The sequence below is a fragment of the Nycticebus coucang genome, chromosome 6 (assembly GCF_027406575.1).
Source record: "Nycticebus coucang isolate mNycCou1 chromosome 6, mNycCou1.pri, whole genome shotgun sequence".
NCBI classification, from domain to species: domain Eukaryota; kingdom Metazoa; phylum Chordata; class Mammalia; order Primates; family Lorisidae; genus Nycticebus; species Nycticebus coucang.
This window is the reverse complement of record NC_069785.1, coordinates 99,261,725-99,383,620: the sequence shown is the minus strand read 5'-3', so window position 1 is coordinate 99,383,620 and position 121,896 is coordinate 99,261,725. Positions and strand designations below refer to the sequence as shown.

Here is a 121,896-nt window from a genome sequence, read left to right as displayed (position 1 = left end):
ATTAGCCTCATGATTTTCATAGAGTTATTTCAAAAAATGTTCCTAGTATAGATACAGTCAGGCAACTTCTGCAAAAAGACATTTCACAAAAGACCTGCTACATATCTAATCATAACCTGCCAAACATCTTCAACTTTCCTGTAGAACAGTGTTCCTTAAACTTTAAAACTCATGCCTTTTAGGAAATATAAAAATCTCATAATACCTCTTCATTCTGATAAACACCTCTTCCAATCTCTAATATCCAACCTCTTATCCTCATCAGCCAAGAGTATTCTATCTTACATTTTTGTTTGTTTGTTTGTTTGTTTTTGGTGACGGAGTCTTCTTACTATGTCTCCCTGAGTAGAGTGCAATGGTGTCATAGCTCACAGCAGCCTCAAACTCCTGAGCTCTGGCAGTCCTGTTTCAGCCTCCATGCACCGCCACCACACCCAGCTCATTTTTGTATTTTTTGTAGAGACGGGGTCTCTTTGTTGCCCAGACGGGTCATAAACTCCTGGCCTCATGCTGTCCTCTTGCCTTGGCCACCCAGAATGCTGGAATTGCAGGTGTGAGCCACTGTGCCCAGCATGCTTTTTTTGAAGTTATATTAAAAAACAATAGTTACAACAGTCTGGGAGGCCAAAGTGGGTGGCCTGCCTGAGCTCAGGAGTTCGAGACCAGCCTGAGCAAGAGCGAGACCCCGTCTCTAAAAACAGCTGGGCGTTGTGGCGGGCGCCTGTAGTCCCAGCTACTTGGAGGCTGAGGCAAGAGAATCGCTTGAGCCAAGAGTTTGAGGTTGCTCTGACGCCACAGCACTCTACCCAGGTGACAAAGTGAGACTGTCTCAAAAAAAAAAAAAAAAAACAATAGTTACTCCTTTCCCATAACTGTATAAATAGTTATATTTTTATATTGAATGTGAGTTTCAAACTCTATCTTATCCTTGTTCTACTAATCTTAGGAGTTCTGGAATGCCATCTGATCTCAATTAAGAATAATTTGTCAAGTATGTTTCTTTAATTGGCCTGTCATTTAGTAAAAGGCGAAAGATTTACGCAATTTGAAGAGAAACCAGAGTATGGCCTGTCATTTAGGTTGGTAAGCTGTATTCTAGCTTATTCCAGTTATTCAAGGAGTCTAGTTAAAAGAATTTGTACTGGGACTTAATGTTGGGCAAATAAGTAAATCAGCTAGCATCAAGCCTTAAAGCTCTACGCCTGATAACTTCGTTAAGCCCCCCAAATGAATGCCATATAGAATTGATTAAGAGTTGAGGTAGAAGTACTGGCATCTTAGTTTACCAAACAATTTACGATGTTTTTTTTTTTTTTTTTTTTTTAATTAAATCATAGCTGTGTACATTGATATATTCATGGGGCATCATTCACTAGCTTCACAGACCGGTAAGATGCACCACTGGTGTAATCCCACCAATCCCCTTCCCTCTACCCACCTCCCCCCTCCCTCCCCTCCCTTTCCCCCTTCCCCTATTCTTAGGTTGTAACTGGGTTATAGCTTTCATGTGAAAACCCTAAATTAGTTTCATAGTGGGGCTGAGTACATTGGGTACTTTTTCTTCCATTCTTGAGATACTTTACTAAGAAGAATATGTTCCAGCTCCATCCATGTAAACACGAAAGAGGTAAAGTCTCCATCTTTCTTTAAGGCTGCATAATATTCCATGGTGTACATATACCACAATTTATTAATCCATTCGTGGATCGATGGGCACTTGGGCTTCTTCTCAATTTACGATGTTAATAGGCATTTTGCTAGGGCCAGACACTGTTGTGTCAGCACCAAAGTGTTTATCAAGGGAGCTTTTTCTCCTCCTATAATGAGCTTGATATCGAAAACAGGCTTTGTTTTTCCCAAGATCCAGCTAATAATAGTATTTAGGATGTGCCAGGTGCTCTGCTAAGTGTTTTACCAAACTCTTACTTTCTCTCATTTAATAAACCTCAAAATGATCTCTCCACTATATGAAAGACAAAAACCAGGAGTATCAGAATTTGCCCCTCGTCTTCAGTGGTCCATGCCTGGTAGAACTAGACTTGAAGTCTGTTGCTTTTATAATGTCACAGTCCTGGGTGTCATAACCCACTCCTTTACCCAGTTTAATAAGGTTCTTTTATTTGCAATATTTACAAAGCCCTAGGGAATTCTTTAGAGCCTCTAGGTCAGTGGTTCGTGACCCCTTTGGACTGTATTAAAGGTTTTTGGCATCAGGAAGGTTGAGAACCACTGCTCTAGGTTTTCCCTCCAGCTTTGCCCAGATTAGCAAATCTCCTAGAAATAGTGAGATTCTCTGGCAAATTTCCAAGCTTTTGAACCTCTTTAGAGTTTAAAGAGTATTTCAGTTATGGAAATGTCCCCTGCGATGCATGAATGTTAGTTATATATCCAAATAACTAAGAATGCTGGGCCTCTAGCTTCTTACTTCCTTGGATTTACATGGCATCCCTGAGCACCTGTACCACTCAGCTGAGCAGCAGCTTTCAGCTCTCCTAGCCTCTGTTGGAGTCATCATTGTGTTCTCATTAGACGTAGGTATTTTCTCTTTTTTAAAGATTACCTTTAAGAAAACATTTTGTATTTTGGCAGTTTTGGTTTCCAAAAGATTTCCTTTATAAGGTGAACATTCAGACGTTCTGAGTATTCCCTATGTGTTCCCTCTGACTTCTTGATATTGTATCTTGGTTCTCCCTTCTTCCTTCCTTAAAGATTGTGCTGTTTTTCTTATTCTCCGGCCCCTTCTCCACTTTAAAATTAAAGAGCAGGACCTGAGATATTCCAAGATATTTCCCTTTTTCTCCCCAGCTCATCTAGATCCAGAGTGTGCTCAAAGGTTTGCCAGGATTGAGATTTTACATTCTATAAGCGGATCTAGGTTTATTGTCATTTCTTTTCACTAGACTCATTTATATCTAATTTTTAATTTCTGCTTTTTTCTTTCTCGTCCTATGCATTTTATTTGTTTGTTTATTTGTTTTGAGACAAAGTCTCACTATGTTGCCCTTGGTAGAGTGCTGTGGCGCCACAGTTCACAGCAACCTCAAACTCTTGGGTTCTTGCCTCGGTCTCCCAAGTAGCTGGGACTACAGGTGCCCGCCCCCCCCACGCCTAGCTATTTTTAGAGATGAGGTTTCGGCTCTGGTTTAGGCTGGTCTTGAACTGAGGTCAAGTGATTCACCCGCCTTGGCCTACTAGAGTGCTAGGCTTACAGGAATGAGCCACTGCTCCTGGCCTGTTTTTTAACCTCTCTCTCTGTTGCCCCAGGCTAGAGTGCCATGGCATCAGCCTAGCTCACAGCAACCTCAAATTCTTGGGCTTCAGGGGTGATCTTGCCTCAGCTTCTGAGTAGCTGCGCTACTGGCACCTGCCCTAATGCCCAGCTAGTTTTTCTGTTTTTAGTAGAGATGGGGTCTCTTCTTGCTCTGTTGGTCTGATGAACTCCTGAGCTCATGGAATGCTCCTGGCTTGACCTCCCAGGGTGCTGTGATTACAGGTGTGAGCCACCACACCTAGCCTGTTGTCCTATATGTTTTAAGCCCACACTCTGTTTTCTTCATTTGGAAACTAGTTCTAGTAGTTTCTCTACAACTATTTTAATAACATGCTTTGTACTTAACTCATCTGTAAAATGGGTGTAATGCCAGTCTTTACTATATCAAAGCAGTGTTGAGGAGCAAAGGATCACTCATCTAAGCACATTTGGAAAACAACAACAAAAAAAGATTGAGCTGTGAAAAAGTATTACTTGTGGGTGGCGCCTGTGGTAGGGTGCCGGCCCCGGCCAAATTGCAACAAAAATAGCTGGGTGTTATGGTGGGTGTCTGTAGTCCCAGTTACTTGGGAGGCTGAGGCAAGAGAATCACCTAAGCCCAGGAGTTGGAGGTGGCTGTGAGCTGTGACGCCACAGCACTCTACTGAGGGCATTAAAGTGAGACTCTGTCTCTAAAAAAAAGAGAGAGAGAGAGAGAAGGTATTACTTATAATTGATTTAATGTCCTTTATTTCAAGCAATTTCAGTGTTTTCTTGGTGTTGGTTATAATAGGATTTGCTGTGTATCCTTTTCATCCCTTTAGTCACCATTTTTTTTTTTTTTTGGAGACAGAGTCCCACTTTTTCACCTTGGGTAGAGTGCTGTGGCGTCATAGCTTACAGTAACCTCAAACTCTTGGGCTCAAGTGATTTCTTTTGCCTCAGTCTCCCAAGTAGCTGGGCCTACAGGTGCCTGTCACAATGCCCGGCTATATTTTAGAGATGGGGTCTCACACTTGCTCAGGCTGGTCTGCAACCTGTGAGCTCAGGCAATCTACCTTGCTCGGCCTCCCAGAGTGCTAGGATTACAGGCATGAGCCACCACGCCTGGCTTTCCTTTAGTCATCTTTTGGATTATTCTGCAAACCTTCCCCACATTTTCTGTGGATGTCATTGAATGTTGTAGAATCCTGGAGGGTCCAGAGTGAGCTGTAAAGAGCTTTTCCCACATACCTCTACTCAGTTCACTGTTAGCCTTTCTTCATGGGATGGACTTTCCTTGCCATCAGAGTGGACTCAGATACAGGCAGTTAGCAGGTAAGTCTTTCGGAGCCCAGCACTCCCGCCTGCGGTACCTCTTGGTTTTCCCTGAGGCATGCTGATTGCTCCTGGGTCTGTGGAGCTGCTGCTCTGCTGCTTTCTCCAGTGACCTCAGAGACCCTTTTCCTATGCTAGGCTGACATAATCAAATGGTCTCAAGGTCATCTGGGGCCAGTCTTGGAGCTGTGAACCCAGGCTGTGTCAGAGGAAGCTTGGCTTAAATATGAATTGACCTGTCAGAGCAGAATCCCATATCTCGGAGGTCCTAGAGTCACCTGCGGAAGATAGGTGAAACTTGACATGTAGTACTCACTGCCTCTCCAACATGGTGATGAAATTTGGGATGATAAAACAGGAGTGGTTTTAAAGATTGCTGTATCTGCTTGTATAGATTTGGGGGCTTGATACAATGGTCCTAACAGATCTAAAGTCTGATTCTAGTGATATGTCTGGGCAAATACAACCTCTCAGAGCTTTTTTCCACCTATAAAATGAGAAGAGAGAAACCTACCAGAAAAGTTTCTTTAAGCATTTAAGTGAGGCCCCTCTCAATCAGTGCCAGCTCCTGTGTGTTCACACTAATCTCTATATCCATAGAGGAGAGGAGATAGAATTGGGGTGTGATGGATGCAGAGGAGAGGGGGGTCACAAAGGAATGATTAGTATGGGAAGGTGATGAGAGCTATATTTGTACACCATGGCTAAGCAGTGACAAGAAAGCAGAGAGGTGTAAATGCCAAGGTAGGGGTTGAGAAGCAGGGAGGTTGGGGAAAAAACAGGGCCAGCCAGAAATGGAGAGTCCCTGTCCTGTGTGTCATGCTCCTGGCAGCTGGGGCATGACAGCCAGCTTCTCCTGTGTGTCTGCCCTTCTAGGATAGTGATCCACAGAGCTGGCAGGCCTTGCTGAGCTAGATACGTGCAAAGTAGTGGTAGCAGTAGCTTCTGTCACACTGTTCAGTGTCCAGGGAGGGATTCAGAGTCCAGGGCTTGGTCTGTACCCAGTACTTCCATCATTCACTCATTAGTGTGAGTGAGATGGTTAACACCCACGGCAGCAGGGAGTTGTCTTTGTCCCACCTCCTGTGTCTCTGGACATTGGTGTTAAGTAAACGTTTAAGCAAAAAAGTATAATGTTTCTGGAGCACATTGTCTCCCCCTGTTCATTAAGTGACGCCACTTGATCTAAAAGTTCTTTCTAAGACAAGTCTGGACAGTTCTTTTGGAGGAGGACAGAATAATGGGTGTGAATAGGGCAGGTCTTTCAGAACTGCTTCCTGCCACAAAATAATTGTGCTAAAATTTTTTAAATTACTGGCTAGGTGTGGTGGCTGGCACCTGTAATCCTAGCACCCTGGAAGGTTGAAGGATAATTGCTTGAGCTCAGGAGTTGGAGACCAGCCTGAGCAAGAAGAGACTGGATCTCTACTAAAAATAGAAAAAAATTAGCCAGGCATGTGGCAGGCACCTGTAGTCCCAGCTACAACATAGGCTGAGGCAAGAGGATTGCTTGATCTTGGTTTGAGGTTGCAGTGAGTTATGATCACACCACTACATACACTCTTAGCCTGGGTGACAAAGATAGACTGTTTCAGAAAAATTTTTTTTTGAAATTAGTTGCAAGTGAGGTTCAACTAAGTCAGGCAACTTCTATATGGACTCCTGCTTCAGTGCTTTTTCTACTCCCTGACTCAGAGATCTGCTTCCTGCTCCCTAGGCTAGGCCCTCCAGCAGGGCTCCCACTCCTCAGCGGTAGTTACCTGTTCCATCCTGAGAACCTGCTCAAACCTTTACCGAGAGCCTGGTCTGTGTGCTGCTGTGAGAGGCGAACAGGGCTTCCCCAGGGAGGACAGGGATTAATTTACGGAGCCTTCTGCTGTCAGGCACTTGGCAGGGCCCTGTAATCATGCCAGTATAACATGGTGCAGGGGTCCTCTCCCAGACTTTACCCTCACAAAGAGGCTGAGAGGTTGAAGTGACTACTTGGGGGGCTGAAAGCTGGTGGGAGTGGCAAGAGAGGGCCCGGGGAAGTGGCCCGCCCGTGCGGGGCCTAGAGACTGGAGCAGCGACGCCCACACGCGTATGTGGGCGCCGTCGCAGGGGCCTCTGAGGATGGTGCCTTGAGGGAGCCCTTGAGAGCCCCTGGCGGTGGGTCCCCGCTGTCGTGGGGCGGGCTCTGGCTCCTGGAGAGGCCCCGCCCCGGAGCGCTGGTTTAAAACCTAGAAGGCAGCGGGAGGCTCTGCAGCCGTGGAGCGGTGGAGCAGCCATGGCCCGGCGGGCTGCCGGCGTTCAGCGGCTTGCTGGTCTCCTACTTGTCGCTCTGCTCGCTGCCGGCGTTGCCCCGCTCAGCGGGGCTCTCCCAGAGCCCTGTAGCCAGGCCGGCAAGATCCGAGTACACCCGCGGGGCAACCTCTGGGCCACCGGTAAGGCTTTGGGGACCCGGGCAAGCGCCCCTCACCCTGCCCAGACCCCATTTTCCTTCTCAACCCTCTGGCCGCTCCTCTGTCATAGACACTAGTATGCGAGTAGGTGAGAACCCTGGGGTCATTTAATTTAGTAGGTGGGAACTTAAGACGTAGGCAGATCAATGATTTGGTTAAGATTACTCAGCCAGTTTAAGGCAGGGCTGGGCTAGAGCTAATATGATTGCCAGCTAGTGCCCTTTCCCTTTGGCGATGCACCTCTAGTGTGTCTTCTCTGCACCCCCCACCTGCAGGCACCTCTTCCCCACTTGTTTCCTTCCCCTTCCAGACCTGTGCAGAGCAGACCACACAGCTAGCAGAGTTTCTTCCAGGTCCTGGACCATCCCGCCCTCCTTCCAGCAGTACCATCCTCTCCACCTGTTTAGGAACAGCTGAGGTAGCATGCTTAGCTGCTACCCTGATGTCTTTGTCATATCTACCTGCCATGAAAACTGAAATGTAGGAGAGATGGAGAACTTTTCCACTGGGGTAGGATCCTCCCTCCCTGACTTCTTTGTCCCTGGGTACCTCCTTTTTAGGTCACTTCATGGGCAAGAAAAGTCTGGAACCCTCCAGTCTATTTCCATTCGGGACAGCTCCCCATACTTTCTTGAGGGATCAGAGACCACAGCTGAGTTACAGTCTGCTCAGGATCCTCCTGCTAAAGAAAGCTCTGGGCATGAGCCTCAGTGGCCCAGCACCCTATACCCAGGTAAGCCAGGCCTCCACCCCATAACAGCAGGTCTCAGCTAGGCCACCCCTGGATCCATCATGGGAGGAATTACCACCCAACATTGAGTTTAGGATGTGACCATCCAAGTAGGACATGATGGTGAGGACCCCAGAAAGCCAAGGCGCCAGGCTCTCTGTATGAGGCAGTGCTCAAAGGGGGGAACTTTTAAGAAAGGAAGGTGACCTTCCCTGCAGACCCCATAGAGCCAGGATTAGGGAAAGAAGTTCCCTCTAACTCATCACTCAGGTCTTGGACTAGGATTGTCCAGCCATTGTCTCGTGGCAGGACCTTCCTACCCTAGACCACTGTCTCTAGCTGTGCCATGCTGCATTAACGAAAGCCACCCTTGCTATGCCTGTGTGTGCTTCTGGCCAGACTGGGACCCTGACACCCAGAGATGGAAAGAGAAGTCAGTTGGAGCCAAGATAGAGCATGGACCTTGTTCACCTTGACCAGTGCTCTTTTCATGCTCTCGTCTGCTTTGGTGCCAGTGGCAGCACTTCATCAGTTCTAGCACTCCTGACATTCTGGGGTGGGTAGTGCTTTGTTGTGGGGGCTGTTCTGTGTATTGTAGGATGTTTAGCAGGATCCTTAGACTCTACCCACTAGATGCCACTAGCACCTTCCCTCCCTCTGACCCCCAGGTTGTGCCAACCAAAAATGCCTCCAGACACCATCAGATGTCCCCTGGGGGAGAGGGGCCCAAATCACTCTTGGTTATAAACCACTATGGGGGTTCAAGGCCCCAAAGCTGGATCCAAACTTGCCTTTAATGTCTAGTCTAGTTTAGGAGCTGCTTCTTCATTCTCTTCTCCTATTGCTGTCCCCACTGGGTACTACCCGCCCTGGCACTGTAGCTGTGTGCGGAAGGCCGTGTGATATGGTAGAGTGTAGGATCTGGCAACAACATGCTGGTTCATAACCTAGCTACTTAGTAGCTATTGGACCTTATAAATGTCACTTAAGCCTGTTCAAGCCTCATCTTCCTTGTCCACACAATGGAGATAATAGGCCATCTTCCATTAAATGTGACCATATATGTCCCATGCTTAGCATAATGCCTCGAGCACAGAATGCCTTTAGTAAACAGGAGCCTTACCAGTCTGTGACCTCCCTGGCAGCACCTGTTGCTGACTCACCTTTGTACCCCATTGTGTCCAGCATATAGTGTGGACATTTTGAAAAAGGGAGGGACATTCCATTCCTGAGGAACTCAGATGTAAGGGCCAGGAGCTTGGGTTGGCTGAGTCTGAAGGGAGATATCACCTCTAGGCCTGGAACATGCAGACCAAGAGAATTTCAGAGGAAGCAGCCCCCAGTCCTGGGGGTGGGGCTTCAGAGTGAGGTCTGAGACAGAGCTGGGGCTTGGAGAGTGAGGACCCTAACCCCAACCCAGCCTCAGGCACTGTACTTGGATTGACTTCCATGATCTTGACTGCCATGACAACACTGTGAGATTGGGGCTGTGTTCTAGGAAAACTACTGCCCCACCCTTCCCAGGTGCTAGGGGGCCTGCCTCAGCTTAAAGCCTGCCCATGCCCAGCTCTGCAGATGCCTAGCACTTAGGAATAACAAAGCACTCCTATGATTTGTCCTCCCACCACAGGTAAATTCTGTATATTTCTCTTCAGTACAGGACGCTGCTGATGCAAATACTGCAGAAGTGACGGCAATACTGGGGCAGACACGATAACATTGTGCCCACCCAGGGAAGGTGGTGAATAGGACCCTGGTGGTGGCCCCATCTGGATGTAAATCCCCAGCTCAAATCACTGTTACTGTGATTTCTGGTTGGGTTGCTGGGAATATCACTGATGCAGATGCAAACTGTGTTCCCACTGTATTTCTTCCCTGTTGTGAATAAAACATAAAGTATCTGGTTTTCTCCTTCCAGCCATGTTTGAAAGGAATGGGAGGGAAAGGGAGATGTAGGGCAGGGCGTTCAGTGAGACAGAGCTAGCTCCAAGAAGCCCAGAACTCTCCATCTGTGGCACCAAGCCTGGCTTTGGCTCTGGACTTCTTCGGTGGCTGCTGTGTGCCTGGTCCCGTGCCAGGCCTCGCCTCTGCCACCTCCTGGCGCAGGCAGGTGTTTCATCTGCTTCCTCCCCAGGGGAAGGGGTCGCCCGTCCTGCACTCCAGGGTGGTGCTCCCCTAGTCGCGCCGCGTCCCAGCGAGTACAGGGCACACATGGAGACAGAGCCAGGTTTATCGGAAATTCGAACTTTACCGGGTTCTAAGCTGGCCTTAGAGCACCGACTGCCCCAATTTAGGCTGCATGAACCTGGTCTTTACACGGGCGACCATTTGGTCCCTCAGACACCCCTTGGTGCAGACACAGGGAAGCGCTGCTCTCCTGTCACTTACCCAGGACTTGCTCGCCAAGAAGCGCGCAGCCGCACTCACTGCTCGGCCCCGCCCCCGACGGAGGCCGCGCCGGGAAGTCCCAAAGGCGGAAGTAGGCCACCGGAAGCGACGGTTACCATGGAGCCATCGGAGGACTGGCTGGTGGAATCCTTGCGCTTGTAAAACGGGCGGGGGTGGGAGACCGGGTCTGGGCCTGAAGCTGCTGCAGCGGGCGGATGGGTGCGGGCGGAGGCGCGTGCGGAATTGCGGCGTAGGTTGGTCTCTGTGCGGGCAGAGGATTCCGCCTGGGCCTCGGTCCCCACAGCTGGGACATGGCTCCTGCTTGCGCGCGCAGCTTGTGCGAGGCGCTAGTAAGAGCAGCGCTTGTGGAAGGTAGTAACATGAGCGACCATTTACTTTGCGCCAGCTTCTGAGTAAGGGCCCGAATGCAGATAATCTATTATAGATTCCTCACATCAACCTTGGGAAATCTGGGCACCCTGGGAGCTCCACAGATGAGGTACCAGCTTCAGGGAGATGCCGTGACTGACCCGGCCCCAGACACACAGGGTAAAATGGGAACATTTTAGTGCGGCGTCCGCCAGACCAGAGCCTGGGCCTGACCACCGCACGTGCGGCTGCCATCTCCGAGTTTTTCGGTGTTTGTAAAGCGCTGTACACCGTGTGATTTTGCGTCCCTGTCGTGCAGGTATCAGGATTTCTTTGCATTTGACCTCTCAGGAGCCACTCGAGTCCTCGAATGGATTGATGACAAAGGTGATGTGCCCTGCCTGGCCCTGGAGGAGAGAATCCCACTCCTCAGGCCTGGTCAGGGCTTTGGCCTAGGGACCCATCCACTCTTCTCTGGGCTTCTTGGTCACTTGTAGCAATTTGATGCCCTGTTAGCACTTAAATTCCTTTCACTAAATCTTTCAGCCCTTATACAAGGCTGCACATCACTGGGGAAGGAATTTATCCTTGCTTTGGGGGATTTGGTTGGAGTTTATAGACTCAGCCATGATCTATAATCTTTCCAGCATTTGCCACAGCTACTTCTGCCTCTTTTCCAGGAGTCTTTGTGGCTGGCTATGAAAGCCTGAGAAAAAATGAGATTCTTCATCTGATACTACCTCTCAGGCTTTCTGTAAAAGAAAACCAGGTACCTTGAAATATAAATTCTGAGTACGTGTCACCTTTTGTATGTGGAGCTCTTATGTTCAGGTATTGCCCTGGATACCAGAAAGAGAGAGGGACAAGCACAGGGTCTGCCCTTACAGTTTAATGGAGGAAGGCACATGTGCATAGAGATTAATACTATAGCCTTCCCTGTGGTTTACACAGGGCTACTTGAGGAAGAAGTCAGTTTTGCTTTATCAAAAATAGATTTATGGGCTTGGTACCTGTGGCTCAAGCGTCTAAGGTGCCAGCCACATACACCTGAGCTGGCGGGTTCGAATCCAGCCCGGGCCCGCCAAACAACAATGACGGCTATTTTTAGCCGGGCGTTGTGGTGGGCGTCTGTAGTCCCAGCTGCTTGGGAGACAGAGGCAGGAGAATCGCTTAAGCCAGGAGTTGGAGGTTGCTGTGAGCTGTGATGCCATGACACTCTACCAGGAAAACAGCTTGAGGCTCTGTCTCAAAAAAAAAAAAGATTTATAGAGTTATTATGATATATAGGGTAGTTAAAGCCAATAGAATGTTAAGGTCATCCATGTGGTGAATGTGTACTGTACAAGGAGTAAGAAAATGTAGCCAAGGACAGATCCTCAGGGGACACATTTTAGAGGATGGGTACAGGAAGATGAATCCACAAGGAATACTAAGAATGGTCTTTGACATGAAAGGAGTTTCAGAAAAGGTCAGCATTTCAGAAGCCAAAAGAATGTGTCAAGAAGGAAAGAATTGGTAGTGACTTAATGTTGCCTCCTTCAGATGAGGATTGAAGAGTTCATTCACTGGAGTGGCAGGTGGGAAGCTCTTGGTGACCTCTGTCACAGTATTTTTGTGAGTGGTGGTCAGACCCAAAGACTGAAAAGGAAGTGGAAGTAGAATCAGGAAATATAGGGAGGAAAGAAGCTAGAGCAGTAACTAGTAGGAAACACAGATTTAAGGGATGGTGTCCTAAACACGGAGGCTTTAGCAGAATTACAAGCTGTGGGGAAGCAGGCCCTGAAGGAGGAGAGGATGGAAATTCAGGAGTGAGGGTCTAACACAGGGAACCTGCTTTTGCTTCTAGGGTTGGAGAATTGAGTATAGATCAGGAGTCCACAGGATGGCATTACTAGTAAGAAAACAAGGCAGGGTTGAGGCATATAGGGCCATGTGGGGCAGGAATTTGAGCGTTTATTCCTGAGTTATTGGCTTTTGGAGGCAACGTGGTTGCCCCTGGTGGTGTCATCGCTCACAGCAACCTCAAATTCCTGGGTTCAAGAGATCCTCTTTCCTCAGCCTCTTGATTACTTGAGAGAGACTATGGGCACTCGCCTCAAAGCTTGCCTACTTTTTCTGTTTTAGTAGAGACAGGGTTTCACTCTTGCTCAGGCTAGTCTTGAACTCCTGAGCTTAAGTGATCTACCCACCTCTGCCTGCCAGAGGCTAGGATACAGGCGTGAGCCACCGTGCCTGGCCTGTTCAAGAATTTCTAAAATTCTTTAATTAAATAAGAAACAAAGTTATCTTAGAGGTGACCATGTTATGGAGTTGAGTTGAAGGTGTAGAAGAAGAGACTAGATAAGAATATAGAAAGCCCAGAGGAGGCTGGGGCCCAAGGGATTCATATGTGGCCCAGTGTTTCTTAAAGTAGCCCTAGGACCACCTATATCAGAGCCATTAGGAGTGCTGCCTAAATTGTATATTCCTGGGCCCTCTTCATACATATTGAATTAGAATCTCAAGAGGTAAGGCCTGGAAAAACGAGTTTGTACTCATAAAACATAAAATCTAGGGAAGCTATAGGACAGCCTGGCCTTTATTGCTTTGTAGGGAATTTGTGGGGAAATTACCTACCTAGTGCTCTTGATCCCTTCCATTCCACCACTCAGGCTTGAGCCAGGGCTCACCCAGACTCCCCCCTCACCACTGGCTTTTCCTTTTTTCTCTTAGGGCCCCCTCCTTTCCCCCTGCCTCCAGTTCCTTATGCAGAGATTGTGGAGTTGAGTGGCTAAGAGCCTAGACTTTAGTTAGAACAGACTTAGGTTCAGATTCATAAAAGTGGCTTAAGATACGTGTACTTTAGTTTTGTCATTTATAGAATAGCGATAATTGTAAAACCTATGTTGCAGAGTGGTTATAAGAATTAAATGTGATAAACTTGTAATCAATGCCTGACAGAGTGAATACTTGACAAGTGACTGTTGTTACATTTTTTTGCTAGGGGAACCCACCTGGCTTCCACTGGGAGAAAGGGGGGGGGGCGGTGAAATGGCTGATAGATTCCTGTTTTCTTGGGTGAAGCTTTAAGCCTCTGTGACTCCTGTAAGAAGGTTGAAGTATAATGTTTGTATTGTAGTACAAAGGAGTTGGTGAAAGGCTCAGAGAAAGGTTTTGGATGTGCAGGGGAAGAAAGGAAGCTGTGTATATAGGCAGCTGAGATCACCATTTCCAAATAGCAACATGCCAAGGCCTGCAGGGAGAAGTATCTCTCACCAGCTGAGCAACTTCTATGGGCCCCTGTCAGGCCAAGATCTGACCTCTTTACCCAGAGTTCATCTGAAATGTTTGTGTGAAGAGCAGCTCTATCTGACTGATTATTCCTCTTTATTATAGGGCTTATTCCCAGAAAGAGATTTCAAAGTATGCCATGGAGGATTTTCAGACAGGTCTGTTTTTGATCTGAAGCACATACCAGACTCCAGGTATGGTGAATTCTGTGATCCAGGCCTTCCATTCAGGATGGGATGACTGGAAATACCCAGGGGTGTCCTGCCTCTTTATCCCCACCTCTCAGCACAGGGTGAGGAGCACACACGTGCAGATGCATATACAGATTTAGAGTACAAAGACACTTGCTGTGGCTTCACAGTCCCTCATAGCCCTTTTGACTAAAATATCCAACAGGTCACTGGAGTTGTTCCAGAGAATAGATTTAAGAGTGTGGGATGCTCTTAATTTCTGTGAGAGCTGATGGTGGGTAGCTGGGTGGTAATAGCTCAGTTGGAAGATGCTAAGAATCTCTGGGTCAGAGCTGTGTGTTAAGGCTCTACACTAGTATCCTCTCTAGGTGACCATTATGACACACAGAAGAAGCCTGGGCTCAGTCCCATGATTCTGAAGAGTGAGTCTGCCCCTCATTTGTTAACTGCTAGTTTGTCCTGTAGTAAGATTTCCCTGGTGGGGAGTGGAGTCTCAAGCTGATTGGGCTGGAAAGGGGAAGGGCCAAAGTGTCTGAATTAAGATTTTTTTGTCTCTCCTGAATAGCTTGCTGGTGACCAGTGGCCTTCCAGGTTGTTATCTGCAAGTGTGGCAGGTCATAGAGGACAGTGGTGAGTGAATTTGACATGGTGGGGGTTAAAATTGTAGGAGTGTGTGATTCACATACCCCCTTCCCCTAATCTGCGCCAGTTAAAAATAGATTCAGAGCCAGATAGGAATCAAAATATATAGTATTTACTTAGATTAGCAACCACAGCATGGCATATAAGCCTCAAATAAAGTTTTGAAATGTTGCCAGACAAAGGGGTCTGGCTGCCTATCACTATCCAGCCAATACGCAGAGAAAGGGAACGGTCCACCAATCTTTATGGTCAGAAGGCCATCAGTTCTGGAGAATAGTGAGAGTAGCCTCTCCAAGACTGTTTGGCTTTAGCTATAAACACAACAGTTTTTATAAAAAGTTAGAAATAAAAGACATCTAGTGAATTACAAGTTAATCCAAAACGTAATTTATAGCAACATCAAAGTAATCTTCACTCAACAATGGAATGCTATCTTTTTCCTCCTGGTGCTATTACTCTCTAGGATTGTTCACTCAATTCCTCAAGATACACATCTTTATGGCCCTGGATCTGGGAGTTCATGGCATCAAGGAAAAAGAATGTTGCTTAAGCAAGGTGGTAGTGGGGTCATATAGTCTTGATTTTTTTTTTTTTTTTTTTTTTTTTCGTAGAGACAGAGTCTCACTGTACCACCCTCGGGTAGAGTGCCGTGGCGTCACACGGTTCACAGCAACCTCCAACTCCTGGGCTTAGGAAATTCTCTTGCCTCAGCCTCCGGAGTAGCTGGGACCACAGGCGCCCGCCACAACGCCCGGCTATTTTTTGGTTGCAGTTTGGCCGGGGCTGAGGTTTGAACCCGCCACCCTCGGCATATGGGGCCGGCACCCTACTCACTGAGCCACAGGCGCCGCCCACTTTAGCCAAACCGACTCTATTTTCCTATTGCTCTTCATTAACACTATTATCTACTGTAGGAGTTGAGTTCATCCAGAGAACTATAGGCCTCTCCCATTGGCAGAGGCAGAGCTACAGCTGCTCAGGTGAGCTTATTTCTTGGAGGAGGAAGCCATAGCCATGAGGTCATCTCTTCTTGCAGGCATGCTAGTCTCAGAGAAAGCAAATAGTAAGCAAGAGGCAAGACTGGCTTGTCTCCCACTCACAGAAGTCATTTTGTTTCTCAACATGAAGGGAGAGAGGAGCAAGAAGTGTTAATCCTGTCCCTTCTGGGAGTGGAGGGGTGTTTCCCTCATGGGGAAGAGTGTTCCCTCCAGCAGTGGGTATGCGGTCCTCTGTCAGGCAGGCACCAGAGCATGCAACCCTCTGGCCTGATCCAGCCCCTTCCATTCTTCCTTCAGTTAGAGCAGGGGTCCTCAAACTTTTTAAACAGGGGGCCAGTTCACTGTCTCTCAGATTGTTGGAGGGCCAAACTATAGTTTTTAAAAAAAAGAACAAATTCCTTTGCACACTGCACATATCTTATTTTGAAGTAAAAAAACAAAACAGGAACAAATACAATATTTAAAATGAAGAACAAGTAAAGTTAAATCAATAAACTTACCAGTATTTCAATGGGAACTATGGGCCTACTTTTGGCTAATGAGATGGTCAATAGCCGGTTCCATATTTGTCACTGCTAGTTGTAACAAGTGATGCAAGTGTGCCTCAGTTAGTCTAGATCTGGTTGGAGATTTCAGATGTTTCATTCTGGAAAAAGTCTGTTCACAGACATAAGTGCTGCCAAAGATGGTTGCCATTTTGAGTGCATGGTTCTTGAGATTAGGATATGTCTCAGGGGGAGATGCATAGAAATTAGGAAGGCTGCTTGACTTGACTGCGTCTTTCAGAGAGTCACAGTTCTGCAGTTCAGCTAGTTCCATTTGGTAAATCGTATCCACATTTTCAATGTCAATAGAAAATGGGTTACGGGAAAGCTGTTCATGGAGATGAAGATCTTTAAATCTAAATTGGAACTCCTTTTGCAACTTTTCCAGTGAATCCACACATGTTTTATTTGGGAATGCAACCAATGGATTTTCCACTAACAGATTTTGAGTTGTGGGGAGATGGCAGAAATTTTCCTCCTTCACTTGTTTGATGAGGAGGCCTAATTTACTTCGAATGCTTTCACATGTGATTGCATATCACAGATGAGCTTCCCCTTTCCTTGAAGTTGCACATTGAAACTGTTGAGTAGCTCAGTTAATATCTGTCAGAAAGGCAAGGTGCTATTTCCATTCTTCATCATTGAGCTCTGGTACTTCTTTTTTTTTTTTGAAAGCAGAAAAGCTGTAATCTGTGGAAGTAAGTCATAGAAATGTTTCAAAACTCCCTCGACTCAGCCAACGGACTTCTGTGTGGTACAGAACATCTTCACAGGCAACATTTAGCTCAGACAGAAATTCCTGAAATTGTCTGTGGTTCAGCGCATTACCTCTAATGAACTTAACACAAGATACCACAGTTTTCATAACCGAGTCCCACTTCAGTGATTTACTACACAGCGCTTGTTGGTGGATGAGGCAGTGTATGGCTATTGGATGATAATGGTTATGTTTGTCCCATCTCTTGGTCTTAGATGCCACCATGCTAGGAGCACCATCAGTTGTCACACTGGCTAGTTTTGCCCAGTCCAGCTCCAAACTATTCACAGTTTGGCAAATCTTTTCATAAATATCCTCTCATGTAGTTGTTTCTTTGATGCTTTGCAGTACAGCAAGCTCTTCTGTGACTTCGAAATAGTCATTCGTCCCATGAATAAAAATTAGAAGTTGTTCAGAATCACGAACATCATTACTTTCGTTGCGTGCCAAGGAAAAATAGGAAAGTTTTTATGCAGAATTTTGCAAATGCTGATGCAAATTGTCTCCCATTTCTTCAATCCTTCGTGTAATTGAGAGTCCTGAAAGACTCACTGTACTAAATAAATCGGCCTTCTCTGGACACATCTCTTTGGCAATAGAAAGAAGGCATTCTTTAATAAATTCTCCCTCCACGAATGGTCTGCCAGTGCACGTTGTTCACTTGGCAACTTGAAAACTTGCTCGCAGTGATGAAGTAAAGGCATTCTTTAATAAATTCTCCCTCCACGAATGGTCTGCCAGTGCACGCTGTTCGCTTGGCAACTTGAAAACTTGCTCGCAGTGATGAAGTATTTAGCTGTTTCTGCTTCACAAAAGTATTTTGCTGAGTTGTCAATGTATATTTCAGTTTTAAAATTTTTATCTTTTCTCACTTCTCCGACCAAACAATCATATCTATCTTTATTTTGAGTTTGATAGTGTCGACGCAAATTGTATTCTTTGAACACAGACACCTATATTCCGGCATATCAAACACACAGCTCTTTCCTTATACTGCATGAAAAAGTAATTGTTTTTTTTTTTTTGTTTGTTTTTTTTTTGGATTTTTGGCCGGGGCTAGGTTTGAACCCGCCACCTCTGGCATATGGGACTGGCGCCCTACTCCTTGAGCCACAGGGGCCACCCATGAAAAAGTAATTGTAAGTCCACTGTTCTTTGAATATCCTACACTCCGAGTCAATTTTTCTCTTTCTTGATATCATTGTTTCCTAGGGATTCTAAATTGCTATTAGTAAAATACCAATATATATATACAGTGCTCCAAAAACAATATGCCAGCAATACCTTGGCCCACACAGAGACATATAGATTGCACTGCCCATCATTGCAGTCTGATCAGTGCCCATCAATGCAGCCTTGCCAGTCCACATCATTTCAGTCTCACCAGGGCCCATATGGTGGAACTCCACTTTTACCTCAGACTCACAGTGGTGCGGTGCGGGAACAGGCACGATTACAGAGCTGGTTCCTCCACCACCTTTCCAGTTCACACTACCCTGTGCGAACTGCACTGCAATCTGTGAACTTGCACTGGAATCTGATCGCATGGGTCTTCTCACCCATGTGATCAGATTCCACTGCAGGAAAAAAGAAGGCCCATATGCCTTTTTTCTTCTGAATCTAATGCGAGTTCAGCCATACAAGCATATGGTGGAACTCGCACTGCTCAGAGATTGCAACAGTGTGAACCGGGGCTTATACAGCATACAGCATACAATATCGTACACAACTGAATAGTAATCAGAATATAAATGCACTTACTGTTAATTAAATTGGGTTTCCTACTCCTTGGCTATCCGCAGAGCTGTTAAGTTCCCACGGGGCCCTAGGCAGATTGCCAGTTTGGGGCCCCTATATGATAACTCTGAGCACTGACCATTTGCATTAACACTGCTGACCATTTGCGATAACACTGACTGCTGACAATTTGCATTAATACTGAGCGCTAACAATTTGCATTAACACTGAGCACTTACAATTATCCTTACCACTGAGCACTGACTATTTGCATTACCTCTGAGCTCTGACCATTTGCATTGCATCTGAGCACTGACAATTTTTTATTTTTTTATTTTTTATTGTTGGGGATTCATTGAGGGTACAATAAGCCAGGTTACACTGATTGCATTTGTTAGGTAAAGTCCCTCTTGCAATCATGTCTTGCCCCCAAAAGGTGTGGCACACACCAAGGCCCCACCCCCCCTTCTTCCCTCTCTCTAATCTTCCTTTCCCCACTCCTCCCTCCTTCTTTCTCTCTCTTGAGCACTGACAGTTTGCATTAGCACTGAGCGCTATTTGCGTTATCACTGTGATGCAACCCCCCTAGAAACCACCCCCAACCAACTAACCAACTTAAAAAAAAAGGCTCTTCTAACTTCAAGAAAAAAGGTGCCCCCTATTGGCAAAAAAGAAAAAAGACTTCCTAACTTCAGAAAAAAAATGCCCCCCTTAACTGCAAAAAAAAAGGCTCTACTAACTGTAAAATAGAAAAAAAAAAAAATAGACTTCCTAACTTAAAAAAAAAAAGTCCTAACTTGTTCTTACCTCGGTCTTTAGGCAGCAGTGGGCTCTGCACAGGCAACCTGGTGACTCCTCCGATTATACCAGAGACTGAGAGGAGGAGTCGAGAGATGAGAGAAGAAGGCGAGTCGGAGAGTAGGAGGGGAGTCGGAGAGTGGGGGGCACATTCCATACATGCGCACTGCGGCCCGGGACCAGTGGGCTGCTAAGCAGGTGGGCAAAAACACCTGGCCGGGAGACAGAAGGAGCGGAGTTGGAGAGTTGGCGCACATTCCACACATGCACATTGCAGCCCGGGATGAGTCTGCTGCTAAGCAGGACAGGCAGCTGTGGCAAAAACACCCTGTGGGCCTGATAAATGTCCTCGGCGGGCTGCATGTGGCCCGTGGGCCGTAGTTTGAGGACCCCTGAGTTAGAGCATTGTTGGCCATAATGAAGAGAGCCTCAGAGGCACAGACAACTACTCTTGGAACTGTTCTGTTGGTTGTATGATCCTCTGCCCTCAGTCCCCAGGCGGCCTCACTTGGAAGCTTCCCAGAAATTGCCTGGCAGCTTCACTGCTGCTGAAAGGGAGTTCTTCTATCTCTTATTTTGAGACAAAAACCCGAAACTCTGGGACTCAAGTGATTCTCTTGCCTCAGGCTCCCAAGTAGCTGGGACTACAGGCACCCACCAGAACCCCCAATTAGTTTTAGAGACAGGGTCTCAGTCTGGCTCAGGCTGGTCCTGTCAGTTCAGGCAATACACCCACCTTGGCCTTTCATAGTGCTAGCATTACAGGCATGAGCCACTGTGCCTGGCCTCGAGTTCTTCTCATTTGCTTTCCAAGGTCACTGTTGGCTTTCCTTGTCACTTGTCCTGTGCTATGGCTTCTAGCTATTTGTTATACTTCTTGTGGTAGTTTATTTTGTATAATTTTATTGAGGTATGTTTTACATATCATATAATCCATGCATTTAAAGTCATAATTCAGTCACTTTTTAGTAAATTTAACAAGTTGCGCAGCCATCACTATAAATCAGGGTTTTTTTTGTTTGTTTTTTTGTTTGTTTTGAGACACTCTCCCTATGTCACCCTTGGTAGAGTGTTGTGGTGTCACAGCTCACAGCAACCTCAAACTCTTGGGCTAAAGCGATTCTCTTGCCTCAGCCTCCCAGGTAGCTGGGACTACAGGTGCCCACCACAATGCCTGGCTATTTTTTTGTTGCAGTTGTTTAGCTGGCCTGGGCTGGGTTCGAACCTGCCACCTTAAGTATCTGGCGCTGTAACCACTGTGCTATGGGTGCCGAGCCTATAAATAAGTTAAAGTACATTTTCATCACCTTGATACGATCCAGCATGCCATTTATTTTTTATTTTTCTTTTAGCCAGTCTCATTGTGTCACCCTCAGTAGAGTGTTATGGCATCATAGCTCACAGCAACTTCAAACTCTTGGGCTTAAGTGATTCTCTTGCCTTAGCCTTCCAATTAGCTGGGACTGCAGGTGGCTGCCACAAATGGCCAGCTGTTTTTTTTTTTTGTTGCAGTTGTCATTGCTGTTTAGCTGACTCAGGCCGTGTTCAAACCCACCAGCCTGGGTGTATATGGCCGGCACCCTATCCACTGAGCTACAGGTGCCCAACCTGACTCTTTTACCTAGTGTACTGCTTTTGAGGTCCATCCATGTCATAGCATGTGTCTGTGGTTTCTTTTATGACTGAATAGCATACCATCCTGTGGACATGCATTTTGTCTATACACTCACCATTTTGATGGAGCCACCTTTTAGCTATTATTAATAATGTTGCTAAGAATGTACAAGTCTTTGTGTGGACATATTTTCATCTGTCTCCTCAGTAGAAACTGAGGAATGAAATTACTAGTCATATGGTAAATTTATTTTTGATTTTTAGGAAACTTTCAAACTTTCCCAAAATGGCTTCATTTATATTCCTACCAGCATGCAGAGGCATCTAACCTTGAGGCTTTCAGGTTAGGATGTTTTTGCTTATCTATGCGGAGAGATATCACAAAAATTATGCATGGACCTCTTCTTTTCTTTTTTGCTTGTCACTTTTCATGTATGTGTATTTAACATGTAGCCCAAGATAACAACATACCTTCTTCTATTGTGCGGCAGAAGTAAAAGGGTTGGTTGGACATCCCTGGGGGTTCTCAATTTTCCATCTCCTCACCAAGAGCTGTCAGTGGTGTTTTGTTTTGTTTTGTTTTTGAGACAGAGTCTCAAGCTGTTTTGAGCAGAGTCTCAAGTCTATCCTGGGTAGAGTGCTGTGGCATCATAGCTCACAGCAACTTCCAACTCTTGGGCCCAAGCGATCCTCTTGCCTCAGTTTTTCTATTTTTAGTAGAGATGGAGTCTTGCTTTTTGCTCAGGCTGGTTTCAAACCTGTGAGCTCAAGCTGTCTACCCAACTTAGCCTCCCAGAGTGCTGGGATTCCAGGTGTGAGCCACCGTGCCTGGCTATGTCAGTGGTTTTCATTAAAGCCAATGTGATGGATGTGAAAATGTATATCATTGTGGCTTTCATTTGCATTTCCCCAATGATTTTTTTCTTTTTCTTTTTCATTTATTTTTTTTTTTTTTGAGACCGAGTCTCACTTTATTGCCCTCAGTAGAGTGCTATGGCATCATAGCTCACAGCCACCTCCAACGCCTGGGCTTAGGCGATTCTCTTGCCTCAGCCTCCCAAGTAGCTGGGACCCAGTGATTTTTTTCTTAAGAGATGGGCTCTGGTCTCAAACGTCTAAGCTCAAGCAATCTTCCCACTTTTGCTTCTCAGAGTACTAGGATTATCGGTGTGTGCCACCATGCCTGGCCTATTTCCCTAATGATTAATAATGTTGAGCATCTTTTCATGTGCTTATTATTTCTGTATATGTTGAAATGTGTATTAAGATCTTTTGCCCATGTTTTGGTTGGGTTGTTTGTCTTTATTGAGATGTATATTGTAGGTACAAGTTCCTTATTAAATACAAGTTTTGCTAATATTTTTTACCAGTTTGTTATGTGTCTTTCATCTTCTTACTGGTGTCCTTTGATAAATAAAACTTTTAAATTTTGCTGAGGTCCAATTTTTTTTTTTGGCCAGGGCTGGGTTTGAACCCACCACCTCTAGTATATGGGGCTGACGCCCTACTCCTTTGAGCCACAGGCGGCGCCCTTTTTTTTTTTTCTTTTTGAGATAAAGTCTTACAGCTCACAGCAACCTCAAACTCTTGGGCTTAAGCAATTCTCTTGCCTCAGCCCCCTGAGTAGCTGGAACTACAGGTACCTGCCACAAACCCCAGCTGTTTTTAGAGACAGGGTCTTGCTTTTGCTCAGGCTGGTCTTGAACCTGTAAGCTCAGGCAATCCACCTGCCTTTGCCTCCCATAGTGCTAGGATTACAGGTGTGGAGCCACTACGCCTGGCCAACTCATTCATTTTCTCCTATTTTTTTTTTCGAAAAGTTTTAATTGTTTTAGTTGTAGCATTTGAGTCTGTGATTCAGTTTAAGTTAGTTTTTGGGCAAGGGGATGTGCAGTTGTCATAGCACTACTTATGGAAAAGCCTGTCCTTTTCTTCATTGGTTTGCCTTGGTGTCTTTGCTGAAAATTAATTGACCATAAATATAAGGATTTATTTCCGGACTTTTTGCTCCACTGATCTGCATATTTATCCTTGTGCCAGTAACTTGTAGTCGTTTTTTAAAATTTGTCCCAAAACAGACTGAGTGGGGGCAGCAATGGTTTAAAGATGAGAGGTGGAAGAATCTTAAGGAAGAACCATTTGGGGTTCCTTTGATCCCTATAGGTACCTGGTGTCATGTAGAATCTGTAGCTTCAGGCCTAGAGGAGCTAATGGTACAGGATGTTTTCTCTGACATTCATATGAGTGTAGAAAGTCAGATGGAGTCATCTCCTTTAACATAATAGTACAGAACACCCAGAGCTGAGGGGAAAGTGGCCGGCTATTTTCCTGGAGGCCTAAAAGTATAACATTATGTTGGTGAATTTTCTAAGGTCCAGGAATTGACCCCCAGCCTCCGGGTCTCAGAAACCTGATTTTGTCAACACATCCAGAACGAACAATCTCTTTATGGGGGAAGACATACTTACTAGACTCACAAGACAGCTGTATAAACCAGAATGCAATTTTGTTAGTTTATGATGAAAAAGTATCACGAAAAGTGGAATATTCTAAGTCCTTATGACTTATTCTTTGCCCATAGAGGATCTAGCCTAATTAACAGCTGCATGATAAATGTGACCAGAACAAGAGGAATCATCTCAGAGGTTTCCAAATTACTTTTCTGTAAGAAATCTTAGTGTGAGAGACAGTCTCAATTAGTCCTCATGCCCCCATGAGGGAGGTACTCAGATCACCCCCATTTTCCAAGAGGAAACTGAAGCTTTGAAAGTGCTGACCAGTATTATGCATCCTGCCACTCAGTTTCCTCTCCACCTCCAGACAGATGGGACGGATGATCTCTTCCCATGGCCCAACACAATGCTGTGAACAGAATGAGAAGCCTACACCTGTTTGTGAGAAGAGAACAAGGATGGCAGTGGTGGTGGCTGAAGCAGAGCCCCCAGCTCCTTGGCACCACCCCCTTCACTGCGACAAACCAGTTGTCCTGCCAGTTGCCGTGGCCCTCTGGCCAGCTGTTCTGTAACTGAGAATGTGAAAATGAGGACACCTACACCCTCCCCATTTTGAGTTATTAGGACACAAAATATTCTTCAAAAGAAAAAAAAGACCAATCTGAATAATTGTGAAAATCGAATTTAAACAAAATAATTTTCTGTTTGCACATCTCAAAATTCAAAGACTTAAGAAAATGGGAAAGTGTAAGAAAGTATAATGAAAAATAGGCAATAATATTTCAGATTTACACTTAGGATGTGCCCATCAAGTAATGAGGAAACATTAAATGTTAAATTAATCTTGAAAAAAAAAAAAGAAATCTTAGTGTAACAGCATGAAACTTGTGAAGGCTTTGCTGCCCACGTCTCGGGTTAGGCCTGAGGCCTCTTCTCTCAGCTCTGGGGCTGTAGAAACCATTGAGCTGGATAACCAGTGTGTAAGAGTCTCAGCTGATTCTCATTTGCTGCTTCTACTTGGAACTTAAATGTTTAATCTGTTGGTACAGCTCCCTCTGTCCTAGTGTTTTCTTTGGCTCTGTGGCTGACTAATGCCCTTTCAAGACACCACTTTCCTTTAGACGTGTTATTACATTTGCTCAATATTGCAAGTGAGGTTGGTTTGCTAGTGGGAAAGCTTTCTCAGACAGAGTTTAGGATAGAAAGAAGCACAAAGTTTATTTACTACTTCTTTGAAGAAAAGGAGGCCATAGCTCCAGAAATAATTAATAAGACAGGCACTGGCCCTACTACTGCAGCCCAATTAACAGAAGACAGCTGAGAAGCTGTTGAGTTTGTCCTTTTCTCACATAGCAGGTTGATAGCAGGAATTGGTTTCTTCTTTCTTCTTGGCCATAGATTGACAGTGGGAGACACCTGGTGTCATCTCTCCTTGAGGAGGTGGGGGAGGCTGTACCCTGCTACCCACTCAGGAGCTTGTCAAGCCTGTTTCAAAAAACTCAAAAAGCTTTTTACAGGCAGTGGATTTCTGGTGACTGTCCATCAGATAGTCTGTCCTTTCCTCCCCTTTCCCCAGACTTTTTCCCTTTGGAATGTGAATTGACCAGCTCTGGCAAATGTTAATGAGGATTTATTTCTTCTTTTGTCTGTTCAGCTTCTTTTTCTTTTTTTTTGAGACAGAGTCTCACTTTGTCACCCTCGGTAGAGTGCCGTGCTGTAGCGTCACAGCTCACAGCAACCTCAAGTTCTTAGGCTTAAGTGATTGCCTTACCTCAGCCTGCCAAGTAGCTTAGACTACAAGAGCTTGCCACAACACCTGGCTATTTTTTTTTTTTTTTTTTTTGTTTTAGTTGTCGTTTGGCAGGCCCGGGCTGGGTTTAAACCTGCCAGCCCTGGTGTATGTGGCCAGTGCCCTAGCAGCTGAGCTACAGGCTCTGAGCTTTTAATTTCTAGGTAAATGTCTCTGTAGGAGAGATATTCATGTACTAACCTTAGAGGCAGAGTTCATGCTACTTTAATTGGCTGCCAGTTAGGAATTTGTTTTTCCTTATTAGCAAGACTGTTCTTTCAGAAACCATCTGACCCCTTAAGGTGCCTGACTATGCTCTGACCCAATTCTGTGTTGGTTTAATTTTTAGAGACAGACTTTTTTCTTTTACTTCCAAGCTCGTGAAGGTGTCTTGCTATGCTTTTGCTTTGATTTTGTAGTAATTTGGGATTGGCTTGGTAGATTTGGTGTGGATTTCCTAGAGGAGGGCATTTTGTCACTGACAAAGAAGGGAAAGAACTGATTTCTACAGTGATTGTAGAGCAGCTCTCTAGACGGGAGGCCCTCAAGGCTTGTTTTCCATGGAATCTTTGAAATAGGTCTTTGACATTGGTCTTCTTCCTCCCACCACAGAACAATTCACACCTGAGAATCATCCCCTGGCTCAGAACAGCAGCCCTAGGAGACTCTGTCCAGAATCTGTGGAGGGAAAAAGGAGCCGCTGGAGTCAGCCCTGGAAGGGTCAGGCAGGCCCTGCTGGGGCAGCTTCAAGTGCTGCCTCCTTGATAGTCCCTGGAGACAAACTCTGATCCTAAGGCTCAGCTGTTGTATCTGTTCTGAATCTTTGCAGTTCCTGTGGTGGAGCAATCAGGTCCAGCAAGTCTGGACTAAGTGCAGTGAGTCCTCTAGGCTTTGAGAACAGCACTCAGGGTCCTCTGTGTTCCAGCCCAGTGAGACCCATCTCTGTGCATTTCTTATGTGGGAACTGTCTCAAAGGAACTTGTGCCACACACTTGCTTGATGAGCCATCTGAGTGTCCTTTTCTCACCTATCCCTTCTTCATCCTTTAGAATCGAAAAAATACAAAAAAAGGGCATGAAGAGGACGTTTTTGGTAAAACAGGAGCTAACTCAGTAGTATGGTGAGATACTCTAGCAAGAGCTGACAGACTTCTCTTGTGGCACAATTAACCAGATAGAACTGAGTAGCTAAGCAAAAACCCAAGGCACATGCAGAGTTGGTGATTATACTTCCCACCCATTGTGTAAGGTCTGGCTGACATTTTTGGAGTGCAAAAAAGTTTAATATATGAAAAATGATAGGCTGGGCCTATAATCCTAGCACTCTGGGAGGCCTCAGTGGGTGGATCATGAGAGCTCAGGAGTTAAGAGACCAGCCTGAGCAAGAGTGAGACCTGGTTTCTATTAAAAATAGAAAAATTAGCCAGTGTTTTGGCAGGAGCCTGTAGTCCCAGCTGCTTGGGAGTCTGAGGCAGAAGGATCACTTAAGCCTAGGAGTTTGAGGTTGCTGTGATCTAGGCTGACACCATGACACTCTACCCAAAGCAACGGAGTGAGATTCTGTCTTAAAAAAAAGAAAGAAAGAAACAAAAAAGACCAGGTGTGATTATTCACACCTGTATCCTGGCACTCTGGGAGGCCAAGGCTGGGGGTGGGGAGGATCACTTGATTTCAGGAGTTCAAGACTAGCCTGAACAACATCATCTCTACTAAAAATAGGCAGGTGTTGTGGCGGGCACCTGTACTCCCAGATACTCAGGAAGCTGAGGCAAGAGGATTACTTGAGCCCAAGAGTTTGAGGTTGCTGTGAGCTATGTCGCCAGGGTACTCTACCCAGGGCAACAGAGTGAGGCTCTGTCTAAAAAAAAAAAAAAATTATAATGATGGATGTTTTGTTGAAATTTACTTGTTTAAGTGGCGCATACATGTTAGTGTCTGTCTGATTTTATATTTCCTATAAACATGTCCATTCATTAATACACAATACAGCAAAACTGAATTGGGTTCATTGTCTTACACTTGCATTACTTGAATGCATCTTAAATTATAGAAAGACAGAAAGAATTGAACAAATACATACATCTCCATTTTCTCTCTCTCTTTTTTTTTGAGACAGAGTCTCACTTTGTCGCCCTCAGTAAAATGTCATGGCATAACAGCTTATAGGAATCTCAAACTCTTGGGCTCAAGCCACTCTCTTGCCTCAGCCTCCCAAGCAGCGGGGACTACAGGAGCCAGCCACAATGCCAGCTATTTTTAGAGATGAGGTCTTGCTCTGGCTCAGGCTGGTCTCAAACTCATGAGATCAGGCAATCCACTTGCCTTCATCTCCCAGAGCGCCAGGGTTATAGGCGTGAGCCACCTCACCCGGCCCATTTCCATTTTCTTTAGAGAATATGGAAATCAAATAATGACTTCCCTCTTGGAGCAGTAAAATGAAAAATGGAAAATATGAATTTCACTGTAAGTAGTTTGTATAGCAAACAGCTTGCTCTGAACTACTGTGAGTGTCATCCACTAAGCTACCAAGAGAAGCTGCAAATGTAGAAAACAGAGATGAGGACCTGCCTGCTAATCCAGGGGCCTGAGACAAACAAAACGCAAAGTTGACTTTATTCAAGGCCAAATATATCATTGTTCCATTCAGTGTACGAAAGATGTGGACTTTCTTGTCCAATTTATTAATATATTTTAAGCCAACAACATCTGCAATGTAACCTTTAGTTGCTAAGTTTAGCAGATTGCAGGAGGTCATGGAATGAATGTGGTTTTTTTTTTATTTTTATTTTTTTGAGACAGAGTCTCATCATGTCGCCCTCAGTAGAGTGTGTGGTGTCACTGCTCACAGCAACCTCTAACTCTTGGGCTCAAGCGATTCTCTTGCCTCAGCCTCCCAAGTAGCTGGGACTACAGGCACCCGCCACAACTATTTTTGTTGTTGTAGTTGTCGTTTGGCAGGCCCAGGCTGGGTTTGAACCTGCCAGCCCCTGTGTATGTGGCCAATGCCCTAGTCACTGAGCTACAGGTGCTGAACCACCTGAACGTGTTTTTGAAGAAACAATATTAGTTAATGAACTCTGTACCTGTTATTTTTCATTGAAGGCATAAATGACATTAACAGGGTGTTCATTTATTTTCTTTCCTTTTGTTTGTTCTCCGCAAAACTATAAAAAGCCAAACTGCTTTTGAGGGTTTGAGATAACTGCTATGATTCATTATTTTCCATTTGCAAAACAGTTCACAAGACAAATAATAAAGAAATGTTAAGTGCTTCTGACAGTTTCAAAAATATAAACATAACCAAGAATGTTTCTCAACATCCTCTCCGCAAATAGTAGCTCCCAGCTCCCTTTCTTCCTTGACCTTCTAAATGTACAAGGGAAGACAGCTGGCAGGACTCCACTGTGTAATGTTTTAAACCTGCATTAACATTCTGGATTTTTTTCTTTTTTTTCGAGACAGAGTTTCACTTTGTTGCCTTTGGTAGAGTGCTGTCACATCATAGCTCATAGCACCTCAAACTCTTAGGCTCAAGTGATTCTCTTGCCTCAGCCTCCCAAGTAGCTGGAACTACAGGCGCCCTCCACAACGCCGGGCTATTTTTAGAGATGAAGTCTTGCTCTGGTTCAGGCTGGTCTCGAACCTGTGAACTCAGGCAATCCACCCACCTGGCCTCCCAGAGTGCTAGGATTATAGGCGTGAGCCACTTTGCCTGGCCTTAACATATTTTGGCTTCTACCCGCTTTCCCACAGATGTCATTAAAGCTGTTGGCACCATTGCTGTCCATAAGAAAGAGGAAAATCTCTGGCCTAGAATAGCCGTCTTCTCTTCAGTGACACCTGGAATCCTCCATGGGGTGAGGCTCAGCAGTCTGCAGATTGTGGATCTGGAATCCCAGAAGACCACATACACCTCAGGTACTGCAGCATTTCATCCCATTCTGGCTCCTCCAGCCAACACTTGCCTCCCAGCCCAAATCTGCCACACTAAAACTTAATTTAACTGTCTGTGCCAGATGCTGGGGAAACACAATGAATAAGAGGTAAACTCTGGCCTCAAAGAGCTTCTATTCTGGGGTGGGGAAAGGCAGTCCCAGGAGCCAGCACCCACCAGCTGAGTAGACAATAGCAAGATGGGTGGAAGGGGGAGATGTAATTCATCCTGCTTGGAACTGGTGGGAAGAGGCTTGGGACCAGCAGCTTTTCTCCTTTGCCCTCGGTCTTCTAGGTGTCAGTGACAGTGAAGAGCTCAGTAGCCTGCAGGTTTTAAGTGCAGACACCTTCGCCTTCTGCTGCACCTCAGGCCGGCTGGGGCTTGTAGACATCCGCCAGAAGTGGGCACCACTGGAGAATTGCAGCCCCAGCTCGGAGTCAGGTGGCGAAAGATGGTGTGCAAAAGTTGGGGGCAGGGGCCAGGGCCCTGGGCCTAGCATCGCCAGCCTCAGTTCAGATGGGCAACTCCGCCTCCTTGACCCCCGGGTTCTCTGCCATCCTGTGAGCTCAGTCCACTGCCCAGTGTCCACACCTAGCCCTAACCCAGAGCTGCTGCGAGTGACGTGGGCCCCATGCCTGGACAACTGTTTGGCCATATCAGGTACTGCTGTGCAGGATTTTCTGCTATTTGATCTCTGTCTTCCAGGGGACTATTGGGTGCTCACAAAGGAGCCTGCAGCCCATAACAAATCCGACTCCATAAGTTAAGTTGCCCTTCACTCTGTCTGTTCAACTTTCACAGGATAGCAGCAGGCCTTTTCTAGCCTCACAGGGTTTCAGGTCTAAGGTCATTTGAAAGACTTGCAGATAGTAAGATGCTGGGATAGCCATGGGGCTGTCTCAGGAGGTGACAGGATCTTAGCCTACTGGCTTTTCAAATTGTAGCAAGCCAGCTAAGTTAGCAGGCTCCTGGGTCTGGTCTGGTGGGAGCTCCTTGCCTAGGAGTATTTAATAAGGGCATCTAAAAGCCAATGGAGAGGGTCCATTGAGAGGAAGACAGGTTGGAAGAAGTGTTGAAAGAGCAAGAAAGGAGAATTGGAAGTGCTGGGATCCAGAAAGATCACACACAGAGACCAAGCTTGGGTGGAGGGATTAGCTCTTTAGTAACAGGAAGAGAACAGGATGGGATGAGTGTGTATAGCTAGATTGTGTGGGGAACAGGAGCCCTTCTAAAGGCTTCTGTTGCCCCTATCTGTTGAGAAGGACCCAGAGATGGGACTAGAATTTGAGGTAGTTGAAAAGTCTTGAAAAAGACTCTTAAGCTTCAATTTCCTGTAGAATATAGTAACAGTACCTATTTCATAGAATTGAGAGGATTAAAAGGTAAATCTATGTCTAGGATTAGCCTTGGGCCTTGCACAACAGATGTTTGTGATTATATGCCACAGGGAGTCATCAGCTACCAACATTAAAGCAGATGTTACATGCCCTCCAAATGGCCTTTAAGTATCTTGATTCCTTGTGGGGCCTTGGTGTGTGTCACACTTTATGGGGGCAAGACATGATTACAAGAGGGACTTTACCTAACAATTGCAATCAGTGTAACCTGGCTTATTGTACCCTCAATGAATCCCCAACAATAAAAAAAAAAAAAAAAAAAGTATTTAGGGCTGGGTGCAGTGGCTCACATTTCTAATCCTGGCGCTTTGGGAGGCAGTGGTGGGAGGATCACCCAGGCATTCAAGATCAGCCTGAACCACACGGCAAGACCCCATCTCTACAAAAATTAGAAAAATTAGTGGTGTATGGTGGCACATGTCTGTAGCCCTAGCTACTTGGGAAGCTGAGGATCACTTGAGCCCAGGAGGTTGCTGTGAGTGGTGATGACGCCACTGCTGCACTCTACCCAGGGTAACAGAGTGAAACCCTGCCTCAAAAAAAGAAAAAAAAAAGGAAAAGTGTTTTAGGGATTCAGTGTTGATCCTGTCTTTTCTGTGTTCTTTCTCAGGTTTTGATGGGACAGTCCAGGTGTATGATGTAACGTCTTGGAATGGAATGGGGAGGCAAATAGAACCTCTCTTCACTCATAGAGGTCATATCTTCCTAGATGGAAATGGGATGGACACTGCCCCACTGGTCACCACCCACACTTGGCATCCCTGCAAACCAAGGACTGTGTTATCAGCAGCAAGTGATGCCTCTCTCCATGTGTGGGACTGGGTGGACCTTCGTGCCTCCCAGTGACACCAGCAGCATTTTTCTGTCCAGGCCTCTAGGAAGAAGAGGAGCTACTGTGGTAGCAAAGGAATTGATGTAGGACTCAACTGACCACAATTCCTTGTTATCAGCTGTGTGGCCTTTGGCAGGTCAACCAGCCTCTCTTAGCCCCAGTTTCCATTATTTGTAAAATCAAGATAGTGACAGCTACCTTGCAGGGTTGTTGGGGATGTTAGAAGCAATGCATGGCATAATAAATTATTTTGTAGACACTATTAGATCTGGGAACCCCATTTCCCCTAAGTGTAAGATGGCAGTGCTTTGTCCCTGTATTCTTCACTCTGTATCATAGTGAGAATCAGAAGAGCTAATGAATGCAAACATGTTTCTGTGGACCTTTTTACAGAATAAAAAAATGCATAAGGACCAGTAAACAGGAAAAATGACAACCCTAGTAGCAATAAAGGAAATAGTGATTAAAACAACATTATTCAATTTTTGCTTTCCTAATTGCCAAATGTGACAAGTATTGCTTTGAGGCCAGGCACAGTGACTCAGGCCTGTAATCCCAGCATTTTGGGAGGCCAAAGTAGTAGGATCACTTGAGTCTAAGCCTGGGCAACATAGACCTCCTTCTCTACAAACATTTTTTAAAAAAAGCCAAACAAACATTTCTTTGAGAGCTGATACAAGTTACAGGATATGAGGGACATTTCTTTTTGGGATCCCATAGCAAATATTAGTGCACTCACATATAAATATAATTCCTCATTAAATATAATTCCTCACTGTAGCTTTCGCTACACCATGGTGGGCGCCTGTAGTCCTAACTACTTTGGAGGTTGAGGCAGGAGAATCCCTTGAACCCTGAAGTTTCAGGTTGCTGTGAGCTTTGACACCATGGCACAGGCTAAGACTCTGTCTCTCTCTCACATACACACAAAGTATCACCTAGGATGGCACCTGTGGCTCAGTGAGTAGGGCACTGGCTCCATATACCAAGGGTGGCAGATTCGAACCCAGCTCTAGCCAAACTGCAACAAAAAAATAGGCGTTGTGGCGGGTGCCTGTAGTCCCAGCTACTTGGGAGGCTGAGACAAGAGAATCGCTTAAGCCCAGGAGTTGGATGTTGCTGTGAGCTGTGATGCCACAGCACTCTACCCAGGGCCACAGCTTGAGGCTCTGTCTCAAACATAAAAAAGAGAAAGAAATTAACCACTTTTGGGTAGGAGTATTAGGGTTCAATGTGAGAAGCGACCCACTAACAGGTATCTCACACACACATGCATACATAGATTTGGTACCAGCATCCTTGCTTTCTTAGCTGTGGGAGCTGGTCAATCTCCATTAGGCTGTTGGCCTCACACCTGGGGCTAGAGCCTGAGGCCCAGGGGGCAAGCAGCTGCGAAGTACAGATGGAGGTAGAGTGTGTCAAGCAAGGACCAGCTTTCTCTAGTCTTGAAGCAGCACTTTTTTTTTTTTTTTATTGTTGGGGATTCATTGAGGGTACAATAAGCCAGGTTACACTGATTGCAATTGTTAGGCAAAGTCCCTCTTGCAATCATGTCTTGCCCCCATAAAGTGTGACACACACCAAGGCACCACCCACCTCCCTCCGTCCCTCTTTCTGCTCCTCCCCCCATAACCTTAATTGTCATTAATTGTCCTCGTATCAAAATTGACTACATAGGATTCATGCTTCTCCATTCTTGTGATGCTTTACTAAGAATAATGTCTTCCACTTCCATCCAGGTTAATATGAAGGATGTAAAGTCTCCATTTTTTTAATAGCTGAATAGTATTCCATGGTATACATATACCACAGTTTGTTAATCCATTCCCGGGTTGGTGGGCATTTAGGCTGTTTCCACATTTTGGCGATTGTAAATTGAGCTGCAATAAACAGTCTAGTACAAGTGTCCTTACGATAAAAGGATTTTTTTCCTTCTGGGTAGATGCCCAGTAATGGGATTGCAGGATCAAATGGGAGGTCTAGCTTGAGTGCTTTGAGGTTTCTCCATACTTCCTTCCAGAAAGGTTGTACTAGTTTGCAGTCCCACCAGCAGTGTAAAAGTGTTCCCTTCTCTCCACATCCACGCCAGCATCTGCAGTTTTGAGATTTTGTGATGTGGACCATTCTCACTGGGGTTAGATGATTTCTCAGGGTTGTTTTGATTTGCATTTCTCTAATATATAGAGATGATGAACATTTTTTCATGTGTTTGTTAGCCATTCGTCTGTCATCTTTAGAGAAGGTTCTATTCATGTCTCTTGCCCATTGATATATGGGATTGTTGGCTTTTTTTCATGTGGATTAATTTGAGTTCTCTATAGATCCTAGTTATCAAGCTTTTGTCTGATTGAAAATATGCAAATATCCTTTCCCATTGCGTAGGTTGTCTCTTTGCTTTGATTATTGTCTCCTTAGCTGTACAGAAGCTTTTCAGTTTAATGAAGTTCCATTTGTTTATTTTTGTTGTTGTTGCAATTGCCATGGCAGTCTTCTTCATGAAGTCTTTCCCCAGGCCGATATCTTCCAGTGTTTTTCCTATGCTTTCTTTGAGGATTTTTACTGTTTCATGCCTTAAATTTAAGTCCTTTATCCATTTTGAATCAATTTTTGTGAGTGGGGAAAGGTGTGGGTCCAGTTTCAGTCTTTTACATGTAGACATCCAGTTCTCTCAACACCATTTATTGAATAGGGAGTCTTTCTCCCAAGGTATGTTCTTGTTTGATGTATCGAAGATTAGGTGGTTGTAAGATGTTAGTTTCATTTCTTGGTGTTCAATTTGATTCCAAGTGTCTATGTCTATGTTTTTGTGCCAGTACCATGCTGTCTTGACCACTATGGCTTTGTAGTATAGACTAAAATCTGGTAGGCTGATGCCCCCAGCTTTATTTTTATTACTAAGAACTGCCTTAGCTATATGGGGTTTTTTCCAGTTCCATACAAAATGCAGAATCATTTTCTCCAAATCTTGAAAGTAAGATGTTGGTATTTTGATAGGAATGGCATTGAATAGGTAGATTGCTTTGGGAAGTATAGACATTTTAACAATGTTGATTCTTCCCATCCATGAGCATGGTATGTTCTTCCATTTGTTAATATCCTCTGCTATTTCCTTTCTGAGGATTTCATAATTTTCTTTATAGAGGTCCTTCACCTCCTTCGTTAGGTATATTCCTAGGTATTTCATTTTCTTTGAGACTATGGTGAAGGGAGTTGTGTCCTTAATTAGCTTCTCATCTTGACTATTATTCATGTATACAAAAGCTACTGACTTGTGGACATTGATTTTATATCCTGAAACATTACTGTATTTTTTGATGACTTCTAGGAGTCTTTGGGGTTCTCTAAGTATAAGATCATGTCGTCAGCAAAGAGGGAGAGTTTGACCTCCTCTGCTCCCATTTGGATTCCCTTTATTTCCTTGTCTTGCCTAATTGTATTGGCTAGAACTTCCAGCACTATGTTGACTAGTAAAGGTGACAGAGGACAACCTTGTCTGCTTCCAGTTCTAAGAGAAAAAGCTTTCAGTTTTACTCCATTCAGTGAAATACTAGCTGTGGATTTGTCATAGATAGCTTCAGTCACTTCTAGAAATGTGCCACCTATGCCTATACTCTTCAGTGTTCTAATTAGAAAAGGATGCTGGATTTTATCAAATGCTTTTCTGCATCTATTGAGAGGATCATGTGATCTTTATTTTTGCCTCTGTTAATATGGTGGATAATGTTTATGGACTTGCGTATGTTAAACCAGCCTTGCATCCCTGGGATGAAGCCTACTTGATCATGATGAATGACTTTTTTGATGATAAGCTGTAATCTATTGGCTAGGATTTTGTTGAGAATTTTTGCATCTATATTCATGAGTGAGATTGGTCTGAAATTCTCCTTTTTGTTTGGGTCTTTTCCTGGTTTTGGTATCAGGGTGATGTTTGCTTCATAGAATGTGTTGGGGAAGATTCCTTCTTCCTCAATTTTTTGGAATAATTTCTGCAGTACAGGAATAAGCTCTTCCTTGAAGGTTTGATAGAATTCTGGTGTGAAGCCATCTGGACCAGGGCATTTTTTGGTTGGAAGATTTTTTACTGTTTCTTTGATCTCAGTGCTTGAAATTGGTCTGTTCAGGAGCTCTATTTCTTCCTGGCTGAGTCTAGGGAGAGGGTGTGATTCCAAATATTGATCCATTTCCTTCACATTGTCAAATTTCTGGGCATAGAGTTTCTGGTAGTATTCAGAGATGATCTCTTGTATCTCTGTGGGATCAGTTGTTATTTCCCCTTTATCATTTCTGATTGAGGCTACTAGAGATTTTACTTTTCTATTCCTTGTTAGTCTGGCCAATGGTTTATCTATTTTATTTATTTTTTCAAAAAACCAACTCCTTGTTTCATTAATTTTCTGAATGATTCTTTTGTTTTCAATTTCATTGATCTCTGATTTGATTTTGGATATTTCTTTTTTTCTACTGAGTTTAGGCTTAGATTGTTCTCCTTTTTCCAATTCCATAAGATGGCTTGTGAGATTGTTGATGCCCTCTCTTTTTGTTTTTCGAATGTAGGCATTTAAGCAATGAATTTTCCTCTCAAAACTGCTTTTGCAGTATCCCACAGGTTTTGGTAGCTTGTGTCTTCATTGTTGTTATGCTCAAGGAAGTTAATGATTTCTTGTTTGATTTCTTCCTGCACCCATCTGTTATTCAACAGAAGATTGTTTAATTTCCATGCCTTTGTGTGGGGTCAAGCGTTTTTGTTAGAGTTGACTTCCACCTTTAGTGCCTTATGGTCTGAGAAGATGCAAGGTAAAATTTCAAGTCTTTTGATTCTGTTGATATTTGTTCTGTGTCCCAGCATATGATCAATTTTGGAGAATGTTCCATGGGGTGATGAGAAGAATGTATATTCTTTATCTTTGGGATGGAGTGTTCTATATGTGTCTATCAAGCACAGTTGTTCTACGGTCTCATTTAAGTCTCTTATATCTTTGTTTAATTTCTGTTTTAGAGGATCTGTCCAGCTCTGTAAGAGGAGTGTTAAAATCCCCTGTTCTTATGGTATTATCAGATATCATATTGCTCAGACTGGGTAAGGTCTGTTTCAAGAATCTGGGAGCATTTAAATTGGGTGCATAAATATTTAGAATTGAAATGTCTTCTTGTTGTATTTTTCCCTTGACCAATATAAAGTGACCATCTTTGTCTTTTTTGACTTTAGTTGCTTTAAATCCACATGTATCTGAAAATAAGATTGCAACTCCTCTTTTCTTCTGAATGCCATTTGCCTGAAAAATTGTCTTCCAACCCTTGACTCAGAGCTTTAATTTGTCTTTTGAAGCCAGGTGTATTTCTTGCAGACAGCAAATGGACGGCTTGTGTTTTTTAATCCAGTCAGCCAATCTATGTCTCTTCAGTGGGGAATTCAAGCCATTAACATTTATTGAGATAATTGATAAGTGTGGTAGTATTCTATTCGTCTTATTTTGTGAGAGTCCATTGCTTAGTTTTATCTTTTGCATCAGTGTGGAGGTTAGGTTCTGTCCTTTAAATTCTGAGTTCTTACTTTGCTGCTGATCCATTGTGGTGTCAGTGTGCAGAACAGGTTGAAGTATTTCCTGTAGAGCTGGTCTTGTTGTGACAAATTTCCTCAATGTTTGTATATCCGTAAATGATTTGATTTCTCCGTCAATTTTGAAGCTTAGCTTAGCAGGGTACAGAATTCTGGGCTGGAAATTGTTCTGTTTAAGTAGATTAAAGGTAGATGACCATTGTCTTCTTGCTTGGAAAGTTTCATTAGAGAAGTCTGCAGTCACTCTGATGGATTTGCCCCTGTAGGTCAACTGGCGCTTACTCCTGGCAGCTTGCAGAATCTTTTCTTTTATCTTGACTTTGGACAGGTTCATCACAATGTGTCTTGGAGAAGCTTGGTTAGAGTTGAGGCAACCTAGGGTCCGATATCCCTCTGAAAGCAGTGTGTCAGAATCTTTGGTGATATTTGGGAAATTTTCTTTTATAATATTCTCTAGTATGGCTTCCATTCCTCTGGGACATTCTTTTTCCCCTTCTGGGATTCCTATAACTCGTAAGTTGGAACGCTTCATAAAGTGCCATAATTCTGACAGTGAACGTTCTGCTTTCTCTCTCTTCTTTTCTGCCTCTTTTACTATCTGAGTTATCTCAAGAATTTTGTCTTCTACCTCTGAAATTCTTTCTTCTTTAAGTTCCCTAATTGACTGTTTCAGTTCCTTCAGCTCTGCTATATCCTTTTTATATTCTTCATATCGTTCATCTCTTATTTGATTCTGTTTTTGGATTTTGTTTTGGTTATTTTCCACTTTATTAGCAGTTTCCTTCATTATTTCCATCATTTCTTTCATTGTTTTCATCATGTGTATTGTAAATTCCCTTTCTGTCATTCCTAACATTTCTTTACAGGTGGAATCCTCTGCAGTAGCTACCTCAGGGTCCCTTGGCAGGGTTGTTCTGGACTGGTTCTTCATGTTGCCTGGAGTTTTCTGCTGATTCTTCCTCATGAATGATTTCTTTTATCTGTTTTCTTGCCCTAATTTTCCTTTCACTTCTTCTTGCTCTTTAAGTTCTCCTGCCTGTGGACCAAGGGTTAGATGAGTCCTTTTGGTACAGGACCAGAAGGGTGAGAAGGTTGAAGAGCAAGAAAGGGATGAAAGAAAGGAGGACTGAGTGAAAAGAAAAAAAGAAATAGAGAAAGGAGAGGGGACGGGTAAAAGGAATATTGACAAAAAGAAGAGAGGCACAGAAATAGGGAGACAGAGCAATATAGGTGTACAGTAGGGTACTTTGACACAACCTTAAAAAAAAACCTCCTTCTGGGGGTGCCCAGTTGGGTGGTTGAGGTCAGGCATTCTTTGCTAACCTGATCAGACACAGTACCCCACCTCCACCAAGTAAAGAGGAAAGACAAAAATGCTATAAATCAAACCAAAACAAGCAAACAGAAAACTTGGATAAAATTGGGTGAAAAACCAAATAATAGCGGTAGAAACAGTAGTGAAAATGAAGTTCTAGTTATTAAAAAAGGCAGCAATGGGAAATTATAATTAAATTAGAAAAATTGAGAAAGAAAAAAGATCTGTACAGGAAAGGTTGAAATTAAAAAACAAAATATCAACAATATCAAAATAAACAAAAAAACAAAACAAACAAAAAAAGAACACAACCCAAAACAAAGCAGTATGTATATGTTGTTGAATATTGTCTGGGCAACACGTGGTCTTGTGGGGTATGAGATGTTAATCACAGTTCTGATACGACTGGAGGCTGCTGATTTCTCAAACCCCAGCAGGTAGACACCCTAAATCTCTCTTCAGCCCACTAAAAGGCACTTTGAACTTGTAAACTTGCTGAGCAGAAGCCTTCCCAGGAAAGTGCTTATCGCTGGAATCACTGCTGAAGTGGCTATCCACTTACCCAGTGTGCCAAGACCGGTCTCACTCTGCCCCTGAGGGTTAGGGCTGCAAGGCGGCTCAGACCGCACCCTTAGGCTACTTGGTGCTGGGTTACCAGCTCCCACCCGATTCTAGCTCTGCGACCCTGAGGGTGGAGCTTGCCGGGGCAGATCACTCGCAATGGCTCCCTGTGGCCCACAGCCAAACACTATTAGCTCCGTCTGGCTCAGCGGCTCAGACTGGGGCTCTAGACAACGGCCAAAGTTGTCCGCATTGCCGCTCAGGCTCTCCCCAAGGCAGCTCAACTGAGTACCAAGTCCAAAGACCCCAAAACAGTTCACAGGTAAGTACTTTCCGGTTTGCAGTCTCACTGCTACTGAACTTACAGTTGCGGGCGAGTTTAGACCGATTGAACACACGTGACCATTTGCCGGTTTTCCACTGTTTTAGTCCTCCTCTTGGGGTCCAGAAGTCTCTCGCTGACTCTCTGTATCCTCGCAGGGGTGATGATAGGCAGATCCCACCAGCCAGAGATGCCTGGAGTCCTATCTCCCCGGACTCACGGTGCCCAGATGCAAGGAAGCTATTACTCAGCCGCTATCTTGCTCTCCTCTCTGAAGCAGCACTCTTAATGGAACACAGGAAAGGGGACAGGATTCTTGGCTATAAAGCAGAGCAGAGACCCAAAATGGTCTTTGTGAGCCATTCTGTACTACTGGTTCAATGCAGGGTTTAGTCAGTCAATATTTGAGGATAGGAAATAACAGTGGCCTACTCCAGTTGGAAGCACAGGTGGACGTGAATTCTGGGGAATTCAGTTCCACCCCAATTCACTTCCACCCCTTCCAAGTTGCCACTGGTAAAGCCACCACAGGTTTTGAGGTGGAGCCTAAGAATTTGCGTTTCTAATATGTACCCAGGTGAGGCTGATGCTGCCATGGGAGACTGGCAGGATGTTTTTTGTGCCTGTCTCAAAAAATTCACATCTATGTAGAATCTGTCACTGTATGCCAGTTGTACCCCCAAATTTAGTGACAACTACAAATTATCCCTCACCCGCAAATTTCCAAAATGCTTGTGAAGGCTACATGTTCCATAAGAAGAGACTCCTGGGGTTCTCGACAATTTTAGGAAGATGCCCCAGAGAATCCCTAAAGAGAGAAAAGACAACCAGCTGTTCATGTTGATGTGAGCAAGGGATCCATGCAGTTCAGGTGCAGGCAGGGAGGGAGAAGGCTCAGTGGCAAATAAATGAAAGAAACTTCAGCAACTGTTCTGACCTCACAAAAATTCAAGGTAATATAAGAAAAAGATAAAGCAACAGTTTGGAGAAGAGAAAAGAGAAGGAAGCAAGAAATCTAGCAAGAGAAATCAACTGTGACCACACACCTAAATCTCATTCTCCAATAGCCCTACCAATTTTGACCACACTGCCTAACTTGTCAGGAATCTTGGTATAGGAGGAAGAGTACTATTTATTGGGTCTCCTAAAATTCTAACAAAATGACAGCCCACCGGGGAGAGGAGCTCATGTTAACTATGATAAGAAACCCTCCAATATTTGGGGTTTTCTGTGTTCACTTTTTCTGTTAATTTGGTTAAGTGATAATCATAGTTAAAATTCAGATAGACATTTAGAGGTTAAAATCATAAACGCTCATAATTCCGTTATATCTTTTTTCAAGGTAACAAGCATAAGGGGAACAGGCTTTCCTGGGTGTTACCTGCTTCTCTGTTCTTGTTCAACTCCTGTCTTTTTTAGCACCACAGAATAAGCTAGGAATGGTAAGTGCCTGGGTTTCTCTCCCAGCCGTTGCCTGAGAATTCCAGCAATGACTCTATTGGTAGAATATAAGCTTCTACTCAGTACCTGCTGCACAGGAAGTTTTTTGAATCCTGGAGATTGATATTCTAAATCTTTTTATCTCTGTGCACCCTGGTGACCCCATCTGGCTAGGGAATTGGAAGTTCCTGCTCAGGAAAAATTAAGAAGGGACATGAAGGGCAGTGCCTGTGGCTCAGTGAGTAGGGCGCTGGCCCCATATACCAAGGGTGGTGAGTTCAAACCCAGCCCCGGCCAAATTACAACAACAACAACAACAACAACAACAAAAAAAGAAGGGACATGAAATTCTGTAGTCAATGACTCCTTCCTTTTACTCCTTTGAGGAGTAGAAGACAATGTGCTCACTGATTTAATAATAATTATAATGATGATAATGAATTTGCTGACTGCTAACAATGTGTCAGAATCCTCATTTCAGCCCAGTGAGGTGGGTACCATCACAATGTCCATTTCATAGATGGGAAAATAGAGGCTCAGGGTGTTCAACCAGCTTTCCCAAGAACAGACAAGACTTTAAGTGGTAGACTGCTATAAATAATATAGGGTGAGTTCATATTTATGGGGTACTCTTTTTTATAGATAGAATCTGACTATGTCACCCTGGATAGAGTGACATGGCATCATCATAGCTCACTGCAACCTCAAACTCCTGGGCTCAAGCAATCCTCTTGCCTCAGCCTCCCAAGTAGCTGGAACTGTAGGTGCCTGTCATGATGCCCGGGTATTTTTTTCTATTAATTTTTTTTTTTCTATATTAAGATGGGGTCTTGCTTTGTTGCCCAGGCTAAAATGCAGTGGCATCATCATAGCTCACTGCAACCTCAAACTCCTGGGCTCAAATGATCCTACCACTTCAGCCTCTGAAATAGCTGGGACTATAGCTCCACACCACACTCTCTTAATCTTATTTTTTGTACAGACAAGAGTCTTGTTATATTGCCCAGGACAGTTCTGAACTCCTAGCTTCCAAGCAGTTATCCCAGTCAGCCTCCCAAAGTGCTAGGAGTATAAGCATGAGTCACTACACCCAGCTCTATGGGGTACATTAGATGGAAAGGAACAGCTGAAATAGGGGCGGCACCTGTGGCTGAAAGGAGCAGGGCGCCCGGACCCATATGCTGGAGGTGGTGGATTCAAACCCAGCCCGGGTTAAAAACTGCCAAAAAAGAAAAAAAGAAACAGCTGAAATGACTAAAATTCCAACTTTTCTCTCCTGTATCTATATATATCTCTATGTGTGTGTGTGTGTAGAGCTAGGGTCTTGCTATGTTGCTCAGGCTGGTCTTGAACACCTGGCCTCAAGCAATCCTCCTGTCTCGGTATCCCAAAGTGTTGGTGACACTGCACCCAGCCTGTTTCTATAATATTGTTACTAAATGCAGGAAAGGGGACTTCTTGGCTATAAAGCAGAGCAGAGCCCGAAAATGGTCTTTGTGAGCCACTCTGGACTATGGATTCAGTGCAGAGTTGAGTCAGTCAATATTTAAGGATAGGAAATAAACAGTGTTCCCCCAAAGAGGCCACCAATTTCCCCCCAGTGAGCCATTCCAGTTATAAATTAGTCACAGCACAGCCAGAACAATAATCAAGTCTCCTGGTTCACATTCTCTAGTGCTTCCCACTGTTCTGGGGTATACTGGGAAGGAGTGCTTACTATCAGGATTCCTCCTCCAAGCCTGGGGACAAGTCTCTTGGGTTCCTCTCAGGGCCATTTCATTATCATCCCATCACATCTGACACTGTGTTCCAACCTCAAAGGCATTCAAGGTGTTAGCAAGAGCCCAGGGACTCATTAGGGCATCCATCTTGTCATAGAAGGCACAGGCGTCTGGCATGTGGGTGCTCCTGGCTTTGCAGTAGTTGGTCTAGAGGTTTTTGAAATAGTAGCAACACTACTGCAGGGTCTGCAGAGAGCCGTGCTCTTGCAGCCAGTCTGCTACAGTCAGGTTCCAATGACAGGGAGTTTTCATGGTCTAGGACTCACCAAGAATTCCCAGAAAAACCTTGGGTGCACTTGCAGCCCCAGTACGCTCCTGCCACCTTCTAATCCTCCTGGTCCTGCCACTCTAGCCCATCCCAGGTCTTAGCTTTTCTCCAGATTGGCACCTGGCCAGGCTGGTGCTCTTGGCTCACCCACTGCACAGTCTCTCCCACTCTCCTGCTTTACAGAGTGCTGAGGATCTGAGCTCTGTCATTGTTCCCATGCTCCACATGGGAGCTCACCTAGGTCTGTGGACTGGGAAATACGTTTGGAGGGAAATAAACAGAAGATATGATGTTTTGCTGAATCTAATCCCAGCCATTTTAGTCAGGGAGAAGAGATAGTAATTTTTTTTTTTTTTTTTTTTTTTGAGACAGAGTCTTACTCCCATCACCCAGGCTAGAGTGCCATGGCGTCAGCCTAGCTCACAGCAACCTCAAACTCTTGGGCTCAGGGATCCTTCTGGCTCAGCTTCCGGAGTAGCTGGGACTACAGGTCCCTGCCAGAAGGCCCAGCTAATTTTTCTATTTTTAGAGAGATGGGGTCTTGATTTTGATCAGGCTGGTCTCGAACTCCTGAGCTCAAGTGATTCCCACACTTTGGCCTCCCAGACTGCTAGGATTACAGGCATGAGCCATCACACCCAGCCAAGATATAGTAAATTTTTAAAAAAATCTACGGGAATTATTGGAAAACTCGAGGAAAATTATATTAAGGACTATGAGAGATGAATAAGAAAAAACTCAGGCCCAAATCTATAGGTGTATAACCATGTTCATCTATCTTATAACAAATAAAATTCAAACACACATCATTTCCCTAAGATGAACTTTCAATCTAATATACTTTCTGGGCTCAAGGAACTCATCTTCACTGACACATACTATGGTGTTGGATTTCGATACTTCTTTCAAGCAAGATTGAAGAAAGGAATGGATTTGAAAAATTCAACCCAATAACGGTCTAGAGCAGGGTTTTCAACCTTTTTTTGTCTTATAGCACACTTGCACCTATAGTTAAACTTCCATGGCACACTTAAATTATGTTGATAAAAAAAAAATGAAAGAATGAATATACTTACTTTGCTTTGAACTCCTTTCAAAAATAATTAAATTAATTAATGATCTTTAAAAATTTCTGTGGCACACCTAATTTCTCATGGCACATCCATTGCAAATCACTGGTCTGGAGTAATGAATACTACAGAAACCCTATGGCTAACTTTGACTGTAAAGGAAAAAGTTCTTCTTACCTAGCAAGATCCCATTTGCAGAATTCTGCCAGGTTAGGTTCCAGTAGTTTCTGTGCCTCCTGGGAGACACATACAGCCACATTGCCAAATGTCACCAGTTCCTGACAAGACATAACACCCTTCCTCAAAACAATATGCCTTGGGACAAAATGCCTCTATAATGCCTGAGTCATAAGACAAGCGACAAAACAGAAGAAATATAAAAGTGAGTTTTCTTTGGCTTTTAAATGTAATAAGGGGGGCAGGAGGAGAGAAAGAAAGAAGCTGACATTTACTGAACACCTATGCACTGAGACAGAAGCTTTTCAGATTTGCTCACAGTTACACAGAGTACACATCATAGCTGGGACTTGAACTCAGGGCTATCTGCCTCTGAACGTTTTTGTTTTTGTTTCTGTTTTCCCTCACTACCTAATACTGCATGCTATGTGAACAAGATCCAGATGTAGAAAAAATCAATAAGTACCTTTAAGGCAAACAAACAAATCAATATAATCTGACAATTTCAGGGTCAAGCAAAAGAAGAATTGTAATGCAATCCCTTGCTACCACAGCCATGGGACTGCCTATATATATAAGGAGATTTGCAAAGTCCTTTGTAGACTGGTGTAATTTTGGAGCCTAATGTAAAATTACTAGGCCTCCTTGCTGGGTAAAATTCTTTTGGAATTTCTAAGTAGCAAGAGAATTGGCTATAGACAGCCCACTCAAGTAGTAAAAGGTGATCTGAGTAAAGTTTTGCTCACCTGGGAGCTGTGTACCACTGCCTGGTCACCACTGCTTTTCTCTGTAGGATCAGGCAGGGCTGGGGAAAGAGAAAGGAGCCATTAAAGTACATGGTTCTCAGCTCTTCTTGGGGACTGGCCTAAGATCAAAAACAGAGGAGTCTTCTTCCTTGCCTTAGTATCTGTTTTCATTTCTCAAAGGAAGGTTGGTGAAAATTCCAAACAATACATCTCTAAGCTGATGTTTCTAGGTTTTCCCTTCTATAGCCATGCAAGTACTGTCAGGGTTTTATAATTTTTTATTTATTTATTTATTTTTGTAGAGATAGAGTCTCACTGTACCGCCCTCAGGTAGAGTGCCGTGGTGTCACACCGCTCACAGCAACCTCTAACTCTTGGGCTTGCGCGATTCTCTTGCCTCAGCCTCCCGAGCAGCTGGGACTACAGGCGCCCGCCACAATGCCTGACTGTTTTTTTTGTTGTTGTTGCAGTTAGGCTGGGGCTGGGTTTGAACCCACCACCCTCGGCATATGGGGCCGGCGCCCTACTCACTGAGCCACAGGCACCGCCCAAGGTTTTATAATTTTATTTTTTAGTTTTGGTTTGGGGACACTTAGCTGTTTTAAGGATTACTGCACCTTAGTTCAACCTTACCTTGTATCTTTCTCACCAACCAGGTCTAAAGTCTGTCCCTGCCCATAACCTACTGGGACCAGTAATCTCTCATTCGCACAGGGGAGGTGCCACAGACACCCCTGTGTTGTTTTACAAAACATGGTGGCCAGAATCCTCCTTCCCTTTGGAGATACTTATTTAGGATCTCACAGAGTAATGCAGTCAGCCACAGTTCATATGCCACATCTTCTAAGTAGAAGGGAGCTGGACCTTCTAGCCCCCTTTCTGTATTTAGGGTAACTTTATGCTCTCCCCACAGAAGGGTTCCTCCTTCCTCCCCACACTGCTATTTCTTACTACTCTTAAGGTAGAATTTGGCCTCTATTTTGGGGCTGTGGAACCAGCAATTTTGGTTCCTCTGGTTCTGGTGTAAGCTCTCACCATTGCCTAGAACAGACACATGGATTCTTTCTGTGCTTGCTTTGGATGGATGTTTGGAGAACTTAGTACTGATCATGAAGGTTCTCTCTTTTCTGAGAGCACATCTTATCCCTATTCAAAGACGAGAAGTCATCAAAATTCTGGAAGGAACTAAAACTTAAACACTCCGAGACACAAAGAAGCAAAGGAGAAAGTCAAGTCTTTTTCAAATCCCTGCAGCATCAGTAAAGAACGTGGATATGTGGAATACTTTATGGAGATAAGTCTGGAACTCAGGCCCACTGCAACCTGGCCACCCAGCTTTTCTGGGGCTGCTCCTACCTGCTCTACCAACCCTACAGAAAACACATAGGACACATTCAGCTATTTTTCTATAGGTTCAATTATGTCAATAAAGACCAGTGAAGCTGCTTCATGCATTCGGGCTGGCTGCAGCAGAATGAGAGCTGTCCTCCAAAACCAGACCCCCGTCATACTGTGCTCCTCCTTGCTCTGACAGATGCTCAACCCATCCTAAACAATTCTCTGATTTAATGGCAGGGATCAACACTCAAAGCAGCCAATGTTGTACATTTTCTGAAGAGTTGGTTGAAACTTGGAAAGAAAGTTGTAGCTACTAGGACCACAGAAAAGCAAATTTTAGTTTGACATAAACAGCAAATTACTACATGCTATCTACACCGCTGGCAATCCATATGGCTTTCTCATATTCCTCAATTACAACTGCTCAGAACTATGCTCTTATATTTCACCTGCAGCCTCTGTCCTCCAAGTTCTTTATTCAAGTTTCCCACCAGAGCCACTGCTTCCTCACTGTGGATGTTGTTGTCTATCCCAGATCTGGATCTCCTAGGGAAGAACAATCAGGAACTGTTCCAGAACTAGCAACTCTAGAATCTGCTCTTTTGTATACTTTTCTGGTCTCAGCCACTGGTGACAGAGCTTCCAGAGTTGGATGAGGGCCTCCTGGGGTCCTGATGATTCTTGATACCAAAACTGCCCAAAATCTCTGCCAGAATGTCTCTAAATGAGTCATTTCCTTGAAGGGAAATTTCTTTTCCCAATGGGAATCTTTTTCCAGTTTCACTATTTGAAGATTTTCTTCTACTTGAGGAGGAGTCTGAATTTGTTGGCCCATTGCGACAGCTATTGTTCAGCTCAGAAAAAAACCCTTGCAACTGCACTCTGAAGCTCAGATCTCTTTTATCACCTCATTTGCAAGCCATCTTCAGTTACCAGTCATTAAGTGGAACTTGAAATTCTGGGGTCAGAGACACACATTACAAAGTGAACTGTAGTGCAAATCACAAGTGTTAGCCCAATAAGATTGAGAAGATAGCCTTACCCACCCCACTCTATGACCAAGTGCTCCCTATCACTAGGGAGGCAATGCAGCAGTTTGTTAAGAGGGGTCAAGGTTGGTGATCTAGTAAAGAAGCTTGAATCTGTGTTTATGTGGCAATTACCTTAAGGCTGAGGAAAGGCCAGTTACCCACTGAAGAATGCCCAAAGGCAGATGGAGATTATGTATCGGGTAGTAACCTGCCCACCCTTCCAAGTCACTAGCCTTCAGAACTGCAGGATGTTGCGAAGAGAACGTCTAGCACCAGTCCCTCCTGAGAAGGAGCATAAGGTAGCAGCACCACGGAGAGCAACACGGGGTGGAGCCGGCTCTAAATCTCAGAGCTTCAAAAGCTAAGGGCATTCTAGTCCCAGCTACTTGGGAGGCTGAGGCAAGCGAATCGCTTAAGGCCAAGAGTTTGAGGTTGCTGTGAGCTGTGACGCCACGGCACTCTACTCAGGGCGACAGCTTGAGATTCTGTCTAAAAAAAAAGAAAAACAAATACCCCCCCCTCCCCCAACCAACCAAACAAAAAAACCCCTCTGGCTGCTGAACTGTCCTCACCTCTGGCTAGGCTGTCAGCCCTGGCATCATAATTCAATCCCAAACAACGTGGTTAATCCTGGTTAAAGTTACAAGCTTTAAGAGAATAATAAAAACAGACTCGTGGGATGTTAGAGCTGAAAGAAAAGTTAAGAGATAACTTGTCTTCAAGTCTCTTAGGGCTGAAGTAGCCACGGCTCTGAGACCGCTCCCTCCTCCAGGGACGTGCTTAAGGTCACACAGTTGGTTTATGTCAGGAAAAGGGACAGTGGCTCAGCTCTCTGACCGGGAACGACTGCCCAGCTCATAGATCATGACTTATCCTGGACGGCAACTCTGCTTCGTGGGCGACATTCTCTAAAAGCTTTACGGCTCAAAAGGGGGTTTTGGGGGCTGTGGCACCTCGGTGGCCACACAGCCAGGGACACGCTCCCAGGCCCAGCGCGCAGCTGGAAAGACGCCGCCGCCAGCACCAGGAGCGTGACGCGCCCCGCGTCGGCTGTGGGCCGGCGGCCCAGGCTCGAGGTGAGAAAGCGCCGCTTCCGCCTTCCGAGGCCCCGAGAATGCCGACAACTGGGCTCCTCCTCTGCTGCCACGCAACGTCCACAGCAAGACACTCCAACCTCGAGCCCAGACTCCAAGTCCGGGCGATCGGACGGCTGCTAGATACCCTAAGCAGAAACCCAGCCGTAGAGGTACCAAGTGTTCGCAGTAGCCTCATTTCCCGAAGGCCTCCGCCCTCAGACAGACAGCAGCGCTAGCCAATAACACATGAGGTTGTCTCAGTCACTTATTTGCTTTAGACGAATCGTTGACGGCGGGTGGGACTTTCCTACTTGCCGTACGGAGGGGGCGTGGCCCCGAGCCGCAGGTGGAAGTGAATTGCTTGCGGGGATGCAGGAGCTGCCGCCTTGCACGAGCGGCCTGGGGAGTCTGGGGGAAGGGGTGTAGGGGAGCGGAGAGCTTTTACAAAGTGCTTTCGCTTAGGGCTGAGGGGGCTGTATAAACCTGTTAGATACTGTTTGTCCCTGTTATACAGACTTGAGGTGTCCGTTCGCGTGGAGCTGAAGGTTTCTGCCACTGAAAGTGCTTTTCAATGGCGTGGTTGCCGGCTGTGGTGATGCGTGGCTCCTACGACCTCCCCCGACCCCGCACACGTCCTCATTTCCATTGTGCACAGTCCTGGGCCATTAAAGAGGAATACCATTGGAGCTTATTATTTTTTGAGACAGAGTCTCAAGCTGTCGCCCTGGGTTGATTGCCATGGCGTCACGGCTCATAGCAACGTCTAACTCCTGGGCCCAAGCAATTTTCTTGCCTCAGCCTCCCAAGTAGCTGGGACTACAGGCGTCCGCCACAATGCCCAGCTATTTTTGGCCCGGGCTGGATTCGAACCTACCAGCTCCAGTGTATGTGGCTGGCTCCCTAGCCGCCTGAGCTACAGGCGCGGAGCCACCATTGGAGCTTATTTGTTCAACAGCCAGTATCCACTTTGGGCTGAGCACCAGACCTGAGTGTGCTGTGGTGGCAGGGAAAACGAAACACCCCTTTCCTTTTAGGAAATGCAATCTAGCTGAGGGTGCATTTTCAAAAACGCTGCCGTGAAGAACCCAAGTAACTCCAGTGTGGTGTGACAAATCTCAAGTGGAGGTGTGTGCAAAGAAAACGAATTGCTATAAATGGTAGAGAGGGGATGGGGGAGCCCAGAATAGGAGCAGGTGCAGCCTCTGGGAAAGAGAACGGAAACCTCTTTATTTAGCATCTACTCTACCCATTTTATCTGGTTCGGCTCTGACAGGGAATCTGGGAACCTTGCATAGTAGGTCTCACTCCCCATTTAACAGATGCAAGTCCAAATTCAATGAAGGTAGGTGACGCTGTGATTTCCCGCTGTAAGAGCAGCCTGTGCTGAGAGAAAGCCCAGGGCGACGGAGAGCCCTCCCGAAAGCCAGCTTCCAGGGGAAGCCTGGCAGGAGGCTCATGTGGACACTGGGCGGCGCGCCACACACCCTGCTTTCACATCATTCCCTGGGCCAGCCCGGAAATTCCAGAGCTGCTTTAGGGACTGGTAAGGTGGGGCAAAGGCCCAACCTTCGAGAGGGCTTTGGGTTCCCACCTTACAGTCCCTGGAGAGCTCTGCTTCTGTATGTTTCTTTTCTCTTAATTAGGCCCAGGTGAGGTTCAAACTTGCTGTCCCTGGTCTGCAGGGCCAGTGCAGGTGACCAGCTACATAGTTTTTTAAACTTTTTTTTGTGTGTGTGTGTGTGTTTTTGAGACAAGAGTTTCACTGTGTTGTCCAGGCTGGAGTGCTGAGGCATCTTCATGTCTCACTCACAGCAACCTTAAACTCCTGGGCTCAAGCAATCCTCCTGCCTCAGCCTTCCCAGCAGCTGGGACTACAGGTGTCCACCACAACACCCAGTTAGTTTTTCTATTTTTAGTAAAGACAGGGTCTTGCTTTGGCTTAGGCTGGTCTTGAACTCCTGAGCTCAAGGGATCCTTGGCCTCCCAGTGTGTCAGGATTATAGGAATTAATCCTGTAAGAATTTTAAGGACCCTTGTGATTACACTGGGACAGTTGGTTAGTAGAGGATGATCCCCCCGCCCCTTTTTGAGAAAGGGTTGATGATAGTGCAGTGGTGTCATCATAGCTCACAGCAACCTCAAAACTCCTGGGCTCAAAATGATTCCCTTGCCTCAGCTTCCTCAGTGGCTGAGATTAGAGGTGCATGTCACCACTCCCAGCTGATTTTTATATTTTTGTAAAAAATAGGGTCTCACTATGTTGCCTAGGCTGTTCTCAAGTGATCCTCCTGACTTGGTCTCTCAAAGTGTTGAGATTACAGACACCAGCCTCCACACCTGGCCTATCAGTTTTAATATTTTCTTATTTTATCCATTTGTTCCTATCTGGTATTTCTCATAGTTTTAACAATACAATGGAGTTAACTGACTTAGGAGTCATGGTTAAGAGGTGCTGGACAGGGCGGCGCCTGTGGCTCAGTGAGTAGGGCGCCGGCCCCATATACTGAGGGTGGCGGGTTCAAACCCGGCCCCGGCTAAACTGCAATCAAAAAATAGCCAGGTGTTGTGGCGGGCGCCTGTAGTCCCAGCTACTCGGGAGGCTAAGGCAGGAGAATCGCTTAAGCCCAGGAGTTGGAGGTTGCTGTGAGCTGTGTGAGGCCACGGCACTCTACCGAGGGCAATAAAGTGAAACTCTGTCTCTACAAAAAAAAAAAAAAAAGAGGTGCTGGACAAGTTAATAACCAAACATCTCCTCTGAATCTCCACTGTCTCATCTATGGAGTGAAGATATTCAGATTTTTTTTTTTTTTTTTTAGAGACAGAGCCTCACTTTGTCACCCTCGGTAGAGTGCTGTGGCATCACAGCTCACAGCAACCTCAAGCTCTTGGGCTTAGGCAATTCTCTTGCCTCAGCCTCCCGAGTAGCTGGAGTGAGAATATTTACCTATCTCCTAGGTTTGTTATCAGGATTGAGAAAATATGTAAAAAGCTAATCACAGGCCTGGCACATGGTAACTGCTCTGTGAATTTTGTTACTATGAACTATTATGGCTTAGTGTAAAGTATAAATGCAACCCACGGGAAGCAAAATTCCATGAAAAAAAAAAAAGTCATCACATTATGACCTGCTTGTAATGGAGGTAGGTAGGTATTTTCACTCCATAGATGAGACAGTGGAGATTCAGAGATGTTTGGGTATTAACTTGCCCAGCACCTCCTAACCATGACTTCTAAGTCAGTTAACTTCACTGTTTTGTTAAAGGCATGAGAAATACCTGATAGGAACAAATGGGTAAAATAACAAGGTAAAAGTAAAGGTGTGTAGTTAATAATTACCAGTTTATCTGGAACTATAACTTCATATCTCCCCATACTTCCTCCACTACACCACACACTTCAGGGCAGGGTCAGGAAGGAGACAGGTGCTGACTGGAAGGAGACATAAACAGAGAATTCTAGGGTGCTGATAAGTAGTTTCTTGATTTGGGTGCTGGTTACACAAGTGTGCGCGATTTGTAAAAATTCAAGGAGCTGTACACTTGTGTGCACTATACTTAGATATATAGAGATAGATAGTTGTCTTTTTGAGACAGGGTCTCACTCTGTTGCCCAAGCTGGCATGCAGTGGTGCAATCATAGCTGTCACCTCAAACTCTTGGGTTCAAGAAATCCTGTCAGGTGCATGTCATCATGCTCAGCTAGTTATTTCTTAAAAATTTCTTGTGGAGACAGGGTCTTCCTGTTATCCAGACTGGTCTTGAACACCTGAGCTCAAGCAATCTTCCCTCCTCAGCCTTCCATAGTTCTGAGATTACAGGCATAGCTGCCATGCTTGGCCCTGTCTGCTAAATTTCAATAAAAAGTTTAAAACAAGGGGAACTGTCTCAGGATAGTTATATTGATATACTGGATTAAAGGGTAAGAGTAAGATAAAGTCTCAAGTTCCAGTGCTTGTGTAAACAGAAAAAAAAATAGAATGTGTACTACAGATTCAGCTACAATAAAGAAGATGCATGGTTTTCCACTGGCTTTTGATTATGTGACATTTCAAAAATACAAGTTGTTTCATTAAGATACTGGTTTGTTAATTGAAACTGTTGATAAAAAGATACTGATTGGTTGGTCTTATGCTGTGTGTGTACCGTATGTTGGTAAATACTGAGCGGGCACTGAAGTTAAAACTAATATTTCATCTTACCAAAGGAAACCTACTCAATTTTCCGGGCCAGAATTTTGGGGTCCCTCTGCCTCTTGTATATATGTGTATCTCTATGAAGAGAACCAAGTGGCAAATATTCCTTGAGTTCCTATCACATGTACTGAGGAAGAGATAAAGTCTTGAACCTTAGGACAGGTATGAACATAACAAAGGGAAGTGGGGGAGGGGCAGGATGTAGGAGGGGCAGCAGATGGGTAACAGGCAGGTGTCAGGAGAGTTGCAGCCAGAAAGTGACAGACTGCAGGGGAGCACAGCCAAGGTCATGCCTGCCAGAAAAGTGTAGAGAAGGCTGCATGGAGGAGATGGTGCCCAGGCTATGTCAAAGATGGGTGAGTGAGCAGCATCCATAGCTCAGTGGGTAAGGCTCTGACCACATATACTGAGGCTGGCGGGTTGGAACCAGGCCCGGGCCAGCTAAAACAACAATGACAACTGCAACAAGAACAACAACAACAACAACAACATAGCTCAGCGTTGAGGCAGGGGCCTGTAGTCCCAGCTACTTGGGAGGCTGAGGCAAGAGAATTGCTTAAGCCCAAAAGTTTGAGATTGCTGTACCATAAGAGGTGTGTGATGAGGTTCCACAGAGGTTCCCATCAGAAAGACCTCTTCTGCTGTGGAAGGAATGTGGCCTTTCTATAGGTGAGGAGCCTGGGAAGGTTTAAGGTGAGGGGTGACCAGCTCCACCCATGCAGTGGAAGAAGGCTCACTCTGGCTACAACAAGGAGGGAGAAGAAGCGGGCAGGGCTGGAGGGAGCTATTGCAGTCATCAGGCAAATGTCTTTACTATGCAGGAGGCTGGTAAATGTTAAGTAGAGGGGCAGAATTTGAAGGATGTGTTCCCAAATAGCTCCGAGGGATGTGAGAGGAAGGAGTCTAGGTGATTCCCTGGTTTTGGGGTTGGGTGAGGCTGGGTCCATGGCGGTGCTACTCATAGAGGAAATACAAGGAGGTGCCCAAGGTGGGGGGGGGGAGAGAGAGAGAGAGAGAGAGAGAGAGAGAGACAGGCAGAGGTTACTGTCAGTAAGGTGAAAGCTCATCTCTAGGTTGAGCATGTGAGCATGGGGTGAGGGACTGATTGGTTGGTCCAGTGGGGGGAATCTGAGGGGGGTCACATCTGACAGGTTCTCAGAGAATGTGAGCTGACATTCTGGGAATGACCAAAGTCACATAAAAGACTTGCCCAGGTGGACTGGACTTGGGGGCCAAGCTGAGGTTGAAGCAATTGTTTTTTTTTTAAACCGTTTACTCTGGATTAATTGTCCTAAGGCTGTTCCCTTGTTCTTAGAAACAACTAGTAAAACAAGCAGAGTCCCTAAAGGCATGGGCATGTACAGAGAAATTTTCTTTCTTTTTTTATTTTGAGACAGTCTCACTCTGTTACCCATGGTAGTGTGCCTTGGTGTCACAACTCACAGCAACCTGAAACTCTTAGGCTCCAGTGATCTCAGTCCTGTCTCAGCCCCCTGAGTACCTGGGACTACCAGAGCCTGCCACACATCCAGCTAATTTTTCTATTTTTAGTAGAGAATGGGTTTTTGCTCTTGCTCAGGCTGGTCTTGAACTCCTGACCTCCAGCAATCCACTTGTCTCAGTCTCCCAGAATGCTAGCCACCGCACCCAGCCAGGACTGAAGCTTCCTGAAATCTTTTCTTTACTTTAAATTTTAAATTTTTTATTTTTTGAGACAGAATCTCCCTTTGTCACCTGGGGTAGAGTGCTGTGGTATCTTTAAGCTCACAGCAACCTCAAACTCTTGGGCTCAAATGATCCTCCTGCCTCAGCTTCCCAAGTAGCTGGGACTACAGATGCCTGCCACTATGCCTGGCTAGTTTTTCTATTTTTGGTAGAGACAGGGTGTCTCACTCTTGTTCAGGCTGGTCTCAAACTCATGAGCTCAAAGGATCCTCTTGCCTTGGCCTCCCAGAGTGCTGTGATTACAGGTGTGAGCCTCTGTACCCAGCAGCTTCTTGAAATCTTTTAGGGGAAGAAGATATGTTCTTTCACCCAACACAGAGCTTCATGAAGGCTCCTATATACTTTGCCTCTGTGGACCCGTGAAGAGGAAGCAGTGAACCATCAACCTTTCAAGAACCACAATTTGTCATTTTTCAAACCTGGTCCCACCCTATTTCTGCAATTCCAGCCAATAATCTTGTTTCCTTTCTTCCCAGAATATTTTTTTGTTTCTACCAGGTAGGAAGGAGTAAAAACAAAAATTAGAAAGCTTCAAAAGCTTAGTATCAACTCTTTTCTTGAGTTGAAACTTAAAGATCCAATATCTTCTACAACCCAAGTTTCTTTTACTAATCAAATTCTGGAACTTATGTTAGCTGGGAAACCATCCTATCTATTCTCCTTACTGGTATCTTGTATACAAGATACAGCTCTTGTATCTTCCCAGACAAATAAGCACCTTTCTTCTATTAGACAGATGATGGGACTTCTTGTTCACAACCCCTCCTTAGCACCCAGCAGAGTGATGGTACTTAAGTCCTCATGATTGTTGGTCAAATAAATGAAGGAATGGAACTAATTATGAGGATTCACAGCCTACCTGATTTGGTTTAATGACCAACACTGCCTAGAACTTTCTCCTGGTGTCTAACTTAGTTGATTTCCTGTGGCCATGTGGCTCCTTAGACAAAGCTGCTACTCTAGGTCTTGGTTGACAGATTGAATGTAGAATCTGCAGAAGGCAGTGGGAAAGTGTGTGTGGCCTGGACGAGCACACATGGTGTAGGCTCACCCAAAGGTGTGCTCTGTGAGGCAACAGATTTTACTCCCTGAAGGGCTTGGACCACTATCACCCTATGACAGGATAAGTGGGGGTTGGTGTGGGGTGGGGATGTGAAGTGTAAATTTGTTAACAGTCAAGTTCAGGTTTTTAACGTGTTAAAAGACAAACTCTAGAAAAGAAAGGGACTCTACTTTATTAGGCATACTGAGCATCCATCCTGTAAGAACCAAAACCCATTCTGAGCACAGGCTCCCAAGAGTGGGAGGAGGCAGCTTCACATTCCCAGAAACACTTCCTCTACTGTCCCCTTCCCTCATAACAAACCTTTCACTTGTTATCTTTCCCCCTATTGTTACTGTTTCCAGGCTGAAGGATCCCAAGAACAAAGCCCTGGTAGTATCCCAAGATCAAGGGTGACATCTGTAGGACAAATTCCTGATTCAAGCCCAGATCTCTCCAGGGGATAGATATTTCCTTAAAATCAGCACTTCCTTAAAAATAATGTTCTTAGTATACAAAAGCTACCAGTGCATGTATAAAATCAGAAATATGAGAACAGGGAAATAACAACTGCACAGAATAATTTAGAATGATTATGGAGCTATGTATTTGTAGGCAAAGACACAAGCCCACCCCATAACATGCAGGACTGTTTCCCTCCACCACAGATGGGCAGCAGGGGTCTCAGATTTCACCACATACTCCAGCGCAAAACCCACAAGAGCAGGTGTGCTCCCTTGGGCACCTGACTTCCACAGGACAGCAAGCAGTGACAAAAACAAGCATGTGAATCTGCCCAGTGTGGACCTTTCCTGGAAGGCCCTGTCCAGCTTATCAATGGGAAGGATGCTGAGGCACCAGGTCTGGGTGTACCTCAGCGTCTGTGCTCCTGATACTTTCTAGAAAAAGAAAGGGAGTTCACAGCTGCAAGGATGACTCACAACTGGAGGAGCCCTTTCACCTTGACCTGAAGTCAAAGCCAAGACACTGATGCCAGGCAGAGCAGGTTCTAACATGGGCATGGGCCCTGTGATGCTGATAGCAGGGTGAAGGTACCTTAGCCCAACAAAATGCCAGCAAAACCACCAGAACCACGTAAATGAATTTCCAGTATTTCTCTGAGGACTCAGCCATGCTGAGGGCCATGCTATCTTTTGCTCCACAGGAGAAATGTTTCCCCCTCATTTTGCCAAAGAGGAAACTGAGGCACAGAGGAATCAAGAGAGGGGCCAATCAAGTTGTGAAATGTTACAGAAAAAGACCCAACTTTGCTGTTCTTAACCATGTATGGGGGTTGATTCCAACCACTGATGGTATTAGAAATAAGGATAAGCAAGGGTTAAGATTCTGGCAAAAACTCCAAAAGCATTTAGGAGGAATGGCTCTTTTAAAGGGACATCACTATTTGGGGCAGTGTGGCAAGTCCATCTCTGGCCAGTCCCTTCACTTTTCCTCTTTGCCACTTCAATAAAGTTTCTCTTTCATATGAGTTCTCTGATGTGTAATAAAATTGGAGCTGTTGCTAAATCCTTTCCCACATTCAGGGCACTTGTAGGGCTTCTCCCCTGTGTGGATTCGCTGATGTATAATGAGAACTGAATTCCAGCTGAAGCCTTTCCCACATTCAGGACACCTGTAGGGCTTGTCTCCCAAATGGGCTCTCTGGTGCATGACCAGGATAGAGCCCCGGCTGAAGCTCTTGCCACACATGAGGCATTTGTAGGGCTTCTCACCCGTGTGGGTCCGCTGGTGCACCACCAGCTGGGAGCGCTGACTGAAGCACTTTTCACACTCACTGCATTTGTAGGGCTTCTCACCAGTATGGATCCTCTGGTGCTTGAGGAGGTTGGAGCTCCAGCTAAAGCTTTCCCCACATGTCAGGCACTCATAGGGTTTCTCCCCTGTGTGCATGCCCTGGTGTGCGATCAGACTAGAACTTTGGCTGAAGCTCTTCCCACATACTCCACACTTATAGGGTTTCTCCACCATGTGGGTTCTCCGGTGGGTGGACAGATTGGAGCTGCGGCTAAAGCTTTTCCCGCACTCACTGCACTGATAGGGTTTTTCTCCTGTGTGAGTTCTCCGGTGGGTAATGAGAGCTGAACTTTGGCTGAACCTCTGTCCACAGTCAGTACATTTGTATGGTTTCTCTCCTGTGTGGACTCTCTGGTGTCTGATTAGGTTGGAGTTGTAACTAAAGCTTTCGCCACATTCCTTACATTCGTAGGGTTTTTCTCCAGTGTGGATTCCCTGATGTGTGTTAAGGCTGGACCGGTTGCCGAAGCTTTTTCCACATTCTGGGCATGAGTATGGTTTCTCTCCTGTGTGGGTTCGCTGATGAGCAATGAGATTGGGGCTCCTGCTAAAACTCTTGCCACACTCGGCACACTGAAAGGGCTTCTCTCCCGTGTGGATCCTCTGGTGGGTTATGAGGTTTGCACTCCGGCTAAAGCTCTTCCCACAATCTCTGCATTTATAGGGTTTCTCCCCAGTGTGAGTAGTTTGGTGTCTACTAAAGTTTGAACCATCACTAAAGCTTTTTCCACATTCGTCACATTTGTAGTATTTCTCTCCTGTGTGGGTCCGTTCATGGGTGATTAGGTGGGATCTCCGGCTGAAGGTTTTCCCACACTGGGGACATTCATATGGCTTCTCGCCCAGGTAGGTACCCTGAAGGCCTATGAGCTGGCCAACATCCCTGCCCTGGGATGGCACCTCCCCTGGATCCTCACCTGGAGCATTTCCCTGGGGCCCCCCAGTGCCACAGTCTCTCTCAAAGTCACTCTCCCCATTGGATTGCTGAATGCCTTCCATGTCAGGCATTTTTGAGAACAACTCATGTGATTTGACATCCTCAAACATGTCTTGGTTAGAGTTCTCCCCATTTTCACTCTGTATCTCAAAATCTGAAACAATGAAGAAAAACACAATGTCTACTCAATTCCCTGTCATGATGAGAAAAGGCAACCAAAGGGAAATTTATAAAAATTAAACTTCTAGTGAACACAAGAGGCTAGAAAATTCTCAAAGCTTTTAAAAAGCCAGGTTTATTTCATTCTAACTGGTTATTTAATTGCCAGGCTTCAGATCTTTATGGCAATCACCCAGAATTTCAAAGTCTTAATGATTTGGGTTCCACGTCCCTGCCTGTTTCTTCACCAGGAAATGTGATCAGGTGGGAATGTGAAAACCTAATTAAAGGACTACAGCAGGGTACCCAACAGCCCCCAATACTCACCATGGTGCCAGATGGGTAGTAGGTGCTCATTAAATTTGATAAATTAATGACTTTCAATTATACCAAAGAAATTTCCCTAAAGCTCAGTCTCCTTTCAAAAGCAGCTTAAATAACAACTTATTATATTAAAATGTTTCTGGTAATTACAATCTTATTACTTGGCATTGAAGTAAGACACAGATGACAAGAGCCCCTACAACATGGACCCTGGGTGTTTATACACATAATTAAAATAAGTAAGTTGGCAGTTAAACGAGCCCTCAAATTTGTTGTCTGCAGTGGAAGTATATAGATCTTTAACTGGTACTATAGAACACATCTATTTTCTAGGAACCTGTCAAACCTCTATCGCCCTATAAGTATAGCAAACATGTGAGTCAAAGAAATCATGGGGGAAGATTGCTGAAAGAATATATGATAGACTCTAAAATGACTCTGCCACCAAGCCAGCTCAACAGAGGGCTGTGAGCCTGGATCACACTGCTCTGAGCCCCGGCAAAACTGTTTACTGAACAGTGTGTTGGCATGATGGCTCTGGACGACAATCTAAGAACTGCCATTAGAAATTAATGGCTGTCAGGAATGTTAACGCTGCCAGGAAGTTGTTCATAACATTGTTCATACTACACAATGTCCTTTTTTTTTTTGAGACAGAGTCTCAAGCTGTCACCCTGGGTAGAGTGCCATGGTGTCACAGATCACAGCAACCTCAAACTCTTGGGCTTAATCAATTCTCTTGCCTCAGTCTCCCAAGTAGCTGGGACTACAGGTGTTTGCCACAATGCCTGGCTATTCTGTTGTTGTTGCAGTTGTCACTGTTGTTTTAGGTGGCCCCAGCTGGATTTGAAACCGCCAGCCTCGTGGTATGTGGCCAGCACCCTACCCACTGAGCTACAGGCGCCGCCCCATACAATGTCTTCTTGATGAGACTGAAGAACAAATTTCTCTCTTGACCTCACTCCCCAAAGGAGCTTCTCTTCTGGGCAACTGACTTGTGTTTGTTTCATGCCCATGACTATTGTTCCCTCTTTGCTTTGCCCACTTGGAATCTTGGAGCCAAAAGCTTAAAATAAGAATACTGGATGCCTTTTTTGGATGGTGTTTTAAACAACTTATCCATTTATATTTAACACAAGTTGAACAGGCATTTACTAAATACCAACTTGGAACAAGAAATTATGTTATCATGTGAGAAATTTGAATTGGGGGGACAGAGTTAAAATAAAAATCAGAATTCTGCAATTTTTCATTAATCTGCATGACCAGCCTGAGAATACTTGATGTTTTTATAGCATATCTTTTGTGTATTTTCATTTCATGTTTTGCCTTTCATTACTTTTTTTTTTTGAGACAGAGTCTCATTCTGATCCCCCAGGCTAGAGTGCTGTGGCATCAGAGCTCATAGCAACCTCACACTCCCAGGTTCAAGCCATTCTACTGCTCTAGCCTCCCATGCGGCTGGGACTACAAGTGCCCACCACAAGGCCTGGATAATTTTTCTGTTTTTAGTAGAGATGGGGTCTCGTTCTTGCTCAAGCTGGTCTCTGGTCTCTTCTAAGCTCAAGAGATCCTCCTACGTCAGCTTCCCAGAGTGCTAGGATTATAATACGAGCCTCTGTGGCCTATTTTCTTTCTGCCTATCAATTCCTTGGTGCTTTATTTTGGTAGAGTCTCCAGTCCTTTTTTGAAATTCTGTCGGAGTACACAGAAATAAATTAATGATGTTATTGATGAATATTATAGCCCGATTATTCCTAAGGCCTAACATTAGACCTCCTGAGAAAACAGAGAAAACAATTAATAAAGCAATTATACAAAGTCTTAGTGACCTTTCTATTATTAGTGCTAATAAATTGTTTACTTTAAGTTAGATGCTGAATTCAGCAAATAATAGTCTCTATAATTTAATGTAAATCCCCACATATGGGCATATCATACAAGCTACCAGTAATCTATGAGTTCATATAATTGCCCTCTAGCCGCTGAACAGAGATATGAGGGGCACAAGAAAAAAGGCATTTGGAGAAATAAAGACAAAATGGGAAGGAGTACAAAAGGAAATAGGCTTCTTGGAAAAAAAGCAAAAGGGAAAAAGAGGACCAAAATGAGAACAAAGCAATTAAAAAACAAAGAACGGCTAGAAGGATTAAAGGAAATGACAGAAAAAGGGGAATCAATGAACATATACAGGTAATTGGAGTTCTCAAAGAAGAAAACTAGAAGGACTAGAACAAATACTTAAAAATAATCTAAAAAGGTATAAGAACCTTTGAATGTTCTACTGTGTGCCAAGGAAAACTAACCCAACCTAACAGTGAGACAGGTGGATAATAGCAAAAAGATCAAATCCCTTGTAAGAGGGAAGAAGATCAACTGGTTTCAAGATTTCCCTACAGTAACATTCAGTGCCTGAAGTCAGAGAAGCAATAGCCATGTAATAGTCAAGAAAATATATGCCAAGAATTTTATATTCAACAAAACTGTTCAAGTATTAAACCTATAGGCAAACAGCTTTGAACATATGCAAATTTGTGGACTATTAAGGGATGAACACCTAATAAAGTTAACTTTAGAACAAAGACCAAATTTACCATGGCAATTAGGATGCTTAGAATAAATGTCATAGAGCAGTGCAAAAATGACATTGTAACAAAAATTGGGGTTGAAGGGTATAGGTATAAGGTGGGATGTACAAAAATAAACATTGAGAGATTTTTGACTGAAATGGGGAGGAGGAAAGAGATTATCTCGTAAGATGTTAAGTTATTATGAAATCTCAATAGTTAAACGTTAATACAAAATCAGACCAAAGAGATGAAACAAAACCTCCAGGCAGACCCAGCAGACATGTGAAGTCAGAATTTCATACAGGTGGTTCATGACAGATGGAATGGCAGAGAAGAGGATCTGCACAAGGACTATGGCAGTAGTTCTCAACCTTCCTAATGTCACAACCCTTTAATACAGTTCCTGTGGGTTGAGAACCACTGGACTATGAGAATGTAGCATGAGACAAGGGTGGACATTAAACCACAGAGGAAAGACACAGCCAGATGAAAAAATTCAAGTTGGACCCATGCTAAGACAAATCTCAAATGAATCAAAGATTTAAATGTAAAAAAAAAAAACAACAGTATCAAACTCTTACATGAAAATATGAAGCCAACAGCCCACATCACAAAATCCCAAAACTACAGATGTTGGCGTGAATGTGGAGAAAAGGGAACACTTCTGCACTGCTGGTGGGAATGCAAACTAGTATGTTCCTTTTGGAAGGAAGTTTGGAGAACACTCAGGGATCTAAATGTAGACCTGTCGTTTGATCCTGCAATTCCTCTTCTAGGTGTATATCTAAAGGACAAAAATCATTTGGCAATAAAAATATTTGCACCAGATTGTTCACTGCAGCTCAATTCATAATTGCTAAGTCATGGAAGAAGTCCAAGTGCCCATCAACCCATGAATTGGATTAATAAACTGTGGTATATGTATACCATGGAATACTATGCAGCATTAAAAAAATGGAGACTTTACCTCTTTTATGTTTACATGGATGGAGCTGGAAAATATTCTTCTTAGTAAAGTATCTCAGGAATGGAAAAAAATATATCCAATGCACTCAGTACTACTGTGAAACCAATTTATAATCACTCACACTTGCATATGAAAAATGAAACACAACTATAGCCTAGGATGGAGGAGAGAAGGGAAGAGAGAGGGGAGGGGAGGAGGGTGCGTTGATGGAGGGTTAGTAGGGGGACCACACCTATGGAACACATTGCAAGTACAAGTTGGATCTATCAGGTGTAGAACACAAATGTCTAAATGCAGTAATTGGATAAATGAGGTGAAAGCTATGTTGCATTCCAATTTGTACAAATAATCAACACATCGAATCCCATAATGGCATAAATGTATTTATGATCTATGTACAAATGACTTAATAAAAAAAAAAACACAAAAAAAATGAAGCCGAGCATGGTGGCTCATGCCTATAATCCCAGCACTTTGGGAGGCCAAGGCAGGAGGATTCTTGAGGTCAGGTGTTTGAAGTTGGCTGTGAGCTATGATGACACCACCTCACTATAGCCCAGGCAACAGAGTGAGACCCAGTGTCAAAAAACAACAAAAACAAAAAAGAAAAAACAAGAAAGAAAATATGAGAGGATTTTTTTAAAAATCTGGGATTCTTTAAGTGTGATAACCTAATTTGTGGTGTTATTTTCTATTACCTCATTACAGAGGCACTTCTGAGTCAAATCCAGACCCAATATCCCCTTACTTTCTGCTGCTGAAGGACCAAGCCCATCCTTCCTCACCTTGACAGAGATGTGAGACTGTCACAATCTGGGGAAGAACAGAGGGACTTGGGAGTTCTTTAGAAGATGCATTTTGCTAACAGAGAGTCACAGGAGCCATTCTCAAGGAGAGAAAAGAGTAGCCCTTCAGGTGATCTGCCTTAACAAGGTCCTCCAAATGGGAAAAAGTCATTTAGCTAGGAAGAATGAGAAGGGTCTGAAAGGTCCCAGATCCCTTCCAGCTCCTCAAGAAAGGCTGGCCCCTGTGACATTAGGGAGACAAAGTACAGCACTTTCAGGCACAGGCAACTTCTTCATTTATCAGTGATCAATGAAGAAAATGACAACTCAGAACCTGATTTTGATCAAATACAAGGATAACATTTTCACCAACATGCTTGAGTGGTGATGACATTATAGGGGATTTTTTTAAAAAGGAATTTACTGGTAGAAATAGTGTTTGCTATTCCAAGATGCCAGGATGAGCATATTTTATGGCCACAACTGCATACAAAGAGATGGTTTCTTTCTTTTTTCAGAGTCTTACTTTGTCGCCCTCAGTAGAGTGCCATGGCATCACAGCAACCTCCAACTCCTGGGCTTAAGCGATTCTCTTGCCTCAGCCTCCCAAGTAGCTGGGACTACAGGTGCCTGCCACAATGCCCGGCTTTTTGTTGCAGTTGTCACTGTTGTTTAGCAGGCCCGGGCCAGGTTTGAACCCACCAGCGTCAGTGTATGTGGCTGGCACTCTACCCACTGAATATGGGGACTGAGCCAAAAAGGTGGCTTCTGAGGAACCTGAGCAAGTGGTTGGAAGGCCCAGATAGACACTAGAGAAAACTCAGAAATGAGTCAGGCGTTAAGGAAATAGGAAAGAACAGATCTCACTTCTCAAATGTTACTGATCTCCCCTAAAACTACTGAAGTGGGGAAGATGTCCCCCATCTACGTAGAGACTTTAAAACAAGGGCTTTGGAGTATGGCGTGTAGTTTCAAAGTTCATGAACCTCACAAAAAATACATTCTTTATTCATTACTACATTCTCTTATTTCAGATAGTACAAATATCACAAAGGAACTAAAGCAGGTGATGGAAAAGCAAATGGGCAGAGTGCCTCTCCAAGAAGACGATGCTTACTGTAACTGACAGTCACCACTGTTACACAAGCATATAAATCAGTAACTATGGAATATCGATCCATTTTATTAAATCGTATGCTTTATTGTAAACAATCGACAAGCTTGTTGTTCTTGCATGTAGTACTGAATTACCCCCTTATTAACAGAGAGACCCACATCCACTCATCTGTGACTACATTCAGGTTTTCGAACGCAAAACAGATTGTCAAAAGTCTGTCTGAGAGTCTCAGAAGAATTTATCTAGGTTTTTACAGTAAAGATCCAAGAAAGAAAAAAAAGAATATATGGTTCTCCCTTTGTGCATTGCTGGTGGGAATGTAAAATAGTACAGCCACTGCAGAAAACACTATGGCAGTCCCTCAAAAAGAATTAAAATAGCATTTTAATAATCTAGCAATTCCACTTCTGGGTATATATGCCCCAAAGAATTAAAAGCCAAGACTTGAACAGATATTTGTACATACACGTTCATATATTATTCACAATGAATGAAAGGCGGGAACAACCTAAACTAACACGAACGGATAAATGGATAAGTCTCCCTCTTGCTCTCTTCTCTGTCTCTCTTTCTCACACACACACATAAGAGTGAGACATTCAGCTTTGAAAAAGAATGAAATTCTGAACCATCCTTTGTCATGGATGAATCTTGAGGACATTATACTAGGTGAAATAAGCCAGATACAAAAGGACAAATACTATATGATTCCTCTTGTGGGTACTTAGTGTCATCAAAATCATAAAGACCAAACAATGGTGGTGGTGAGCTGCTGGGGGTAAGGTGGAATGCAGAGTTGTTTGATGGGTACAGAGTTTCAGTTTAGGAAGTGGACAAAGTTCTAAAGATGCAAGCTAGTGACGGTAACACAACAATGTGAATGTACTTAATGCCACTGAACAGTATACCTAAAAATGGTTAAAATAGTCAATTTTATGTTGTATTTTCAATAAAAAAGAATACATGAGTCTGGTAAAGTGGCTCACACCTGTAATACTAGCACTTTGGGAGGCCCAGGCTGGAGGATTGTTTGAAGCCAGGAGTTCAAGACCAGCCTGAGCAAGAGGCTCTCTCTAATGTAGAGATCCTGTCTCTACAAGAATAGAAAAATTGGCTGGGCATGGTGGCAGGCACCTATAGTTCCAGCTACTTGGGAGGCTGAAGCAGGAGGATCATCTGAGTCTAGGATTTGGAGACTGCAGTGAGCTATGATAATGCCACTGTACTCTAGCCCAGGTGATAGAGATCCTGTCTCAAAAAAAAAGAAAGAAAGAAAGAAAAGAATATATGGCTCGTCTATATAAATTTATGTACTCTACCAAATTTAAAATTGGTGACAAAGTCAGGCCTGATGGCTTGAGCCTATAATCCCAGCACCTTGGGAGGCCTAAGTGAAAGGATTGCTTGAGCTCAGGAGTTTGAGACCAGCCTAGGCAGGCAACACAGCAAGACCTTGTCATCACAAAATAAAAAAAAGAAAAAATTTAGCCAGGCATGATGGTGTGCACCTGTAGTCCCAGCTAATTGGGAGGCTAAGGTGGGAAGATTGCTTGAGCCCAGGAGTTTAAGGCTGCAGTGAGCTGTGATTGCACCTCTATGCTCCAGCCTGCGCTATGAGTCAGATCTTATCTCTCAAAAAAAAAAAAAGAGACACATTACTTACTAAAAAAATTCTGAAAATTACTTTTAAAATATTAAATTAAATGCTCAGAAAGACAGAGAATAGTATCTTAATTGAATGGTTATCTCCATAATAATTCACAGGTAGGTATTCTGTATTTCATACAGTTATAATTTGTAGTTTTTCATTTCTAAATTGCCTATTTTTTTCTACTGGGCTGAGTTTTCTTATGAGTTTATAGAAATCCAGCAGTTCAAGGATTTTGACTTTTTATTTTTTTGAGACAGAGTCTTGCTCTGTTACATAGTCTAGCATCCTGTGGTGTCAGCCTTGCTCGCAGCAATCTCAAAAATCTGGGTTCACCCCAACTTCTAAAAAAATGGAAAAACCCAGCTGGGTGCCGCAGCGAGTGCCTATAATCCCAGTGGCTTCCTGAGGCGGAGGCAGCAGGATGCCCACAGCCCAAGTCTGAGGTTGCCGTGAGTTATGACACCATTGTCCTCTGCTCAGGGGCATCGGGTGGGACTCTGTCTCAACAAGAAAAAAAACCTGGGTTCAAGTGATCTTCCTGCCTCAGCCTCCCAAGTAGCTGGGACTACAGGCCTGTGCACTGCACCTGGCCATTCCTTCTGTTCTTGTAGAGACAGGATGTCCCTCTTGCACAGGCTGGTCTTAAACTCCTGAGCCCAAGGGATCCTCCTGCTTCTGTCTCCTAAGTGCTGGGATTACAGGTGTGAGCCACTGTGCCTAGCCAAGGATTTTGACTCTTTGATCTATAACATTACAGGCTTTATCACAAATATTTCCTCCCAGTCCTTTTCATTTTGAGACAGAGTCTTACTTTGTCATCCTAGATGGAGTGCTCACAGCAACCTCAAACTCTTGGGCTTAAGCAATCCTCTTGCCTCAGCCTCTCAAGTAGCTGGAACTACAGGCGCCCATTACAACACCCAGCTATTTTTAGAGAAGGGGTCTCACTCTTGCTCAGTTTGGTCCTGAACCCATGAGCTCAGGCTATCTGCTCCCCTTGGCCTGCCAGAGTGCTGGGATTACAGGTGGGAACCACCACGCCTGGCCCTCCTCCCAGTCTTTGTGTTGTCTTTTAATTTTGTTCATAGTATCTTTTTTATGTAAATGACTTTTCTTCTGTATTTATGATTCTAATCTAGCTTTGATGATTTCTATATTGCTTATGAAGTCCTTCTTCACCCTAAGATTATAGAAATATTTTCTTTTACTTTTTTTTTTTAGATGGAGTTTTTGTTTTGTTGCCCCTCGGTAGAGTGCCATGGTGTCTCAGCTCACAAGCAACCTCAAACTCTTGGGCTTAAGCGATTCTCTTGCCTCAGCCTCCCAAGTAGCTGGGACTACAGGCGCCTGCCATAACGCCTGGCTTTTTTTGTTGTTGTAGTTGTAGTTGTACTTGTCATCATTGTTTAGCAGACCCGGGCTGGGTTCAAACCTGCCAGACCCAATGTATGTGGCCTGTGCCCTAACCACTGAGTGACCAAGCCTACAAAAATATTTTCTTACATGTCATTTCAGATCTTGTATAGTCTAGATCTATAATCCATCTGGAATTTATTTTTGTTTAATCTGTGAAGCAGGGATCTATTTCCATGTAGGTTGAGAAGTGGGGATCTAATCTTTGATTTTTCAAAATAATTAGACCACTGTCCAAAAACTATTCACTGAATGGTTTTTGACATACCACAGGACCTCTCTCTTTATTGGCTAATAGACAAAAGCTGCAATTGTAACTCAATCAAAGCCAACAGTTCTTGTACTTTCATGCCCTCCATGTGTGCTCTGGGATTACACGCATGGCATGTTCCTATGGCTGTTCACATGGCCTTGCAAGTCTTCCTGCCTGGCCACAGGCCTTCTTCTTCTTCTCCTACTTCTTCTCCCCTGCTAGAAAGCATATTACAATGACCATGAGGAAAACTGCTGATTTGGGGATAAACTTGAATTTGCTATAGTTAATTTATAATAAAATATATTGTTCACTAACTTTGGTGCTTTTGTGTGGGCTCAAATTCTTCTAAAGCCCTTCCTGCCTGACTGTGACATACCACTGTTTCTCAACACTGCAGTTAGAGTTATTGGTCTAAAACAGAGAAATGATTCTGATACAGGTTACGCCCAGCTTCACTATGACTTGGGTTCTCCCCTCCTGGAGCACTGCCCTGGCAAACCTGGCAGAGACCTAAAGGTACCTGAGTAACTGGGAGTATTGATTGTTCTACCTGAACTCTGGCTGCTTAAAAGACTAACTGCTGGTAAAAACAACAATGAACTGTCATCAGTTTAAATGAAAGACTGCCAAATACTTTACAGTTATGTAACTTTTCCATAAGAGTTCTGTCTGATATACATTAACAGTAATTTTGTTTTGAAACTAAGAATTTTGGTTCTAAAAAGACATATACTTTTGTACTCCTCCAACACTCCCCACGCCCCTCCTGGCTAAGAAAAACGAATGTATATGTTCATTTGTGGTCATTAAGGGAGCATTTTGCTGGGGCAGGAAGCTTGCAACACTGAAAGCCAGATGATGCGATGGCAGGAGCAGTCACCTGTAACTCTTTGGCTCAATGATTGGACAATAGTAGGTCTGAAGTTGATAACCTCTGTTCCTTTCTGTCTAGGCTAGTGCTTCTCAAACTCCCAAGAGCATACAAATCACCAGAAGACCTTGTCCGGTTCTGCTTCAGAGGGGCTTGGAAGAGACTGAATGTCTCCATATCCAACAAAGTCCCACGTGATGCTAATACTGTTGGTTCACCAACTACCCTTTGAGTAACAAGCTCTAAAACTTTGCTGTGTAGAAAACAGAACCCTCTCGGGGGCTTTCAAAAATCCCTTGCGTGGGCCATACTCCATACCCATTAAATCAGAAGCTTGGGAGTGGACTCCAGGTACCCAGGTGATTCTGATGTGCACCCAAGTTTGAGAACCAGAGACCTAGTGCAGAGGTTCTCAACGTGGAATCTGAATCAGGATCACCTAAAGCAGTGGTTCTCAACCTTCCTAATGCTGCAACCCTTTAATACGGTTCCTGTGGGTCGTGACCCACAGGTTGAGAACTGCTGACCTAAAAGGCTTTTTAAATCCTGGAGTGCTGGGTGGCAAGCCCAACATTTCTCACTCAGAACCTCTGAGGCCCAGAGGTTCATGACAGTGGGGAGAGCGGAAAAGATAGGAGAGACAGAAGGGGGAGGGAGGAAGAAGGGGACAGAGTCCAAATGTTCAGGGAGAGATGACTTCTAGCAGAGGTGATCTGAGATGCTCCCGTGTGTGGAACTGGGGACAAGGGAGAGGGACTGAATTTAAGAGAAGCTTTATGAAGAGGGTCTCCAAGTGTGGGCACCCAAAAGACAACTGGGATTTTATCACATAGAGATGAGACAAGGAGAATCCAAGCCAAAAATTCAGGAGCAAAAGGTAAATGCTAGAAAGTACAGGTTATGTTCACAAAATGGCAAGGTATGATCTGAACACAGTCGAGGCTACAGAATGAGGGGAAGGGGATGGCCTAGGCTGCAGGGGAGGTCTTGGCCATGTTTTCCAAGAGGTCATGCCTTGTTTGGTGGACAGTGAGAAACTAATGAAGAGTTTTATGTAGAAGAGTGTCCTCAGCACTCAGGTAAGAGTGGAAGAGTTTTAATGAAAGAGAAGCAGCAGAAGGCAGTTTGGAGGGTGCTGCAAAAATTCAGGTGTGAAATACAAAAGCCTGGATTAAGGCTGGCTATGGGGATTAAAACATCTTTGGGAAACATTTACAAATAGAGATGTGCTCTGCCACCATTAACATATGTCTGATTTTAATTGGAATTCTAAGATTCTTTGTGAGTACCCAGAGGTTCCTATTAGTCAAACATTAAACCACCACTGCTATCCCAGGTTTTGAAATGTCCTGTGCTGGGTAAATGTGAACAAAAGTCCCAGGCTGGATAAACAGAAGAGAAGTCAAGTGGTCTTGTATTGAGCAAATGTTTGAGAAGTGAGAAAGATGTGTGCCATGACTCCTGTGAGCAGCCATAGGGAAGGTTGGGAGGATCTGTTAAAAGATCAGCAAAAATAACTGAAAAGGCAGAAGAGTCAGGGGATTGACAAACCCACTTGTCTGGGATGGTCCCCATCTTGGATGTCCAGGTACAAAGCCCCCATAGCAAGTCAGGTGGGAAGGGCTGTAGTCACCTCAGACACTTGCTGAGACCTGACCTCTGCCCTGTGCCTCCCAACCACACAGCTACTGCAGAGGTATCTCCTCAGCCCTCAAACACTCTGTTTCCCCCAAGATATTTGACTGAAGATCCTGAAGTTCATTATAAATTTGTTACATCCATTAGGAGGCAAGGAAACAAAGTTTTGAAATAGGATGAGAGAGTTTTATAAACAGAAGGAACAAAATTAAAAGGTATTTTTCAGGGCAAAAAAAAAAAAAAATCAAGTACTTCACTTGGAATAAAACTTAGAATCTACCAAACACATGTGGAACCAGAGTTTGAATCCTGGCTCTATCATTTAATAGCTGTGTGACCTTGCTGAATTTCCATTTTCTACCTATGAAATAGCAATCCCACCCACCTAACAGAACTCTGAGTGAGATGGACACATAAGGTGCCCAGGACAGGGCTTTGTCACAGTAAGCCCTCAATGTCAGTCCCTTTCGTCAGAAGTTAGCATAACCACTGCCCCAAACCACCTTCCTTTCCTTTCTTTTTCCCTTACTTTCCCAGGCTTATTTCTTTATATATATTTTTTAGAGATAGGGTCTTGCTTTCTCATCCAGACTGGTGTAATCATAGCTCACTATAACTTTGAGCTCTTGACCTCACGTGATCCTCCCACCTCAGACTCCCAAAGCATGTGCCTGGTACCCTGCCCAGTCTTCTGAATCCTTTAGGCTAGATGTCCGGGAGTTAGTCACTTTGTCTTAATCCTGTCTACATCCCCTTCTTCTAACACCCTACTAGGAACTGTCACTTGGCATCATACATGTGATAAACTGTTTAACAACATGGACCATGTCCTCAGACATGTAAGTTCAAATCTTCGTTTGGCCTCCCATTTAGCTGCATGATCTTAAGGTACTCATTTAACTTCTCTGGTGATAACAATCTTGTTTATCGTCATAGGCTGTTAAGTTTACATGAGTTTTGCTTATTAGATGCTAAGCATATTTCCTGGCCTGCAGAAAGAACTCTAGAAATACTAGCCATTGTTACTATTAGCTCCTTTTCACTTGTATCAGGGGCCGACCCCATTGCTGTGTGCCCGATTACCAGGCAGGTTCCTGGCTGCTATCCTGCTTCTAGCCTTTCCCTACTCTAATCAAACCAAACCTACATCCTGTTACCAAACTCAGCTTCCTCCCACACCTCTTAGGCCCCAGTTCAAGAACCTGCTGAGGTTCCAGCCTTCATCCACCCTTCCTCAAACTCTACTATCTACAACTTCCCGAAAACACACTTTCTACTCCAGTCAGACAGCCCTCTTCACTGTCACCTGAAGGAACACACTGGTTCTGCTCTTCTAGGACTTTGCTCAGCCCAACTCTTTTCAGCTCCACACCTTCTTCCCTGCCCTGTATGTCTCCAAATTTGACTCCTTCCTGCTCAGGCTCCAGCAAGCCTTCACTGACTTTACAAGAATGCTCTGAACTTCCATAGTTCTTACCAGCACAAAGGCAGCCCATATCCCCTGGGTCTTGACACAGTCCTAGCGGCACAGGTAGATCTAAAGTAAATATCTGGGAATCAAATGGTTAACAACTGAAAACCAAAATGGAGACAGAGTAGTTAAATGGCATGCCAGGATCCTAAAACTTATGTAACAAAGGAGACAAAAGCTACAGTTCTGAATTATTCTTTTAGGAGCCCAAGATGACTTTATACCACAAAAAATCCCTAGTTATTTATCTTGGGTTTCATAAAAACAATCATATTGAAGAAAATCATATTATTTGGTTTGCATATTAATAATTGCTAGGCCAGGCACAGTGGCTCACTTCTGTAATCCTAGCACTCTGGGAGGCCAAGGCAGGTGGATCACCTGAGTTCATGGGTTCCAGACCAGCCTGAGCAAGAGCGACACCCCATCTCTAAAAGTAGCTGGGCATTGTGGCAGGCACCTATAGTCCTAGCTACTTGGGAAGCTGAGGCAGGAGAACCACTTCAGCCCAAGAGTTTGAAGTTGCTGTGAGCTATGATGCCACAGCAACTCTACCAAGAGTGACAAAGTGAGACTGTCTCAAAAAAGAAAAAAAAAATTGCTGGAACTATGAGGAGGTTTATTATAAAACCAGAGAAAGTGTCAAGAGATGGCTTATACAACCTCCACCCTACAACCTCCACCAACTTCCCCAATACTCCAAATAAACATGTAAGTAAAAACCATGTATATAAATATTCTCCAAGAATAGTCCTCTAAACCCTTCTAATACTGAAGTTCTAGAACTACCACTTCACAGAATTAAAAGGGCATTAAAAGGGTAATGAATAAGCTATCTGCAAAGTAGAGAAATGATACTGTCCCCTCCTCTGTCCTACATGCCACCTCTGCCTTCTCCATAAACACCATGCTCCACACCTTGGATGCGTGCTCCTACCCTCTCCCTATGAAGTTCTGTGGCTCACCACTTTCCTGAAGGGTCTGGGTCAAGTCTTCCACCAGGGCCACTGCCTCCTCGCTGCTTTCAGGCCTGTGCTCTTGTAGCCAGGCCTGAATTTCCCTTGGCAGGATGGTCAACATCTGCTCCTTGGTGTGCACCTCTGGCCTTAGCCAGCGCCGACACAGCTCTCGGAGGCGGCCAAGTGCACCCTGTGGTGCCCCAGCCACTGCTTCCTCCTGGGGGCTGCCCTTGCCAGCAGTCTGGGGAAAGGGGTTGGACTCAGGGCCATCTTCCTGCAGTACAGCTTCCTGCACCCAGGAGTCATCCTCCAGGATCATAGTGGTGACCTCCTCCTCCTGTCCCTCTTCTTCTTGAGGCACCTGGACCAAGGGATTAAGGGGAGTGGTCACTCTGGGCATCTCTGCAGCCATTATCCACGTTCCTGGAGTAATCACTCAGGCCTTGAACCTCAGTCTTCTCCAGCCAGGCTCTCTGAGAAGACACCTCCCTCATCAAATCTCAACAAGTAGTCCTGCTGAGAAACAAGAAAGAGAACAGAAGCCATAAGTAGACTATCCTAAAGCAATCTGAGCCACAACAGCTCAAGTCAGGCCACCAAGTGATCTTTATATCTGCAAATCAACAGACATTTCCTGTCCCTCTTAAAGGAGAAAATGGCTTATTCCTGAAAACATATCTCCCTATGGTAAGACAAGATACAGAAAATATAGCATTGGTCTTTCAAAAGTTCAAAGAATGAATATTAGAAATGCAAAATTAGGCGGAGTGGAGGTGGGTCAGGCCTAATCCCAGCACTCTGGGATGGAGCTGGTGGATTGCCTAAGTTCACTAGTTCAAGACAGGGCTTGAGCAAGAGAGATAAATTGTCTCTAAAAAAATAGCTGGGTGTTGTGGCGGACCTTGTAGTCCCAACTATTTGGGAGGCTGAGGTGAGAGGATCACTTGAGCCCAAAAGTTTGAGGTTGCTGTTAGCTATGATGCCACAGCACTCTACAAAGGGTGACAAAGTGAGACTCTGTCTCAAAAAAAAAAAAAAAAAAGAAAGAAAATGAAATGGAAAATCATTCACACACCACCCCCACCAAAACCCCTAAGCCTGAGTTATCTTGCCCTAAGTCAATTCAGACTTTTTTTTTTTTTTGCAGTTTTTGGCTGGGGCTGGGTTTGAACCCACCACCTCCGGCATATGGGGCCAGTGCCCTACTCTGTTCAGCCACAGGCACCACCCTCAATTCAGACTTGCTGCTGAACAAGTGGCCTTGACTTAACATACAACTTAGTCACATAACCTCAGTGACCACCTAATAGATAATAACACTCATCCTTCTTACATTATGGTGACATCTTGAGTAGTAGCAATGGATCAGGTGACAGGGCATTATGAACTTCATTGAAAGGAAGGCAGCATCTCAATCATGTTACTACCATACTTTAAAGTATAAAGGGTTTTTTTTTTTTGTTTTTTTTTAAGAGAGGGTCTTGTTCTGTTGCCCAGGCTGGTGTCAAGCTTCTCCTGCCTCAGCCTCCTGAGTAGTGGGATTACAGGCATGGGCCACCAAGCTCAGCTTACACTTTTAAACATATTTGTACTGTCTGATCCAGTCTTGGCCTCTTATTAATTTATATTAAAAAATAACCATCTGGGGTGAGTGTGGTGGCTCATGTCTGTAATTCTAGCACTTTGGGAGGCCAGACTGGGCAAGAACCCATTTCTACAAAAAATTAAAAAAAAAATTAGCTAGGCACAGTGGCATGCACATATAGTCCCAGCTACTCCAGAGGCTGTGGCAGGAGGATCACTTGAATCCAGGAGTTTGAGGTTGCACTGAGTTATGGTGACTCTGTCTCAAAAAAAGAAAAAAACAAAACCCAGAAAAGCCATCTTTGCAAGAAGATTTTATTGGCAAGGACATTCAACCATACCACTGTTTTTGACTGCAAAAATTGGCTCTTTAAAAATCAGCAACAGAGGACTGGTAAATTGGAAATTATGCTAACTTAATAAAGGCCACCTCTGGAAGATAATGACTGGACAGGGGCTCAAAGGAGCATTCTGAGGTGCTGGGAATTTTCTATGTCTTTGGCAAAGGTTGCACAAGAGCATACATATGAAATTTAAGATTCGCACACTCAGATGTTGATGTATTTTTAAGCCTTAAAAAAGTCATACTGATAAAGATTATTAGTCATTAATGATTTAAGATAATCTTCCTAATATGAAAGCAATAGATAAAAACATAACCTACCAGGCAGAAAACCCACAGACACAATAAAACTGCGATTTTCTTTAAAAACGAACACACAGAGAAGAAAAAAAGACCTGGCTGGCAACTCTGCAAAATACTAAGAGCAGCTGAATTACAAACGACTTAAAATAAATATTATAAAAGCAACAAAAGATTAGTTTAAAAATTATTACTTACTGCTACATCATAAAGACTCAGATAATCCCCCTCAAAAAAAAAAAAAAAAAAAAGAGAGAGAAAAAAGTAGAAAAAGCTAAAAAAAAGCAAAAACAGCTAGTAGGAAAACCGAAGCACAATACGTGTATCAACCCAAGTACCCAAGTAACTAAAAGCAACACAGGCATAACAGAACGCAGAACTGTTTCCTACCCCAGAGCCCAGAAAAACCGTGCCCAGGTAGCAAATTCGCTGGGTGACCTGTGGTACTGAACCTGTTTCCCTTGTGTAAAACGACGAGGCTGCGCGAGATGCTGTCGAATATCCCTTCCAGTCCAAACCCTGCGCTTCCCAGGGAATATGCAAGGAGCTCTCCGTCAGGGAGAAGAGTTCGGGTGGGTTTGCCAAGCGGTCCCGGCCCGCGGACACCAACAGCGCCCCCCAACACCCCTCCCCCAGCGAGCTGCCAGCTTCTGGCTCCAGGCCCATTATTTTCTGGCCTCAGACTACTCCCCTGGGTCCCCTCAGGCCCAGGTCTTTCTCTCTGGCTCACCTCTCCAGAGACCACGTCCTGCCCTGGCGGCCCCAGCACTCCGCCCGGCCCCTCGGGGTCCACCTTTGCTCTATCCGTGGGGCACCGAGAACAATGGACGGGCGGGGTCCGCCCACCACCGCGCTCATTGGTTGACGAGAACGCCCCCTGGAAACTCTGCTTTCCTACTGGCTGAGACAGCGTCCAGCCAGAAGGCGGGAAGGAGGCTGGGTCCCGGGCATTGTGGGAGTCGTAGTCTACCGGGAGAGCAGCCCGACCGCAGGCCAGCCGCAACTGCAGTTAGGGTGGGTAGCCGGGGCAATGCTAGAGGGCTGGAGGCAGGCAATCCGTGGACTGGCCGTCAGGACCCCAGTGTTGGCCAGAACTATGACATTTCGCTTTTCTAAGGCCCCTGCATATTGGCCTATAAAACGCGAAAGTTGGATGGACTACTTGAAAGTCCTTTTCAGAGTGAAGCGTGTGTCAGGTAATAGTATTATTAGGACCCTTACAGACGAGCGAGAGCAAACGCTGAGCAGGAAAGGAATCCGCGAAGGAAGAGCCTCTCATCGCCCACGGCCTATGTTGCAGCTGTGCGCGTGCACCCGGCCCTAGCACACCCCTTTGTTTTCACACGTGGCGATCCTGCAGAAGGACTGCCAGCTGTGCCCCGCCCCCTGTGCGGGAGGGCCCCTTCTTTTGTCGGCTCTGTGGAGCTCGCCCTATCTTTCCCCTGCTACGCAGAGACATCGACCCTAGCACACCTCTTCTACTCCTTTATTTTAAATATTTATTTATATTTGAGACAGTCTCACTCTGTAACCCTCGGTAGAGTGCCTTTCCATGCTGTCACAGCTCACAGCAACCTCAAACTCTTGTGCTCAAGTGATCCTCTTGCTTCAGCCTCCTGGGTAGCCAGCACTACAGGCGCCAGCCACAACACCCCGCTAGTTTTTTTTTTTTTTTTTTTTTTCCCTTCAGTAGAGACTGGGGTCTCTCTCCGGCTCAGGCAGGTCTCAGAACTCCTCAGCTTATACGATCCTCCCTCCACGGCTCCCAGAGTATTGGGATTACAGGCATGAACCACCACACATGGCCACTGCTTCATTTTAGTGCTTATCATGGTGTGGCTTACTTGACAATCTTAGCATTTGGAGAGGGTCTTGGCAGAGTAGGAGGTTGGCCTCTGTCAAGGTCCGCCCTGTTGAAGAAAAGGCTCCCAACACTGCGTGAAAACTAGTGAGAAACTGTCTGGAAACCCAAGTGGAAAATCAAAGAATAGAAAGAAAGACATCTTTAATTGTGTGCATTTGTACAGAGTGGCTATCAGAGGCACACATAATCAGATGACTACATTAAAAATTTCATTAATTTATGAGTGAGAGATGTTTCATGTGTATTGGTGACTTTAATATCACCTTTTGTGAACTAATTGTTCACATTTAAGAAAATTATCTCTTTGTTATAACCGTTGCTACTATTGCTGATTTATTAAATTTAGAAATTTGGGCCATGTGTGGTGACTCACACTTGTAATCCTAGCACTTGGGGAGGCTGAGGTGGGAGGGGGAGGATTACTTTGCACCAAGAGTTTAAGACCAGCCCAAGCAAGAACAAGACCCCCATCTCCAAAAAATAGAAACATTAGCCAGATGTGGTAGCTGGCACATGCCTATAGTTTCAGCTACACTGGGTCTGAGACAGGAGGATCACTTGAACCTAGGAGTTTGAGGTTGCACATGTTATGATGATACCACTGCACTCTAGCCTGGGCAACAGAATGAGGCTCTGTCTCAAAAAAACCGAAACAACATTTTAGAAATCTGATGTTTTTATGACTCACATTTGTTAATATTGTCTTTTTCGAGCTTCTGAGTTCTGCATTAGAAAGCCCTCTGTACTCCATTGAGTATTTGAAATTCACTTGTTTTTCACTAATTAACTTCTTTAATTCAAATACAAAGATGCAAAGTCAAGTTCTGCCAGTGAATCCTCTTACCCAACAGCTACACCCTGGTAATTAGTCCTAACTGACCACATGCAAACATCACCACCTCCTCGCCGGCCTGAGAAGTCTGCACTAAGTGTCTGGATGCAGAATTCCAGCCACCACCACTCCTGTAGAGGAAGATCCACACAATGATTGAGGATGATGTTTTGGGGGGATGACATTGTATTAATAAAGATTTGTCTCTCCACTGTCTATCCTTACCAGGAATGGAAATTTCCACAAAAAAGAAAAGATGGGGGGGGGGGTGTTACCCAGCTGAAACTTTCCAGCAGTCTAAGAGTCCATTTACCTCTGCTTCTATTCCAAGTCAACCCTTGACCACAAGAACTGGCACTAGCTTGTCACTGAAGAGTCCTAGAGCCATCCATCTCTTTCTTGTGCTCAATTTTGAGAAGCTGGATCTGGGACAGTGAGGCAAGCCTAGAAATACAGCCAATTTCAAGGTTGCTCCTCCAAGTGATTCCTTTCTCCACTGGTAAAACCACAGGGGTGAGAGAGGCTGTGTTGTCCCAGGGAGCATTTTTGGTTATAAGCTTCAGGGAACTATTCTGGCTAACTTATGTAAAAGGGACTTACTGAGAGATTGTCATGGAAATAGATGGAAGCTGAAAGGTGAGACTTGAGAACAGTTAGGAACCAAAAAAGAAAGAAGCCCCAAGAGCCACAACAGCAATCTTTTAGCAGGAATAGTGCAGCTTGTCCACCCATGATTGATCTCTGGTGGTAGTACTCCCATCTCTGTTCTTTGGTCTTTCTCATTCCAGATTTCCAAGTGCAGGGAAAGAGCATTTGGTTGACTGAGACCGAATCACATGCATACCCCTCAGATGCACCAGGGTGAGAGAGGATTGGATCTGGCTTGTAGCTTTTCTTTTTTTGGCCGGGGCTAGGTTTGAACCCACCACCTCTGGCATATGGGACCAGCACCCTACTCCTTGAGCCACAGGCACCGGCCCTGGCTTGTAGCTTTTCTTACTAATACCGCACACAAAGGCAGATCCTCTACTTTGGAGGCTGGAGACATATTAGGAAAAATGAACAGGCAGTAATAGCGTCACTACAGGTTTTTAGATGCTCACCATGAAGGGACTTCATCCCAAGGAATGCTCAACCGAAGGCCTTCAGGAGCCATTAGCTCATCTAGATTTGATGAGGGTGGGAGTGGAGAGAACCTACTTTCCATAATAACTGATCACAATCAGGAGTAATGACCCCTGAGCAGATAAGGCCCAGGCATTGAAGCAGAGGGGCCTAGAAAGATGCAGGAAGTACATTTTCTTACCTAAGACCCCCATTTGCTTAACCCTGTCTATTTCCTCGATGTCAGAGTAAAAAAGAAGTTTCTGGCTGGGTGCAGTGTCTCATGCCTGCCTGTAATCCTGGCACTTTGGGAGGAGTTGGATTACTTGAGCTTAAGAGTTCCAGACCAACCTGAGCAAGAGCGTCTCTACAAAAAATAGAAAAATTAGCTGATATCTGGCATTGTGGTGCCTGTATGTAGTCCCAGCTACTCTGCAGGCAGGGGCAGGAGGATCCCTTGAGTCCAGGAGTTTGAGGTTGCTCTGAGCTAGCCTGACACCACAGCACTCTGCCCTGGGAAAGAGAGTGAGACACCATTTAAAAAAAAAAAAAAAAAAGGAATCTCCAGCGGTGCCTCTGGCTCAAGGAGTAGGGCGCTGGCCCCCATGTATCGGGGGTGGCGGGTTCAGGCCTGGCTCAGCCAAAACTGCAAAAAAAAAAAAAAAAAAAAAAAAAAGAGTATCTCCTGGTTGTACATGGGGTATTATGTCTTATTTTTGCTAGTTATAACAAAAACCCAGGGCCGTAAAATATGATTGGAAAAAGATCATTGAAATGGACAGTGTTGTAGGATATTGTAAGACTGGCCTAAGGAGAAGAAAAAAACTAAGGGGACTCTCATCATAAGTATGCCCAGACCAAGAGAGAAAGTGAGGAACAGGGTCAGAGAAGCATTTCTTTTAAAGAGTGTCAGTGAACAGTTGTGAAATTGTGACATGACACATGCAAGTGTGAAAACAATAACTAGAGCAGACATTTGGTGGGGAGGATGAAATTTTTCTTCCCCCCCTTTTTTTTGTTGTTGTTGCGGTTTGGACAGGGCTGGGTTTGAACCCACCACCCTCGGCATATGGGGCCAGTGCCCTACTCACTGAGCCACAGGCGCCACCCCCCTTTTCTGTTTTTTATTAGTACTTCTCATTAATAGTATGATGGAGGGAGGCTGTTTAGCTTTGGGCATTTGGACCTTGTGCTGCTCCTCAGAGGATGCTGGCTTTTCTCTTATTTGTCCTGTGCTGGCCTGGGCTTCTCCAGAAATGGACACTCCAGGCCCCGTTCTAGCTCCTTTATGCCAAGAGAAGGGAGGAGAATGAATTTATCATCTCTGGCTAGTTCCCATAACCTATTCTGAACTGCTCTATTCAAGGATATTTGTGGGAAGACACACGGGTATTCTGAGCTACACAAAATGACTAAGAGGAAGAAGTCCCAGTGTGAGATGCTCCTTGCCAAGACACAGAAGCAAGGGTGGCACCAGGGGTGGCTTGGGTTGGGGTGTGTTTTAGAGGGGACTTATCTCCATAATCTTCAATGCTCTCCAAGCTATATAAGTAAAGACTAAGTTTTATGTAAAGATAAGATAAAAAAGGAGAGGAAAAAAATTCAAATATATACACATACATACATATATACAGAGGGTGCCAAAAAATGTACACATATTTTTAGAGATGTTATCTAACTTTTCAAAGTAATATTGGTCAAGTGGTACTGGTTACTAGACTGTTACTGGTCAAGTGTCCCTAGACATGCTACACACATCCATTTCACCTGTAATTCATACACCTTTTGGCACTGATTGATTTTGCTTTCAACAAGATCTCTTAAAATGTGTCCACATTTTATGGTACCTAGCCTGTTTGGTTTATAGGAAGAAAATTACCACTAAAATAGTGGATCATTGGAAAGAAAAACAAATCTTGTAACTGACAGAATGGTCTTGCTGACTGGGCTAACAAGAAAAAATTCTAACTGGCAGCCTCTTAGAACAGTATGAATTCCTTTCCCAAGGTTAGTGACATGAATATCTCTCTTACAGAGACATTTACCTAGCAATTAAAAGAAGCTGAACAGACAAAAGAAGGAATAAATCCTCATTAACATTTGCCAGAGCTGGTCAATTCACATTCCAAAGGGAAAAAGAGTCTAGGGAAAGGGGAGGAAAGGACAGACTATCTGATGGACTGTTGCCAGAAATCCACTGCCTGTAAAAAGCTTTTTTAAGTTTGTTGAAACAAGCTTGACAAGCTCCTGAGCGTGCAGCAGGGTACAGCCTCCCCCACATCCACAAGGAGAGATGACACCAAGTGTCTCCCGCTGTCAATCTATGGCCAAGAAGAAAGAAGAAACCAATTCCTGTTATCAACCTGCTAGAAAAGGACAAACTCAACAGCTTCTCAGTTGTCTTCTGTTAATTGGGCTGCATCATGAATTTCCCCCACCCTTCTCAGCCTGCTCTGATAAAGAGTCAAAGTCATCTTGACCTGTGGGCCTCAGGGCCAATGCTTGACGTACTTCTGGAGCTGTGTGCCCTCCTTCAAAGGCATAAAATAAACTTTGTGTTTCTTTCTGTCCTAAACTCTAAGAATTCTTTCTCACCCACATGCAGACTTCACACCCTCATAGTAATCTTTTGTAAAACCAGTGCACTTGATAAACAGAGGTGGCTTAAAGACAAGTTCCCTATCTGGCTTGTTAAAGCAGACTTGTGACTCCTCCTATTACAGATATTGAAGCCACTAACTATGAGATTTATTGATCCTCAGAGGTTGGAACATCCTCAGAGGGTGGTTTGGTGCCAAAGACTGACAGGGTTGAATGTAGGAACCCACCCAAATAGAACGTCCTGCTCAGGAAGAAATGAGTGTGCCAATCCCTACCTCTCTGAACTTTTATATTCCCATCCACATGCTGACTTCCTTTTAGAACTCAGCTAGCTCGTCCCTGAGTGGAATAAAAGCCGCATTGCCTACACAGAACTTGGGCTTCTATTCCTTATTCATGTCCTGGAATAATTTCTTATTTTTGGTCTTTCACCTCTTACTAATGGGCTTTTACTATGTGTGTTTGGTTTGCTTCACAAACACACACACAAGAAAGTTAATTTTTTTCTTTTTAATTAAAAAGCCAATGCAGGGCTGCACCTGTGGTTCAGTGGGTTGGGTGCCTGCCCCAAATATTGAGGGTGGTGGGTTCAAACCCAGCCCTGGCCAAATGCAACAAAAAATGGCCAGGCATCGTAGCAGGTGCCTGTAGTCCCAGCTGTTTGGGAGGCAGAGGCAGGAGAATCACTTGAGCCCAAGAGTTGGAGGTTGCTGTGAGCTGTGATGCCATGGCACACTACCCAGGGTGACAGCTTGAGGCTCTGTCTCAAAATAAATAAATAAATAAATAAAATAAAGCCATATTTAAGTCCCCCCCCCAAAAAAGAAAAAATAGCCGGCATTGTGGCAGATGTCTGTAGTCCCAGCTACTGGGGAGGCTGAGGCAAGAGAATCGCCTAAGCCCAGTAGTTGGAGGTTGCTGTGAGCTGTGACACTATGGCACTCCACCGAGGAGTGATAAAGTGAGACTGTCTGTAAAAAAAGGGGGGGGGGGCGTGGAGGCAAGATGGCTGACTAAAGCCAGCTTTCCACAGAGGCTCCCATCCAAAAGGAGAGTTAAAAGACAGAAATTTAGCAAGTAACCTAGCTGATTACAGCTGTGCCGAGAGAAGGTTGAAGAACGCACATCAAGCCTGAGCTGCAACCCCAAGGATACAAACAAAAGGTACATAATCCATCACCAAGCAGACGGGAGTCCCCTCCCCCATGTGAATGGCTCGGAGTACTCCATAAACAAACAAGCAGAGTTCAAAAGTCCTCTGATTGTATCCTACGGGAGAGACCCTCTAAAAACTGGAGCTACTTTCCCTACTAGGGTGCCATGGCGCTCTTCTGCCAGGCATAAAACTGTGTATATTCTCTACCTGCAATTCTGAGCTAGCAGTACTCCCCTCCACTCTCACTCTGAGGTCTGGAAGCCTATCCCCCAGGAGTCCAGATTCTTGGGTATTTTCTCAAGAGGTGCGACAGGGCATGGACTGCTACTGGCCAGTGCTGATTCTGTGGCATGGGAGTGAGAAGAGGATGCTCAGCTCATAGGGAACCACACCGGAGTGGCAGGGCCCTGAGGCACAGAGCAGCAGCCGTTTTTTGCAACAATAGGGCTCACCTCTGGATATTCTGGAGTCACACCCCCTGTCTCTCTTGGCAACCAGAGGAGGCTGGGCATCTTCTCTGGTGGCAGCCACTGGCAGAAAAGATTGGGGAAGGAAACACAGGCCACGTGAGTAAAGGGTTTGCCTGAAGCATACCGGCCTGGGTGGAGCGCGGGGACTAGAAAACGCACGCACAGAGCCGGCAGATTCCCAGGGCAGGGCTGACCCAGAGGACTGCTTTACTGAGCCTAAGACACACCTGGCCCTCAAGGGATCATCAGCCTAGAGAAAGGAGGGCAGGAGGCTAGAACTGACAGCTAACCATGCTGCAAATACAAACTACAGGGGAGCATGAAAGACAGGGTCTGAGGCGCAGGTTCTGTGAACTCAAAATAACTTTTCTGCAGGGGAATTTATCCAGGACAGAAACAAATTTTGCAAAGTTGTTCTGTTCTGTCAGTAACATCAATCAGGGGTGGGGCTAGAACTGAGTGAACAGCCCCAGCCTCCATCAAGTGCCCGAGGTTGTCAGGCCTCACGTCCCCCTGCTGGATAGTGGCAGAGAGCAGTGGCCTGGCTGAGAAGACATAGATCTTCCTGTGATTCAGGCAGGTGCAATCCCCTAGAGTGTCTGCTCTTTGGAGGCAACTGGGTCACAGCCCTGCAGGGTTATCAGTGACTGGGTGTGACAGAGATGCAAGGTGGGGAAGGAGGCATCAACCTTCCCAGACTAATGTATTTGCTGGATGGGTCCTCTGACCTCACGGAGCACTGGAGCAAGTCATATTTGAGTTGTCAACAGATCCCTGTGATCTAGTTGCCAGAGACCTTTTAAACTCTCTCACCTGAGACAGGTGCTGACTAAGACAATTGATTTGGACCTTTTGAACTGAGCCAATCGCCTGAGGACTATTCAGGTGGTGCCCTGGGTGTGTGGTTGTAGGAAGGTTTGATTTTCCTTTTCCAATTGTTGCCTGTGGGGAGCAGGGTGACTTAATTGCTGGCATTTCTCCACAGCTGAGACTTCAACCCAGAGTAACTGTTTCACTAGGGTCGAACAGAAACCAGCTGAAAACAAGACAGAACCACTTAGCCCCACCACACCAAACAGAGCCCCAGTTTCTCAGGCCATAGCACTGTATGGGTCCTCCACAAAGCTCCAGGGTAAAAATCAAATGGTGTGAAACAATCATGGGGCGGAATCAGCAGAAAAACTCTGGTAACATGAATAACCTGAATAGATCAACGCCCCCCCGCCCAAGGAAATATATGGCAGATGTAACTGAAGATCCCATTCATAAACAGCTGGCCGAGATGTCAGAAATTGAATTCAGAATTTGGATTGCAAACAAGATTTAAAAAATAGAGGAAAATTTGGAATTAGAAATTCGAGCAGCAATTCAAAAGTCAAAATTAGAAATTCGAGCAGAAATTCAAAAGTTGTCTCAAGAATTTAACGAATTTAAAGACAAAACCACCAAAGATTTTGATGCACTGAAGCAAGAATTTGTAGCCCTCAAAGATCTGAAAAATACAGAATAATCCCTCAGTAACAGAGTGGAGCAAGCAGAAGAAAGGATTTCTGACATTGAAGACAAAGCCTTTGAACACTCCCAAACTCTCAAAGAGGAAGAGAAATGGAGAGCAAAAATGAACCATTCTCTCCGAGAGCTCTGGAATAATTCGAAGAAGGCTAATATCTGCCTCATTGGAATCCCTGAAAGTGATGGCACAGAGGCCCTTCTCCATGAAATTATGAAAGAGAATTTTACAGACATGCCAAGAGATTCTCAAATTCAGATAGCAGACAGTTTCAGAACCTCAGCACGACTCAATCCCAATAAGACATCCCCCAGGCATATCATAATTAACTTCACTAAAGTTAATATGAAGGAGAAAATTCTGAAAGTAGCCAGACGTAAAAAATCCATTACGTACAAAGGGAAGACTATTAGAGTGACGGCAGATCTCTCTGCTGAAACTTTTCAAGCCAGAAGAGGGTGGTCATCGACTTTTAATGTCCTAAAGCAAAATAACTCTCAACCCCGGATCCTGTATCCAGCTAATCTGAGTTTCATTTATAATAGAGAAATTAAATACTTTAATGACATTCATATGTTGAAGAAATTTGCTATAACCAAACCAGCTCTTCAGGATATTCTCAGACTTATCCTTCATAACGACCAGCCCAAATCTCTACCACAAAAGTAAACTCACTCAAAAACTTTTGATCAAACTCCAACTTCCACAGTGTGGAAAGGATTAAAAATGTCCACTGGACTTTTGAGAAACTCGATACCCCAAATTTTACCAGACTTATCAATATTCTCCATTAATGTGAATGGCTTAAACCGTCCTCTTAAGAGGCTGATTGGATACAAAAACTCAGGCCAGATATTTGCTGCATGTAAGAGTCACATCTTACCTTAAAAGACAAATATAGACTCAGGGTGAAAGGATGATCATCCATATTTCAGGCAGATGGTAATCAGAAAAAAGCAATATACAATTTTAATGCAATCCCTATTAAAGCTCCACTGTCATACTTTAAAGATCTTGAAAAAATAATACTTCGTTTTATATGGAATCAGAAAAAACCTCGAATTGCCAAGACATTACACAGAAACAAAAACAAAGCAGGAGAAATCATGCTACCAGACCTCAGACTACACTACAAATTGATAGTCAAAACAGCCTGGTACTGGCACAAAAACAGAGAAGTAGATGTCTGGAACAGAATAGAGAACCAAGAGATGAATCCAGGTACTTACCATTATTTGATCTTTGACAAGCCAATTAAAAACATTCAGTGGGGAAAAGATTCCCTATTTAACAAATGTTGCTGGGTGAACAGGCTGGCAACTTGTAGAAGACTGAAACTGGACCCACACCTTTCACCATTAACTGAGATAGACTCTCACTGGATTAAAGATTTAAACTTAAGACATGAAACCATAAAAATACTATAAGGGAATGCAGGGAAAACCCTTGAAGAAATCGGTCTGGGCAAATATTTTATGAGCAGGACCCCCTGGGAAATTGAAGCAGCTTCAAAAATACACTACTGGGACTTGATCAAACTAAAAATTTTCTGCACAGTCAAGTACACAGTAAGTAAAACAAGCAAACAGCCCTCAGAATGGGAGAAGATATTTGCAGGTTATGTCTCCAACAAAGGTTTAATAACCAGAATCCACAGAGAACTCAAACGTATAAGCAATAAAAGAACAAGTGATCTCATCGCAGGCTGGGCAAGGGACTTGAAGAGAAACTTCTCTGAAGAAGACAGGCACATGGCCTACAGACATATGAAAAAATGCTCATCATCTTTAATCATCAGAGAAATGCATATGAAAACCACTTTGAGATATCATGTAACTCCAGTAAGATTAGGCTATATCACAAAATCCCAAGACCAGAGATGTTGGCGTGGATGTGGAGAAAAGGGAACACTTCTACACTGCTGGTGGGAATGCAAATTAATACATTCCTTTTGGAAAGATGTTTGGAGAACACTTAGAGATCTAAAAATAGATCTTCCAGTCAATCCTATAATTCCTCTACTAGGCATATACCCAGAAGACCAAAAATCACATCAATAACAAAGATATTTGTACCAGAATGTTTATTGCAGCCCAATTCATAATTGCTAATTCATGGAAAAAGCCCAAGTGCCCATCGATCCATGAATGGATTAATAAATAGTGGTATATGTACACCATGGAATATTATGCAGCCTTAAAGAAGGATGGAGAGTTTACCTCTTTCATGTTTACATGTATGGAGCTGGAACATATTCTTCTTAGTAAAGTATCTCAAGAATGGAAGAAAAAGTATCCAATGTACTCAGCCCTACTATGAAACTAATTTATGGCTTTCATATGAAAGCTATAACCCAGTTACAACCTAAGAATATGGGGAAGGGGGAGAGGGAATAGAGAGAGGAGGAAGGATGGGCAGAGGGATGGTCATTGGTGGGATTACAACCACTGTACATCTTACAGGGGTACATGTGAAACTTAGTAAGTGTCGAATATAAATGTCTTAACACAATAACTAAGAAAATGTCAGGAAGGTTATGTTAACCAGTGTGATGAAAATTTGTCAAATGTTCTATGAAACCAGTGTAAGGTGCCCCATGATATCGTTAATGTACACAGCTATGATTTAATAAAAAAATAAATAAAAATAGACCCATTGAACTTTACATTTCCTATACTAGGCATATCTAGAAGACCAAAAATCACATTATAACAAATATATTTGTACCAGAATGTTTACTGCAGCCCAATTCATAATTGCTAAGTCATGGAAAAGCCCAAGTGCCCATCGATCCACGAATGGATTAATAAATTGTGGTATATGTACACCATGGAATATTATACAGCCTTAAAGAAAGATGGAGACTTTACCTCTTTCATGTTTACATGGATGAACTGGAACATATTCTTCTTTTTTTTTTTTTTTTTGTTTTTTGGCCGGGGCTAGGTTTGAACCTGCCACCTCCAGCATATGGGACTGGCGCCCTACTCCTTGAGCCACAGGCACCGCCTGGAACATATTCTTCTTAATAAAGTATCTCAAGAATGGAAGAAAAAGTATCCAATGTAGTCAGCCCTACTATGAAACTAATTTATGGCTTTCATATGAAAGCTATAACCCAGTTACAACCTAAGAATATGGGGAAGGGTGACAGGGAAGGATGGGAGGGGGGAGGATGTGCAGAGGGAGGGTGATTGGTGGGATTACACCTGTGGTGCATCTTACAAGGGTACATATGAAACTTAGTAAATGTAGAATATAAATGTCTTAACACAATAACTAAGAAAATGCCAGGAAGGCTATGTTAACCAGTGTGATGAAAATATGTCAAATAGTATATAAAACCAGTGTAAGGTGCCCCATGATTGCATTAATGTACATAGTTATGATTTAATATTAATAATAAAAAGAAGCCAATGCAGACTGTCCTTTCTCTTCTGCTCCAGGAAGCCCAAGTTGAGTGCCACAGCCTCTGTCACCTATGACCTACACATACTGGGAGATCCAAAGGGAGGAGGCTAGGACACCGTGCAAACAGAGATGAATCACTTCGTTTGGGGATCGGGTGGGAGTTGTTCTAGTTTCCTGGTAATTGGTTGAAGAACAAAGAGAAGATGGGAGACACAAACTGATAGATAAACCAATTGTTTCCATTTCATATTGTTGTAGGAGACAAGGCCTGATGGAGAGAAAGAACACCTGAACACCAAGATTTGGAAGAAGGGCTTTATTTCAGCTGGCAGAGCCATGGTGGTCTATAACCCAGAAATGGCCCTGCTCGCTGACTAACTCTGTTTTCTCTCTTTTATCTCTAGTCAAGGGCTCTTTGTCCATGGGTACCCTTCTCATTGGTCAGTTTGGATTGAGCTGGAGAAGGTGGGTTCCAGCTTTTACAGAAGTGTGGGATTCTGTAGAAGGGGCAACAAGCATTAATTTCCAGGTTCCAGGAAGTCAAGTTTCTACAAATTCCAAAGAGCTGAGTCACCTCGGGGAGGACTATAGAAGATTAAACATCATACTTACTACAACAGCCACCAATATCATAACTCATCTGAGGAATTCCTGAGAATAAGAAATTCTCCTGGCAAGCCTGAAAATCTCTTGTGACTTGGAAGGCAAGCCACCAAGTAACTCAGTAATCCTGGAGGAGTGAAGTTCAGTCCCGTAGTAGTAAAGCTGATGTTAAACACTAAGCATTTTATGGAAGGTCCTTGAAGGATTAGTGGAGAAAAATTGCATGTAGTATTTTTGGAGATCATTTCCCTTGCCGCCCTTGAAGATAATTTCCTTAAGCATATACTCTCATACCACCCTTGCAGATCATTTCCTTGAGTACGTACTCTCTTGCCACAGATGAGATCTTTTCCCTGAGCATGCAGCCCCTGAATGTCTTTGCTTAGTAATCTTTCCACCCATTATGTATCTTCTCAATAAAAGGACTCTGTGAGAAGTGCTCAGTGCTATCCTGGTTAGCCTCACCTCTTGCAGTGTGAACTATCAATCCGTGTCTTGCATGATCATTTATGTGGTCATGACAGAGGACCTTGCAGGTGTGTTCTTGGGGTCTCTATGAGAAGACCTCTGTTCTCTCAGACCTCACTTTTCCTGGGTATCCTCTCTCATTCCTCTCTTTGAGGCCCCATGTATTTTTTTTAACTTGGGATCTCACTATCAGCTTGCTCCTGTAGAAGTTGGTAGTGTTTCATATAGAACACTTGTGATGCAGTTTTTTATTTTGATTGATGACTACCAGTGGGAGGAGACAGGGAATAATTAAACAAACTCTGATGATGGCTAATAATCCTCCTGTTCAGGTTTTAAATTCTCTAAGGGTTGAAAAATCCATCTTTCTACATATTATGAGGGCTCTATGTGCTCCAAGTGCTGCAAGTCTGCACTGCGACATGGGTCAGTGCCTGGATTTTTTCTTTACTACATTTCCTATGACTTTCTCTTGGTCATCAATTTGCAAGACTAGCTTCAAGGGGTTACACTGACCCATGGAACAATGTGCCTTCACTACTCTTTTCTTGGAAAAAACCAATTATATGTATATATATATATATATATATATATATAGAGAGAGAGAGAGAGAGAGAGAGAGAGAGAGAGAGAGAGAGAGAGAGTACATACTGAAGACATACTGATACATTGAAGAGAAAACCTTTGAATGCTCCCAAACTCTCAGAGAGGAAGAGAAATGGAGAGCAAAAATGGATCATTCTCTCACAGAGCTCTGGGATAATTTGAAGAAGGGTAATCTCCACCTCATTGGAATTCCTGAAATCAATGAAGTGGCCTCGCTAGGCACAGAGGCCCTTCTCCATGAAATTATGAAAGAGAATTTTCCAGACATGCCAAGAGATTCTGAAATTCAGATAGCAGACAGTTTCAGAACCCCAGCACAACTCAATCCCAATAAGACATCTCCCAGGCATATCATAATTAACTTCACTAAAGTTAATATGAAGGAGAAATTTCTGAAAGCAGCCAAACGTAAGATATCCATTCTATACATACGCAATATATATATAAAATCCATATATACATACTCTCTGAGACTACATACCATATATATATTTGCTATAGTTTTCACTGTCCCAGGTGCCTTCTATTACATATTCTAGCCTTTACATTCAACCCAAACCACTTTCTTTGTGTCACAGATTGAGTATTGTGTCTGATTATGAGTGCATTTGTGGGTGCCTCTGCACTCAAAAAAGCTATAAAAGAATAAGGTAGCTGTCACCTTTCGTCATACTTTAGTGCTGTGTGTGAACAGAACATAGTTCTCCTCCCCATTTCCCAAAGTTCAAAGTCCAATTAAGACAAGTCCCACAAGGAATTTCCTTAGGCTTTGGATTTGTGTTGACCAGCCAGCTCTCAGTCTGTGGCTGGAGCAGGGTATGTTGACTGCCTCAAAAGTTACCTTGCAGGGGCTGGCTGCATCTGTTTTTCTTTCCACAGGGGCAGTGAAACTCTCTTTGGCCTGCTGTGATGGATCCAGGCAAGGATCCCTTCCACTTTTGCTGCTGTGAGTGTGGTTAGGATGATGATGTGGGAACTCTTTCACTTTGGTTACAGGTCTTGTCGCAGACTTGGTCCCCTGGAGAGAAAGGGTGGACAGAAACAAAAGGACTAAACAGCACAGTTAATGACCCAAGTGGAAATCCTCAGTGGTACTCTTCCTAGGGCTTCTAACTGCCTGTGCAATTTGGTCTCTCCTAGTTCTTTTAGGAGTTCCTGATAAATTGTGGAGGACTGGTGGAGGACTGTTTTATATTATCTCATAATGGGAGTACTCTGACTCCTTAGAATCTGAGCGTATCTTATATTGAACAAGATCAGTGGCAAGGCTTGTACCCAATTAAGCTTTGATTCCTGGCAGAGTTTACTGATTCCTGCTTTTATTCATGGGTTCTATTCATGCCCTCTTCCTTGCCAGAGCTTAGCGGCCCATGTGTAGTGTGGACTGTGAGGCAGCAGAACCCCCACAGCCTGGGAGGTGTGTTCAAGGAATGACCCCCAATTGCTTCTGCTCCCTTCCTAAAACAACAATAGTTCTTTCTCCTTGCTTCCTCTGCCAGAAGTAATTTAGCTTCTGTATACTTTTCTATCTTTTGCCCAAAAGCACATAGCCTTCTCTCCCTAAAGTTAATCTTTACCCCACATACTATTACTTCCCCTCAGCCTTGTAAAATGAAAATATTCCCACTCCCTTTTCTTACTGATTTGCAACTGATTGTTGCAACTTACTGATTGTTAATATAAGCAATCTTGTTTAGGTACTATGTAAATAAAGCTGTTCACACTGTTTGGTGCTGGCTGCAGTCATCCACTGCACCAGACCTTCCACCAGATCTTTTTCTTTTATGCAATCTATGTCTCTGGTGTGATTTCTCAATTCCCCGCCATTCCCCCTCTGGTTTGTTTACTCTTTGCACTGGTTCACAAAAGGCTATACAATGCATATAGTTTCCAGGTGATAGTCAAGGCTTTGGCTAGCATCTGTGCTACTGCTGCTGCAGAGCCAGTCCATTGTCAGATCCAATCTGGAGTGGCAACCTAAATCATGGGATGATTTCTTTGAGCAACACTCTTACTGCTTCATGAGCCTTCTTTATCCTGGTGGGGAAGGCTTCCACCTATCCTAAGTATGTGCCAACCAGCACTATAAGCAGCAATTTCCTCCACATCTGGACAACTCCGCACATCTTCAAAAGGGGCTTCCCTGTAGGACTGAATTTCAGGTGGCAGGGATGGTTCCTGTTTAGCATTGTGTTGGCTGCATGTCACAAAATGCTGGCTGACTTTCTTGGCACGGGTGGCCAACAGGGGAATGTAGAAGTATCCAGAAGCTTCTTAGTTTTTTTTTTTTCCAGTCCTGAGTGCACGGCCTCATGCACAGTGAGGACAACTGCTGGCTCAAGAGATAGGTACTACAATTCTCCCATCGGGCAGCCTCTTTCATCCATCTCTGGCACCACTAGCTCCCTCTTGGTTCATCTATTTTCTTTCTTCTCTGTATTCAGGGGTTAAGTCCAGTGCCCATCAGATTAAAGGGGCAACAGTGGTAGCCCAATATGGGAGGGCTGCTGCCTTCTTAGGTTCAGCATCTGTCTTTGCATTCCTCTGTGCCTCTGGAGCTCCTGCTCTTTGGTGTCCCTGCAATGGATGACCGCTACTCCCTTGGTTTTCCATACAGCCAACAGTAGCTGCAGAATTTCGCCTGGGTACTTCAAACCGTGTACATGGAAGATAAGGAAAGAAAACCACAAGTCTGTGAAAATGTTCATGCTTTTTTCTTTATTCAGTTCCAAGACGTGAGTCAATGCTATCACCTTGACCCTCTGAGCAGATGTTCCTTGGGGTAAGGATTGTGCTTCAGTCACCTCACTCAGAGTGATGACTGCATAGCTAGCTTGTATTTCTCCCCTAGTGTTGACAGAGCTGCTTCTTTCTACAAGTCTGGATCTTTAAGAGTCTGTTCGAGCAGGTCTGGCTTCTCTAGTACACTGCCTCCACAACTTGTACACAGCTGTGTTCAGGTTCCCCACAGCAGATAGCATCTAATACTGCACAAAATTCTCCAGTGTAGCCAACATGTGACCTTTGTTGACCCTTAAGCCTTCAGAGCAAATATAACTACTGTATATAATTCTATATTCTTTGGCCAGTCTCTTAGTCCCATTTAATTGATCAGTTTAGCTAAACAGCTATATCTCATTTTATGAACTGGCATTACAGACAAGGCTGGAATCTAATATAGGTGAGCCACCATTTTTAAAATTTTTAACCATTTTTCTCCAATTTCTCCTTATACTAAAGACAAATTACAGTACAGTCAATTTAATTGCCAAAATAAACTGTATTTTCAGTATATTGGTTCTGATCATTTACATAAAGTGCAGTAAGAATAATTATTAGCTATCTAGACCTTTCTTTCTTTTAAAATTGGCTTGCTAGATTCTTTTATAAGGAATCTCAGGTTAGACTAGAAAGCCTCTCACGAGCGTAGTTTTCATCTGTGCCAATAGATACCTGTAATGCATTTGGTAATTTCCTCTTCTCTTGAGTTCCCAAAGCAAAATGAGATTCCCAGACCTGTTAGAAAGTGACTTTATTTACTCACTGTATATCAGGAAATGTTATTGGTGAGGTATCTGGCTGGTCTTTCCAAAAAGCTTTTTATTGGTCTCATATAATTCCTTAATGCATTGTAGACACCTCTGGAAATGTTATTCCAGTCAAAGCCTTGGTAAAATAACCAGTGTCTTTCATTGTGTCCTGTAGAACAAAACAGACTCTTACTGAGCTTATATAAATAACTGTATTGTCAGAAATTAAGAATATGTACAAATGGTTTTCAAATTCTGGAGAAATCAAGGAGAAAGAAGAATAAATGTTGCAAATTTTGCTTATAAGTACATACATTGTTGAAAGCTACAAATAGCTCAAAAGATATAAAATGGTTTTCTTGACTTCTGGAAAACAGAACACAGAAAGAATCAGTAATGTTTCAGACAAAAAGCCATACATGTAACTGATTTTTGTTCTGTTTGAAGTTAGGTTAGCAATACTCATGGACATATTAGCTTTCTAATTAAAGACCTGTAAGTTTGCTTTTAGTGTGATGGTATTTAATCTCCACAGTTATCAGAAATTTGTAATTGAGAGAACTTGCTAGCCTCTTCATTACTTTGCTTAAAGCACAAACTTTGGACTTAGCCAGTTACAAAAACACCTTCTCAGATGAATTAAAATTATTACTGATAACATATACTAAGACAATTTTATAATAGTAGAATGCACACACACAAAAAAACACACACATCACATAATCCACAGAAAATGAACTACCATTTCATATTTCCTATATAGTGTTAACACACCAAATAAGCCTCATATGTCTTTCTCAGATGTTCAGTGGTCTTAATATTTCAAAAAGACCAAATTTAAAGTTTTGATTTGGGAAGGTTTGTCAAACATCAAAGGCTTAAAATATTTGTTCAAATATCATCACAAGCCAAAAGATTCTAAAGGCAACACATAGCCAACTGGATCACTTTATAAATTCCTTTTATGAGTTTTATTTATCCCACACAGACAATTTACAAACATTGTAAACTTTCTTGTTTGCCCTGCCTTTCACTTTCTTAAATAACCAGTCATTCTGTTTCAGGACAAAATTTACTAGACAAGATCCTTTCTTACACAATGCCATTTTCCTTTCTGTTTAATCTTTCTTACCCTCAAAAAACCACTTTTTACAAAACAGAATCAAAGTTTACTATAAAGATAATTATTCATTTAGCTAAATTGATAATTAGAAAAATTTAAAGCTAAAATCTTATTCTTAGACAAAGACTCAGTTCCCCAAACAATCTAAATGACCAAATTATTACATTGTACAAATGAGAGACATTTTATGGAACATAACATGACTTTAAGGTTTTAAGTTACCAAAAAGTGTTCTGAAACCACAAATAGGAATAATTTCTGATGTGTTTTCCTTGTCCTATTGAGTCTCACATAGCCATGTTGCATCAAAGATCACTTCAAAGGACAGGACCTTTGTCCTTAATTTGTCTTTAATTCATTTACTAGGCACAGAGTTAGAGACAGAAAGCAGGAAACTGGAGCATTCAGCTTCTCTCAGAATAGCCAGGGGGCAAAGTTGGAGCAGGCAAGAGTGGGCTATGTGGGCTATACTGTGCCCTCTATCTGCTGGCCCAAGTATGGAGGACATGTCCCTTGGGCCTCATCATAGCTACTTCTCTAGACCTCAGTATTTAGAGGCTCAAAATCAAGAACATTAGCTCACAGTCAAATCTAGCAAATTTAGAAATATTACAGAGGTGGCAGTTTTATAATCTTCAAATATCTGAACTTTAATAATAGGCATAAAACTAATTTTATATCAAAGGATACCAAAGTCACCTGAACAAAAGGCATTTGAGTAATTCCTGCTCACACAAAGTTCTCAATTTTCCTGGAGACGTAGTTACCCCATAGTCTCCTGTAAACTCTTTTTTAAGATGCTTAAGTGTAATTCCCAATGGGGTGGGATTTGTCTGTGTGTTTTCCATTTCCCTCTCTCAGACAAACCACAAGCACAACACAGATGGGATTAAAAAGAGGGATAAGGGTAGAGGTTTATCACCAATCACTTCTCCCTGTGAAGGGGGACCAGAGCCCCACCTATTGTTGTCTGTCTCAGTCAGTCTCCAAGCACTCACACACACACAATTTCACCCTATTTCCTAACCTGGGCAGCCTTGGTCTCTTGCTTGAACTGCCATTATCAGTATTCAGGAGGCATCAGGAGGTGATCATCTTATCACTTCTGCTCTTCCTAAGCAGGTCCCTTTCAGTTTTTCCCCCATCTGTCCTACTGTGTTTTAGACATCTCCCCAGTGAAGGTGCCAGTCCCTTTATGCCAGTTCCTCCCCAGTGTTCAACTCCTTGAAGACCCAATGAGGGCATTCTCTCCCAACCCAGTCTAGGCAACTACACAGGGGGCCACACTGCTGTCCCTGGAGGCTCAGTGATTCACATTGCCCAGGCCAATCACCCCCTCCATCTCCAGAGGGTTGGTGGGAACCACCAGGTGAGTCTGAGTCTGTTCTCTCCGTGGGTGGTCTCAGTTCCTGACCAAGTCTCAGTTCCCGGTCAGAAATGTTGCAGGAAGATGAGGCCTGATGGAGAGAAAGAACACTTGAACATGAAGATATGGAGGAAGGGCTTTATTTCAGCCAGAGCAACAGCAGACTAGAGTCAAGAAATGGCCATGCTCACCAACTGACTCTGTCTTCTCCCTTTTATCTCCAGTCAAGGGCTCTTTGTCCACAGGTATCCTTCTCATTGGTCAGTTTGGATCAAGCTGGAGAAGGTGGGCTCCAGCTTTTACAGAAGTGTGGGCTTTTGTAGAAGTGGAAGCAAGCATTAGTTTCCACATCCACAGAAGTTAAGTTTCTACAAATTCCTGAGAGCTGAGCCACCACAGGGAGGACCTCACAGGTGTGTTCTTGGGGCCTCTGTGAGAACACCACTGTTGTCTCAGACCTCACTTTTCCTGAGTATCCTCTTTCATTATGGCCTTTGTGAAAAGAAGTGAAGCAGCCATGGTCTCCACCATTCATGAACTTTTATTCTAGAACAAATGGATAAATGGCTGCCTCTCCCAGGTACAAAGAGGGGAGATGTACAGGGGACTCTGGCTTCATTTCGTCCAGTTCCCTTATGTTGTGTGAATTTTGATGTCACCACATGAAGGGTAATTTATGGACAGAAGAAGTTGTTATTTTTTTCTTTTATGTTGCTAAGAATATTTAGCTTCTAATATAACTGTCCTAGAAACCCTTAGGCTTTTAGCTGAATTTCTTGTTATTGTATGCAATAAAATAAACAAAATTAATATTAAAAAAGCTAATGCAGGCTCAGTGAATGTAGCTCAAGCAGCTAAGGCGCAAGCCACATATGCCAGAGCTGGTGGGTTCGAATCCAGCCCAGGCCTGGCAAACAACAATGACAACTACAACTAAAAAATAGCTGGGCATTGTGGTGGGCACCTGTAGTCCCAGCTACTTGGGAGGCTGAGGCCAGAGAATCACTTAAGTCCAAGAGTTGGAGGTTGCTATGAGCTGTGATGCCACAACACTCTACCCAGGCCAACAGCTGGAGGCTCTGTCTCAAAAAAAAAAAAAAAAAAAAAAAAGTTAATGCATTCAAAGATCAAGAAGAAAAATAAAGATACATTTGAACAAAAAAACCCTAAAAATGTTTACAAAGGCATAAGTGTACTCATGATCTATGTATATATGACTTAATAAAAAATATAAAAATGTTTACATAGCATAAAAGACCATCAATGAAGTCAAAGGATAAATAATGAGAAACTGGGGAAAATATTTACAACATAGCTGACAAAGGACTCAATGTCTAATTTAATTTTAAATGATTCCTGATTATTGTGGTACAGTTCATATGGAACACTCACATGCATAGAAAAAAGGATGAAAAAGGATGAAAGGAAATCTACCACAATGGTAACAGAAGTTATACTGGGTATTGAGCATATTCATGATTTTTAAAATCTTTTCAAAGTTTTTGTATTTTTCAAAATTTCAACTTAATACAAAAAAGTTCTAAAAAAAAATGATATTGCTTGGCATAGTGGCTCATGACTGTAATCCTAGCACTGAGGTGGGAGGATGGCTTGAGGCCCGGAGTTCAAGCTGCAATGAGCTATACTCCAGCCTGGGTGAAAGAGAGAGACCCTGTATGGAAGGGAGGGAGGGAAGAAGAGAAGGCAGGACAGAAGGAAGTGAAGGGAGGGAAGAAGAGAAAAAAAGGAGGGAATGAGGAAGGGAGGGATGGAGAGAGAGATAAGGAAGAGAAGGAAGGAAGGAGGGAGGAATCCTTGACTCCTTTTGAGACAATCTCTGTCCATTATGGAAGGCTGCAGAGTGGCCCAGAGTAGAGGTTTGAAGCTCAGATATGCCACTAATGGATGGCTATGATCATTTCTTCAAAGATTAGGGCATTGTGCCTCAGCTGAATCATGCTACCATCCACATAGCAGCTGCAACCCAAATCTAGATGGGATTGCTTTTGTGGGTGGGGGCTTGAGGGGAGTTTCACACGTGACATTAGTGAGGCCCTTTAGATGTCCTGTTGATAGGTAACTACTGTTGGAGTTTGGGGAAGTCAGCAACAATGCCTTTTTTCCTCAATATGAATTTAGAATTAGTTGAGAAATGAATTTAGCTGGAATCCATCCAGATGCATTATTCACTCATCCAAAAAAAAAAAATGTACTGAATATTATTTATTTGCACCAGGTTGTGCTAATGATTCAGCAATGAATAAGACACCCAAATTCCTATCCTTGTTAAGCATACATTCTGGTTGGAAGAAGTGAACAGTAAATAAATATTAAGTAAAGCATGAACCTTATACTTTGAGAAGTTGGGTCTTTGAAAACAGTCCCCTCTCATGGGACTTTTGTCACTACAGGCAGCAGAAGAGGGAATGGTACCCTTTATAGAATTGTAAGATATCATATAATGATTGGATTTTAAACATCACATCAATACTTCATTTTATCATTCTTTTTAACAACAAAAGAAGTTGAACCTTTAGGATTTGTGCACATGGCACTGCTGACTGTAAAAGCAGTGATATGACTACTCTGTGATGTAACAGCAGGTCAATTTAAGCTAAAAAGGAGGCCATTTATATAAAAAAGAAATACAAATGTTAAGTATGAATCCAAAGTGTATCCAGTAGGGAGAAGCAAGATGGCGGCCGAGTAACAGCTTCCCTGCAACTGGGCACGGTGAGTCTGGGGAGATAAGACTCCAGGCATCTCTGGCTGGTGGGATCTGCCTATAATCATCCCTTTGAGCATACAGGGAGTCAGCAAGGGACTTATGGACCCCAATAAGAGGACAAAAAAAGGAAAACTGGCAGTGGTTGCATGTGTTCGATCGACCTAATCCCGCCAGCAGCTGTAAGTACAAGCAGCAGTGAGACTGCAAACTGCAATGGCCTTACATGTGAACTGTCTCGGTATTTTTGGACATGGAACGCAGTTGAACTGCCTTGGGGAGAGCTTGGGCAGGAGTGGGGAGAACTTCCGGCATTGTCTAGGGCCCCAGACTGAGCCACTGAGCCAGACAGAGCTAATAGTGTTTGGCTGTGGGCCACAGGGAGCCATTGTGAGACAACGGCTCTGGCAAGCTCCGCTCTCAGAGTCGCAGAGCAAGGATTGGGCGGGAGCTAGTCACCTAGTGACTGAGCAGCCTAAAGGTGGGGACTGAGCTGCCTTACAGCCTTAACCCTCAGAGGCAGAGTGAGACCAGTTTTGGCACACTGGAGCCTCAGGCTGTTGCCCTGGGTAGAGGGCCGTGGTATCACAGCTCATAGCAATATCAAACTCCTGGGCATGGTGCCGCCTGGACATCCATATGAGCTGGGCTGCAAACCCCTGACACATGACCCACACCTGCCGGGCCTCCGCATGCCCTGACCAGGAACTGCAGGAGTTACACAACCATGCGGCCTCCCTCCTGTACCCTCTCTGCCTCCACACTGGCCTGCTCATCTGGCCAGCAACTCTGGTAGCCATGAGTCCTCTCTGCCTCAGGCCCTGTCTTTACTCCTGCAGGTTTGTATTCGCAGATAATTATCCCTTTAATTAACAGAAAGGCAGGAAAGAAGGGCCTTTAAAACTCAAACAGAAGGTAAAAAAAAATTTTTTTTAAGGTGATTAGTTTTAGGAAAGACTACATCCCAGAATAATGGTGCTGCCCCAGTTTGGAGATCCTCAGAGTTGCAAACAACTTTCTTAGAAAACAAGGAGGCGCCTTAATGTGATCTTCAATTCAGGTTGGGAGTGTTCTATAAGCAACATAATTATTTTTAATACAATCCTTTTAAATTTCTATTATTGGATATTTTATATATATTTCCAGTAGAAGTCATGCATTATAACAATGTTTGGAGAGATTCATGATCAAAAATGTTGTACTGATAGGGTGTAAATTAAAATGTTTAGAAATGAGAGAGCAAGATGGCAGCTGAGTAACAGCTTCTTTGCATCTGGGCACCGTGAGTCTGGGGAGATAAGACTCCAGCCATCTCTGGCTGGTGGGATCTGCCTATAATCATCCCTTTGAGGATACAGGGAGTCAGTGAGAGACTTCTAGACCCCAAGAGGAGGATAAAAACAGTGGAAAACTGGCAAGTAATCACATGTGTTCCATCGGTCTAATCCTGCTGACAGCTGTCAGTGCAGTAGCAGCGAGACTGCAAACCAGAAAGGCCTTACCTGTGAACTGTTTTGGTGTTTTTGGACTTGGCACTCAGTTGAACTGCCTTGGGGAGAGCTTGAGTGGGTGTGTGGAGAACTTTGGGCATTGTCTGGGACCCCAGACTGAGCCACTGAGCTGGACAGAAGGAGCTAATAGTGTTTGGCTGAGGGCCGCAGGGATCCATTGGCAGAAAACTGCCCCAACAAGGTCTGCCCTAGGGGTTGCACAGCAAGGATCAGGCGGGACCTAGAAACCTAGTGACTGAGCAGCCTAAAGGTGGGGTCTGAGCCAACTTACAGCCCTAACCCTCAAGGGCAGAGTGAGACCGGTTTTGGCACACTGGGTAAGTGAATAGCCACTTCACCAGTGATTCCAGCGACAAACAATTTCCTGTGAAAGCTTTTGCTTAGCAAGTTTAGAAGCATAAAGTGCTTTTTAAGAGGGCTAAAGAGAGATTTAGGGTGTCTACCCTGTGGGGTTTGAGAAATCAGCAGAGGCCTCCAGTCGTATCAGCATTGTAATTAACATCTCATACCCCAGAAGACCACCTGTTGCCCAGACAATATTCAATAAGATATATATATATATATATACTATATATATATTGCTTTGTTTTTTTATTTTGTTTTTTTTGTTTGTTTTTTGTTTATTTTGATGTTGCTGTTGTTTTGTTTTTTAATTTCAACCTTTTCTGTACAGATTTTTTCTTTTCTTTCTCCAGTTTTTTAGTATAAATACAATTTCCCATTGCTGCCTTTTCCAATAACTAGAACTTCATTTTTGCTAGTGTTTCTACCCCTATTATTTGGTTTTTCACCTAATTTTATCCTGTAAAGTTTTCTGTTTGCTTGTTTTGGTTTGATTTATAGCATTTTTGTCTTTTCTGTCTACTTAGTGGAGGTGGGGTACTGTGTCTGATCAGCTTAGCGAAGAGTTGCTGACCTCAAGGGAACCACCCAACCGGGCACCCCCAGAGGTTGGGGTTTTTTAAGGTTGTGTCAAAGTACCCTACTGTACACCTATATTGCTCTGTCTCCCTCTTTCAGTGCCTATCTTCTTTTTGTCAATATTCCTTTTACCCACACCCTCTCCTTTCTCTATTTTCTTTTTGTTCTTTCCTTCTTTCTTTTATCCCTTCTTGCTTTTCAACCTTCTCATCCTTCTGTTCCTATACCAAAAGGACTCATTGAAACCTTAGTCCACAGGCACGGGAACTTAAAGAGAAAGAGGAAGTGAAAGGAAAATTGGGGCAATGAAACAGATAAAAGAAATCATTCATGAGGAAGAATCAGCAGAAAATTCCAGGCAACATGAAGAAACAGTCCAGAACAACCCCGCCAAGGGACCATGAGGTAGCTACTGCAGAGGATTCCACCAATAAAGAAATGTTAGGAATGACAGAAAGGGAATTTAGAATACACATGATGAAAACAATGAAGGAAATGATGGAAACAATGAAGGAAACTGCTAATAAAGTGGAAAATAACCAAAAGGAAATCCAAAAACAGAATCAAATAAGAGATGAACGATATGAGAGATCGTTCATCTCTCAAATAAGAGATGAACGATATGAAGAAAGGATATAGCAGAGCTAAAGGAACTGAAGCAGTCAATTAGTGAACTTAAAGATGCAATGGAAAGTATCAGCCACAGGTTAGACCATGCAGAAGAAAGAATTTCAGAGGTAGAAGACAAAGTCCTTGAGATAACTCAGATGGTAAAAGAGGCAGAAAAGAAGAGAGAGAAAGCAGAACGTTCACTGTCAGAATTATGGGACCTTATGAAGTGTTCCAACATATGAGTTATAGGAATCCCAGAAGGGGAAGAAGAATGCCCCAGAGGATTGGAAGCCATACTAGAGAATATTATAAAAGAAAATTTCCCAAATATCACCAAAGATTCTGACACACTCCTTTGAGAGGGATATACGACACCAGGTCACCTCAACTCTAACCGAGCTTCTCTAAGACACATTGTGATGAACCTGTCCAAAGTCAAGACAAAAGAACAGATTCTGCAAGCTGCCAGAAGTAAGCGCCAGTTGACCTACAGGGGCAAATCCATCAGAGTGACTGCAGACTTCATCAGAGTGACTGCAGACTTCTCTAATGAAACATTCCAAGCAAGAAGACAATGGTCATCTACCTTTAATCTACTTAAACAGAACAATTTCCAGCCCAGAATTCTGTACCCTGCTAAGCTAAGCTTAAAAATTGACAGAGAAATCAAATCATTCATGGATATACAAACATTGAGGAAATTCGCCACAACAAGACCAGCTCTACAGGAAATACTTCAACCTGTTCTACACACTGACCATAACAATGGATCAGCAGCAAAGTATAACTCAGAAATTAAAGGACAGAACCTAACCTCCACACTGATGCAAAAGATAAAACTAAGCAAAGGACTCTCAAAATAAGATGAATAGAACACTACCACACTTATCAATTATCTCAATAAATGTTAATGGTTGAATTCCCTACTGAAGAGACATAGATTGGCTGACTGGATTAAAAAACACAAGTAATCCATCTGCTGTCTGCAAGAAACACACCTGGCTTCAAAAGACAAATTAAAACTCCGAGTCAAGGATTGGAAGACAATTTTTCAGGCGAATGGAATTCAGAAGAAAAGAGGAGTTGCGATGTTATTTTCAGATACATGTGGATTTAAAGCAACTAAAGTCAAAAAAGACAAAGATTGTCACTTCATAATGGTCAAGGGAAAAATACAACAAGAAGACATTTCAATTCTAAATATCTATGCACCCAATTTAAATGGTCCCAGATCCTTGAAACATACCTTACTCAGTCTGAGCAATATGATATCCGATAATACCATAATAACAGAGGACTTTAACACTCCTCTTACAGAGCTGGAGAGATCCTCCTTAAATTAAACAGATTTAAATGAGACCCCAGAACAACTGTGCTTGATAGACGCATATAGAACACTCCATCCCAAAGTTAAAGAATACACATTCTTCTCATCACCCCATGGAACATTCTCCAAAATTGATCATATCCTGGGACACAAAACAAATATCAACAGAATCAAAAGAATTGAAATTTTACCTTGTATCTTCTCAGACCATAAGGCACTAAGGGTGGAACTCAACTCTAACAAAAACGTTTGACCCAACACAAAGACATGGAAATTAAACAATCTACTGTTGAATAACAGATGGGTGCAGGAAGAAATAAAACAGGAAATCATTAACTTCCTTCAGCATAACAACAATGAAGACACAAGCTACCAAAACCTGTGGGATACTGCAAAAGCAGTTTTGAGAGGAAAATTCATCACTTTAGATGCCTACATTCAAAAAACAGAAAGAGAGCACATCAACAAACTCACAATCCATCTTATGAAGTTGGAAAAAGAAGAACAATCTAAGCTTAATGTCAGTAGAAGAAAAGAAATCTCCAAAATCAAATCACAGATCAGTGAAATTGAAAACAAAAGAATCATTCAGAAAATTAATGAAACAAGGTGTTGGTTTTTGGAAAAAATTAATAAAATAGATAAACCATTGGCCAAACTAACTAGAAATAGAAAAGTAAAATCTCTAGTAACCTCAATGAGAAATGATAAAGGGGAAATAACAACTGATCCCACAGAGATACAAGAGATCATCTCTGAATACTACCAGAAACTCTATGCCCAGAAATTTGACAATGTGAAGGAAATGGATCAATATTTGGAATCACACCCTCTTCCTAGACTTAGCCAGGAAGAAATAGAACTCCTGAACAGACCAATTTCAAGCACTGAGATTAAAGAAACATAAAAAATCTTCCAAGCAAAAAATGCCCTGGTCCCGATGGCTTCGCACAAGAATTCTATCAAACCTTCAAGGAAGAGCTTATTCTTGTATTGCAGAAATTATTCCAAAAAATTGAGGAAGAAGGAATCTTCCCCAACACATTCTATGAAGCAAACATCACCCTGATACCAAAACCAGGAAAAGACCCAACCAAAAAGGAGAATTTCAGACCAATCTCACTCATGAATATAGATGCAAAAATTCTCAACAAAATCCTAGCCTATAGGTTACAGCTTATCATGAAAAAAGTCATACATCATGATCAAGTAGGTTTCATCTCAGGGATGCAAGGCTGGTTTATCATACCCAGGTCCATAAACGTTATCCACCATATTAACAGAGGCAAAAATAAAGATCATATGATCCTCTCAATAGATGCAGAAAAAGCATTTGATAAAATCCAGCATCGTTTTCTAATTAGAACACTGAAGATTACAGGCATTGGTGGCACGTTTCTAAAACTGATTGAAACTATCTATGACAAACCCACAGCTAATATTTCACTGAATGGAATCAAACTGAAAGCTTTTCTTCTTAGAATTGGAACCAGACAAGGTTGTCCTCTGTCACCTTTACTATTCAACATAGTGCTGGAAGTTCTATCCAATACAATTAGGCAAGACAAGGAAATAAAGGGAATCCAAATGGGAGCAGAGGAGGTCAAACTCTCCCTCTTTGCTGACGACATGATCTTCTACTTAGAGAATCCCAAAGTCTCAACGACAAGATGCCTAGAAAAAGACGCCATCAAAAAATACAGTAATGTTTCAGGATATAAAATCAATGTCCACAAGTCAGTAGCCTTTGTATACGCCAATAACAGTCAAGATGAGAAGCTAATTAAGGACACAACTCCCTTCACCATAGTTTCAAAGAAAATGAAATACTTAGGAATATACCTAACAAAGGAGGTGAAGGACCTCTATAAAGAAAATTATGAAATCCTCAAAAAGGAAACAGCAGAGGATTTTAACAAATGGAAGAACACACCATGCTCATGGATGGGCAGAATCAACATTGTTAAAATGTCTATACTTCCCAAAGTAATCTATCTATTCAATGCAATTTCTATCAAAATACCAACATCGTACTTTCAAGATTTGGAAAAAATGATTCTGCATTTTGTATGGAACCAGAAAAAAACCCAGATAGCTAGGGCAGTTCTTAGTAATAAAAATAAAGCTGGGGGCATCAGCATACCAGATTTTAGTCTGTACTACAAAGCCATAGTGGTCAATACAGCATGGTACTGGCACAAAAATGGAGATATAGACACTTGGAATGAATAGAAAACCAAGAAATGAAACTAACATCTTACAACCACCTAATCTTCGATAAACCAAACAAGAACATACCTTGGGGGAAAGACTCCCTATTCAATAAATGATGTTGGGAGAACTGGATATCCACATGTAAAAGACTGAAACTGGACCCACACCTTTCCCCACTCACAAAAATTGATTCAAGATGGATAAAGGACTTAAATTTAAGGCATGAAACAATAAAAATCCTCAAAGAAAGCATAGGAAAGAATATCATCGCTGCGCAGCGCAGCAGTCCAGACCTGCCCTTGGCAGAACAAAGTCATCTTTTTTCCGCTCTTCTTTTCCTCTGCCCCTAAAAGGTTGACTCAGACCAAGAGTTCCGCCACGCTGAACCGGAGGGTTTGCTGCGTGAGCAGCGTGCCCTAGGAAAGGCTTAGTTAGCAGCAACCGCTGATTGGCCGTAAAGGGTTCACTCCTTTTCTCCTGCTTTAGCAAAACTGGAACAGCCAATCAGAGGGAAGACTGACAGTAATGATCCAATCCTGGAGCTGCAGCTGTGAAAGGGGCGGGGACAAATGGTTCAGGTGGCTAGAACTACCCTCGTGGAGCTCGTTTGTTGCTGCTACTGCTGTACTGGGAGTCTCGTGGCCAGTGAATGACCTCCAAGCTCCGACCTTTGGGATCTGTACACTGCTCTCATCAGTGATTCGCTGCCTCTGTGCCGTTGACAGTCACAACAAGACATATGCTCTATCACATCACACTTTGGATCTTCCTCCTTGCCCTGGGGCATTTCCTCTCTGAGTTGTTTGTATATGGAACTGCAGCTCCCATGGTGGGAGTCCTGGCACCCCTGATGGTGGCAAGTTTCTCCATCCTGAGTATGCTAGTAGTGCTCTGTTACCTAGAAGCAGAACCAGTATCCAGACAGAGAAAGAGAAACTGAGGCCACATCCACCTCCAAGACTTTGTCTTCCATCTCTGCTGTCTTCTTCCTTCGTCATCTCTGAACTTTTAATTTCTTCTTTTCTGTTCTATCAGCAGTCCCTTTATTCACTTTTAGCCTCTTAAGTTTTTTTATATTTTTAAAATTTTAAATATGACATGCATACAGAAAAGTATATAACATGAATGTACAATATAAAGAATACTTTTAAATGCTCTGTAACTCCATCCAAGTCAAAGTGCCAGCACCTCAGAAGCCCACTATGTGTCTTCTCCCTTCCTGCACCGTCTTCCAGGCTCCCTTTTCCAGCCTTCTGCTCACTTTCCCTTTTGTTTTCATTCCTTGATTTAACTTGTGTGGTGGGAACATGTGAACTGTGAAAATTAAAACTGCTGCCCACCCAGAGCAGCTGTGACCAAGGGCTACTTCAAGAGGCTGTCCATACAGGTTGGGCTCCTCTCTGCTGCTGGACCCAAGACTCTGAACTATCCAAGGGACAGGCAGTTCTTCTAAGAAGCGCTCTCCTGTGCATGACCATGGCGCTCCTTCTGTCTACAGAAGGATGAGGGTTGGAAGAGTCTGGGATGTTTTTAGACCTTCTGCTCAGTTGTATTTGTATAATAAGCACAAATACAATAAACAGAAAAACCTCCACTGTGATCAATCCTTGTACTTTCACCTACCTGAAGACAAGAGCACTCCTGCAGTGTGACTTGTAGAGAATCATAGGTTTCTGATTGAATACACCACAGTGAACAGTACGGCCCAAGACATAAGTAACCTGGCTGCCTCCACTTCCTTGTCACTTGCTTGTTTCTCTTGTATTCTTAAAGTCAAATCTTTCTGTTTTCCCTGCCTTCAAGATTCTGTGTTCATAACTGAACAGTCAGTACCCTTTCTTCTTTTCCTCTTAAAGAAGAAACAGACTCTTGAGAAGACGGAGACAGAAAATAGAACTAGGCAGCATGGAAGAAACAGCTGCATGACCACAAAAAGAAGGCAGCTAAACCCTGAGGGAAATGCACTGGAGTGGACGGTTGCTCTCTGAACACCACCTGTCAGGAGTCCCTCTGGCTGGGCCCTCATGCACAGCATGTGCATCCAAAAGGCTATTTGTGGTTTCAACAAATACTTATTGACTACTTCTCCATGCCAGACACTTAATAAAGAGAATGAACACCATAGACAATGATCTTGCCCTTCTGGGCCTGGCGTCATCAAGGTAACAATCGACATGCCAACACATGAAAGAAGAACTTGAGATAGTGGTGAGAACTCTACAGAAAAGAAGTTATTTCGATCAAGAAGAGAGGGGGTGTGGGCTGGTGGGGGGATATAACTAAGATCATAAGAAAGGCCTCTCCAGCTGGGCACAGTGACTCATGCCTGTAATCCCAGCACTTTGGGAGGCCGAGGTGGATGGATCACCTGAGCTCATGAGTTCAAGACCAGCCTGAGCTGGACTAAGACCCCATCTCTAGAAATAGACGAGCATTGTGTTGAGCACCTGTAGTGCCAGCTACTCAGGAGGCCGAGGCAAGAGAATTGCTTGAATCCAAGAGTTAGAGGTTGCTGTGAGCTATGACGCCAGGGCACTCTACAGAGGGCAACAAAGTAACATTTTGTCTCAAAAAAAAGAGGGGGGCCTCTCTGAGAAGGTGGGATCTGAACTGAGACACCTAAATGCCCAGAGGTCAAATGTCTTAAGATAGGAAGCTGGCTTTTAGGTCAGAGAGAGCAGCTACTGATAGGAACAGTCAGTGAAGGAGTAAGATCGGTGTAACTACAGTGTGGTGAAGAGTTGGGAAGTGAAAGGCCAGAAAGAAACACTGGCCTTGTAGGGACGTGATAAAAAGTTTGACATTTATATGTAAATACATTTGGAATTCTCTAGCAGTTAAAGAATTAGGCTTGGGAGAGAGAAAAAAGAAACAAAAAAGCATAGGAAAAACACTGGAAGATATTGGCCTGGGGAAAGACTTCATGAAGAAGACTGCCATGGCAATTGCAACAACAACAAAAATAAACAAATGGGACTTTATTAAACTGAAAAACTTCTGTACAGCCAAGGAGACAACAACCAAAGCAAAGAGACAACCTACACAATGGGAAAGGATATTTGCATATTTTCAATTAGACAAAAGCTTGATGACTAGGATCTATAGAGAACTCAAATTAATCCACATGAAAAAAGCCAACAATCCCATATATCAATGGGCAAGAGACATGAATAGAACCTTCTCTAAAGATGACAGATGAATGGCTAACAAACACATGAAAAAATGTTCATCATCTCTATATATTAGAGAAATGCAAATCAAAACAACCCTGAGATATCATCTAACCCCAGTGAGAATGGCCCACTTCACAAAATCTCAAAACTGCAGATACTAGCGAGGATGTGGAGAGAAGGGAACACTTTTACACTACTGGTGGGACTGCAAACTAGTAAAACCTTTCTGGAAGGAAGTATGGAGAAACCTCAAAGCACTCAAGCTAGACCTCCCATTTGATCCTGCAATCCCATTACTGGGCATCTACCCAGAAGGAAAGAAATCCTTTTGTCATAAGGACACTTGTACTAGACTGTTTATTGCAGCTCAATTTACAATCACCAAAATGTGGAAACAGCCTAAATGCCCACCAACTCAGGAATGGATTAACAAGCTGTGGTATATGTATACCATGGAATACTATTCAGCTATTAAAAAAAATGGACACTTTATATCTTTCGTATTAACCTGGATGGAAGTGGAAGACATTATTCTTAGTAAAGCATCACAAGAATGGAGAAGCTTGAATCCTATGTACTCGATTTTGATATGAGGAGAATTAATGAAAATTAAGGTCATGGGAGGGGGGAAGGAAAAGCAGAGAGAGGAAAGGAGGGAGGGGCTGGGAACTTGGTGTGTGCCACACCTTCTGGGGGCAAGACATGATTGCAAGAGGGACTTTACCTAACAAATGCAACCAGTGTAACCTGGCTTATTGTACCTTCAATGAATCCCCAACAATAATAAAAAAATGATTTGGGACAAGGTTATCCATTCTTACTAATTTGTCCTTAGGTTACAGAAATGTAGAGAATCATACAAGGGAGTATCTTTATATTTAATCAACAAATGTTCCCACAGTCACTTCAGTATACCCATCATGTGACCCTACAGGAGAGCATCCATGATTACAGAGGAGCTACATATCCATTCAGGCTTCCTGCTCACATACATTAAGTGGCAGATGTCAGCAACCAAACTGTCCAAAAACTTTTGACATTTAAAATTCATCCATCACGTACCAACATGCCCCAAATTTTACCTTAACTGTCTGAATAATTTCTATGTTGTCTCAAATTCAAACTTCTTTGCCACATTCAGAAACCAGGTGACTGGCATAAAAATAATTGTTTTTTTCCTGTAGAAAGCAGACATTATTTATTATGCTGAACCAAGCAACAGTGAAAGGAATAAACAGGAGAAAATAGTGGATCTCACTAACAAGAAATGCATCTCAGTAAAGAAAAAGACATTTGTAAATATCTTTACAAAGACTGGAGTGAGAGATCCATTAACCAAATTAATCAGTGATGACTGTTTTATTTAATGAAAGCACAAGGACCTGTGTGTAGGGAATGAAGGTCCTTCCTGAAAAACCAAGTTGCACTGTGAACCTGTCATTCACCTCCTAATGTTCCCCCTCCTTCCTCTCTTCCTCCATCTTATCCTCTTCTTCCATCTATTCCTCCACTAGTACCTCTTTCTCCTCCTGCTCCTCTTGCCATTCCTCCTCCACTTCTCCCTGTTCCTCATCAGATTTTCCCTTTCATCCTCCTGCTTCTCCTCCTCCTGCTTCTCTTATGCACAATATTTAAAAGTGTATTGTATTTCCTTCACATCCTCCACAATGTTTCCAAGTATATTACTCACACTCCTCCTTTTCATCCACCTACTCCATCACCTTCTCCTCTTCCACTACATCTTTCCTCTCCTCCTCCACCAAGCCCTTCTCCTTTGTCTCATCCTTCTCCTACTTCTCCATCTCCTCTGTCCCTCTTTCTCTTTTCCCTGTTTTTCCTCCACATCCTTCACTTTCTTCCTCTGGTCCTCCTCTTTCATATTCTTCTTCCTTATCCTCCTCTTCATGCTTCTTCTACTCCATAATTAAAACTATATTACATTTCCTTGTCATCCTCCAATACATTTAAATATGTATTTTCCTCCACCATAAACACGATTTCATCCTCCTCTTTCTAATCTACCTACAGCACCACCTCTTCTTCATTGTCATTCTTCTCTATCTCCTCCTTTGACTCATCTTCCTCCTCCTCCTTCCACCTCCAACAGTGAAAGAAACACAGATGAAAAAAAATATGATCACAGTACCCTCAATGGCTTGCACAAATTTGTTATAATGAATCTCAGTAAAGAAAAAGACATTTGTAAACATTTCTTCAAACACATGAGCCAGAGAGCCATTAACTGAATTTATCAATGATCACTGTTTTCTTTTATGAAAGCACAAGGGCATATGTGTAGGTAATGAAAGTCTTTCCTGAGAAACCAAGTTGCCGTGTGGACATGAAATACACCTCTTTATCATCATCCTTCTCCTCCATATTCTCCTCATTTTCCATGTCATCCTCCTCTGGCATCTGGTTCTCCTCCTCCTCCTCTTCCCCACCAGCTTCTACTTCCTCCTCCTCCTCTTCCTCTGATTTCCCTTTTATTCCTCCTCCTCCTCCTCCTGCAGGATATTTAAAAATGTATTGTATTTCCTTTTCGTCCTCCGTGAAATTTCAAAGTATATTCCTGCTTTGCCTCCTCCTCCTCATGCACCTTCTCCATCACTCCTCCTCTTCCTCTTCCAACACCTCCTGTTTCTTCTCCTCCACCAACCAGTTGTCTTTTACTTGTTCTCCTCCTCCTCCTCTACATCCACCTCCACTCTTCCTTCTCCACCTATTTTTTCTCCTTCTTCTTTACATGCTTACCTGTTCCACCTCTTTCTCCTCCTTCTCCTCCTCATCCTGATTCCTTTCTAACTCCATATTTAAAACTACATTGTATGTCCTTGTATTCCTCCAAAACATTTCAAAGTATATTATCTTGCACCATAAGCCCCACTTCATCCTCCCACTTCTAGTCTACCTATGCCACCACCTCCTTCTGCACAACCTGCTCGTCCATCTGCAACCTCATGCTCCAATATCCATCTCTTTGGACTGCCCCACCATCACTTCCCCCTCTGTATGACATCAGTCTCTCTCTGATGGGAGCTGGTATACACAGAGGACATATTATGTAAACCTCTCCCAAACAAGGTCATGGGCACAGAACTGACCTGGATGCTTTCTACCAATCACTGAGTAAAAACATCCTGAGGGAGTGAAAGGCAGAAAGGGAATATGTGCTCTAGTGTGGTTCAGGTGCACAGGGACCTCACAGAGGCCATGGGCTTACCAGAACTAGGCCTGGGAAGGGAAGACATATGGATCAACAACTGGATCTGGAATGAAAGTGGAAGAAGTAGGATGGGGAGGGGCTCTAGTGTGACTGCTTTGGTGGCTTTTAGGCCCCTGGGGCAGGGTGGCAGTTATTGAACTCACAAGGAGAAGATGTGGAGCATCACCTAGTCACCTGAATACAGCTGCCTCCAGAGCCTCCATGTTCCCCTCCTCCAATTTAAGCCAAGTCAGCTTGGGAATCCTAGGAGACACTCAACACTGCCAAGTCTGGAGAGGGAATGAGCCACTGGAGGTTTGGACAGAACTTAAGGTTAGGGCATTTACCAATCAGGGCTCCAGACCCAGTGTTACCAAGGAGACCAGGTATACAAACAACAGTGAAAAGAGTTAAGGATTTCAGACAAGGTTATCAACTGTTACAAATTTGTTGTTAGATCACAGAAATGTAGAGAATCATACCAGAGAACATCTTTATATTTAAGCAACAAAAGTCTCAAGAGTCTCTAACATATACCAATTATGTGACCCTACAGGAGAGCCAACCAAGAATATACCAGCGCTATATATCCATTCAGGCTTCCTGTTCACATATATTAAGTGGAAGATGTCAGCAACCAAACTGTGCAAAACCTTTTAACATTTAAAAATTATCCGGTGATTCTGGAAACATGGCCAACTGGTAGCAACCTCTGGTAAAGGCTCCTGACAAGAGGGATAAAAAAAGGAAAGAAGTGTACTCTAGGAAGCTAAAGATGGGGCGCTAAGCCAGGAAAGAAGTGTGGCAAGCTGTAACTCCCCTCTAGAGAATTCAAGAAAACAAGGTACATAGCATATTGATTAGAGGACAGGAGACCCCTCCCCCAAACAGGAGGCCCTCCACAGACTATCTGCAAGCCAAGAGGGAACAAAAGACCTCTCATTGTACCTCATAGGAGAGAGCCACTAAACACCAGGTCTCTTTCTTCAGAGAGGTCCCTCTTATAAACCTAGACACCACCCCACCAGGCTAAAATTGATCAGTTATTTTCCCCCACAAGTCCAAACTCCCAGGCCACACTTCCCCTTTCGCATGGCGGTTTGAAGTTCTGCCCCCTGCAAAGCACAGAGTGTTTTGCCTTTTCCTGTGAGATCTGGGTGTAGTGTGTACCACCAAGCATCAGGATGGAGTCTGTGACTAACAGGGAAGAAACAGAATGTGGGAAGAAAGGGACACTCACTGGGAGGAGGAGGATTCCCCTGGTTATGAGTATGCCCAGCCAGTGGTGGTGTTAACCCTTTGTTTGGATTGTGTCTAGCAGGATGGGGTGCAGAACACATGGCTCTGGTGGCACCCACAGCAGGAGAGTGGTTACCCTGTGTGGACTGAGTTCAGCAGGGCAAGGCTGATCCCCAGCCCCTGCTGGGCCTGTGAGCACAGGCTTGCCGGGCATAGACTGAGACCTGAGGGGAAGGGTGTGGTCCCCTGACACCAATAGAACCCACAAGCAGAGGCTTGCTGGATTTGTACCAAGACATGAGGGCAAGGGTATGGTCTCCTGTTTCCAGAGGGGCTGGTTAGCAGAAGCTTACTGGGTGAAGACTGAGACGGTTTGAAGTTCTGGAAAGTTCAGGCGTGAAGCCCTGACTCCAAGAGAGTCTGTGAACATAGGCTCGCCAGGGAGTAGACTGAGTCTGGCAGGTGGGAGCGTGGACTCCAACTGGCCTGGCAAGCAGAGGCTTTCACAGTGTGGACTGAATCAGGTGGGCAGGGAAATGACCCCTGGCTCCAACTGGGCCTATGAGCAGAGAAACAGATAACAGTGCAGACTGAGTCTTGCAGGAAGGGGTGTGGATCCCTGATTCCAATTGTGCTGTAGGAGACCCTTGAATCCCTGTCTGTTGAGCAGGGTTTGCACTACTTGAGACAATTTAATTGGAACTTGCATCTGGGGCTGTCCACTCGGGGACATTCTGAGGTTGACCTTCAATGTTCTATAGCAGAAAAGAACTGAAAGGTGAGGGCTGGACACTGCAGTTGTTTATATCTCTCCACAGACTGAGATTTAAATCTAATACCATGGCTTCTTAGGATAGGGTAGAAGTTGGCTAATATCAAAAGAGGGCTAGCTTGCACTATCTCACCAAGTAGGTTCTCAGAGTCTCCAGCCCAAAACTCTGAAAGGGGCTTTATAAGGTTGTAGGAGAAAAGTCACAATTACAAAATCTAGTGCTTTGTTAAGGGGCTATCTCTACTACCTAGGAACTCCAATTCAATCTCACTCTACCAGTTCTAATAACCAAATGGTGCAAAATAAACATGGTGGGACCCAACAGAAGAACTCTGGCAACATGAATTAGCAGAGTAGATCAACCCCCCAACCCTAAGAAATGACAAAGGAGATACAACTGAAGATGTCATGCATAGACAAATGGCTGCAATGTCAGAAATTGATTTCAGAATATGGATGGCAAATAAGATAATTAGAAAGGAAGAACGGATAGAAATTGAATTCCAAAGAGTAAGTTCTAATGTTGTCTCAAGAAATTAATGATTTCAAAGACAAAGTCACCAAAGATATGGACATAAGGAGAAAAGAGATAGCAGAGCTCAAGGAAACTAAAAAGTTTGTTGAGGAGCTCCAAAATACAGGAGAATCCCTCAGTAATAGAACTGAGAAGGCAGAAGAAAGGATCTCTGAATCTGAAGACAAAGCATTTGAACATTCCCAAACGCCCAAAGAGGCAGGAAAATGTAGAGCAAAAACTGATCATTCTCTGAGAGTTGTGGGATCACTCAAAAAGATCAAACATTCATCTTATAGGAATTCCTGAAGGAGAAGAGGATGGTTCTAAAGGTACAGATGCTCTACTCAAGAGATTTTGGAGGAGAATTTCCCAAGAATTGCAAGAGATACAGAACTTTAAATAGTAGACAGTTTCAGAACCCCAGCAATTCTCAATCCAAAGAAAGCATCTCCTAAACACATTGTGATTAACTTTGCCAAAGTTAAGATGAAGGAGAAAATTCTGCAAGCAGCCAGACATGAGAAAAGAATCACCTAAAAGGGAGAAATATCAGAATTACTGCAGATCTCTCAGCTGAAACGTTTCAAGCCAGAAGAGGATGGTCATCAACCTTCAATCTTCTAAAGCAAAACAACTTCCAGCCCAGGATCCTGTATCCAGCTAAACTGAGTTTCATTTGTGATGGAGAAATCAAATACTTTAATGACATACACATGTTTAAGAAATCTGCCATAACTAAACCAGCTCTCCAGAATATTCTCAGACCCATCCTCCACAATGACTAACACAATGCTCTACCTCCAAAGTAAACTCATTCAGAAATTTTTGAACTAAATCCAGGTTCCACAGTGGTGAAGTGATTAAATGTCTACTGGACATCCAAAACTCATGACACTGAAAATACAACTAGGCTTATCAACTCCCTCAATTAATGTGAATGCTTAAAATTGTCCTCTAAAGAGGTACAGGCTGGCTGACTGAATACATAAATTCAGACTGGTTTTCTGCTGTATAGCATAATCTCATCTTACCATAAAGAATAAAAATAGACTCAGGGTGAAGGAGTCTATTTCTATTGCTTTCTATAATAGGCAAATGAAAACTAGAAAAAAGCAGGGGTTGCAATTTTAGTAGCAGATACAATTGGCTAAACCAACTAAGATAAAGAAAGAAAAGGATGGTTACTACATACTTGTCAAGGGAAACTCACAACATAAAGAGATTTCAATAATTAACATTTATGCACCCAACCAAAATGTATTCAATTCATAAAGCAGACCCTAATGGATATGAACAACTCCATATCTTCCTGCACTATAATAGTTGGAGATTTTAACACCCCTTTGACAGTTTTGGATAGATCCTCCAAGTACAAACTAAACAAAGAAATATTAGACTTAAACCTGACCCTACAATAAATGGACGTTACAGACCTGTACAGAACATTTTATCCTAATAAAACTAAATATACTTTCTTATCATCAGCCCACAGATCATCCTCCTAAATAGATCATATCCTAGGACACAAGTCTAACCTCATTAAATTTAAAAGCATAGAAATTATTCCTCATATCTTCTTGGACCACCATGGAAGAAAAGATGAACTCAACAGCAATAGGAATCTTCATACTCAAACAAAGTAATGGAAACTAAATAATCTTAAGCTGAATGATACCTGGGTCAAAGATGACATTAAGAAGGAAATCATTTACCCAACAATTGCAATCAGTGTAACCTGGCTTATTGTACCCTCAATGAATCCCCAACAATAAAAAAAATAAAAAAATAAATAAAAAATGTAATTAAAAAATGAAAGTGGAAAAAAAAAAGAAGGAAATCATCAAATTTTTGGAACAAAATGATAATGAAGACACAAATTATAAAAACCTATGGGATACTGCAAAGGTACTCCTAAGAGGGAAATTTATTTCATTGGAAGCCTACATCAAGAAAACAGAAAGAGAGGAAGCCAACTACATAATGGATCATCTCAAGCCATTGGAAAAGGAAGAACATTCCAATCCCAAACCCAGCAGAAGAAAGAAAATAACCAAAATGAGGGTGAAATTAAATTAAATTGAAAACAAAAGAATCATTCAGAAAATAAATTAAAAAAAACCACATTGGTTTTCTGAGAGATTAATAAAATTTATAAACCTTTGGCTCACCTTACCAGAAGCAGAAAAGTAAATGTCTAATATTTTCTATCAGAAATGGTAAAGAAGAAATAACAATAGACTTTTCAGAAATTCAAAAAACCGTCAATGATTGCTACACAAAAATCTTTATTCCCAAAAATATGAAAATCTGAAGGAAATGGACCAATACCTGAAAGCACACCACCTTTGTAGACTCAACCAGAAAGAATTAGAAATCTTGAATAGACCTATATCAACCACTGAAATAGCATCAACAATATGAAATCTCCCAATAAAGAAAAGTCTGGGACCAGATGGCTTCACATCCGTATTCTATTCAATCTTTCAAGAGGAACTACTACCTATATTATACAACATTTTCCAAAGCATAGAAAAAGAAGGAATACTTCCCAACACATTCTATGCAGCAAATATATCCCTAATCCCCAAACCAGAAAATGATCCAACAAAGGAAGAAAATTATAGACCAATATCATTAATGGATCAATGCAAAAATATTCAATAAGATCTTAGCAAACAGAATTCAACAAGTCAAAAAAATACACCATGATCAAGTTGGTTTTAGTCCAGGGTTACAGGGTTGGTTCAACATATGCAAATCTATAAATATAATACATTACATCGATAAAATAAAAATCAAAGACCATGTGATTCTCTCAATTAATGCAGAAAAAGCTTCTGATAATATCCAGCATCCTTTCATGAAGCAGTACAGTGAACCCCATAAATGCATACATTTACAAAGTTATGATTTAATACAAAAATAATAATAAATATTAAAAATAAATAAATAAAAATCATCTGGTGGTGCCCATAGCTCAGTGGGTAGGGAACCAGCCACATACACTGAGGCTGGCAGGTTCAAACCTGGCCTGGGCCAGCTAAAACGACAATGGCAACTGCAACAACACCAACAAAAAATAGCCTGGTGTTGTGGCAGGTGCCTGTGGGCCCAGCTACTTTAAAGGCTAAGGCAAGAGTATCGCTTAAGTCCAATACTTTGAGTTTGCTGTGAGCTGTGACACCATAGTACTCTACCCAGGACAACAGCTTAAGACTCTATCTTAAAAAAAAAAAAAGTCATCATGTACCAATATTCCACAAATTTTACCTTTTACTTTTGAATGATTTTTAAGTTGTCTCAAATTCAAACTTCTATGCCACCTTCAGAAGCCAGGGTTAAGGCATAAAAATTATTATATTTTTTCTGTAGAAAGAAGACATTTTTCATTATTCTGTTCTAAGCAACAATGAAAGAAAGAAAGAGGAGAAAAATATGAATCAGTTAGTCTAAGATAGTACCTCTGCTCAACAACTGGCACAAGTTTGTTAAAACGCATCTCAGTAGAGGGGGAGGAGCAAGATGGTGGCTGAGTAACAATTTCCTTGCAACTGGGCGCCATGAGACTGGGGAGAGAAGACTCCAGGCATCTCTGGCTGGTGGGATCTTCCTAGAAACTCGCCTTGGGGGACACAGGGAGTCAGTGAGAGACTTCTAGACCCCATGAGGAGGACAAAAGCAGTGGAGAACTGGCAAGTGGTTGCATGTGTTCATTCAGTCTAATCCCACTGGCAGCTTCTTCTCATCCTTCTGGTCCTATACCAAAAGGACTCATTGAAATACTAGTCCAGAGGCATGGTAACTTCAAGGGACTGTGAGGAAGCTACTGCAGACAATTCCACCTATAAAGAAATGTTAGAAATGACAGAAAGGAAATTTAGAATACAGATGATGAAAACAATGAAGGAAATGATGGAAACAATGAAGCAAACTGCTGATAAAGGGGAAAATAACCAAAAGGAAATCCAAAAACAAAATTAAATGAGATGAACAATATGAAGAATATAGAAAGGATATAGCAGAGCTGAAGGAACTGAAGCAAGTAGGGAAATTAAAGATGCAATAGAAAGTATCAACAATAGATTAGACCATGCAGAAGAAGAATCTCAGAGGTAGAGGACAAAGCTCTTAAGATAATTCAGCTAAAGGGGCAGAAAACAATAGAGAGAAAGCAGAATGTTCACTGACAGAATTATGGGACTTTATGAAGCATTCAAACATACAAGTTATAGGTATCCTAGAAGGGGAAGAAGAATGCCGCAGGTGAAAGGAAGCCATACTAGAAAATATTATAAATGAAAATCTCCCAAATGTCACCAAAGATTCTGACACACTCCTTTCAAAGGGGTATTGGACCCCAGGTCATCTCAACTCTAACCGAGCTTCTCCAAGACACATTGTGATGAACCTTTCCAAAGTCAAGACAAAAGAAAAGATTCTGCAAGCTGCCAGGAGTAAGCACCAGTTGACTTACAGGGGAAAATCCATCAGGGTGACTGCAGACTTCTCTAATGAAACTTTCCAAGCAAGAAGACAATGGTCATCTACATTTAACCCACTTAAACAGAACAATTTCCAGCCTAGAATTCTACATCTTGCTAAGCTTTAAAATTGACAGAGAAATTAAATCATTTACTGATATACAAACATTGAGTAAATTCAGCACAAGATCAGCTCTACAGGAAATACTTTGACCTGTTCTACACACTGACCATCACAATGGATCAACAGCAAAGTAAGAACTCAGAAATTAAAGGACAGAACCTAACTTCCACAATGATGCAAAAGATAAAACTAAACAATGGACTCACAAAATAAAGTGAATAGAGCACTACCACGCTTGTGAATTATCTCAATAAATGTTAATGGCTTGAATTCCCCACTGAAAAGTCACAGATTGGCTGACTGGATGATAAAAGACAACAATAACATATATCAATGGGAAAGAGACATAAATAGAACCTTCTCTAATGAAGACAGATGAATGGCTAACAAACATGTGAAAAATGCTCATCATCCCTAATTATTAGAGAAATGCAAATCAAAACCACCCCGAGATACCATCTAACGCCAGTGAGAATGGCTCACATCACAAAATCTCAAAACTGCAGATGCTGGCATGGATGTGGAGAGAAGGGAACACTTTTACACTGCTGGTGTGACTGCAAACTAGTACAACCTTTTGGGAAGGAAGTATGGAGATCTCTCAAAGAACTCAAGCTAGACCACCCATTTGATGCTGCAATCCCATTACTGAGCATCTACCCAGAAGGAAAAAAATCCTTTTGTCATAAGGGCACTTGAACTAGACTTTATTGAAGCTCAATTTACAATTGCCAAAATGTGGAATCAGACTAAATTCTCACCAACCCAGGAATGGATTAACAAGCTGTGGCATATGTACACCATGAAATACTATTCAGCCATTTAAAAAATGGAGACTTTACAGCCTTTATATTAACCTGGATGGAAGTGGATCGCATTATTCTTAGTGAAGCATCGCAAGACTGGAGAAACATGAGTCCTGTGTACTCAGTTTTCATATGAGGACATTTAATGACACGGGTGGGGTGGGGTGGAGGAAAGGAAAGCAGAGAGAGAGAGGAGTGAGGGAGGGGGTAGGGTCTTGGTGTGTGCCACAATTTTGGGGGGAAGACACGATTTTAAGAGGGACTTTACCTAACAAAAGCAATCAGTGTAACCTGGTTTCTTGTACACTCAATGAATCCCTAACAATAAAAAAAAAAAATGCATCTCAGCAAAGAAAAAGACATTTGTCAATATCTCTTCAAAGACATGAGCTAGAGATCCATTACCTAAAGTCGTCAGTGATCACTGTTTTATTTAATGAAAGGACAAGGGCATATGTGTAGGTAATCAAGGTCTTTCTTGAGAAACCAAGTTGTACTATGAACATGTCACCCACATCCTAATTATCCCCCTTCTCTCCCTCATGGCCCTCTCCCTTCTCCTCCTCCCCAACTCTTCCTCCTCCTTTGAAATCTCCTACTGCTCCTCTTCTCCCTCCTCTTTCTCTTGCTCCTCTTTCTCCCATTGTCCTCCTTTTTCTCCTCTTCTCCTTTCCTGCAGGGTATTTACAAGTGTTTTGCATTACTTTCTAATACACCATGAAATTTCAGAAATATATTACTCCTCTTTTTCCTGCTCCTCATCCACCTACTCCATTACCTCCTCCTCCTCTGCTGCCACCTCTTCTTCCTCCTCCACCAACCCCTTCACCTTTAACTTGCCCTCTTCCTCCCCCATTTTTCCTCTCCCTCCTTCACTTTCTTTCTCTGCTCCTCCCCTTTCTTCTTCCTCCTCCCTTTCCATCTCATCCTGCTTCTTCTCCTACTCAATATTTAAACTTTATTGTATTTCCTTGTCATTTTCCAAAATATTTCAAACTATATTATCCTTCAGTATAAACACCATTTCATCCTCCTTCTAATCTACCTATGCCACCACGAGCTTTTCCATCACCTGCTTATCCATCTCCACCTCCTCCTCGTAGTCCTCATCCTCCACCTTCCACCTGTTTGTAACACCCCTCCACCAATTTCTCATCCTCCTCCAATGCCTCCTCCTCCCAACCATATCCATCCTCCTCCACTACATTCACCATATTATCCACCTCCTTGTACTGCTTTGCTACTTGGTATCTCGGTGCTGAGAGGATATCAGATGCCATCCTTTCCTTCTCATCTCACCAGCAACCTATTAGCATTAACATTTCATTGAACAGTCCTTTATTTGCATTACTATTTCAAAGGTATTTGTCATCTCTGCCCTCACGGCCTATAGACTATTTTGGTCTTGCTTCCCTTTGGGGGGCAGTAAATTTGTTTAGGACCAGATTCAAAGGGCCTGGCATGCTGTGTCTGACATTATTAGCTGCTACTACATACAGAGGCCACCTAATGTAGGCCTCTCCTGAACAAGGCCACATGTACAGGACTGACCTGGTTGCTTTTCCCCAATCACTATGTGACTAAAAGCATCCTGTGGGAGGGGAAGGCAGAAAGGAATATGTGTTCAAGAGCAGTGCAGGTGCACAGAGTCTCCAAAGTCCCTGAATGGGCCAAAGAAGTAAGGGGGTTACTAGAACTAGGTCTGGCAGGTGAAGAGAGATGGATCAACAACTGGATCTTGGACTGAATATGGAAGAAGTGGGCTGAGGAGAGGACTTCAGTGTGGATGTTTTGGGACTGCTCAGGCTCCTTGGCAGGGGACAGTTATACTAAAAAAAAAGTTGGGGAGCATCACCCACTCACCTGAATCTTTCTGTCACCAGAGGCTGCAGCATACCCCCTCCCAATTTAAGCCAGGTCAGCTTGGGAACCCTAGGAAACACTCACCACTACCTTGTCCTGAGAGAGTGAACCACTGGAGGTTGGGACACAACTTAAGGTTGGAGCATCAACCAATCAGGGCTCCTGACAGGGTGTTACCCAGGAGACAAGGCATGCCTTGTTTATGACCAACAACAATGAAAGGAGTTAGGGATTTGAGACAAGGTTATCAACTCTTATAAATTTGTCCTTAGTGTACAGAAACATAGAGAATCATATTGAAGAAGATCTTTATATTGAACCAACAAATGGTCTCAGAGTCTCTTATGTATACCCATCATGTGACCCTACAGGAGAGCCATCCAAGATTACACAGGAGCTTCATATCCATTCAGGCTTTCTGCTCATATGTATTAAGAGGATTATCTCAGCAACTGAGCTGTCAAAAAACTTATGAAATTTAAAAATCATCCAGCACATACAAGGCCATGTGCACAGGACTAACCTGAATGGTTTTCCCCAATCACTATCCGAATACAAACATCCTGAGGAGGAGAAGGCAGAAAGGGAGTACGTCCTCAAAAGTGGTGCAGGTGCAGAGAGACCCCAAGGCCCCCAGTGGGGCCCAGGAGGGTTACCAGAAGTAGTTCTCCTCCTACTCCAACAAATGAACCCAGTGTCTCTTTTGTATAGGGATTACGTAACCCCACAGGGCAAGCAGCTGACACTACACTTTAGCTACCTATTCATTTAAGATTCTTGCTCATATGTAGTAATCTGGAGGTCCTATCAACCAATTTGTCTGTTACCTTTTGATTTGTCAGATTCATTCATCACCAACATTTTTCCTTAACCATTTCAATTATTTCTAAGCTGTCTTAAATTCAAATTTCTATTACACCTGCAGAAACCAGGGGTCTGGTATAAATATGATTATATTTCTTTTGTAGAAATAGAAATTTGTTATTATTCTTGACTGAACAACAGTAAAAGGAACCAAGATGAGGCAAAATTTGATCACATGGAATAGGATACTGTTTCTCAACCACTCACACGTTTGTTAAAATGAATTTCATTTAGCAAAAACATCTTTATAAATCTCTTCTTCAAAGGCAAGAATCAGAGATCAGTTAACCAAATTCATTAGTATTTTCTTTTATGAAAGAACAAGAACATATCTGTAGGTAAGTAAAGGTCTTTCCTGACATAACCAAGTTTCACTGTGAACATGTCATCCACCTTCTACTCATCAAGTTCTTCTTCTACCTGCTGCTACTCCATTTCTACCTCATCCTTCTCCTCCCCCTCCTCTCCTTCCTGGGATTTCAGTGCAGAGGGATATCAGATATCATCCTTGCCTTCTCACCTTTCCAGCCACCCATTAGCATTAGCAAAATCATTGGACAGGACTTTGTTTGGATTATCTCTAATATTTTGGTCCTCTCTCCCCTCAAAGCCTTTGGTTTCTTTAGGTCCCACCTCCCTTTGGGGG

At 43.4% G+C, this 121,896-nt stretch overlaps 3 protein-coding genes across 9 annotated transcripts; 2 read left to right on the top strand and 1 right to left on the bottom strand.

Annotated features, from left to right (window-relative positions):
- The first annotated feature begins 1,519 nt into the window (after nt 1-1,519).
- On the top strand, nt 1,520-9,520 carry NMB (neuromedin B). Of its 2 annotated transcripts, none has more exons than XM_053596247.1 (3): nt 1,520-6,990; nt 7,569-7,741; nt 9,399-9,520. In XM_053596247.1, exons 1-3 carry the CDS (start codon nt 6,834-6,836, stop codon nt 9,453-9,455), a joined length of 387 nt encoding a protein of 128 aa, XP_053452222.1. In that variant the 5' UTR covers nt 1,520-6,833; the 3' UTR covers nt 9,456-9,520. The 2 variants fall into 2 exon arrangements, with proteins under 2 accessions (XP_053452222.1, XP_053452223.1); XM_053596248.1 differs by having other exon boundaries at nt 1,523-6,990; nt 9,394-9,519.
- A 418-nt stretch (nt 9,521-9,938) lies between these two features.
- On the top strand, nt 9,939-33,013 carry WDR73 (WD repeat domain 73). The gene is made up of 8 exons (XM_053596245.1): nt 9,939-10,284; nt 10,815-10,882; nt 11,176-11,264; nt 13,871-13,959; nt 14,522-14,586; nt 29,042-29,206; nt 29,517-29,882; nt 31,230-33,013. The coding sequence occupies exons 1-8, from the start codon at nt 9,950-9,952 to the stop codon at nt 31,463-31,465; spliced, it is 1,413 nt and encodes a 470-aa protein (XP_053452220.1). The 5' UTR covers nt 9,939-9,949; the 3' UTR covers nt 31,466-33,013.
- Nucleotides 23,801-75,071, bottom strand: ZSCAN2 (zinc finger and SCAN domain containing 2). Of its 6 annotated transcripts, XM_053596241.1 has the most exons (5): nt 74,983-75,063; nt 72,032-72,541; nt 44,689-44,747; nt 43,943-44,043; nt 23,801-26,332 (listed from the first exon to the last, which is right to left on the bottom strand). In XM_053596241.1, the coding sequence occupies exons 2-5, from the start codon at nt 72,435-72,437 to the stop codon at nt 26,317-26,319; spliced, it is 582 nt and encodes a 193-aa protein (XP_053452216.1). In that variant the 5' UTR covers nt 72,438-72,541; nt 74,983-75,063; the 3' UTR covers nt 23,801-26,316. The 6 variants fall into 6 exon arrangements, with proteins under 6 accessions (XP_053452216.1, XP_053452217.1, XP_053452218.1 ...); XM_053596242.1 differs by lacking the exon at nt 43,943-44,043; XM_053596243.1 differs by lacking the exons at nt 23,801-26,332; nt 43,943-44,043 and adding an exon at nt 38,583-39,526.
- Between the last annotated feature and the right edge of the window lie 46,825 nt (nt 75,072-121,896).

Bases quoted from the DNA above. Each gene is read 5' to 3' on its own strand.
- WDR73 (XM_053596245.1), top strand. From the start codon at position 9,950: ATGGAGACAGAGCCAGGTTTATCGGAAATTCGAACTTTACCGGGTTCT. The intron at 13,960-14,521 runs GTATGGTGAATT...TCTCCTGAATAG, and splicing joins AAGCACATACCAGACTCCAG to CTTGCTGGTGACCAGTGGCC. The intron at 29,883-31,229 runs GTACTGCTGTGC...GTTCTTTCTCAG, and splicing joins CAACTGTTTGGCCATATCAG to GTTTTGATGGGACAGTCCAG.
- ZSCAN2 (XM_053596240.1), bottom strand. From the start codon at position 72,437: ATGGCTGCAGAGATGCCCAGAGTGACCACTCCCCTTAATCCCTTGGTC. The intron at 57,999-72,031 runs GTGAGCCACAGA...TCATTGTTTCAG, and splicing joins CCAGACCCTTCAGGAAAGTG to ATTTTGAGATACAGAGTGAA.
- NMB (XM_053596247.1), top strand. From the start codon at position 6,834: ATGGCCCGGCGGGCTGCCGGCGTTCAGCGGCTTGCTGGTCTCCTACTT. The intron at 6,991-7,568 runs GTAAGGCTTTGG...CCTCCTTTTTAG, and splicing joins GGGCAACCTCTGGGCCACCG to GTCACTTCATGGGCAAGAAA. The intron at 7,742-9,398 runs GTAAGCCAGGCC...TCTTCAGTACAG, and splicing joins GCCCAGCACCCTATACCCAG to GACGCTGCTGATGCAAATAC.